Below are 144,179 nucleotides of genomic sequence, written 5' to 3' on the forward strand. Positions count from 1 at the left end.
CACAAGCATTCAACTGCATGTCTGTGATTACAAAGCACGATACCCCCTTGATAAGGATACTCTAAGAAATTGAGGGAGTGGGGTTACATAAACAAGATAGTTACCCCCACTCTGCTGAGCATCTCAATCTAGATCTCAGTGAAAAAAGAGCCAACAGGAGGAGACTTGCTAGAGAAAAGAGGCAAATCAACCCAGAGTCCAAACTTCCAATAATTTTAATTTTCATTCTGACTTTTTCCAGAAGGTGGTATTGAGAACCTCCTTGAAGAATTTTGGGTATTTGCCATCCCCCCAAAATATATACTGTAGAACAGCTCCTTATGTGGAGAAAGGCTGGGCATGATAACCAAGATAATTTATGTGTGTATGATAGTGATGGAAGATCCGCATGGATCATAGTCCTACTATATAGCTCAACTTTTCCAAATATTTGGGATTTAAGGACAGTAGTCCAAAACCAGATATATTGTATCCATTTATCAGACTTACACAGTGTACTTGTGTGAGTGAAGCACGCAAGCACATTTGCGTGCTTGTGTGTGATAAGTGTATGAATATTAGAGAGGAAGAATATATGCACAAGAGTTCATATATAAAACTCTTGATCCATTTTTCATAACTGGCTGACAAATCAGAAACGTGGGAGCCAAAATAGCAGAATAGGAGAATAATAGAATTGGAAGGGACTCTGGAGGTCTTCTAGTCCAACCCTCTGCTCAAGCAGGAAATCCTAGACCATTTCAGACAAATAATTGTCCAATCTCTTGTTTAAAACATCCAACAATGGAGCACCCACAGCTTCTGGAGGAAAGGTGTCCCACTGAAAAACTGTCCTACCTGCCAGGAAATTTCTCCTTATTTCCAGGTTGGTTCTCTCCTTGATTAGTTTTCATCCATTGCTTCTTATTCTACCGTTAGGTGTTTTGGAGAATAGCTTGACCCCCTCTTCTTTCTGGCAACCCCTTAAATATTGGAACACTGCTATCCTGTCACCCCTAATCCTTCTTTTCACTAGACTAGCCATATCCAATTCCAGTCAACTATTTGCGAGTGATAGGATATTAAACCCTGAAAGAAGAGCAATTGCCTCATTTAGTCACCATTTACAATTATGACAGTGGTGAAAAACTAACTTTATATCCAATGCTTTTCAGAAATTCACAGGTCTGTAAAGCAAAGGAAAACTGAAATAAGATCCCAAGTACAGTCAGACCTTTACTTATTAATTGTTTTGCTTAACAATGGATCTTCCAGTCCCAATTCTGGTCGCTAAACAAGGACTATTTGAGAGGATGTTCCCCACCTCCTCTGCACCCTATGATAAACCTGAAAGCATTTGTATTCTTTCAAGCAATTTTCAAAAATGTTTTGGAATCTATTTCCAGTTGTGGATTTGTGGATTCCTTTGTCTGGCTTCCTTTGCTTTTTGTGTTTTTAAGATTCCGATCTTTGCAGCAGATGTGCAGCATTAATGCAAGGTACCAGAAGATGAACAGGTGACTTTTTATGTTGTAGTGGGCATTCTCAGCAAGGCAGTTGGAGAGGGAGATTATATCACAAGTGCACAAAAATATACAGAGGAGGCAAGTGAATGAATGTAAGGAAAACAGAACAAGGCTGAATGACCAAAATAAGGTTCTCTTGTAGAACAGTGGGAAGGCTCATCTCAAGTGCGGTGAGTGTTTGCTTTCATGATAGAATGGGTCATGTACTAATGAAGTGGAAAGGTATAGATATTCACACCTGTACAAATAAAAAGAAATGCCAGTCATTCTGTGAAAGAGGCAGAGCACTAAAGAGAAGAGGCTATCTTTGAACTGGGTGGGAATGGTCACTTATGAAGAAGAATGTTGTGTACTGTTGCTAATGGGCTTGTACTGCAGAGATGATGGAGCAAAGGCAGAGAGAGGCATTGCTGCCCTCCTGTGGAGTAAGCAACTCCTCCAACAGATATTTCTGGCTCACTGCATGACAAAATTAAAGTTAGCTGAGTTTTTGGCATTTAGTTTTGTCAATAGCACACACACACACACACACACACACACAGAGAGAGAGAGAGAGAGAGAGAGAGAGAGAGAGCCATCTTTCTAGTAAACCACTAACTGCTTTTCCTTTCAAAAACCCAGAAGGAAAACACACGAGAACGTGGCTTTGCCCGACACACATTTATAGTGCAAGAATTATTTTCTGTGTAAGGGAACTCTGGACTCCACACTCACTTTTCCCCTCCCTTCTTTGTTGTTCAATCCTCTTCAATCCTCTGATGGATAAATGTCACCGTTCTCCTAAAGCTTCCACCCTTTTACTTTCTCATCTATTTGGCAAATCTAAGAAGTCTGGATCCCAAGAAACTCCTGCTGTAACATGGGAGTAATACTAGGAAAGAGGAAGAGGAAGGATGAAAAGAAATATTAGTAGAAGAACAAGGGGAGGAGGAGGAGGAGAAAAGAGGGAGAATCCTGGATCAAACCCTTTGATCTATCATCATTGGGATCTAAATTCAACACACTTGCTTTCCTGGTCCACCATTCTTACTTGCAATTTACCCTCCTTTCACTTGCAAGACTTCAGTAGCTTTCATCCCAAAGAGAGCATCTTGGAGTTCACCTCACCAAACTGTGTTCATTTGAATGCATGTATGTAGGTTACATAGGTACATATAAATACATAAATGCATGTGTATATATATATATGAATGCAATATGCAAAATGTGTATATGCAGATATATGCATAGAGCATGTGATATATTAACATGTATATATACTATATATATGGAAGGGAGGTGTGTGTGTGTGTGTGTAAGGAAGGAAGGAAGGAAGGAAGGAAGGAAGGAAGGAAGGAAGGAAGGAAGGAAGGAAGGAAGGAAGGAAGGAAAGCATCCATACACCCACACCTCTGTGTGTGTGTGTGTGTGATATATATATATATATATATATATATATATATATATATATATATATATATATATATATATATATATATATATATATATATATATATATATATATATATATATATATATATATATATATATATATATATATATGACACTTATGACAGCTCCATGGCAACATTGTGGAGCTGACACTCAGGTTGCTAAGGCAACCAAATAATTCAGCCAGGCTGTGCTTCACTCTTAATTTCTTTTAGGGCCCAGCTTTCCACACAGTATAATTGGACGAAAAACTCTGCTGTTGTGCCACAATTGCTACCCTCCCCCATCCTGTCCTCCCAATTCTCAGTACAGTGGTGTGAGATAAGAGGATGAGGGGGGGGGGAAGCAAAGGAGTAGACAAACTGTTGTGTACATCAAGAATATGGGTTCATTGTCAACAGGAAAAAATGTTTCTTTTGCGCAACCTGGTAAAGTCAGACACTCACACTTCAGTTTTCCCTGATTTCAAAGGTTACTTAATGTGTTGGATTCAGTTTTGTATTGTGGTTTTGTCTTAATCATCTTGTATGCCAACAATTTTTTTTTTACAGCTGGTCATGTTTACCTAATTAATTGATGAAACCATTACTTGAGGCTAAAAGGGAGGCTCTGAATCACTGGGAACCTTCTTATTTATTCCAAAGAAAAAGACTACCAATACAGTCTGGGGTGTTTACTTTGGAAAATTTATTCCATTTAAAACACGGAAGTTAAATTCAGAGGGGGGGGGGGAGGAATGCCTCAATCTTTTTTGGAGGGTGGCAATTATTTGGCAACCAATAGAACAGTGAGGGCTACACCTTTTTGTTGTCAAGTTCCGAAAGCGCATGCATGAATGCACTTACTCGCACACGCACACACACACAAACACACCCGCACCCCATTTTGGGTCTGGAAGGCCTCCTGCACCAACCTGGAAGCCAAAACGGGGCAAGGGGCGCTGTGTAAGGCCTCAAAATGCAATGCGAGTGCCCCCCCCATGCATGTACCCTGCCCCCGTGCATGCACGGCAGAGGCTCAAAGACGAGCTGGCCAGTGGGAGGCGCGTGCGCTTGTGCATTGGAGCTGGGCTGGGGCGACAGCTGGTATACCCACAGAGAGGGCTCTGTGTGCCACTTGAGTGCCATAGGTTTGCCATCACGGCTACAGAAGGTAGCCAAGCCTCTCACACCCGGGAGACCTCACAGTCCTGCATAGCCAAGATGTTTTCATAGACAGCCGGATGCTCCAGGATCACCCTGTTGTTCTTTGGAGCAGACTGGATCCCATCCAGGAGACACTGGTGTAAGAAGACATACTGGTCCTGTAGAAAAGGAGACAGGAGCAGGGGAGGATTTGACAGCTGAAACAGGCAGGAACAATTGATTTGAGTTGTCCCACAGGAACATCACCAGTAAACAGCAGTGGTGGCCAATTTGTTGTGGCGGGGGGTGGGTGGGTGGGGAAGAGATGATGCAGAAATTGCACTGGGAAATGTGACTCTTTGTATAGCTATGCACGTGGCAAGCTCAGTTCGGAGCCGATTCAAATGTACCCCAGTTCCTGCCAGAGCATAAACCCATCTGCCCAGTTTCGGGGAAAGTGCCCAGCTGATTTCAAAACGCCAGGTCAGATCAGACCTGGAAGCAGTAATTGGTCCTGGAAGATCACCAGAAAAATCCATGGCTGTTTAGGAGATCAGAACAAAAGCGATTGGCAGTGGGAGATCAACAGAGAATTTCAGGGCAGCAGCCTAGCCTTGGAGGGTTAAAAATTTAATACTGCAAGAAGACAACTGTTTCCTCCCTGTTGCCAAGAAAACTAAATAGATGTATTGATGTAGTCACCAGGAGTAGAGCTCAACTCCAAGGCAGGTTTATCTTGTCACAGTAAATCGAAACACCAACTGAGTGGCTTCACAAGGCTAGTCCTGGTTAATAAGCGGATAGAAAATGACCAGGAAGTTCTTGATGAAGATCAAAAGCACCCCAAGGAAGAAGACCTCCATGGTAGTGGATCTGGCTATTTGAGAGACCGCCTTCTGCCAATTACCTCCCTGCGTCCCATCAGATCGCATAGAGTTGGCCTCCTCCGTATTCCATCTGCCAGTCAGTGCCGACTGGCGACTACTCGGAGGAGAGCCTTCTCTGTTGCGGCTCCGACACTATGGAACAATCTCCCCGTGGAGATTCGTACCCTCACCACCGTCCAGGCCTTCCGCACAGCCCTCAAGAACTGGCTAACCCGTCAGGCCTGGGGATAATCTTATTTCGCCCCGCCCGAATGTTGAGTGAATGTTGAGTTTTTATTGTTAATTTACTTTGTGCACATTTCTTTTCTTTTTTGTATTGTCCTACACTCCCCTTCCTTTTTTGATTGTAAGCCGCCCTGAGTCCCCTCAGGGAAAAGGGCGGCCTATAAATAAATAAATCCAATCCAATCCAATCCAAGACCATAGCAAAGGTGCTTTTCCAAAAGACAGCTGGAGTTTCTTGATTATTATTTTTTTTGGCTTGGAAAACATTTCACTTCTCATCCAAGAAGTTTCTTCAGTTCTAACTGACTGGTGGGGAATGGAAGGGTTTATATTCTTTGCAGTCATCTGGTTGTTAGCACTCTGAAGGTCAATTACTAGCTCTCTGAGAATTGTTGAGGCCACTTGGGGGTTTATCTGTGCCCTCAGGGTCTCCTGAATCAGAGTGCAGATGGCTGTGGAACTTTCTTGGGACTGCTGAAAGGACTAGGGTCAGGGGTGGGATTGAAAAATGTCAGCAACTGGTTCTCTGTAGGTGGGTACAGCCATGGTGGGCTTGGCCTACTCATCCTCCTGCACCATGGCGGGGGAGGGGACGTTTTTGGAGGCTGGAAACAGGGTTGTTTTTGGACTTCCGGTAGGCTTTTCCTGAGCCTCCAGGAGAGCGAAAATGGCCTCCCCAAACTCCAGAGACTCTCCAGAGGATGGAAACGGGACCGTTTTTCACCTTCCCAGAGCCTCCGTGCGAGGCCTATACTTACCTGGCATAGTGGTGGGTTTCAAAATTTTTTGGAACCTACTCTGTGGGTGTGGCCTCCTTTGTGGGAGTGGCTTGCCAGCCATGTGACCTGGTGGGAATGGCTTATAGGCCATGTGACCTGGTGGAAGTGGCTTGCCGGCCATGTGTTCTCTCTCTCTCTCTCTCTCTCTCTCTCTCTCTCTCTCTCTCTTTCTTTTTCTTCTTTCCACTCTCTCTCACTCTTTTTCTTTCTTTTTTCTTTCTTTCTTATTTCTTCCTTTCTTTCTCTCTCTCTCTCTCTCTCTCTCTGTGTGTGTCAGTCTGTCTATCTCTCTGTGTGTGTGTCTCTGTGTGTGTGTGGCAGTGGTGGGTTTCAAAATTTTTTGGAATCTCTTCTGTGGGTGTGGCCTGCTTTCCAGTAGATTTGGTAAATTTGACGAACCGGTTCTACCGAACTGGTGCGAACCGGTAGGAACCCACCTCTGCCTGGCATGAAGAACGGGCCGTGTGGAGACTCCTGGGAGGGGAGGGTGGGGCATGCAGTTCCTTGCAACAACCCGTTTGGCAAACCAGATGCAAAATTAACATGCGGTTCTCCGGAACTGATGCAAACTGGCTGAATTCCACCCCTGACTATGATGTAGACAAGTGTCATGTCCTTCATCCTCTGTTGAGGGAGGGCTGTTCAATTTAACATAAGCCTTCAATTTAACATAAGAGCATACACCTCTTTCAAATCAATGTTCCCTTTGGTCTTGTTGCTAGCAAAACTAAATGAATGTATTCAGGACATCATTAGCAGTTGAGCTCTACCTGAAGGATCATCAGCCATTGCTATATTAGTTACATTAGGACTTTAAAAGTAGGATTAATCAATTTAGCAGTCATTCTGAACTTTAGTTATTTGGTTTTTGACTTGACATAATATGTGAACTCAGCTACAGTTGCTGGTAAAGCAAACTTTATGAATCCACATAATATGTGAAATAGCTCATTGAACCAACCCAAGAGAAGGAAACCATAACTCACAAGTGGGCCTACACAGTGTGTGTTTTAGGTCTTAAACTCTTAATAACTGCATTCTTCTTGTCTATAGCAGCGTTCCCCAACCTTTCAGACTGGTGCGGGAGGGGGGAGATTGCATGTTCTGCATGAGCAGTGGGAGAGCGCCAAAGTGCCAGTTTGGATTGGTTCTCCTGAATTGGTAGTAGAAATTGCGGGTGAACCTGCCCACCTACCCTGACTCTATGGCATCCCATTTAGGCACATTTTAAAGCCAAAGCGCATACAAGAAAAGCTGAGCACATGTGCAGATGGGTACGCGCTTACATTTGTGAACTGATAGGGAAGGTAACTGAATACCACCCCTGACAAGCGTGCATGCACCGCTCCATTGGCACAAGTGACAGGCATGCATGCCCACTAGTCATGCAAATGGACCACACCAGAGGTGGGTTGCAGGCGGTACGCCCCGGTACGGGCGTACCGGAGCCAGCCTGGAGCACCGGATACTGTTCTGGTACGGTGCGCCGGAGGGCCCACCCGCCTGCCCAAGCTCCTTACTCGTCTTTTAAGGCTTCCGTGCTTCGTGCACCTGCATGGTATGAACAGCGCCTGTGCGATGCTCTGCGGAGCTGCTGGAACATCACAGAGGCTTGTAGAGGCGCTAAGATGCATGCGCATGCTGCACACATGTGCATGTGTGCTGCACGCATCCATGTGGACGCCGCCGGGCTGGTTCCAACTGTGCTGATTGGAACGGGATCCGGAACCAACCACTGGACCACATACATGTTCACCCACTACTCGTGCAAATGGGGATGCGGTCTACAGAGAATTAGAAATTGTGACTTTTAAGACAGATGTGTTGAGTTCAATGTTGTTTACATATGTGGACTACAGGAGTGTCACCTAGGGATGATTGTAGTCAAACACATCTACCGCAGAGGTGGTATTCAGCAGGTTCTGACCAGTTCTGGAGAATCGGTAGTGGAAATTTTGAGTAGTTTGGCGAACCGGTAAATATCACCTTTGACTGGCCCCGCCCCCATCTATTCTCTGCCTCCTGCGCCCCAGCTGATCGGGAGGAAATGGGGATTTTGCAGTAACCTTCTCCTGGAGTGGGGAGGGAATGAGGATTTTAGTATCCTTCCCCTGCCATGCCCACCAAGCCACCCCCAACCAAATCATGGCCACTAAACCACGGCCACAGAACTGGTAGTAATTTTTTTTGAACCCCACCACTGATCTACGGAGTAAAAGTAGGAAAGGCTGCAATTCTAACAACAAAGAATATGTAAACTAGATGCATATGTGTGCACATGTGTGTGCTAAAAATATAGAAGTGACAAAAAAATACAGCAAACCAAACCCAGGCAACATTGTTTGAAATGAAAGAGAACGTAAAAATGCCATTATGTTGTTGAAATAACTGCAAAGTGCTAATTGAGTCAGTCAATTAACTCAACCATTAACTTTTACCTTTAAAGCCCTACATGGCTTGGGACCTGGATATCTGCGGGACTGCCTCCTGCCACATAACTCCCAACGGCCTATAAGATCTCACAGGCTGGGCCTCCTTCGGGTACCATCGACCGGGCAATGCCGGTTGGCGACTACTCGGGGGAGGTCTTTCTCTTTAGCTGTCCCGGCCCTGTGGAATGATCTACCCGCAGAGATCTGGACCCTTCCCACTCTCTCAGCCTTCTGTAAAGCCACTAAAACCTGGCTGTTCTGGCAGGCCTGTGGCTGTTGACACCAAATGTGGTTCAGCCCCACTTAGAACGGAGTGCATGGTGTGTTTTAAATCTGTTTTTTAAATCTATCTATCTTTTTTTTCCCTTTCTTTTGATTTACGTTGTATTGTTAGCCGCCCAGAGTCCTACGGGATTGGGCGGCATACAAATATTATTAAACTTTCAAACTTTCAAACCAGTGGTACCTTCAGAACTGAATAGTCTCCTAAATGCATGCACTTCAACTCAACCCCCCCCCCAATTCTTAGCAAGTGCAATGCTGGCTCAAATAATTCTGGGAGCCAGATTTTACATTAGGTCATCCAGATTGGAGGAGATTGTAGTGCCTTTTGTATTGGGGAGCAACAGCTGGACAGAGCAATATTCTTAAATCCTTCTTTTTGGATCTCATAAGTACAGGTAGCCCTCCACTTACAACAGTTCATTTAGTGACCATTCAAAGTTACAATGACACTGGAAAAAGTGACTTATGGCCATTTCCCCATACTTACGACCACTGCAGCAACTGACTCATATTTACGATGCTTGCAGTACCCCAGGAACATTTGATCTGCTTTTTTGTAGCCTTCTGACAAACACAGTCAATGGGAAAGCCAAACTGACTTAAGGACCATGTTGCTAACTCAGCAACTGCAGTGACTCACTTAACAATGGTGGCAAGAAAGGTCATAAAATGGGACAAAGCTCACAACTGCTTTCTTGCTTAGCAACAGAAATGTTGGGCTCAATTGTTGTCATAGGTGGAGGACTTCCTGCATCTGCCAACTGTAGAACACGAGAAGGGATATTGGTCAAATCCAGAGGAGTTCTCAAAAGGGGCTCTGGAGCACAAATCCTCCTGTAATCCCTTGACAAATTCTCTAAAGATTTCAGAGGAGACGTTTGCCCATAGATCGGATCTGCTTCTACGTGCCACTGATTCCAGGGGTGGGTTTCTGCCGGGATTACTGCCAGTTTGGTGCACGTGTGATTTTGTGTGCGCGGCTCACTTCACTCACACGCCGGCCTGATGCATGCTCCATGCACATGTGCAGTGGCCTATAAATAGGTTTGTGCATGCGCAGAACACTTTAAAAGGTCAAAAAAAAGAAGAAGTTGCAGCGACTGGGGAAGCAATTTGGGGTGTGGCCAGCCTGCCATCCTTACCGGTTCGGGAGACCCAGTTTCCACTACTGGTTCCACCAAACCAGTGTGAACTGGTAGGAACCCACTTCTGACTGTTTCCCATTCTCTCACCTCATTCTGGATCATGAGTGGACGGTTCCTTCTCAGTTCTTCAACAAATGAAAAGACACCGATCTCTCCTTGGTCCTCGGCTTGGCATAGTAGTGAATCTAGAGAAATAAATGTGCCTGTCCGGCCCACCCCAGCACTGGAAAGGTGGAAAAATGGGGGAGGAAAGGCAATCAGGCATGGACAACCTTAACTCTGCTCTCTATCTGTATGTAGAGACTAAGGGAGATGACTTTGACAGACATATGCAAGAACGTTATATAAGCAGAGAGGGCTAAAATAGTCCCAGGAAGCAAAATAGTATTTGGAACTCACTCAGGCTGGTTTGTTCCTGATTCATTGGAGCATAAGAAGATAAAGTAAAGCACAAACATTTTGCAAGATTCTGTTATTATAGCTATCTTAGTAAAGTATAGCTCTAGTTCTTGGTGGAGTTGATTTTCTAGCCTGTTATAGCTAGTATGGTGGAGACCATGGGAGATATTCTTATTTAGTCTGGGGCCCTATAGATATCTTGAACCTATAGATATCTTGAACTTCAACACCCATCATCTCCAGCCACCCATGACTTCCTTGGGGCTTGATTTATTGGAAGGTGAAGGGAGATGGAAGCTAAGTGGAGAAGCTCCTAATCAATATTACCACTTGGCTTAGAAAGGAGAGTGATTCTGAGCAGACCCTTTGGAGAAGATCTCAGCTATGAGTGTCCCACCTCCCACCTTGGTTCTTTCTTGCCCAGACCTTCTCACTTCCATTTGACGTACCTGCAGTGCACCAGAACTGGCCCATTATCCTTTATTTTGTCTAAGTCCTCCCTGACAAGATCTCGGAAATGAAGAATGGTGTCAGTGGTCTGTGGCACTCCATGATCTGGCCATGATGTGTAGTGATAATGCCTAGCGTGACGAACTTCAGACGTGATTATCTGTTGAGAAACACAACGTTCAGATATTCCCATCACCAAGGGGTATGTGTGTGTGTTTGTACTTGGGAATTCTTGATATTCATCAATGCCTATTTCCCTTTCTTTTCCACTATATCCCTTTTTGACTAGGGATAGGTACCTGAACCTGCAAAAGGAAGGATGTGTTTTTCCTTGGAATGGCTAGGGTGGAAGTCACTCTGAAAAGGATTGATCTATGTAGCACTTGTTATTGTATTTTAACCTCAGGAGGAGAAGGCAATCTCAAGTCTCTGGCACTCACCCGCTTGATACAGAAGTCACGGATGGTCCAATCAGAGAGGATGGTTTCTGTGATAACGGATACAGTAATATCATCATAGGTGCAGGGTGTGTAATCCAAGGGCCAGTAGTGCTCACATTTCACCTGGAAGGAGAATATAGGACATTTAATGGCATTTGTAGCACTGGGACAAGAGGTAAAGTTATTAGATGCCTGTCAAGTTTGGTGTCGACTGTCCCACTCAGTCACCTAGCAAAGAAAGACTCCTGGCCATTTGTTTCCCCCAAGACTATTCTTCAAATGGTTACAGGAATAGCTTAAGCTGAATCTGAGGAAAGCAAATGTCCTCTCCCCCCCCCACCCCTGGCCATCCCCTGGTTATGTGCAAATATCCAACCAGCTGCTTGTATATTGTTTAGGACAGTGGTCCCCAATCTTTTGGGCACCAGGGTCCAGTTCCATGGAGAGAGGGTTTCCATGAACCAGAGGATTGTGTGGTTTCACCTGCGGTCTGCATCCTGCAAATGGGGCTTCGCTTGTTTGCATGGCCCAGTTTCTGGCATGCTGTGTACTAGTGCTGGTCCACAGATCGGGGATCTCTGGTTTAGGAAACAGGTACTCGGTTCCCAGCTCTGCATATCATTACTTGCCCTTGGTTGGCTGTAGCTTCTCATAGGGCTCGGCTGGGCTTTTATTCCCATCTTCTTTCTTACATTCCAATCCTTCCCCCTCCTCCCCCATCTCTCTCCCCCCCCCCCCGCAGGCTGTCAGCTCATGAAGCTTGGATGGGTGAGATGCAGCCACAACATTTGGATTCTGCCACAATTAAAACTCAGCCCTGCCTCTCTCAAAAGGTATCTGAAACAAAGAGCCGTTCTCACCCGTCCGTTCTCAACACAATTTGTGAGCATGACTATGGTGGTGATGCGCTGTTCCCATATCATGCGCCAGAAGTCATGGAGTGTGGTAGGCGTCGGACCCTGGGCTGCAATGAACTCCTTTTCCTTCTTGTATCCCTTGGGAGGAGAGTGGTATTTATACCAATTTATATGTACATACTGTATACACAAAAACATTTGTTCGCTTTTAAAACCATTTTCACATTTCTAAAGCTGTTGCACGTTATGATCAACGTTGCCTTGGTCAAAACAAAGCCCTGAGAATCGGGAGAAGTGAACAAAACAATTGTTTCAGAAATACAGAGCCTTGTGGTCCTGCACTTGGGCTGAAATCACATTACTTCCCATTAAGTCATTAGGAGTACATAGGCTTCCAGACTAATAGATCCCAAAGAGTAGAACTCAATTTAGAGATGACCTAAAAGCAAGCACTTCAATACGTGGTGCTCATTTACGACTACTACTCTGCAACGTGACGGGCAAAGCCAAAGCAGATTCCCAAAATGGCCTTTGTTAAGTGAAGATGAAAGGTTTGGAGGGGGGGGAATAGAATCCAAATTACATTAGGCATCAAGGCCAAACATATATTGCATCGAATGGATATAATACATCCAGTTAGCAGTATCAGTGATGGAAGATGGGGAGAGGCAACTATTTTCCGGGTGGGGGTCATATTTGGGTTTTTGGCTGTGGGGTCGAAATCCAGAAAATAGGTGTATTAAAAATAACTGGATCCAGGACACAATTGAGTTGTCATTAGCACTGTATGATCAAATGAAGTGAAGTTGCCAAAGCGTGCAGCAGCTGCCAAAAAAGCCAACACTGTTCTAGGCTGCATAAATAGAGGGATAGAATCAAAATCATGTGAAGTGTTAATACCACTTTATAATGCCTTGGTAAGACCACACTTGGAATATTGCATCCAGTTTTTGGTCACCACGATGTAAAAATGATGTTGAAACTCTAGAAAGAGTGCAGAGAAGAACAGCAAAGATGTTTAGAGGACTGGAGACTAAAACATATAAAGAATGGCTGCAGGAAGTGGGTCTGTCTAGTTTAATGAAAAGAAGAACTAGGAGTGACATGATAGCAGTTTTCCAATATCTCAGGGGTTGCCACAAAGAAGAGGGAGTCAACTTATTCTCCAAAGCTCTTAAGGGCAGGACAAGATGTAATGGGTGGAAACTAATCAAGGAAAGAATCAACCTAGAACTAAGCAGACATTTCCTGACAGAACATTTAAACAGTGGAAAAACTTGGCTCAGAAGTTTTAAAAAATTGGAGGATGCTTCAACACATCCAAAAGACACCAGGTTGGAAAAAAAAACTATGATAAAGTCTCAGCAAAGGGAAACTGAATGTCACACTCTGCATTCATGATTCCTACTCCCTGGCAGCTACATATCTAGCTCTGTACACAGGAGAAGGAACAAAGACATCCATTGTGCTGCACAATTATAATGTGCTAGCCTTGTTTGTCTTTTGTAAATAGGACTTACTTTCCATTAAGCTAAATTAACTGAGTTTGTTTACAACAGCTACTGTATAGAGACTAAAAACATATGAAGAACGGTTGCAGGAATTGATTAGGTGTAGTTTAATGAAAAGATGGGGCTAGGAGGTGACGTGATAGCATGTTCCAATATCTCAGGGGCTGCCACAAAGAAGAGGGAGTCAAGCTATTCTCCAAAGCACCTTCAAAGCAGGACAAGAAGCAACAGATAGAAACTAATCAAGGAGAGAAGCAATTTCCTGACAGAACAATTAATCAGTGGAACAACTTGCCTCCAGAAGTTGTGGCTGTTTTAGTCTTGGAGGTTTTTAAGAAGAGATTGGCCAAACATTTGTCTCAAATGGTATAGGGTTTCCTGCTGAACAGGGAGTTGGACTAGAATACCTCCAAGGTCCCTTCCAACGCTGCTATTCTGTTCTGAATATGGCTATGGTCCATTATTTAATCCTTTCTCCCTTCTGTCACACTAAAAATGGTAATTCACTAGCTATTATGAAAGGCTTCTGGATACAACATCTAATACCAGGGTTGTACATTATTCATCTTGGCATTTAGGGTTGATTTGGAGTACTTTAAACATGTTCCAGAATGGGTTACTTGGGGACTCCGAATTGGCTTCAATCTACTTCTTCAGCCCTCTTAGCCAACATTATTGCATCCCTAAAAGGCAATAGCGAAGACATACAGGTATGTAGCTGGCATTGATGTAGTCTGAATAGGGATCTTCTTGCTTGAGGGTGAGGTGGACTCGTGCATGGTCATCTGTGGAGAAGAACCAAAAATGTCACTCAGGGAAAGACTGATAGCAAAAGAATAGAACTGAAGATAAGACACACATAGGACCTCAATCTTTCCAGTTGAAACCCAGCATTGTCTCTGTTACTGTTCTGAACCAGACTTCCTAGAAAGCAAGAAGCAAAGTCTTGGTCCTGGCAAAACCTCTTTTATTTATACAACTGTGAATTCCTTTCATTCACAGTCAGCAAGGCTTAGCAAACAGTCTTTCAAAGGAATGTTTATCCACACACACCTTATCTCATTTGGAGCGCTTCCAGATAACTAGTTTGCAAATGCAGAGCAAGGCAAACTTGGCACAAAGTCTCTTATAGTCACAAACAGAACTTTCCACTCTTGAAATGACTGAATGAATGAATGGTTTCCTGCAAAAGCCCCCTCCCTGTTCGCTCCTCTTTTTTTCCTATGGGAGGGGCCAATCAACTCCAAGGTCTGGCTTTACTCCTAAGTCGACCCTGCTTTCTTAGTTATTCTTGTCCTCCTGGCAGCTCTGTGCATGCGCACACTGGGAACAGCCTCACTGCTGTCTCTCTGCCTCTGATTCAGAGCCCTTGTCTGAGCTTTCCTCAATCCCCCAGGACTGGCCCATGTTCCTCCCCAACCTCCTCACTGTCTGACTCTGCTGCCAGCTGTGCTGGCTGCCAGTGGGCCACAACAGTTATATTACATCGGTCCAGAATCCTAGATAAGGATCAGTGATTCTCAAGCACTAATGTAGAGCATTTTACATTTCCTCTGTGGAATGGGGATATTGAATTGCATCAAAAGCAATTAGATTTGAATCAGATTCCTGTTGTTCAAAATTCAAGCAGGCTCTTTTATGTTAAGTAGATTAGGGATGGAATTCTAGATTGAAGATACAGGGCTTTTGAAATGCTCTTCAATTCCTTTAGCAGTGCTGGCTATAAGAGGCAACTGTATTTTCTTCTGGATAATGATACAACATGATATATATTTATCAGCACAAATAAAAAACACAAATATAACAAAGGCAACAGTAAAAATATTGGGTTTCTGTCGTGATGGACTCTTGTGACGAGCCGATTGACAGATGATGGAAGCAGTTAGCTTCCTCCCATAATTGAGGCTTACCAGGGGTTGTGACTCTAAATATATACCTTCTTCCCTGGCTTCAGCTGATAAGGAGGAGACCTGTGGCTTAAAGGCTAAGACGTTCGCCTAAGATGCAATACAGCACAGGTTCGAATCCCAGTAAGGGTATGGCTAGCTGATGAGAGCTAAATAGCTTGAAATAGATCTATACTAGTCTCCCTTTATTTATTTATCAGCACAAATAAAAAACACAAATATAACAAAGGCATATATATATGTTCGATAGAGATTCTACAGGATGGTCAAAAAGAACAGGATGGTGGAAAGGGCTTGGATCACACAGCCATCAGTTTAACCATTTGACTCTTTTGCGAATATGCCTGGAGTGTGATGCCCTCCTCCCTCAGTGTGTGTGTGTGTCTGTGTGTGTGTCTGTGTGTTATATAATGTAGGATGTAGTCTGGAGTCCCAGGAGCTGAGCTCAGAGGACAGAGAGTAAGCAGAGTTTGGAATGTCTAATAGGCAGGAAGTGGGCAAAGATGGAACCTTCCTAGCAATTCAGAGAGTATATCTATAGATATGCAGATTGCAGTTTTAGTCTGGCAAGATTCTGTCTGTAGACAGAACAACAATAAATAGCAACAGCAATAGAATTTAGAATTATGTACCGCTCCATAGTGCTTTGCAGCACACTCTCAGTGATTTACAATGTCAGCATATTGACCCCAACAATCTGGGTCCTCATTTTGCCAACCTTAAAAGGACGGAAGGCTGAATCAACCTCGAGCCAACCAGGATCAAACTCCAGACTGTGGGCAGAGTTAGCCTGCAATACTGCATACCATTGTGGCACCAAGGTTTTATATGCCACCAGAATAACGATACTCCTCAAAAGCAACTCCATGTGTCATCCTTTGTGTCAGCCTCACATTGTGTTTGTGTAGTAGTGCACAAGGAAGCACAGGGCAGATTGCATGAACGCTATTCTGGGTCTTCTAAACATGATGGAGGAGGGCTTACAATGGACCTATTCAGTCATTCGATTTGATGCCATTGGGCATCAAATCACAATTCTCAGTTCAAGAGGCTGCTTGACTGTATCTCCTCCAAAGAAGCAACCCTTGGCCTTCTTTGGCCCAGTTTTAAACTTAGTCCTTGTTTTCCTCCTCCATCCCAGATTGGGTCTCATTCTGGTAATTTTCTTGCAGATGGACATTGAGCATGGCCTTCCAATGGGTTCATTCTGATGGGTGGGAAAGAATAAACTAATAAAAAGGTCCATGAGGTAAGGGAATGGGACTTACATGGCAGAACGTTGCTATAGCGATTCTTAGCTTGATTTTCTTGCTGCTGGGCTACACTCTGGAGCTGATCTGTTCCTATGTCCTGCAGTTGCTATTATGTAGGCAAGGAAAGGAGAAATATTGACTCAGTAAAGCAGAGCACAGAGGACTTCCAAAATAAGGCAAAGCAAAAACAATAGGGAAAATAAGCTGTCGAGCAAGAGTGATATTGTATTGGAAATTGTCTTCCTTTAAATAACAGAATGACAGAGTTGGGAAGGACCTTGGGGGGGGGGTCTTCTAATTCAACCCCCTGCTCAGGCAGGAGGCCCTATATCATTTTTGACAAATGATTGTCCAATCCCTTCTTAAAAGCCTCCAGTGTTGAAGCATTCATAACTTCTGGAGGCAAGTTGTTCCACTGGTTAATTGTTCTTACGGTCTGGAAGTGACTCCTTAATTCTAGTTTTCTTCTTTCTTTGTTCAGTTTCCATCCATGGTTTCTGGTCTTGTCTTCAGGTGCTTTGAAAAATAGGTTGACCCCCTCTTCTTTGCGGCAGTCTCTGACTTATTGGAACACTGCTATCATGTCACCCCTAATTCCTCTTTTCACTAGACTAGACATACCCAGTTCCTGCAAATGTTCTTGATTTGTTTTAGCCTCAAGCTTTCTAAACATTTTTGTTGCTCTTTTCTGCACTCTTTTCAGAGTGCAGACATCTTTTTGATATTGTGGTAACCAAAATTAGATGCAGTACTGTGTGGTCTTACAAGGCATTATAAAGCAGTATCCCCTGATCTTGATTCTATCCCTGCCCTTCACTCCCTATTTTCAACTTTTTTTCCAATGTGTCTGTTCAGAATAAGTCCCACAAAGTGTATTGAGACTAAATACTAGCAGGATGAGGATAGATATCCTCCTGACCAATTGCTTTGCAGTTGTGGTAGGTTAAAAATCCCATCATCCTAAACCATCACGCCTTGAGATTGATAAGCACACATCAATTGTTAAAGTTGCAGAGATTTGTTAAAAATTGGAGAGGTCCAAAGCTATTTTATTTTAAATTTCATTTCATTTCATTTTTCATTTTATTAAGCATTTATAGGCCGCCCTTTTCCCTGAGGGGACTCAGGGCGGCTTACAATAAAAAGGGAGGGGAGTGCAGGACAAAACACAAAAAGAAAATGTGAATAAAAATAATTAGCAATAAAAAACCCAACATTCATTCAACATTCGGGAGGGGCGAGAGTAAAGTCTTATCCCCAGGCCTGACGGGATAGCCAGATCTTGAGGGCTGTGCGGAAGGCCTGGACGGTGGTGAGGGTGCAGATCTCCACGGGGAGATTGTTCCATAGCGTCGGAGCTGCAACTGAGAAGGCTCTCCTCCGCGTAGTTGCCAGTCGGCACTGACTGGCGGATGGAATTCGGAGGAGGCCTACTCTATGCGATCTGATGGGACGGAGGGAGGTAATCGGCAGAAGGCGGTCTCTCAAATAGCCAGATCCACTACCATGGAGCGCTTTATAGATGGTAAGAAGGACCTTGAAGTGCACCCGGAGACCAACAGGTAGCCAGCGCAGCTCACGGAGGATCGGTGTTATGTGGGCGAACCATGGTGCGCCCACAATCACTCGCGCGGCTGCATTTTGGACTAGCTGAAGTCGCCGGATGCTCTTCAAGGGCAGCCCCATGTAGAGCACATTGCAGTATTCCAGCCTAGAGATCACAAGGGCTCGAGTGACTGTTGTGAGGGCCTCCCGGTTCAGGTAGGGCCGCAACTGGCGCACCAGGCGAACCTGGGAAAAATGCCCCCCTGGTCACAGCTGATAAGTGGTGGTCAAAACTCAGCTGTGGGTCCAGGAGGACTCCCAAGTTGTGGACCCTGTCTGAGGGGTATAAATTTTGACCCCCCAGCCTGAGCGATGGAACGTCAGCCAAATTGTTGGGAGGAAAACACAACAGCCACTCGGTCTTGTCCGGGTTGAGTACCAGTTTGTTAGCTCTCATCCAGTCTTTAACAGCCTCAAGACCCCGGTTCATCACGTCCACCGCTTCATTGAGTTGGCACGGGGCGGACAGATACAACTGTGTATCGTCCGCGTATTGATGGTATTTTATCCCGTGCCTCCGAATGATCTCGCCCAGCGGTTTCATGTATATGTTAAACAGCATGGGGGATAAGACCGAACCCTGCGGCACCCCATAAGTTAGGGGCCTCAGGGACGATCTCTGCCCCCCCACCAACACCGACTGCGACCTGTCCGAGAGGTAGGAGGAGAACCACTGTAAAACAGTGCCGCCCACCCCCACCTCCCGCAGTCGTCGCAGAAGGATACCATGGTCGATGGTATCGAAAGCCCCTGAGAGGTCAAGGAGAACCAGGATGGACGTGTGGCCTCCATCTCTGGCTCTCCAGAGATCATCGGTCAATGCGACCAAAGCGGTTTCTGTGCTGTAACCGGGCCTGAAGCCTGACTGGAAGGGGTCAAGATAGTTAGCTTCCTCCAAGGTACGCTGAAGCTGGAAGGCCACCACCTTCTCAACAACCTTCCCCACAAAGGGGAGGTTGGAGACTGGACGGTAGTTATTAAGAACAGCTGGATCCAAGGACGGTTTCTTCAGGAGGGGTCTCACCACCGCCGTCTTAAGCGCGGTGGGGAAGTACCCCTCCCGAAGAGAGGCGGTAACAACCGCCTGGATCCAGCCTCGGGTCACCTCACTGCTGTTGGCAACCAGCCAGGAGGGACATGGGTCCAGTATACAGGTGGAGGCACTCACAGCTCGCATAGCCTTGTCCACATCCCCGGAGGCAACATCCTGAAACTCAACCCAGAGATGGTCTGCCAAGTCATTCCCTTGTGTCTCGGCTGGATCTGCGGGGTTGGAGTCCAGGTCCGACCGAAACCGAGCAACTTTGTCCGCCAAGAACTGAACATACTCCTCAGCCCTACCCTGTAAGGGGTCCCCCGTCTCCCTCCTATTTAGGAGGGAGCGGGTTATCCTAAACAGGGCGGCTGGGCGGGACTCGGTGGACGCTACCAAGGTGGCAATGTGTGTTCTCTTAGCTGTTCTTAATGCCCGGATGTACTCCTTGGTGCATGCTGTCAAAAGTGCTCGGTTTGGTTCGAACCTATTGGATCTCCACTGGTGCTCTAGGCGTCTCCTCCGGCGCTTTATCTCCCGGAGCTCCTCAGTGAACCAAGGAGGCCTCCGGGAGCCGCTGACCCGGAGGGGCCGTAGTGGCGCAATCCGGTCCAGAGACTCTGACGCTGCCGAGTGCCAGGCAGCAGCAAGAGTCTCCGCCGAACTGTGGGCGAGAGTATCAGGAATAACCCCAAAACAGTCATTCCTTTGCATCCTAGATCAAACTAATTAGAGATAGTCCTCGATTTACAGCAGCTCATTTAGTGACTACACAACAGCACTGAAAAATGTGACTTACGACAATTTTCCATACTTACAACCTTTCCAGCATCCCCATGGCCACGTGATCAAAATTCAGACTCTTGGCAACTGGCATGCATTTATGATGGGTGTTGTGTCCCAGGGCCATGTGATCATCTTTTGCGACCTTTTGACAAGCAAAATCAGTGGAGAAGCTAGATTCACTTAGCAACCAGGTTGCTAACTTATTGACTGCAGTGATTCACTTAACAACTGTGGCAGGAGAAGTCATAAAATGGGGCAAAACACACTTAATAAATGTCTCACTTAACAACAGAATTTTTGGACTCAATGGGGGGTCATACGTCTACCTGTTTCTTCTCTGTGCTTGTTGTCCACTGAAGTCAGTGATCCCATACATGAGAATTGGTGGAGAAACACAAAATACTGAAAATTGATTTCCTTGAACCAAATTCTGAACCATGTTTTTATTGTATGCAGTTCAGGTGTGGAGCTGGAACATTGTTTCCCTTCCTCACCCCAACCCATACTCCACTTGAAAAAAAGGACTTGGGGATCTTAAAATAAGGGAAGCCAGATTGATAATTAACATCTGGGATCCATCATTCATACCAAGGAAAGGTTTGCCTGGTGCCAGACAAATGATGCATTTCAGCAGATATGGGGGGAAAGTTATACAAGAATTCAACACACTACGGAGGACCACTGAGCTATGATGCTGTTGCCAAATCTTCCCCATGGCAGCCACAAGATGAGTGGGCTTAAGCTGCCAGAACCGCAGTAAGCATAGCTATTGCTGAGGATTCCGGAAGTCCCTAAATACGAAGGCTAATTGGCCTGATAGATGAGAAAATGTGTTGCTTAGTGTTTGTTTATTTAAAATGTCAATCAATCAGAGTAGAGCCCGAAGGGACCTTCGAGGTCTTCTAGTACAACCCCCTATACCGTGATGGTGAACCTATGTCACGCATGCTATAGGTGGCACGGGGAGCCATATTTTCTGGCACACCGGCTGTCAGCTCTGGTGTGCATGCAAACACAGGCCAGCTGATTTTTGGCCTTCCAGAGGGCTGGGGGAGACCGTTTTCACCCTCCCCAGGCTTCAGAAAAGCCTCCGGAGGTTGGGAAGGGTGAAAAACAGGCCAATGGGCCAAACAGAAGTTTGTTCCCAAACTTCCAGTTGACTCGTTGGGGCCGTTTTGTGCCTTCCCCGGGCTTTAGGAACGACTACAAAGGCTTGGGAGGGCAAAAAATGGCCCCGATGAGCCAACCGGAAGTTCAGGGATGAACTTCCTGGAAGGAAGTTAGAAAGTTTCTCCTTAATTCCAGGTTGCTTCTCTCCTTGATTAGTTTCCATCCATTGTTTCATGTCCTGTCCTCTGATGCTTGGGAGAATAAGTTGACCCCTTCCTCTTTGTGGCAACCTCTCAAACTCAAGGAGCTGCTGATTCAGTTCTACAGAGGAATTATTGAGTCTGTTATTTGCACCTCTATAACTGTCTGATTTGGTTCTGCAACCCAACAAGACAGACACGGACTTCAGAGGATAATCAGAACTGAAGAAAAAGCAATTACTGCCAACCTGCCTCCCACTGAGGACTTATACGCCGCACAAGTAAAAAAGAGGGCTGTGAAAATATCTACAGACCCCTCACATCCTGGACATAAATTGTTTTAACTCCTACCCTCAAAACACCCCTATAGAGCACTGTACACTGAGACAACTAGACACAAGAATAGTTTTTTTCCAAACACCATCACTTTGCTAAACAAATAATTCCCTCACCACTGTCAAACCATTCACTAAGGCTGCATTACTATTACTATTAGTCCTTTCATCATTCCTATCACCCATCTTCTCCTACTTATGACTGCAGGACTGTAACTTTGTTGCTTGTATTCTTACTATTTAAATTGATACTGATTGTTTCCTGATTGCTTATTTGTACCCTATGACTATAATTAAGTACCTTATGATTCTTGACAAATGTATATTGTCTTTTTATGGACACTGAGAACATATGCACCAAAGACAAATTCCTTGTGTCCAATCACACTTGACCAATAAAAAATTCTATTCTATTCTTTTCTATTCTAAAAAAGAAATCCTGCAATGTCCAAAGAAGCCTCTTTAAGTTTCTGAGGTCTTAAAAAAAAAAGCTATTATGCCAGAATTTTTAACAACCGTCAAAAATGGAAAACAACTCTTTTCCAAATATCATTCTTGTAGGGCATTCTTTAACAAGATTTATTGAGATGAATAACATGAGTTTATAAAAAAAAAATCCAACAATTGGAATTGCTGATAATGGGGATATTTGCAATGGGCTGCTTATATCACAAACACTTCAGCCTTTATCAGTTTGGAAACTCTTATACACAGCAAGAACAGAATTGCTAACAAATGGAACAAAACTGGTGACATATTAATATAAAAAGCTCAATATGATATGTTTGAGTTATAGAGCCCTCATTTTTAACAAACATATTTCAAGGTATCATGAGAAAAGGGATCGATTGGATTTTAACAAACTGATGTTTACTTGTTCATTTCCTCAAATCCAATTGAACCAACTGGAAATTCAAGCTTTGCCGAAGTAAAATTGAAAACCCCAATAGTTTCTAAGAACAGTGGAGTGTGGTGGTTGCAAGTTAATTTAAGAAGTATCAACAGCTCAGGTGCTAACACTTGGTTTGCCTACTCTTTCTGAATAACTGATGTTTGCACTGTTGGGAACAATATATTTATAGATATTTCACAAATGCGAAGAGAAACAAGAAATGGCTAGGTGGTGATTTTCAAACTGCTCCTCCCACAAAGGAAAGCAGATTGCAAGTCTCATCAAGGGATGTTTCCCATATACAGGTGGTACTCAATCTACGACCACGATGGAGCCTAACATCTTTGTTGCTAAGTGAGACATTTGTTAAGGGAGTTTTGCTACACTTTTCTTGCCACATTTGTGAATCACTGCAGCTGTTAACTTAGTAACATGGTTGTTAAGTGAAACTGGCTTCCCAGATTGATTGGCTTTGTTCATCAGAAGTCATAAATATGAATCAGTTGCCAAGCGTCTGAATTTTGGCCACGTGTGCATGAGCAGACTGCAATGGTCACCAGTGTAAAAGAACGGTCATAAGATGCTGTTTCTCAGTGCCGTTATAACATTGGACGGTCCCTAAGCGTACTGTTGTAAGTCGACAGGACAATCTGAATGAATCCTATATTAGAAATCATACTGTTCTGGCTCACCTCCTCTTGCCCCTCCCCTCTCCCTTGGCATAGCTCAGAACTTTCCCAAAATGCACCATCATTCTTTTCGGGAACTCTAGGAGTTGCAGACTCTATTCCCCTGGGGAATGTCAGGTTAATAGTACTCCAGGCAGCATTTTCATGCCGTTGTCTTGAGAGAGAACATAGAAATCTAAATCTATTATTCAAAGCCCCAAAGGGGAAGTTTAGATCTTGTGGAGATTCTCAGTCATCCAATTCACAGTTGTCTCAATTGTGCTTTTTTTTTCTTCAAAAGGCAACTGGAGTTGTTCTTTTTCTCCTTTGAGGAGGAAGAAGGTGGCAACCTTTGCAGCAGTTCCAATAAGATTTCACAACCAATTGCACCCTGGGGGTCCTTGGTGGTCTCTGAGCTTGCTTGTTTTCTTGCAGAAGTTTCATTACCCAAACTAGGTAACATCATCAGTGCTAGTCAACTGCACCAGGGATGGTATTCACTTAGCTTCCCTATCAGTTCGCAAATGTGAGCTCACTTCGCCCTCATACGCCCGCCCACCTCTGTGCATGCGCTCTGTGGCACGACAAAACCGTGCTCGACTAGGCCACGCCCAATTAAACCGCGTTGCTGACGTCATCAACAGTGCGGAGAAAGAAGGGCGCTTTGAATAGCGCTTTGAAAGCAAGCTGATTCAACTTAAGGTAAGGGTTAGCTTTAGGGTTAGCTTTAGGGTTAGATTAAGGGTTAGGGTTAGGTTTAAGGTTAGGTTAAGGGTTAGGGTTAGGGTTAGGGTTAGGTTAAGGGTTAGGATTAGGTTTAGGGTTAGGTTAAGGGTTAGGTTTAGGTTTAGGTTTAGGGTTAGGTTAAGGGTGAGGTTTAGGGTTAGGTTTAGGATTAGGTTTAGGTTTAGGGGTTAATTTTAGGTTTAGCGTTTACAGCGTGCTTCTGTCTCCGCGCTGTTGTCGCCCTGTTGATGACATCAGCTACGCGGTTTCATCGAGCGCGGTTTAGTTGGACGCGGTTTTGTGGTGGAACCCATGCGCTCAGCCTTCCACGCATGCACTTTTTGGCTTAAAAAAGGGGCCAAATGGGATGCCATAGAGCCGGGGTGGGTGGGCTGGGCCACTTGCAATTTCCACTACTGGTTCGGATGAACTGGTCCCAACTAGTAGAATACCACTTCTGAACGGCACATTGTTTCAGATGATCCTGAGAGGAAAGATAAACCCCTGGAGTGGCCTCAACAGCTCTCAGAGAAAGTGCTAAGGATCAGTTGACTCCCATCCCTCTCCCCATCCTCTCAGAACCTATCCTCCACTCCCCCCACCGTCTAGTCCAGTGGTTCCCAGGCCCCACAGGGGGACAATTTGATTTTTAATGGGGGCAATTTGAACCTTGCTTGAACCAAGTTAATGGACTTTTAGGCTTCGTCCGCTTGAGTAAGTTTTTGAGTAAAATAAGAATTATATGTCATGGGGGGCATCAGGATTTTAGAGATGCTTAGGTGGGGCATAGCCAAAAAAAAGATTGGGAACCACAGGCCTACTCTCAACAGTCTGTGCCTATCCTTCCATTCCCCCAGCACCAGTACTGATGAAGTTTCTTGGATGAGAAGTAAAATGTTCTCTTTTTCTTCCTCAGAGAGAATAACAGAACAACGGAGTTGGAAGGGACCTTGGAGGTCTTCTAGTCCAACTCAAGCAGGAAACCCTATACCATTTCAGACAAATGGTTGTCCAATCTCTTCTTAAAAACGTCCATTGTTGGAGCACCCACAACTTATGTCATTCTACTGTTTAATTGTTCTGTCAGGAAATTCCTCATTAGTTCTAGGTTGCTTCTCTCCTTGATTAGTTACCACCCATTGTTTCTTGTCCTGCCTTCAAGTGCTTTGGAGAATAGGTTGACCCCCCTGTTCTTTGTGGCAGCCCCTGAGATATTGGAACAGTGCAAAAACAACAAGAATAACAGTCCAGATCCTTTTAAAGAGGGAAAAAAGTACCTTTGAAGCCACTTTAGAGGTTCTTCTATGGGACATCCCGGTGAATATTTGAAGAACATTATCAGAGCTCCTATTTCCATGTATCTGATTCCTAGGCCCCTGAAGTGTGGGACCTGGAACTTGACACCATAGACAAAGTGGAGTCTAACCAATGTAGACCACACTGGAACATACAATCTCCTTGTAGATGCTTTGCACATTCAAGCAGAATAATACGATGACTTGAAATGGAAAAATAGAGGGAGCCTCCCTTGGGCAACATTTTACACTGAAGGGAATAACTGAACTATCATTGTGACATGACATTTTATTTTTCTTCCCTTCTGATAGAATATGCAAAGTCTTAGGGCAAGAACTAAAATACAGTTTGTTTGTTTTTTTAAAAGAGAAAATGGCAGAGGAAAAAGCTCTAATGGTAAATATCACTGATTCAATGTCAGGGCACTTTATTTTTCTGATGTTTCACAATAACACAGGAGTGAGCAACAGGAATTGAATCATTTTTTAAAATATTGCATCCGTTTATAAGCATTAGGAAACATGGACAGCAGAGTGATAGCAGAGTTTGTGGTGAAAGTCGGTTGGATGGTTTCTCCAGAAATGTTTGATCAAAAGGAATGTCTGCTCCATTGAAACTCCTTTAGACATTCACCCATATTCAAAGAGAAAGCTCAGTGGAGCAAAATCTTTGTTTCCCCAGAATGCTTTGTCCTGGAGCAAACCAACAGCCCCATGAGCCTCTGACTGTCAATGCTGGATTTTGGGCACTGTAGGCAGAGTGGTTTCTAAGCCCTGCCTAGAGATACAGGGATTTGGGGGATGGATTCTTCTCTATGCCAGTCATGTGTTTCTCTACTGAACTATGAACTCTGCCTCCAACTTCATACCTGGTATTCAACGGCAAAGCCAAAAGCACTATCTGACAGCATCTTGTAGTAATGATGTGGGAAAGCCGACACAGGTACTGCCCCAAGGACTCTATAACAGATAAACAGTAGAGAAATTGGATCTTTTTATACCAAAGGTGAAGTTACTCCAAGGAGTTTGGTGGGAATTCTTCAAGATAGGCCAGATTAGGAAATCAATGATATGAAGGTCACTATTTTTATTGTAAAGCTATAGTAACAGAATCTTGCAACTCTGAATGGGCTTCTCTGCATCCACTTTATCTTCATCTGGACTAAGGAGGGGCTTGTGTGAGACAAGTTTTTTAATGGTCCAGACTTAAGTCCCTGACTACTGTCTTAGTAGCAATTCTCCTGTCCTTCAAGACCTTTCCTTCATTTCCCTATATCTGGCCTACATTGCATCTCTCTATCTTTCCCTCTCTCCCTCCTTCTCTGTGTGTGTCTCTCTCTCCTTCCCTCCCTCTATCCTTCCATCCCTCTCTGTGTGTGTGTCTCTCTCCTTCCCTCCCTCCCTCCCCCTTTCTCCCTCCTAATTCTAGGGAGTGCTTGCCTTCACCATTGCTTGGCTTCAAACAAGGTCATATGGTGCTACTCTTCTAAAAACCTTTAAAAAATTATTCTTACCGAGGTAAGCTCATGTCTGTATTCTGCTGCTCCAAGACATCTGTCCTTCTGAAAGCAAGGCAGGAAAATTGGAAGTAACACTTGGGCAGCATCTGTTAGTACTCCCACCCTTATCAGTACAAGGAATGTCGGATAGGAGACTGCTGAATTGAAGTCAACAATGCGAGGCCTATTTCCAGGAACTCCAGAAGTCAGTTGTCCATCATCATGATCTGAGCACTACTCAAATTCCAAGATACCCAACTGATATTTATAACAATAGGCAGTTAATTCATGGATAGGTTATATTCAGGCAACCTTTCCCTAATCTAGAGCTCTGGAAATATGTTGGATCAATTCCCATAATATTCAATCGGTCCTTGCTGTAGACCAGGGGTGTCAAACACAAGGCCCATGGGCTAGATCTGGTCCGCAATGTGTTCAGATCCATCCCACGGGGCCGTCCTGGAAAATGTAAGGAGGCCAGCCCGCATCACTTCAGCACGGTCTACCCAATGCAAAGAGGAAACATCAGGCCAGTGTGGCTTCAGCCTGGTCTACCCAGTATGAAGAGGGAACATGTCACCAGTTTGGGGAGTGGCATCAAGCTGGCCAGGCCCACCCAGTCAGCCATGCCCACCCAGTTGCCCCAACCCCGATCAACCAGAGCCCTGATGCGGGCCTTAATAAAATTGAGTTTGGCACCCCAGCTGTAGACAAATGTCTAGTGCAAAGGTTGCTAAGAATGGGGTCCTTGATGCTCTCTGAGCTTGGTTGCTTGCTTACAGATGTTTCATTACCCAGCTAGTTACTATCATCAGTACCAGCAGTGCTAGCTAGCTCAGGAAGTTACCTAGCTGAACACTGAAATCCCTGCAGAGCACCAAAGAGTCTTCAGAGAGCACCCAGGACCCTAGAAGAGTTCAACCTTAAGCTAAAAATATTCCCATCTATTGGTGCTCATAATCTCAAACATGACGGCTTGGCTGAGGGACAAAGGAGAAATGGAACATTACCTTAGCTGGAACTTATGGTATATGTGGGCGACAAGGAGAACAGCAGGGACTTAAAACGGGGAAAGTTAAAAGTGAACATGGGTATTGTAATAGATCCCTGAATTTTGTAATGAGAAGATGTGGCTTAGAGACCTAACAATGAGGAAGGAAAAAAAAGTTGGGCTGTGAATGACTGTCACCGCGGGGGGGGGGGGGAGGGAGGGGGGGTTGTATGTTTAAAATTGTATTTGTATTTGTATGTTTTACTCTTTAAAAAATGTATAACTAATAAAGATTACTTTAAAAAAAAATTTTTTTTCAAAAAAATAATAATCTCAAACATGCTTACCTGAGTCTCCTGAAACCGAAGAACAGGAAGCAAAAGATGACCAAGAAAAACAGCACCGCAAGAAGGGATCCAAGGAGAGCCACTGAACACAGAAAGAAAACATAAGATCTTTGGACAAACAACCGGGCCCCAAAATGTATGAAACAATTGGTACTCTCCAAATGGAATGGGCTTCTTCAGAAACCATTACTTAAATTGCTTGTGATGCCACTGCATGATTAACACATAATTGACACTAGGATGGTCTTAGATCTCACCTGTAGTATCAATGGAGCACTCCACAGGGTCTGAGACTACGTATTGGTTGTACCAAAACGTTTTTATTTTAATTTGGTAGACTTTGGCAGGCTGAAGTCCTTGAATCACCACGGGTTCACTGCAATTTGACTCATTTTTCCAGGCTCGGTCTGACACAAGGACCACAATTTTACTAACAGCGCTGCTTGGACAGGTCCAGGATAAATTCAGACTCCAGCTATGTTGCAAAGGGACGCATTTCAAATCACTTACTTGTTCTGGCTCTGTACAAGCGAGAAGGGAAGAAGGTTAGAGAAACGTCTTCTCACAACTTCACCAGTTCATTCTACCAACTTTATCCAACCCGGAGTGTCTAGAGGGCTGCTCCCATCAGAGAAAATGAAGCAGCCACCTTGAGAAAGTTGCAAAAAAAGGAGCGAAGCTCCCACTAGGTTCCCTTTTGATTAGAGCAATGTTTCCCAACCTTGGTGACACTTTAAGTCCTGTGGACTTCAACTCCCAGCATAGCTGGCTGGGGGATTCTGGGAGTTGAAGTCCACAGAACTTAAAGTGTCACCAAGGTTGAGAAACACTGGATTAGAGCAACATTTGGGCTGTGAAACTCTATTTGATTATTAAGTGGCAGCTAATGTGTGTCTGCTGCCAACTGGTGGGCTTCTGGAGTTTCCAAGCAAGTTCTGACAGCCATCCTGTTGATCAATCATGTCAATCATGTCAATCATGTCTTCTTCAGCTGCTCCTGGGTGCTCATTTGCCTTAAGCACCCCTGCCTTTTTCCCACTACATGCAAAGACCTAACTCTCTGGAGAAGGCTCTAATGTTGGGAAAGGTAAAGATTCCCCTCGAACATATGTGCTAGTTGTTCCCGACTCTAGGGGGCGGTGCTCATCTCTGTTTCAAAGCTGAAGAGCCAGTGCTACCCAAAGACGTCTCTGTGGTCATGTGGCTGGCATGATTAAACCCCCAAGATACATGCAACGCTGTTACCTTCCCACCAAAGATGGTCCCTATTTTTCTACTTGCATTTTTTACATGCTTTCGAACTGCTAGGTTGGCAGAAGCTGGGACAAATAACGGGAGCTCACTCTGTTATGCGGCACTAGGGATTCGAACCGCTGAACTGCTGATCATTCTGATCGACAAGCTCAGTGTCTTAGCCACTGAGCCACTGCATGAAAGGTAGAAAGAAAGAAAGAGAAGGGGAAGACTAGCAACAAGGTAGATGGACTCTGTTGCCGTGGTGAGGGATATACCTTTGGGAGACCTAAAATTTTTATTTTTATTTATTTTATTTATTTGTCTTGTATGCCGCCCACTCCCAAAGGACTCCGGGCGGCTTACAAAAGACAAGGGAAAGAGGGGAACAAAACAAAGACAACATATTAAAAACAAAACCAACATTCACAATTTCTGTGGAGGTAGATGCTTCTCAGCTCCCCCCAGCCTGCTGGAACAGCCAGGACTTGGTGGCTTTGCGGAAGGCCGGGAGGGTAGTAAGGATCCGGATCTCAACAGGGAGCTCGTTCCAGAGGGCCGGAGCTGCAACAGAGAAGGCTCTCCCCCGGGGAGTCGCCAGCCGACATTGGCTGGCAGATGGAATCCGGAGGAGACCTAACCTGTGCGATCTAATTGGTCTGAGAGAGGTAATCGGCAGGAGGCGGTCTCTCAGGTACCCAGGTCCGATAAAAAATTATGTGACGGTCAGAGCACCATGGACAAAAATCTGTCTAGGTGGTCCCTAAGAGGCAAAAACCTGATGATACAAAATCAATCAATCATTCATTCATTGGGTCAGGTAGCCCTCCCATTTCTGCCCTTCTTCTAACCTAATGTTGCTTCCTAGGCTACATACAGTCTTCTATAGGTTGGCAGCCATCAACTATAAAGATTAAAGGATGATTCAGTCCCATGATGGTGAACCTATGCTATGCGGAACCATTTCTTAGATAATCCTGCCGATTACCTCCCATAGACCGATCAGATCTCATAGGTTAGGTCTCCTCCGGATTCCATCTGCCAGCCAATGTCGGCTGGCGACCCCCCTGGGGAGAGCCTTCTCTGTTGCAGCTCCAGCCCTCTGGAATGATCTCCCTGTCGAGATCCGGACCCTTACGACCCTCCCGGCTTTCCGCAAAGCCACCAAGTCCTGGCTGCTCCAGCAGGCCCGGGGGGGGGGGCTGTGAAACATCCAGCCCCGTGGAAATTGTGAATGTTGCGGTTTTGTTTTTAAAGTGTTGTCTTTGTCTAGTCTTCCCCCTTCCCTTGTCTATTGTGAGCTGCCCGGAGTCCTTCGGGAGTGGGCGGCATACAAGACAAATACATACAAATGCAATACAAATACGCAAGGGATTGCCCTGTCAGCTCCAGTGAGCATGTGCGCGCTGGACAGCTGATTTTGGCCTTTATTTTTGGCCATTTTTTGCCATCCGGAGGCTTTCCTGTTTGCACATTGGGCCGTTTTTCTCCCTCTGAAGCAGTATTTCTCAACTTGGGTGATTTTCAGACATGTGGACTTCAATTCCCAGAATTCCCCAGCCAGTATGGCTGGCTAGGGATGTCTGGGAGTTGAAGTCTACCCGCCTCAAAGTAACCAAGGTTGAGAAACACTGCTCTGGAGGCTTCAGGAGGCTTTCCTGAAGCCTCCAGAGGGCGAAAAAAAGCCCAATACAAAAACTGGAAGTTGGGAAATGGGCCATTTCCGGTCTCCGGAGAGCCTGCAGGGTGGGGGGTGGAGGAGGCCGTTTTCACTCTCCCCAGGCTCCTAGAAAGCCTCTGGAGCCTGGGGAGGGTGAAAAACGGGTACACTGTGCCATCACGCACCAAAACCGAGGGGGGGAAAGACACATAGAATTATGGGTGTGGGTACGTGCATGCACAACCTCCCCTCCACTTCTCCCGCTTTTGGCACGCGACGGCAAAAAGGTTAGCCCTGACTATGGTCTTCTCCCATTCAGGCAGGGGTTGCCTAGTGCTCAAATGTTTATTGCATGTAGAACATTCCTGATTCAAATCCCAGGCATCAATTTCTCTCTCAAATCTTGCCCTTTTTTGAATGTTATAGTCGGGCAGGGGGTGGGAGTTGGGGACGAACAGTTCAGGGCTGGCAGGCAAAATCAAGGAAGATCTGAGGAGGTAGGTGCAAAGAAATGCCAGTGATACTGAGGAGGAGAGAATTGTATGCATCATATTCCTTGCCCATCCACGGATGGCACATCCTTTGACTGGGCTAAATTGAAATCCAGCTAGCAATCTGGTTGCTTGTGCTCAGGAAACTGATCAAATTTTGAAGCCAAATATTGTGGGCCAACTCTGGCATCAGATTGTCATGGACAAAAATCTATGTACGACTAGTCCTCAATTTACGAGGACAACTGAGCCTCAAAATATTGTTGCTAGGTGAGACAGGCTGTTAAGTGAATGTTGCCCCATGTTATGACTTTTCTTGCCAGAGTCATTAAGAGAGTTACTACAGTTGTCAAGCTAATAACATGGTTGTTAAGTGAATCTGCCTTCCCCAGGGATTTTGCTTGTCAAAAGGTCACAAAAGGTGATTACGTGACCCTGGGACACTGCAACCATCATAAATATGAGTCAGTTGCCAGGCATCTGAATTTTGATGACGTGACTATAGGGTTGCTTTAACGGTTGTAAGTATGAAAAACGGTCATAAATCACTTTTGTTGTGTAACTTTGAACGGTCACTAAATGAACTGTTGTAAGTTGGGGACAAGCTGTAGTGGGAGTAAAAAAAAATAACTTGATCGCACATAATCAGTACATCTTTCACAGCCTAATTCTTTCTATAAATCTATTACTCTTTGATAGAGTGGTTTTCCCCCTTCCTCTTCTTTTCTCGGTAAAATGAGAATTAAGTACTTGTGGCTGCTTGCTGGTGAAGGCTAATGCTGTCTCTGGACAGGGAAGAATTTCCAGCTGTGCTGAAGATGGTGAAGGTGTAATTGGTGCTGGGAGTGAGACCGTACAGCACAGCGTGGCCCAAAGACTTGGGGAATGTTTCATTTCCTCTGGCTTCTGAAGTGTTCCACTGGAGTCGGATGGCACTGAATGGAGAGTTCGGGTTCACCCAGGCAAACTGAGCCATGGTTTGATTGATCATCTGGATGCGGAAATTGGTTGGTGGCAGTGGGGCTGAAAGAGAGAGGTAGAGTATTAGACAGCAACCCCAGAAAGCAACCAGCCTGGTTGTGTTTGAAAAGCAGTTTTGCCTAGTGGTTAAAGCACCAGGCTAAAAACCAAGAGAATGTGAGTTCTAGTCCTGTCTTAGTCATCAAGGTTAGCTCAGTGATTTTGGGCCAATCACCAGGACACAGTGAGTTCCAGTCCCACTTTAGGCATGAAAGCTGAGTGGGTGACTTTGGACCAATCACCAGGAGACTGTGAGTTCTAGTCCCGCCTTAGGCATGAAATCTGAGTGGGTGACTTTGGGCCAATCACCAGGAGACTGTGAGTTCTAGTCCCGCTTTAGATATGAAAGCTATGTGTGCGACTTTGGGCCAATCACCAAAAGACTGAATTCTAATCCCACTTTAGGCATGAAAGCCGTGTGTGTGACTTTGGGCCAATCACCAAAAGACTGTGAATTCTAATCCCTCCTTAGGCATGAAAGCTATGTGTGTGACTTTGGGCCAATCACCAGGAGACTGTGAGTTCTAGTCCCGCTTTAGATATGAAAGCTGAGTGGGCGACTTGGGCCAATCACCAAAAGACTGTGAATTCTAATCCCGCCTTAGGCATGAAAGCCGTCTGGGTGACTTTGGGCTAGTCACTTTCTCTCAGCCCAGTGCAGCTGACAGGGTTGTTGTGGGGAAAAAGGAGGAGTATAAGTTACGTCCGCCATTTTGAGTTATTTATAATAATAATAAAGGCGGGATTTAAGACATTCCAAAAATGAAAGAATAAAATAGAATAGAAAAATAAAGAGGGAGAGCTCTCTTTTTAAAGGCGTCTTTGGTTTCCTGCATTCTTTAAGCATGAGAAGACATCATTCCCAACTCCTGGTTCCACGGACAAAGGGTGATGGCAGTTGTACCTGATACAACTGGTAGCTACTCGGTAGGAGAAGGCCTGTTGATAGGAAGCTCTTGGAAATCAGAAGCCAAATCAGCATTGAAGGATGGGAAGCCTCCAGGATTCCTTCATTTACTGCACCGACACCTTGCCCGTTTTGTGTAGCGCTTGAGCATCGCAACAACCTTGGGGGCGGAGGGAGGGGGGCAGATAGAGTGAAGGAAAGTATCCAAGATCTCTCAGAAGGATTCACAGCCAAGCAACGATTGAAAATCTAGCTCCCTTCAGGACTGGGATGTCAATCAAAAAAAGGTCCCTGAACCCCTTTACAAAATCGCACTCACGCGTTAGAGTCCACTGCTCTGCGGCTGTGCTCAAAATCCCATTGAAATCTGAGATCACCTTCACCAAGTACAGAACTCCTGGCTTCAAACTGCGAAGAGTGTAATTGGAATCCGGAATGGAGCAGTTGCCCACTTGTGTCCTGTCTTCCCTCCACCAGCTGATTCTGTATAAATAGTCCGTTGCATTCGGGTCTTTGGGTGGCTTCCAGGCCATGGAAAGTTGATGAGGGCTGTAACATTTCACAGTGATATTCTTAGGGCTGTTGGGAGCTGAGAGAAGAACAGTTTTAGTTGGCCTGGTATCCCAACACCAGGAAGCCAAATACCTTCACAACAACCCATAAAAGATTCCGGCTTATCTGAGTCCCTGTTTGAGTTGGCCAAAAGGATTCTGGGAGTTGGAGTCCACACATCTTATAGTTACCACGGTTGAGAAACTCTGCTCTGGCATGTTCTTTGAACACAGGCAGAAAAAAGTTACGGCAATGAACAGGGTTGCTACCGATATCTCTCATGCTATGCCAGGGGTCCCCAACCCCCATTCCGTGGACTGGCACTGCCAGAAACCAGGCCACATAAACAGGGGACGCCCCATACATGGGATGCAGGCAGCATGTGACCAGGGCTCCATTGATCTGCGGAAAAAGCTCTCTCCACAGAACAGGTCCCTGGTGCCCAGAAGGTTGCAGGGAGGGTTGTTGTTGTTGTTGTTTTTTGCTGTGCTACAGCAATGACCAGGGCCTCAACATCTGGGTAGGACTCAGCAAACCCTCCTCTAATATTTTGTTTCTGGCCTAGGGCTTTGAGCATCAATTCAGCAGCCATTTTTAAATCCTCCTGTGTTGTTACATAAAGCACCATTGAGAACTTAATTTGGTAGCCAAATCAACTACAGGAGATCCTTGTTTACACAAACACAAATGGGACTGGCTACTCCATCTTTAAGCAAAGCAGTCACTAAGAGGGAAATAATGTGATTGTAATGAGCTCACTTTGTTCATGGCTGTTAAGCAAATCACTTGTGGTCGTTAAGCCAAAGATCACCTGACTGCGATGGACTTATGATCTCACTTCTGCTGTCATGTGACCATGACTTGTAAGTTTACCACCTGCATCTCACTCACTCTACTTGTTGGAAGTGTGCAAATGGCAACCACAGGATGCTGCGACTGTCATTAAGTTGGAGAACTGGTCATCAAATAACTTTTCCACTGCTGTCACAACTTCAAATGGTCACTAAGCAGGGCAGTCATTAAAAAAAGGACTGCCTCTGATGGCCCACAAAGCACTTTGACTTATTTTATGGATCCTAAGCCATCATTTTCTCCACTTTCCCCCTTCCCCACCCGGCACTAAATCCATTCTACCTGTGATGACATTCATGGTCTTCGCGTTGCCATAAACGTTGCTCTTGATAATGGCCCTGACTTCAATTGTGTACATCGTCCCTCCTTTCAACCCTTCCTTAAGAAACAGGCTTTCATTGATAATGGCACACTCGATCAAGCAGACACAATAAGTGTAGGTGTGGTTTTGAGGGTCTCTGGGTGGCTTCCATCCAATCAGCAGGGAATCCACTGTGCGGTTTTCTATTGTGAGGTTCTGGACTAACGAAGGCCCTGCGATAAACAGAAAACATTTTTCACAGCTTTCTATATTGAGCAGCTTAGCCAACACTTGTTGATTCAGCATCATTGCTGAGAACTGCAACAAAATGGTACAAACATGGAATGTCCTGATGTCCAGGATGTAGAAATTGAAATAGTAAATAAAGAAGCAAAGCAAGCTGTTCTATTTCCCTCTACTCTCGTTTGTTCCACTTTTATCTTTTCCCAGAATAATTAGCTAAGCATTCCTTGGTACAAAGCTTAAGATTTATTAGGTTATTGGCTACTCCTAATTATGTTTGTTGTTTAAAAAACATTTTGAATTGTTTGAATTGGGTTTCTTTAAAACTTCGGGTTTCCCGTAAAACATCCTCTTCATTGCTCTTGAGGATGATGGTGTCATTTTGCCAACTTAAAGATGAACATTCAGAAAACCAAACTGGGTACTTTGTTAGAAAACAGTATTGGTTCTCAGTTTGGAACTTTAATCAGAAATTTAATAGGCTTCATTATGCGAATTATTGCGAATTATTGATTCATCAGTGTGTAGGTACTTGCACACAACTTTGCAAATCACTTGTCCTTATCCTTTCAGCATGTTTGCACGGCTATGTCATTATCCTCACTGATGCTTCTTAAGATGCTTCTATTGGCCAATGGGGAGATGTCAAAAATGGCAATCAACTAACCAACCCAACTTTCCCTGTCTTCATTCTCAGCTCTTTGCTGCTGGCTTTTAAAACAAAGCATAATTGTGGCCATTGCAAGGGGAAAGTAGCAAAAGTGATTGACAGATAAATGGACTTGGCTAATGTCAAGATGTCATGACATACCACGGATAGAGGGAGGAAAGGAAATCCCAAATGCTGAGGTGAGACTAGCAGGGAATTCCTGCCACTGACAAACCATCCACTGCACAACTCCAGGTGTTTCCTCTAGAGCGGGGGTCCGCAACCACTGGGCTACAGTCCATTACTGGACCATACCCTATTTGGAACTGGTCTGCACAAGAGATGGGCCAGTATGTGTGCGCAACTCCACTTGCGCAAATAGAACCCCAAAAGCTTATCTTCTCTCTTGCATGAATGGAGTTGTGTGCACTTGTGTGCTGGTCCACCACTCTCATGGCCAGGTTCACCTCTCACTCTGACCCCAGCCAGGCTGCCAAGCTGATGCTTCAGATGCTCCAAAAGTAGAGTGGTGAGAGCAGAGGCTGAGTGGGACAAGTGTGTCTTGCTGACCTTTGCTGACTGACCAAGGCTGCCTGCACAGGACACTCAGGCAGCCTTGGTGAGTCTGAGGAGCACCACACCCTGCCCCCAAAAGCTTATCTTCTCCGCATCAAAATCTTTTGCAAACAGATGAAAGGCTTTGAGGGAGTGATCTCGCACTGTTTCAAGCCTTCCGTCCCTCCACAAAAGCTTTTGGTGTGGAGAAGCTTGAAGGAGTGTGAAACTGCATCCCAAAGGCTTCTCTTCTCTCTTATGTGAGTGAAAACGCATGTGCCAACCCACTGTTCATGTCAGGCCCAGTTCCCCTCTCCCCCGCCAACTGGGCCACCCAGGTGCAAAGTTTGGGGACCACTACTCTAGAGCATGTAGGACCGTGATGGCAAACCTATGGCATGGGTGCCGCACATGGCATGTGGATTCTTCTCTGTGGGCACATGAGGCATTGCCCCATCTCACCACGCATGCACATGTGCCTCCTGCCAGCCAGATGATGTTTGGGTCTCTGCTGTGCATAAGCAGGGGGTGGATGCATGCGGGAGATGCGGTGCGTCCCCACTCCCTATTTTTGGTCTCAGGAGGCTGCAGGGAGATCTGCTAGGCCCAAAATGGAGCATGGGGGGTTGCATGTGTATGGACGGGGGGGATGAGGGGGAGCACAGGGGAGTTGCGCGAGTATGTGCAAGGAGCAGGGCATGCAGGGGCTGTTGTGTGCGCATTGCATTATGGGTGTTGGCATGCAACAACAAAAAGGTTAGCCGTCACTGATGTAGGAGAAGGACTGGGAGAACCTGAGGGCAGAGTTAAAAGAGAGATCAGCTTAGAATCCCTATGTGGCCACAAGCGAACTTGGTCCAATCTCTCTTGAGTTCAGTTGATTCTTATCTAACTTTAATTAGATATTAATATTAGTTGAGAATATTCCTGTGCAATAGACATAGGTAGCAATAAATCAATTTAATTGGACCTTCATGTCTGATCTTTTGTGCCTGACAGAGGAGGAGCTGAGACTCAGCTTCCCAAGATTCATGCAAGTTCTTCATCAATACAGATAAGCTCAAATCTCAGACTGACCCAGCACTTGAGAATGGAAAGAACCTTAGTTCTACTGTATCAGAAAATAGACATCACCAGGAGCCCTGGTGGAGCAGGTTTAGAATGCAGTATTGCAGGCAAACTCTGCCCACAGCTGGAGTTCGATCCTGACTTTTTTTAATACGTACATTGAAGATGGCATTTAATTTTGTTGTACAAGGTGCAATGACAATAAAGTAAACCAAAGTAAACTGATGGGGCTCAAGGTTGACTTAGTCTTCCATCCTTCTGAGGTTGATAAAAGCCAGAATCAAGATTGTTGGTGGCAATATGCTGACGCTGTAATTCTACCCAGAGTGTGTTGTAAAGCACTATGGGGTGATACATAAGTCTAAGTGCTAAATGCTATCTTGTTGTTTCTACTGCTGCGAGCAAATCATGATTGTGAGACTTACTAGTAGTTACGTTGATGGATGCTTCTTGACTACAACTTCCATTCAGGACTCTATACACTGTCATGTTATATTCCTGCCCAGGGGAGAGCTTTGTCATGACAAGGCATGCATTTGTCCAGCTGCTTTTAGAGGTCGTTGTAGAGTGATCTCTGGAGGTTTCATGACAGCAGTTGATTACATACTGCCAGTTAAGAGTTACAGAACAGTTGAGTTCCTCCGGTGAAATCAGACCCTTCGCAGGATTCAGCTCTGTGCAAAAAGGGAAACAAATGAATCAGAAATAAAGAGATGATGTCTTTCTCGTTCCCTAGGTAAACATCTTCAAATTGACCAGCTCTTCCCTCCTGAGTTGGAGCTCTGGGCTCTTCAAGCTGGTGCTCCAGGGAATCAGTGTTTTTGACATGTTCCTTTGCCCCACTTGACTTCCTAAATTTAAAATAGTCATAATAATACAAGAAAATCCCACAGACTGATCACAACAATATGGCAAAGTAGTAATACTGGTGCATTGGAATATCAGCAAGAAGTACCACTTGCCTGCCAGCAAGAAATGGTGGGACAACAAAATAAACAAAGAGGAAATGAAGGAACTTAAGTGCTCTGGGACTTTAGAATTCAAACAGACAACCATCTGCCACACAACACTCCAGACTTAACAATTGCTGAGAAGAAAGGCAAAACAATCTGGGTAGTGCAATACCTGCAGACAGCAGAATACGAGAGAAAGAACTCAAGAAAATAACAAAATATCAAGATCCACAAATAGACTGATTGTAACAAAAGAACACAAAGTACCTATGGCATGGGTGTCAAACTCAAGGCCCGGGGGCCAGATCTGGCCCACAGGGTGCTTAGATCTGGCCCGCCAGGCCGCTCTGGAAACAGGAAAGGACTGGCCCGTGATGCCTCTGCCAGTAAAAAGGGGAGCTCACAAGGGCCGCCTTTTGGAGCTCCAAGGTTGCAGGATGCCATCATAGCTGAAAACTCTGCCAGCAAAAATAGGCAGAGTGCTCGGGCTACCACAGGCACCCTCAACATGAGTGATGTTGAGCTGGCCATGCCCCCCCCCCGAGGTCAATTACTACCCTGATGCAGCCCTCAATGAAATCGAGTTTGACATCCCTGATCTATAGTAATAAGCACCTTGGGGCCAAGCCCCAAACATCTGGAGCATGGCTTGGATACCACTGGCATTGACGAAATCACCACTAGTCAATTGCAAGAGGCAGCTTTACTTGGAACAGCTTCCATTTTGTGGTGATACCTTTAATATATCAAACCCCAACGTCTGCCTATTTCAGGTCCTTAGGAAGGGCTCGATAGCTGTACAAAATACCAAATCTAGGCTAAACATCTGGCTGATGGTGCAGCCAACCACAATAATAGATTTTCAACACTGCCTTTGTTTTCATTAATTTATCAGGATTGTCCCTGTCCAGGAAAAGATGGGAAGTTGCTTTGCTTGGAAATGTGTCCACCTTACCAACCACAAACACTGTTTTATTGTTATGTTCGTAATGGCAGCATTCATGGCACAAACAATAAATCCCCTGGGGCCTTTGAGTGTCTATGATAGGTTCTCAAGAACCAAAAATTGGTCCCTTTGAACTGGTACACGTCAGTCTGACGCAGTACAGTATAGGTAGTCCTTGACTTACAACAGTGACTGTTTGAAGTTACAATGGCACTGAAAAATGTGATGTATGACCATTTTTCACACTTCCAACCGTTGCACTATTCCCGTGGTCAGATGATCAAAATTGAGACCCTCGACAACTGACTTGTTGCAGTGTCCTGGGATCAAGTGATCAACTTTTGCGACCTTCTGACAAGCAAAGTCAATGGGGAAGCCAGATCCACTTAACAACTGTTACTAACGTAGCAACTGCAGTGATTCACTTAACAACTGTGGCAAGAAAGGTCGTAAAATGGGAGGATACTCACTTAACAAATGTCTCACCTAGCAACCTAAATTTTGGACTCAATTGTGGTCATATGTTGAGGATTACCTGTAGTTGACCAAACAGAGAAAGCTAGGGAGGGGGGAAATGGAGTGTCAAGAGGACCAGGAAGAAAAGCTTTGCCAGGTGGCTAGTGATGCTGACCTCTGACCCAAGACTCGACTTTGCTACTAATCAGACGTATGTTGACCTGGGGATTTGAGGAAACTCTTAAGAAAGGGCTTCTCTCTCTCTCATTTGCGATCCTATCTACTTCCATACCAAATTGTCCAAAATGTTAACTCCCAACATTGTCATAGTAACAGAACTGGGGTGGGGGGGGGAGTGAATTCCATGCCTACTGTCAGGTGAAGTCAGATCTCAGATTACTGCAGCCAGTTTGGGAGGGGTGCACCTCATTGGGGAATGTGATTTATGACACAGACTGAGGGGAGGGAAGGAACGGGGTAAAGTTCAGCTATAAATCAAACAAAGCTTAGACTTGAGTGCGAAAAGATCTTGCCTATAATGCTCCAAATAAATCACTAGTTTTGTACTGAAACTTGACTCGATACTCAAGAATCAATTAGGGCATCTTTAGGAAACCTTACACAAAGCTTATTCTCAGAAGCCGACATAGTATTGCAGGTCCTTGTATCTTGGAAATAGAGGAACATGTTCAAGATGGGCTCCATTGCTTATGTAGCACGTAGTTCTCTACGTGTGGCAGCCAGATTTTCTCTGGCAGAGAACACAGATAGGAGGGTATGGATTTTTAACCTTACTTGCGCTTGTAGAGGTGGAGCAGTTAGGCAGGAAACCACAAACGTTCGCCTCGAACTCATCCCTTTGACATCCCGAAGGTAGATTTGTAGCATTGAGACAATCTGCATCCCATTCTCTCATCTCCAATCCTCCCTGAATTAACGGGCAGTAGAGGACCACAAATCTGCTTTCAACCTGACCAGGATCTTCGCAGCAATCTATGAGAGCAGAAATGAAAGAGTTAGTCTCACTTAGCTGTAAAAGAAGGAGGCCAAACCATCTTTCTCGTTCATGCTGAAAACAGCCCAGCAATCAAATTTTTGGTCTAACTTCATATAGGACAAGACCAAACAGTCTTTGGCCATTGCTCTGAGTACTGTGGCAATCAAGGTAAAATGAATATAGATAGTCTTTGACTTACAACCATTTGCTTAATGATCATTTAAAGTTACAATGCCACTGAAAAAAGTGACTTATGACCTTATGAGCAGTATCCTCTTAGCCACATAATCAAAATTCGGGTGCTTGGTAACTGGCATGTATTTATACAATGGTTACAATATCCTGAGGTCACATTTATGATGTTCCCTGCCTGCTTCCAACCAGTGAAGTCAAGGGGAAGTGGGGGAGAGAACTGGATTCACTTAATAACCCATCATGCCATTTACTTAACAACCATGCCCAAAAGGCCATTAATTTAGGCATGATTCACAACAACTGCCTTGTTTAGAAGTGGAAATTTTCATCCCAGTTGGGGTTATGAGTTGAGGGCTACCTGTAGATACAAGAAAATGTCCTCATGGATCAATTGGAGGTCTATGATACAGTCCAGAGACAAAATAATAGATCAGGGACTAGATTAGGCAGACAACAAGCGGATCTGTGTTTGACTGTTCTGGCAAATTGTTAGGCTAAAGTCACAACTTGAATACCAAATAAATGATACTATCTAAGCCTGTGTTGATTCCTCCAATGCATTGTTGCAGTTAGATTTGAAAAATTATAGTGCCTTCTTTGTTTATCCTGTTGGATAGACCCATCTTAAGTTTTAAGTGTCTTCCAGGAATTGCTGGAAAAGTCCAGATCGATTAGTTGTGATTTTCTTGCATGTTATTCTTTGCCTTCTCTGTAATAATGGAGAACATATGATCTTGTGGGTGCTACTGAACTGCAGTTCCCAGCAAATCTACCAACATGGACAACCATGATGAAGGCTGAGAATTGTAGTTTAATAACATCTAAAAAGTCTATCAGCAACATAACATGTGGAGAAGGACAATGAAGAAACAACCCAGAGAGGTCCGTCCCCCCCTAGAGTGCAACTACAACTCAGAGCAGGTGCTACTCAATCAACCAAATCAATAATCAGATCCGGTCAAATATCCTGTGTCTTTCAAATGTCCTTTTGAGGACCATGTTTGATCTGGAAGGAAAATGTACACATTCATCTATTGTCAGCTGCCACTTTACATTTGCTTGTGCTTTGCTACCATGCGGTGACAGTCTGCCATGAACTCTGTGGAGGGTGGATGGAAGACGGAATGCTTGGGGGAAAATGAAAGTAACTTCTGTATCTCCCTGAGACACTGCCTCAAGGTCACCCGGCTAGGAGAAGAAGGCAGCTGCATACTAACCTATGCTTGAATTGACCATTCTGAAAACATCTTGCTTGAACCTGATTGGTCATGACTCACCCATTCCAACCCACAGGATTAGCAATGGGAGGCAGTTAAGGGAGATAAAAATTGAACTTAGGGATTTTGGCATGTGAGTCTCAGTTCTGGTTATGCATTCTGTAACCTTTCTCATCAAATGAAACAAAGGATTGTTTCTAAATAGCAGTTTAAGTTGGGGCAGTTCTGACATCTATATTTTTTTTAGTGGGAGACACTACAGCTTCAGGATATGTGGGTCAACAGTTATCGAAGGAACAATGGTTCAGAGGCAAAGCTTACACCTTGCATATATGGAAAGCCCAATATTCAATTCCTGGGATCTCCAGGGGTTCTGAAATCCTGAAGACCAGCTCAAATGTAGAGGATCCTTCCCTAACCAGTACTCTTCAGAATACCAGATTTTCTAACAAGTAACAGAAATGGATTCCAGGATCTGCAAGATTAAATATCTGGGGGGCACTAAATTGTGGTAGACAGTGCTGAACTACATAGATCCATGGTCTAACTTGATATAGGACAAGATAAACCTTTCCTATAGAAAGTGGAAGCATTGCTACAGGTCCAATCTCCAACATTTCCCCATAATTGTTAATAACATGAATAGAATAGAATAGAATAGAATAGAATAGAATAGAATAACAGAGTTGAAAGGGAACTTGGAGGACTTCTAGTCTTAACCCCCTGCTTAGGCAGGAAACCCTACACCACTTCAGAAAAATCTCTGTCCAAGCTCTTCTTAAAAACCTCCAGGGTTGGAACAGCCACAACTTCTGGAGGCAAGCTGTTCCACTAATTAATTGTTCTAACTGTCAGGATATTTCTCCTTGTTCAAAATTGCTTCTCTCCTTGATTAGTTTCCACCCATTGCTTCTTGTCCTGTCTTCAAGTGCTTTGGAGAATAGCTTGACCCCCCTCTTCTTTGTGGCATCAAATATTGGATCACTGCTATCATGTCATTCCTTGTTCTTCTTTTCATTAGACTAGACATACCCAATTCCTGCAACCATTCTTCGTATGTGTTAGCCTCCAGTCCCCTAATCATCTTTGTTGCTCTTCTCTGCACTCTTTCTAGAGTTTCCACATCTTTTTTTACATTTCCTGTGTTAAATTGCACATCCTGTTCAACCTTTATTTGGAAAGATTCCTAAACTTCTAAGGGCCTTCATTCACTTACCAGTACTTTTCAAGGATGGCTGATGCGCTGGGATTTGTTTATTTTGTCCTTCTGAGAGAGGAGGGGAAAAAACACAGAGAGAAAGAGTTGAACTGCTCTGTATGCAGAATCTCTTTGAAGCTTTGCAGTGTACATCAAACAAAAGGATTAAACAAAAGACTTCTTAGTTCACACCAACACAAAGGGTTTTGATTGACCTTGCGGGATCAAACTGAAAAGACCAAAAACCTGGATGAAAGAGGCAACCTATGTCTCTTCTCTGTTCCCAGAAAGAAGTATTCATTAAACTGCTGCCCTTAATCTTTCAGCGTTTTGTTAAATTTCACCGTTAAAACCCCTCCAGATCAAAGCCTTCAGAAGTCCATCTCATCAATCCTTGTTTTGCAAAAATCTATTTTTCATCCCGATTGAATTTTGGGTTCTGTTCAGTGGTATGATTTTATTCATGTATTATTGTGACGTCTGCGTTGCTTCAGAGTAAATGAGTCTAAGAGGCTTAGAATCAAAATATAATCTCAAGACTAGGAGCATCACGTTAAAGGAAGTGGCCGTTGGGAACTTTGAACAGCACCATCCTACCCCAAAATAATTGTGGGGTGTTTCTGGTAGCACTGACAGCCAATGGGTCCTTCCCTCTTTTTTTCATTATTTTTCCCCCCACAGGGATTGAAGGAGGGAAAAATAGATATCTCATACTTGATTGTCAAAAATCCAAGTGACCTCTGTAGGCCTTGTAATTGTTTTCTGGGTATTTTCAGGTCAGATATGATATCAGATCAGGTTAGATTTTTATCATGCTTCAATTACTTTATAAGGAACTGGCTGATAACCCTGCGTTGCTTGAGTATTTATTTATCTCAATCTTGTATTAGACAGGAAAAGGAATGAATTATAAGTGGCAATGTCACTTATGCGGAATGGGTTGTCCTTCCCCCTTCCATTAACGTCGCCGCAATTCCTGAAGAGGTGGTGGCAAGAGCAACTTCTTTCTGAGCCCTGATTTTGGCGACAATTAAATTAGTTTAAAATGTTTTCCCTCTGCCCCCAGAAGCGTCAAGAAAAATGATACCACCATGCTGAAAATGTCTGGACCAAACATAATTTCTAATGTTGGATTTTGAGTTGAGTTGACTTTATTTGATTTCTATGCCACCCAATCCCGAAGGACTCCGGGCGGCTTACAGAATAAAAAGAAATTAAAAAGAAAAAGACTGAAAAACAATAGGACACACGAAGTTAAAAAGAAAGACAACAAAAACCCAATCAGAAGGCCTGCCGGAAAAGCCAGGTTTTAATGGCTTTGCGAAAGGCCATGAGAGTGGGGAGGGCCCAGATCTCTGGGGGCAGCTCATTCCATATGGCCGGAGCGGCAACAGAGAAGGCCCTACTCCTCAGCGTTGCCAGCTGGCATTGTCCTGCTGAAGGCACCCGGAGAAGGTCCATCCTGTGCAATCTTATTGGTCTAAGGGAGGTATGTGGCAGGAGACGGTCTCGTAGGTACCCAGGTCCTAGGCCATGTAGGGCTTTAAAGGCAATAACCAGCACCTTGAATCGTGTTCGGAGACCAATGTGGAGCCAGTGCAGCTCGCGGAGGATAGGTGTGATGTGGGTGTACTTTGGCACACCCAGTATCGCTCGCGCGGCTGCATTCTGGACCAGCTGCAGTCTCCGAACACTTTTCAGGGGCAGCCCCAAGTAGAGCGCGTTACAGTAATCCAGTTTTGAGATGACGAGGGCATGAGTGACTGTCTGAAGTGCCTCCCGGTCCAAATAGGGCCGCAATTGGTGCACCAGGCGAACTTGGGCAAAGGCCCCCCTGGTCACAGCCGACAGGTGATGTTCCAAGGTCAGCTGCGGGTCCAGGAGGACCCCCAAATTGCAAACCCTCTCTGAGGGGGATAGGTTTTCTCCCCCCAGGATTAAGGATGGACTAGATGGACTGTCCTTAGGGGGCAACATCCACAGCCATTCGGTCTTGTCAGGATTGAGCGCGAGTTTGTTCACTCCCATCCAGACCCTTACAGCTTCCAGGCACTGGCGCATCACTTCCACCGCTTCACTGAGTTGACACAGGGCGGACAGATACAGCTGAGTATCGTCTGCATACTGGTGGTATTTAATCCCGTGCCGGTGGATGATCTCACCCAGCGGCTTCATGTAGATGTTAAATAGGAGGGGGGACAGAACCGACCCCTGTGGCACCCCATAATTGAGGGGCCTAGGTAAGAGGAGAACCACCGGAGAACGGTGCCTCCCACTCCTACCTCTTCCAGCCGTCGCAGAAGGATACCATGGTTGATGGTATCGAAGGCCACTGAGAGGTCAAGGAGCACAAGGACAGAGGAATGACCTCTGTCCCTGGCCCGCCAGAGATCATCGGTCAGAGTGACCAAAGCGGTTTTGGTGGAGCAACTAGGTCTGAAACCAGACTGAAAAGGGTCTAGATAATCTGCTTCATCCAAGGTCCGTCGGAGTTGGAGGGCCATTTCCCCCCTTACAAGAGGGAGTCTCCTTGTGGAGTACTGTGAGCTTGCTTATTTTCCAGCAGACGTTTCGTACCAGTTCTAGTCCTAGCACTGGTCATGTTGCCTGGTTTGGGTAAGGAAACATCTGCAAGAAAACAAGCAAGCTCAGAGAGCACCAAGGACCCCCTCATTTCAACCCTGAGCTACAAATATTCTCCTTTATTGATATGTATATTTATTTTGTAATATAGGATTGTAAGCCAGCCAGAGTTACCATTGAGATGGACGGCCAATCAACAGACAGACAAGACAGACAGACATTAAGAATCTCAGGGAAGAGAAAGGGGTTCGCAGTGGCTTCAATGCTTCTTCCTCTTACACTCATTCCTTCCCTTATTCAGGGTTAAAGTGCATTTGTGGACACGCAAGTAGCAAGTGAAGCTTTTTTTTTTTTTTTTTAAAGCGGCAACGACGTAATGGACAAGCTCTTTTATGAGATGGCAAATGGGACTGGGAAAGAAGGTTGGTCTGAGCAATTCCCGATCAGGGCAATTTATAGCCCTAGTAAAATAAAGAACAGCTCATGCTTTTCCTGCCTCACATCTCTACCTGAAACAGTTCTTGAACACGTGGCAAAGTTCCAAGCACACGCAGGCACTGGCTGATATATTTTGAAAGTGTCAGGGGGGAAAAAGGGTGTATCTGCGTAGCGTCTGGGGGTGCAAGTAGGATCCGAAGCCTCTTCAAAATAGACTCCTTAAAACCCTCCCCTAAAACGGGGGGGGGGTTTGGATTATATTGAGGAAAGCTGCACCTGTTGAATTAGTTTGACAGCTCCTTTGAAAAGGCAAAGAAGCCTTCGCCTTACGGTGGGTTTGTGTTTGAGGGTGAAGCTAAGAAACAAAACAAGCAAGGAGAAGGAAGCCTTTAAGATGGGTGGATTTCAATTCCTAGGATTGTAGATAATATTTGTAGCCCAGGGTTGAACCATGGGTTCCCTGGTCCTCTCTGAGATTGTTTTCTTGCAGATGGTTGTTTTCTTGCAGATCTTTCATTACCCAAGTAGGTAACATCATCAGTGCAAACCTCACTCCTTTCTATCACTGATGATGTTATCTAGCAGGGTAATGAAATGTCTGCAAGAAAACAACAACAAAAAAAACTCATAGAGCACCAGGACCCCAAATTACTAGAATCCTCTCAGCCAGTATGCATTTGGATACTGCTGGCGAAGGGATCCTGGGAGTTGGAATCCACACATCCTAAAGTTGCCAAGGTAGAGAAATACTGCCCTAGACCTTGAGAAGCAGCATTTTAATTCAGTAACAACTTACCATGTTGGCCAAGCTGGAGGAACAGCAGCAGACCCTGCAAAGGAAAGGTAGAAGGTTAAAGGTGGGCATTATAGGCTTTGTGGCCACTTGGTAGTGGGTCAGGTCCAAGGGCATTGTTACGGTATATTTTCCCATGAAGATCTGTCTTCTCTTCAAATGGGAACCGGCTGATTGTGGGCGCAGCCTTTCATGCAAATTGAATTTGCTTTCTTTAATGCCCTGAATGGGAGCTCGGCACTGGCTTTCCATTATGCTTTATCTTCAGTGTTCATTTCCAGCGTTGCTAATAATACAGCTGGGTTATTGTTCCTGCCTTGCCCAGAAGGAAAGGGTATAATTTTAATGCTCTGAAGTATATTATTATCATCAGCCCAAATCAATTCACTGCCGGATGAAGAACCTCTTCTTTGAACGGCAAGGACTGCAATCTTGCCAGGCTGCCCTGTTTGGGTTGGTTGGGGGCATGGATGTTTTCTGAATTTCCGGGCTAGAGCGGAGGGAGAATGACTAAGTCCAAGTCTCCCCATTGACGCCCCAGTGGGTCCCAGTACATGCAGACCTCGACTTAACGACCACCGTAGAACCCAAAATTTCTGTTGCTAAATGAGATATTTTGTTAAGTGAGTTTTGCCCACTTTTACAACCTTGCTTGCCACAGCTGTTAAATGAATTACTGCAGCTTATCAGTTAGTATCCCAGCTGTTAAGTGAGTCTGGTTTCCCCATTGACTTTGCTGGTCAGAAGGTCATAAAAAAGCTTTGGACACAGGAAAGGTCATAAATGTGAACCAGTTGCCAAGCATGTCATTTTTGATCACATGATTGTGATCAAAAATGGTTGTGTGAATAACAGTCATGTCACTTTTTTTCAGTCCCATTATGACTTTGATGCCAGAGTTCCTGAGTCAACATGACTGGAGGAGGAATTCTGGGAGTTGAAGTCCACAAGTCTTAAAACTGTCATGTTTGAACACCCCTGGTTTTTTTTTTTTCTAAAGGGTTAGGGATGCAAGGGTCTTGAAACGTGACAGCTTTAAGACTTGCGTGCTTCAAATGACAGAGTTTCTGAGCCAACATTTTGGTTGCTAAGCAAGAGCGTTGTTAAGTGAGTTTTACCACATTTTACAAGTTGGCCATGCCCACCCAGTCACATGTCTGTCAAGCCACTCCCCAAAGCTGGCCACACCTACAGAAGAGTTCTAAAAATTTTTGAAACCCACCACTGATATGTGGGAAAGATTAATTGAAAAGACACTGCTGAGGGAACGGTCAGATAAGAGACAACATAGCCCAAAACTGAATAATGGCTGAGGCAAGAAATTTAGAAGTGATGCTCCCTTAGTTTTGTGGACTAAGGAGATGGAAAGAAGGTTGTACTTCCAAACTTGCAAGACTGATCTGGGGCTTGCAGGATAAATCAATATATAAACTAGTACAAATCTCCCCCCTTTTCCTTTACTGCCTGAGAAATTAGGGAGGGTCTCTTCTGAGCCTTTTGCCCTGATCATTGTTCAGCTGTGGGCTAAGTTGTCCCTATCTGACCATTCTCTTAGCAGGATCTATTTGGTCATTCTCTTAAGGCCTTAATGGAGGACCTATGGCACGGGTGCCACAGGTGGCATGCGGAGCCCTTTTTGAGGGCATGCGATCCGTCGGCCCACCTCAGCTCCACCGCGAATGCACAGGTGCCTCCTGCCAGCCAGCTGATTTTCCGGTCTCTGCTGCAAATGCGGGGGGGCAGGGCACATACGGGGGACGTGTGCACATGCGTGCGGGAAGGGTGGGGTGGGTTGCATACATCTCCCACATGCACCCCGCCCTCCTAGCAGAGAGGCCTAATAGGCCAAAAATGGGATGCGGGGGAGGGGGTGTCATGTGTGCATGCGCTGGGGAGGGGACACACACCGGGGGTGGTTGGGTTGTCACACACACATTGCATTATGAGTTGGGTGTGGACACATGTGTGTGTGCTGTCGCATGTGTGCGCATTCGGCACATGGTGACAAAAAGGTTAGCCATCGCTATCCTAAGGTCTTTCTCACATACCTTACAACCAGTCTCATAGTCAAAGCAACAGAGAGATTGAATGATGAGACAGGATGCAGTTAAAACTGGATACAAAATTAGATGCATTCTAAAAGAGTTTTAGTTTTGATTAAGCATCTTTTCTCAGGATTCCCCCTCCCTATTTCCTAGAGGTGGCCTTCTTCTCCTCCACTTTTGGGCAGTTTTACCTAGAGTTTCCCCTTCCCTTTCCTGTTTGCTATACAACTCTTTAATATGATGCTAATAAAAATAAAAATTAGCATAGTAATATATAAAACAAACATTTTTAGCCTGGAACAACTGATGGCCCTGAGACTGTTGCAGAGAAGTGTGCTTCGGGTGTAGCTTTAAAACATACTGCTAAAACATTTTCCTTTTCTTCTTTTAAAGTTTTATTAGTCAGGCTTAAAAGAGGGAATAACAGAGTAACAGAGTGGGAAGGGACTTTGGAGGTCTTCTAATCCAACTTCTTGCTCAAGCAGGAATATAATATTTCAGATAAATGGTTCTGTATGTATTTTTTTTTTAATGTATTTTATTTGGATTTATAGGCCGCCCTTTTCCCTGAGGGGACTCAGGGCAGCTTACAATCATTAGGGAGGGGGTGCAATTCAAGACAAACAATATGTGAACAAAATAAATAAAGTAATAAAAACACAACTTGCATTCAACATTCAACACTCAGGTGGGGCAAATTAGAGACTTATCCCCAGGCCTGTTGGGATAGCCAGGTCTTAAGGGCTGCGCGGAAGGCCTGGACGGTGGTGAGGGTGCGTATCTCGACGGGGAGATCGTTCCACAGGGTCGGAGCTGCAACAGAAAAGGCTCTCCTCCGTGTAGTCGCCAGTTGACATTGACTGGCGGATGGGATTCGGAGGAGGCCCAGTCTGTGCGATCTTATCGGTCGGAGGGAGGTAATCGGCAGAAGACGGTCTCTCAAGTACTCAGATCCACTACCATGAAGGGCTTTAAAGATGGTCAACAGGACCCTGAAGCGCACCCGGAGATCAACAGGTAGCCAGTGCAGCTCGCGGAGGATGGGTGTTATGTGGGCGAACCGCGGTGCGCCCACTATCACTCGCGCGGCCGCATTCTGAACTAACTGCAGCCGCCGGATGCACTTCAAGGGCAGCCCCATGTAGAGCACATTGCAGTATTCCAGCCTAGAGATCACAAGGGCTCGAGTGACTGTTGTGAGAGCCTCCCGATTCAGGTAGGGTCGTAACTGGCGGACCAGGCGAACCTGGGCAAATGCCCCCCTGGTCACAGCTGACAGATGATGGTCGAGAGTCAGCTGTGGATCCAGGAGGACTCCTAAGTTACGAACCCTATCTGAGGGGTATAGAATTTGACCCCCCAGCCTGATAGATGGAACATTAGCCAAATTGTTGGGAGGGAAACACAACAGCCACTCGGTCTTGTCCGGGTTGAGTACCAGTTTGTTAGCGCTCATCCAGTTCTTAACGGCCTCAAGACCCTGGCTCATCACGTCCACCGCTTCATTGAGTTGGCACGGGGCGGACAGATACAATTGCGTATCGTCCGCGTATTGATGGTATTTTATCCCGTGCCTCCGAATGATCTCGCCCAGTCTCTCCAATCTTTTATTAAAAACCTCCAGTGTTGGAGCACCCCCATCTTCAACAACAGCAAATTGTTCCGCTGATTGTTCTAACTGTCAGGAAACTTCTCTAGTTCTAGGTTGCGTCTCTCCTTGTTTAGTTTCCACCCATTGCTTCTTGTTCTGCCCTCAGGTGCTTTGGAGAATAGCTTGACCCTGACTTCTTTGTGGCAACAAAACATTGGAACACTGCTACTTCTAGTCCTTCTTTTCATTAAACTAGACATACCCAATTTCTGCAATTGTTCATTTGTTTGTTGCTAATTTCCTAGAGTCTCAGTATCCAGACCAAAACTGAGAAAAACCCACTGGAATTTATCTGCATTCTGGGAGAGAGGAGAGAACCTGAAACCATATCTGGGTGTGCAGTGATATAAAAACAAAATTCTGATGTCAGATCAGTGGCCAAACAACAGTTGCTTTCAGTAGAAAAAGGATAAGAATTCCCTGTCAAGTTTATACTGTAGGAAAAGAGCAGGCAGAGCGATAGGGTGGAGTTAATCAGTTTAGAGTCATTGCTTTTCCACCAGTGCTCAAAGTTCAACCCCTCCTGAATTTTATTGACCTTTATCTGGTAATTTAGTGTTACACTTAGATGACTCCATTCTTGTGCATAGACTTGGATAAACCTTCTACAAGTAGTCCTCGACTTACAACAGTACTGTTCTGACCTAGGCTTCTTGAGAAAGCATAAATCACAATCTTAGTCCTGTCCCCCTCTCTGCCTCCAACGTAAAGCCCTCGCCCAAGCTTTCCCCAGACTCCAAGACTGGCCCATGTTCCTCCCCAACCTCCTCACTGCCCAGTTCTGCTGCCAGCAGATCACAATGTCCATTTAGTGACTGTTCAACATTACAATGGCGTTGAAAAAAGTAACTTATGGCCATTGTTCACACTTAGAACCATTACAGCATCCCCCATAGTCAGTGATCAAAACTCAGATGCTTGGCAACTGATTTAGACTTATGATGGTTGCAGTGCTGTCATAAGTCTAAATCAGTCATGTGATCCCCTTTTTGCGACCTTCTGACAAGCAAAGTCCATGAGGAAGCCGGATTCACTTAAAGACTAGTTACTAATTTAACCGCAGTGATTCATTTAAGAACTTTGACAAGAACGGTCGTAAAATGGGGCAGGACACTGCAACCATCATGAATAAATGGCTGTTGCTAAGCATCCGAATCTTGATCACGTGACGATGAGGACACTGCAACGGTCTGAAGTTTGCAAAATTGTCATAAGTTGCTGTTTTCAATGCCATTGTAACTTAGGTCACTAAAATATTGGTTGTAAGTCGAGGGCCTATCTGCGATACATCTGTGAAAATCATAACACTGTCATCTATAGCAGTGGTCCCCAACCTTTTTATCGCCGCGGACCAGTCAGCCTTTGATAATTTTACCGTGGCCCGCTGAGCGCGTCGATGACCAGCGCTAGCAGCGTAGCCTTGCGCAGGCGCAGTTCAGTATGGCTAGCGTAGATAGCGTAGCACAAACTGCGCCTACGCAAGGCTACGCTACTAGCGCTGTCTACGCTAGCCCTACGTAGCTGCGCAGGCGCTCTTAGGTTTTTTTCAGGAATCGGCCAGCGCTGAAGCGCTGAAAAGGAATGAGAAGGGCGGCGCTGGACACAGGGGGGCGGTGGGCCGCTGGTGACGTCAGAGTGCCACCAGCGGTCCAGTAACACCCCTTGTGCCAATTAGCCCTAATTTGCATACAGAAAGAAACTATGGCCCCCGGCCGCTGCAGCGATCATGGCCCCCGGCCGCTGCAGCGATCATGGCCCCCGGCCGCTGCAGCGATCATGGCCCCCGGCCGCTGCAGCGATCATGGCCCCCGGCCGCTGCGCGGCCCGGTGCCAGGTACTCCACGGCCCGGCACCGGTCCGCGGACCGGGGGTTGGGGATCACTGATCTATAGGAACTCCCTCTCTCTAATACTGTAAAATAGTATAAACAAAATAAATAAATAAAAATAATTTCCAACCCCATAAGCTCCAATGATTTTGCTACATTGCTGACAGGCTTGTAGTCTTCTGGGATAGAAAATAGTAATATTAATTTTTAAAATGCAGCCTCTCCCTCCCTCTCTCTCCCCCCCCACTTTCCCTCCCCCCTTCTCTAGACCTCAGACTCAACAGGAAAAAGAATCAGCTCTTTTTCAGCATGCATGGTTGCTATTTTAATGCCTATGAATGATGGAATAAAGGGTTCCACCACAAAACCATGTTCGACTAAAGGGCGCTCGACGAAACCGCGTAACTGACGTCATCACAGCGCGACAACAGCGTGGAGAAAAAAGCACGCTGTAAACGCTAAACCTAAAATTAACCCCTAAACCTAAACCTAACCCCCCTAAACCTAATCCTAAACCTAACCCTAAACCTAACCCTTAACCTAACCCTAAACCTAACCCTTAACCTAACGCTAAACCTAATCCTAACCCTTAACTTAACCCTAACCCTAACCCTTAAACTAACCCTAACCCTAACCCTAACCCTTAACCTAACCCTAAACCTAACCCTAAACCTAACCCTAAACCTAACCCTTACCTTAACTTGAATCGGCTTGCTTTCAAAGCGCTATTTAAAGCGCCCTTCTTTCTCCGCGCTCGCTGTTGTCGCCCTGTTGATGACATCAGAGACGCGGTTTAATTGGGTGCGCTTTAGTCAAGCGCGGTTTTGTCGTGCCACGGGAATAAAGGACCCTCAAGTAGGCTGAAGGACTTTAGTAGGGGGTAAGTCCTCTTTATACTGAATTACCTTTTTGTTTTTAAAAAAGAGCCCATGTCTTTATCAGTATGATCGAGCAAAGCTAGTGTAGGGCTGATCAAGGCCATAACTTACAATACGTTATAGAATTTCTTTTCTTGGTTGCTGTGTAAAATTTACACACAAACGTCCATTCCACAGCCACAGACTCACACCTGCTTCTCCAGGTGTATTTGACCAACTGGCGGTTTGCTGAATGGGGGCTGTTTTCATAAAATAATAAACACCCAAACCGACCTGAGTGAAGGTTTATAATACAAACAGCTATGTATAGTAAATTCTAGCAAGAATTTTGCATTTCCTGCAACTGCTTCTTTCTATTCAGCGTCATTAGGAAGTTCCTAAATAAATACAAGGAATGAAAACCCAGAACAGGATTAAAACTTTCCTCAGAAATGTCTACCATGGATTAATTAAAATAACTCTTTTGTTTTCTGGTTGTTGAAGGTTGTTCTTGAAGTTAGAAAATATTCAGACAATACAGACTGTCCTCAACTTACAGCAGTTCAGTTAGTGACCATTTGAAGTTACAACTGAAAAAAGATGACCATTTTTCACACTTCTGTGCATCCTCATGGTCACATGATTTACATCCAGATATTTGACAATTGATTCGTATTTACCACAGTCGCAGTGTCCCAGGGTCATGTGATCATCTTTTGCCACCTTCTGACCAGCGAAGTCAATGGGGAAGCCAGATTCACTTAACAACCATAGTACTAACTTATCAATGCAGTGATTCACTTAACAACTGTGGCAAGAAAGGTCATAAAATGGGACAAAATTTACTTAACAGCTGTCTCACTTAGTAACAGAAATTCTGGGCTCAATTTTGGTGGAGGACTACCTGAATCACCATTATTTTCAATTCTTTCCTGAACTATTGCATTTAAACATGTTTATTCAGATTTTTTTTTTAAATGAAGACTGCTTTTACTGTATTTTTCGGCGTATAAGATGCACCGGAGTATAAGATGCACCAAGATTTTGAAGAGGCAAATTAAAAAAAAAAAGTTTTTGCACTCTGCAGACCTCTAAAAAACGGTCTGTTTTTTGTAAAAAAAGGGAATGCATAGCCTTTAGGAGGTTTTTAGAGTGCTCCTGGAACTGGAGGGGCTGCCCCCCCCAAACGAGCAAAAACAGCCCATTTTTTTGCGAAAACGGGCCCGTTTTTTGTGGAAAAAAGGGCATGTATAGTCTTTAGGAGGCGTATAGAGTGCTGGGGAGGCAAAAAAAAACGGCCTGTTTTTCACTCATTTATGCCCCTCCCAACCCCCAGGAGTACTCTATGCAGTGATTCACTTTAACAACTGTGGCAAAAAATGTTGTAAAATGGGGCAAAACTCACTTAACAAATCTATCACTTTGCAACAGATATTTTGGTGTTCAGTTGTGTTGTAATTCAAGGATTACCTGTATTCACTCATGATAAACCTATTTAACCGGTTTAACTGATGTGTTAAATTCATTTAACAACTATCTTATTTAGCAGCAGAAATTTTGGGCTCAGTCGTGGTTATAAGTTGAGGACTCCCTATAGTTGGAGGTTCACAAATTCCTCAGCCTCACTCTTGTAGTTTGTAGTTTATTAACATTTATAGGCCGCCCTTTTCCCTGAGGGGACTCAGGGCGGCTTACATAAAATCAGGAGGGGAATACAGACAGTAACGTAGACACACATAGAGTAAAAATAATGAGCAACATTCATTCATCATTCGGGAGGGGCGATTATCTTTGTCCCCAGGCCTGACGGGCTAGCCAGGTCTTAAGGCTACTCTTACTGGCATCTGTCTTTTGCGGAGAGGAAAGGGTCTCATTTTCAAACACATTGTTTCTTATTCTGTAATGGAATGTGTGGGTGACCTTGGGGGATGGGGGGGGGGGAAGAAATGCTGCCTAGAAAATAACTAGATGAGACAGGTAGAGTTCTCTAGTTGATTAATAGACAGAGAAAGAAATTTAGGAAAGACTGCCCTAATTGTTCAGGTGGTTAAAAACAGTAGCAGGTTTATATCTCCGGATTGGCAAGATTCTGTTAATGTAGTCTTACAGTAAAGTACAATTATTTGTCGTGTTTTCTGCCTGTTGCACCCAGGAACTCTGATCATCTGAATTTAGCCCAGGAATAGGCCATCTCTACATTGCCTTGGTATTTCAGACCATTCATGAAACTATAGGAGCTTCATTTGCAAACATCTGGGAGTTTGACAACTGCTGGAAGCCTCGGGTCATCAGTAGTGAGAGATGCTGGCAGTCATAGTACAGCAATTTTCAGGATCCTGTAGGTTTATTTATTTATCACTAGCCGATAACCCGGCGTTGCCCTGGTATTGATTTATAGGGGGGAAATGTCTGGACCAAAGGTAATTTCTAATGTTGGATTTTCCCCCTTACCAGAGGGAGCCCCCTGGTGGAGTACTGTGAAGCCATTATCATGGCAACCCCACTGCACTGAACAGTAGAAGTCATTTTACAACAGTACAGTAGAAGCTATTTTAAGGCACAACAGGCTGTATCTTAACAGAACAACCCCCCCTCCCCGAGGGGTGTTAGGCCTGTCTTACCCCCACAGTATTTGTTTCCAGAGAGTAAGTCATCTGTGTACCAAGTTTGATTGAAACTTTATATATATAAAGTTCTGCGCGAGCAAAACAAACAAACAAACAACAGGCAGGAGGCTGAAGACACCAGCCTGAGGATATGGATATGGATATGGATATGGATGTGTGTGTGTGTGTGTGTGTGTGTGTGTGTGTGTGTGTGTGTGTGTGTGCAGGTTTATATGCAGGTTGCTTCTCCCTCTCCTGACGCTCTACTCATTGCCTTATTTTTGTTTTTATTTATCTAATCTTTTGGAGGTGAAATTATGTTTCCATCATGCAACTGTTACTGCAGAGCTTTAGTGGGAAATTCTCACTGCTTTGTTAGAAGCCAGATGAGTTGTTTCCAGGAGAGGAAAACAGGAGGGTGGGGAACTAAAGATTTGCATTCCCTCTAAGCCCCCACTGAATTATTTGTTTGATCATCAAGGACATAGGCATTGTTTCTGGGAGTATTAATCCCGGGTGCATTGTGTGTAAATCCGTTCAAAACAAATTAGGGGGTTAGGAGGACAGGAGGTCACACACTCTGGAAATGCCTTTAGCCTACAGAGTGTTTGCAGTTGCAACACCTTGAAAAGGGTGTTAAAGGAAGCATAATTTAGCTTAATTTAACCAAAGGTTTCATTTGAAACTTAAATTACTTCTTTCTAAAAATGATTTTTTGGGGGCAGCACACACAGAGAGAAAAATCTAATTTACAGACATAATAGTACAGGTAGTCCTTGACTTGTGATTTATGACCACAAATGTGTTCAAAATTTAAGTGAGACAGTTTAAGTGAGTTTTGTCCCATTATAAAATTTTCACTACCGGTTCTCTGGAACCTGTCAGAATTGGCTGAATACCACCTCTGGTGGAGATGATGGAAGAACTATGGCTTACGGTTTTGCTAGCTAAAGACCAGAATAAATAAGACTGAATGAAAACAATCTCTTGCATGGTATGGGAAAATTAGCCAGTTCTTACAAGCAGAAATGAAGACTGTGTAGCATTATATAGGAATCCAGTTGCAGAGTTAAGATATTCCTTCTCCATAGCCTAAGATCGCTGGTTACTCCTTGATTCGAGGCCTTATTATTTCCTCTGAACCCTAACCCAAATTATGAAATGATGCTACTCACAATTAACATTACGCTAGACAAGGTCTTTAAATTAACCATCCCGGGAAACCATCAGCCATTTCTCAATATGAACAAGAATGAAACATTTTCTTCGTAGAAGCAACTGAAATATAAATCCTTTCACCCAGAAATAAATCCCAACCACAGTAAGGTGCAGGGATGTGTGGGCAGACATGAGAGCCACGCAACATTACAAATGTAGTCATTCTTCAAGAAATTGGGCATTTCAATGAGTTGAATGATTCTCTGGAAAATATCAGGATTTGGCCCCCCACCTCGACATCAGATAACCACGTAATACCACTTGCCATATGAGAAAGTCTTTTGATTCAGCTTTTCCTGAAAATGTAGCTAACTTGACATTCTTAAACAGTTAATTGCCCTTCAAAATTCTCACTTTGCTGAATGTTGCAATGCGGTTTTCTAGCTATTGGAGCAAGAATTAATACAAGCATATACAAGTAAGTCCTCAATTTAAGATCACAATCGAGCGCAAAATTTTTGATGTTAAGTGAAACATCTGTTAAGTAAATTTTACAACCTTTCTGGCCACAATTGTTAAATTAGTAACACGGTTGTTAAGTGAATCTGGTTCTCCCATTGACTTTGCTTAGCAGAAGGTAGGCAAGGGGGATGACATGACCCTGGGACACCAACGGTCATAAATGTGAGTCAGTTCCAAAGTTTCTGAATTTTGATCATGTGATCGAGGGGAATGCTACAACAGTTGTAAGTGTGAAAAACTGTCATAGGTCACTTTTTTCAGTGCTGTTGTAACTTAGAATGTTCATTAAGAGAACTGCTGTACGTCGAGAACTACGTTGGAGAAATGGACATTCACAAATGTGCATACGTGTAAAAATCCCATTAAATCTTGTTTCAATTGATTGCAAAATAATCATCATCATCATCATCATCATCATCATCATCATCATCATCACATTTTCACACAGAATCACCTGTTAGGAAAGCATGAAAGCAGAGGTGTAAAGCTCTGGAGGGGGAAAAAAAGTCAAACCAATGCAGAAGTGGAAAGAAGTAGATTTTAAAATTACAGAAATAACTCTCTAAATGAAAGATTAGTTGGAAGCTCAACCTTCTTCTTTCATTTCAAATGTTTTATTTTCATTTTTCATTTTCATTTCATACAGTCACATATATACTGTGCATGATTGGGGCCATATAACATTGGGCAACAAGCACAGCCATCCTTGTATTCCCCAAAATACAAAACCAATATACCACTTCAACCCTCCATACACCCTTTCTTTCTCCCCCCTCCAACTTTCCTTTCTCCTCTCCAACATTCCCCTCTCCTACTTCCCCTCCCCCTCTAACACTCCTTTCTCCCCCTCCCTTCCATCTCACCCTCCTTCCAGTCCTCTCTCGCACCCTCTCTCTACCCCTCCCTCTTCTTTCCCTCTGCTCCTCGCTTCGGTGTATTTCTACTATCTATCGGTATATTCAGCTTCTTATTTTTATACTAAAATTAAAAAGAGCAACAGTATACAAGTGCAATCATGTCATTTTAAAATCTGGCACATACTATATTTCCCCCCTCCCCCACTCCACCCTATGACCCCACCTCCCTTCCCCCCTCCCGACTTCCCAGAGCCCGTACACGCTATAGCTTTGCTCAACCTTCTTCTTAAAGGCTGGCTGGGTATCACTTTAAGGAAGAGAGCACAGGTTCTTCTGCTCTAATTTTACCTGTTCCCTGCAATGCCAGCAATGGAAGAGGGTGAGTAGACCAGCCAGGAGATGCCCAAAGAGAATGTGGATGTGGGAGAATGCCCAGCGATTCCCAACTCATGGTGCTGGCCTTAAATGTAGAGATCCAGTTGGTTTAGGTATGGAGTAAGATTACTTTTGATATAATGATACAGTGCATAACAAAGAGCAGGTGGTTCTGAGTTTGCTTGTTTTTAATTCACTTACCAGCACTAGGGAGTGACAGCTTCCTCCTAGACAAAGAGGACTAGATGCCATCAGATAAGTAATTCCCAGGGTAGGAAGCCCCCAGAACCCACATCCCGACAACCTGCAACTTCTAGTTGATCTTGATAAATTGCCAAGCTCTTTTCAGGTCCTGTGTCCTTCCTTTTCTCCCACCCAGGAGGAAGTTGTCTGCCTGGAAAACAAACACACATGTACAGTTACCTTTTTGACAAATGAAGTCCCACCCCTTTGATTGGAAGGAAACACCAATGGAAGCATTTTTGCCCAATGCAAACCGGAGCTGTGGGCAGCTCCTACAGCCTAGGTGGGACCTCAGGGAGAAATGAAATCCATTCTCCTGACATGCCATGAACAAGATGGTGGTGATGAGGATGAGAAAGGGCATTAACCTTGCTACTGCCATCTCCTCACCTGCTATCAGAGGTGGTATTCAGCAGGTTTGGACCAGTTCTGGAGAAGCGGTAGCGGAAATTTTGAGTAGTTTGGAGAACTGGTAAATACCACCTCTGACTGGCCCTGCCTCCATCTATTCTCTGCCTCCCGAGTCCCAGCTGATCAGGAGGAAATTGGGATTTTACAGTATCCTTCCCCTGCCACGCCCACCAAGCCACGCCCACAGAATGGTAGTAAAACATTTTGAATCCCACCACCATCTGCCATCTCAATGTATGTTCGGGAAAGGCAAATGCTGGATGAATGCATGGGACTCCGTGTGGGTGAGTTCATGCATGTGTGACCTGAATCCACCATCTTTCCCCAATTTATGATCTACTACCCCTCTCATGCCTTCTGTCAAAGGTTTCACGAAAACCACTACCTCCCCATTCCAAATGATGTTGTCTTCTCCTAATCCCCACAACTCCTAATCCCTTTTGTTTGGGATTAGAATAGTCCTTTTTTTTCTCAGGCCAGTCAACTAAAATGAAGAGAACTGGAATCGCAGCTTTCAGAGAACCTCTAGAGATTCTCCTTGCTTTGAGGGTTGTTTTCTAAACATTTATGAGGCTGTACATTTTTAAAAAGCTTTGTGAGAAAAGAACAGGCCTAATAAGTTAACAAGAGACGTGGTGGCTCAGAGGCTAAGACACTGAGCTTATTGATCAGAAAGGTCAGCAGTTCGGCAGTTCAAATCCCTAGCGCCACATAACAGAGTGAGGTCCCATTACTTGTCCCAGGTTCTGCCAACCTAGCAGTTCGAAAGCATGTAAAAATGCAAGTAGAAAAATAGGAACCACCTTTGGTGAGAAGGTAACAGCGTTCCTTCAGCATTTAGTCATGTCGGCCACATGACCACGGAGACATCTTCGGACAGCACTGGCTCTTCAGCTTTGAAACAGAGATGAGCATTGCCCCTAGAGTCGGGAACAACAAGCACATATATCGGAGGGGAACTTTTACCTTTACCTTTAACAAGTTAACTCAAGATTGGCGAAGATCAACCTTAATGTACCTCCACCCAAACTCCGACATTTCTTGGCACCTTGAATTAAAGAAAGTCTTTGAGAAAATCTGAAAATGTATTCCAAGGTTCTTCAAGGTTCTTCCAGCAAGTTTTCCGTATTCTGGGAGTTCTCTATTAGCATAGCTAACAGATGGGAATTCTGGATGATGTTGCTTCAACACATCCAGAGGACACTAGGTTGGAGAAAGCTATGATAAAGGCTCAGCAAAGGGTAACTAAACTGTCACACTCTGCATTCATGATTCCTACTCCCTGGCAGCTACATATCTACCTCTGTATACAGGAGAAGGGACAAAGACATCCATTGTGCTGCACAATTATAATGTGCTAGCCTTGTTTGTCCTTTGTAAATAGGGCTTACTTTCCATTAAGCTATATTAACTGAGTTTATTTACAACAGCTAGTGTATAAAGGTTAAAAACATATGAAGAATGGTTGCAGGAATTGGTTATGTGTAGTTTAATGAAAAGATGGACTAGGAGGTGACATGATTGCATATTCCAACATCTCAGGGGCTGCCACAAAGAAGAGGGAGTCAGCCTATTCTTCAAATCACCTTTAAAGCAGGACAAGAAGCAACAGATAGAAACTAATCAAGGAGAGAAACAATCTAGAACAAGATAAATTTCCTGACAAATAGAACAATTAATGAAGTTGTGGCTGTCCCAACCCTGGAGATTTTAAAGAACAAATTGGACAGATATTTTTCTGAAATGGTAATAGGGTTTCCTGCTTGAGCAGGGGGTTTGACTAGAAGACCTCCAAGGTCCCTTCCAACTCTGGTTTTCTGTTATATATATATTTCTTGCAGTCTTTAGTCTCCTTTATTTTAGAAAAAAACTTTTTCCAGTTATCTCCTGACATCTCATTCTTTCTGATTGTTCCTTGTCATATAAAGTCCTTCCATTCACTAATACAGAGTTGCAATTTTTGTATCGGCATTTTTTTTCTTTCTTTGTCCCAAACCTGTTTAGCATTGTTTGAAACATACTTGAAACCCACAATTTAGTATGAACCATTACTGTGTAAAAATATCCAATGACTCCATTGTCCAATCTTTCTGCATGCACACACACACACACACACACACACACACGCAATACCAATTTGCTGTCCCTAAACCTGCTACACTTTCTGAGTAGACAGAAAAAAGGAGAATAAACCAATTGAGAGGGAAAAAAAGATAGAGCTATTGGGAAAGAAGAGACAAAAACAACAAAGACTTTCTCCGCTAATTTCACATTTTAAAAGCTTGAGTAAACCACAATGAAAACTTCAGAGAACCGAGGATTCAAATAATGATCTGTGTGAGTGTGTTGGCTCCAAAATTCATTGAATTACATTCACATTGAAATGCAAATGAAATTAATTTTCCCCATGTATAGCAGGAAGAGAAAGGATGAGTCAAAGAGGAAGCAAAAAAAAAATATGGAAGAGAAATTAAGTAAAATATCCACAGAAAAGTTCCAGTTTGTTTTTAGTCTTTATTATGATGGGGTGGGGTTCTTTTTTCTTTTTACAGTCTTTTCTTTAAAAGGGGGGCTGTCACAGAAAAGAGGGGATCAACCAATGGTGGGTTTCAAACTTTTTTAGAACCTCTTCTGTAGGTATGGCCTGCTTTGTGGGAGTGGCTTGCCAGCCATGTGACTGGGTGGGAGTGGCTTGCCAGCCATGTGACTGGGTGGGTGTGGCCAACTTGTAAAATGTGGTGAAACTCACTTAACAACGCTCTTGCTTAGCCATTTGTCTGGAATAGAATAGGGTCCGCTGCTTGAGCAGGGGTTTGAACTAGAAGACATTGAGGATCCCTTCCAACTCTGTTATTCTATGTTCTATAAAAGTAAAGATTCAAATTAAGATCAACTCTTGGTGAAAGGACACTTTTCTTGACAAAAAAAGTGCTGTTTTTCACCTCTAGAGGCTTGGTCCTTCTATATTTATTTATTTTATTTATTTAGTTTGGCGAACATTTACAAGATATCAGGTAATTAGTATGAACATGGACATGAGCAAGGAAAATAATAATAATAATAATAATAATAATAATAATAATAATAATAATAATAATAATAATAATAATACAAATAAATGGGGACAGTAGGACAGGGATGGTAGGCATGGTGGTGCGATTATGCACTCCTCCTTTACGGACCTCGTAGGAAAATGATGAGGTCCCAGGTGTTTGCAAGACAACCTACTTCAGAAAGAGATTGTCCTTCTGGTGCATGAAACCCAGGAGGGTCGATTAAATATCACCCACACCACATGGGCTATGATATCAAAGGAGGGGAGCTGGAGATGCAGTTTCTTCAAATCAGTCTCCTGTTCCCGTCACGGTGGCACCTCTTGTCCCAGAAAACATACAAAAACTTTTTCAATTCATGTAGTATGCTCTGACATCAGTTCTGGGTCTTTGTTTTTTTCAAACAAATGTTTTATGGATTTCACACATTGCTAAATTGATTCCACCACAAATCCGCGAAGTCCTTATCCGCAGAGACATAAGCGCGAAGACTAATTCGTGCCGTTCGAAACGCTAAGGAAAAACGCGACCCTACCGTGATGACATAATCGCGGAGGGCAAATCTGTGCATTCCCAAGCACTCAGTACCCTAAATCTAACCCTAAACCTAAACCTAACCCTAAACCTAACCCTAAACCTAACCCTAAACCTAACGCTAAATCTAATGCTAAACCTAACTCTAAACCTAACCCTAAACCTAACCCTAAACCTAACCCTAAAACAAACCCTAAAACAAACCCCTAAACCTAATCGTAACCCTTACCTTAATTGAAATCGGCTTTCTGCCACAGCGCCGTTTTAAAGCACCCTTCTGTTGCCGCGCTATTGCTGCGGCGGTGATGACGCGCGGTGATGACGTTGCGGCTTTAGCGACGCGATTTTATCACCGCTATTTTGACGAGCGCGGTTTTGTCGTGCCACGTGCTAAATTGCCCTGAATCTGTTGGAGTAGGCAATCTACAAGAATGACCAAAGAATGGAGAGATAGACTTGTCTTTCTTATCATCTTGCAGGATTTAGCCACTTTCCAGTTGAGGGTACAACCCTGGATTTCCTAGTGGTGTACTATCAAGTACTAATAGAGTACATGCTGCTTTAGCTTACCAAGCTTGGCTAGATGAAGTTACCTGAGCTGAAAAGTGGCTTCTAACACTGTACCTTCTAACACTGTACTTGGTTTCTTTTTCTATTGCTTTCCTAACCCCATTCTGCCTTCTGCCTTTGCAGGCCCTTCCCATCAATCTAAATAGCTCACTGGTGGAATCTGCCTTGTAAAAGTGAAGGGGCCAATACGGATAGCTCGATTTGACACATGAGGAGGAAGAGAGGGTCCGTATGGCAAGAGACCATTTGGAATGGAGAAACTCACCTGGTGGTCACACAGGGGAAGCTTGCGGGTACCATTCTTGGCTCCGCAAGCAAAATACAAAGGTTTTCAAGAAATAACTTAATGGGAAAGAAATGATCATTTGAGAGGTATTTGAATGGATAATAATAGGAAGGTCCAAGCCTGAGGAAGACAGCCCTGAGAGTTAGTTCTGACCAGGAGAAGGAAGTGCATAATGAGACCTATCTGTTCTGATCCAGGCTTCCCAAGAGCATGAAGCAAACTCCTTGTCCCAACAAAAACTCCTTTTATTAATTGACTGTGAATTCTGCTCATTCACATCCAGCAAAGTCTTTCAAGGGACCTTATCTGGCTTGGAGAGCTGACAGGTTGATATCTGCAAAACTTGGCAAGGGGTCTCAGAGAGACACGAACCAATTAAGTGAAGTAATTGTCTAATGCAAACTCCACTCCCCTTTCGCTCCTCTTTTATTTCCTCTGGGAGGGGCCATTCATTGTACACCTGTGGCATTATTCCCGAGTTGACCCCTTCGTCTGGCAACTGTGCATGTGTACACTGAGAACAGGCTCCAGCTGTTTGTCTGCCTCACTGATGTCTGCCTCTGAAGGCAGCTGATAAATGGCTTACAGCTCTGGCCCCCTCCCTGCCTCCGACACAGAGCCCTCATCAGAGCTTTCTCCAGACTCCAGGACTGGCCCATGTTCCTCCCCAACCTCCTCACTGTCCGAATCTGCTGCCAGCTCCACTGGCCACTGGTGGGCCATAACACTATCTTTTATTCACACAATGCACCCAGCTGCCTGGGCTCCTTTAACTGGGAAACAAAACAGGGTTGTTGTTTTTTAATAGCAAACATGTCCTTTAAATAAAATAAATACTTCATAGTTCTTTTTGTCATTAGCCCTTTTATTATTAGATTATTGACATCATCATTCCCAGGAAGAAAATTGTGAAATAACAATGAAGATGGGAAATGTGGAGGACACAGCAGCTGTTCTTAGAACCATCTGGACTCAGAACCTGGACTTCTTGAAAGGAATCTGACCTGAACTTCTTCTAATGTGGTGTCCTCCATGAATATAGGCCTACAATTCTTGAGAATCCACAAAGTCTCTACTGGCTGGGGACTATGGATATAGCTGCTGCTGATTACTCATAGCTGTTGGCCCATCCTACCCGGGAATCCTGGAGAGTTGTCGTTTCAACCCATCCAGAAGTTAATTGAACTTGAGAAGTGTGAATCTGAGAATTCCAGAATCCCTGGGGAAGTTTTGATGCTGAAGCACCACCTAGAAGTCCAACTCAAGACTCAGTTCTCTTTTGCGGAAATTTTTTGGGGAGACTCTACTGAGAGGGCAATCAAGGCTTGGGCGAGGTAGTAAGTGCTCATGTACAGGACACGGGCAAGAGGATGGGAGGTGCAGAATTCGTTGTGGGCAACTAACAGATCAGACACGATGAAGATCAAGCTGCCCGCCGAAGCCATCCATTTGGAGCAAGACAGTGCACGCCAGGTCATGGCCCCGAGGAAGCCACAATAAAACAGCACAGCCCACGTGTAGAAACCTGACAAACAGGGCAGCAGGATCACCACGTAACCGACAGCCACGAGCCCCTGGATGACCAGGAAGGTGAGAGGTCGAAGGGGAACCAGACCAAAGGCTGCGATGTAGCAGAGATGGCAGATGACGAAAGCACCCATTCCTGTAAAGGGGACAAAAGGCACACCAATTACAACAGCCACATAGGCCACCTCGCTCTGTCAAGATCAGCCACCGCCAGTTCAGTCACTCTGGCAGCCTCCTCTGGTTTATGACTTCAGATGCACTGGATTATTCTATAATTGCAGCTTGCTAAGCCAAGAAAAGGCACTCTGAATATGACCTACAAAATTGCCTCGTTCAGTCCTGGCCTATTGTCTACCTTCTGTCCCCAATTTGGTGCCTAAGTGCTCTTTTCAACTGGGAAAGAAAAGATACATGCACAGCAGGGCTAAAAGGTAGCTACGTTTATTCCTGATAAATATTTAATGTCTTACTCCCTAATGCAGGCTCCGAAAAAGATGAGCATGACATAGGCGGCCCTGTTTCTTGATGGCTGTATTATTACATGTGTTTTGAGGGGGTCTCACTTTCTCCTTCCCCTTTGAATGAAAGCTGCCTGACAAAATGGAGTATTGTGGCAAAATCCTCATCTTTCATTTGCATTCATTTTTTGACCAACAGAAGCTGTTTTTGGCCTCTTCAAACCCTCAGTTTACCCCATTAATATTTTAGGGGTGGGACTGGCCAGGGGGCACATTTCCAAAAATTAGATTGCAACCCGCTTGCCATATTTATCTCTAAGACTGTTTCAAAAGTATTCTTGGAAATAAAGATGATATTTTAGGTTTAGGAATGCTTTTGACGGTACAGGTAGCTCTCAACTTATGACCATTCATTTTACAACTGTTCATGGCACTAAAGTGACTTGGACTTGCAAGCAGTACTCACACTTACAACCATCATGGCATCCCTGCAGTTGTGCGATTACAATTCTGGTGATTTAACAGAACAGAACAGAGTTGGAAGGGACCTTGGAGGTCATTTAACCCAACCTGTTGCTTAGGAAACCCCGATTTGCAACCAGCATGGATTTATGACAGTTGCAGCATCCCAGGGCCATCTGGTTGCCATTTGTGACCCTCCCAAGGGGCTCCTATCAAGCGAATTCAGTGGGGGAATCCAGATATGCTTAAGGACTACATCATTTGCTTAACAACTGTGGCACAAAAGTTGTAAAATCAGGTGCAATTGAATGGACTGCATTGCATAGGGATGGAAGTTCATAGCTGTAGTCATAAGCTGAGGACTACCTCTACTCTTTATAACATCAGGTGGGGCAGAGAGTTTAGTGGTAACCAAGGTAGGTATCTGTGGCACCGGATTAAAACTCCCTTGGACAGTATTAAAAGTGTCAATCAGGCTATAATATTGAATTAGAGAAATGGGAAAAATTTGGGGGAATAAATTTAAAAACGACACTATCAGCTGCATACAAGGAAAACCAGTACAAAATGTTTTATAGATGGCACCTGGCACCAACAAGGTTAACTAAAATCTTAACAAATACCTCCCCAAAATGTTGGAAATGCGAATCAATACATGGAACTTATTACCATTTATGGTGGACCTGTGAGGAGGCTAAATTTTTTTGGAAAAGGATCAAAAATTGGCTGGAGGCAATAACAGGGGTTAAAATAGAATAGAAACCTGAATTTTTTTTTTTAATTAGGAATAATGTCTGCAAAATACAAAAAAGAAATCCAGTATTTAATACTACATATAATTACGGCAGCACGGATTGCCTTTGCCCAGAAATGGAAAAACAAACTAATTCCAAGCGAAGGTGAAATAATAAGAAAGGTTATGGACTATGCTGAAATGGACAAACTAACTAAAGAAATCCAGGGAAAAGAAGAATCAGAATTCTACCAGATATGGGATAAATGGTATAGGTGGATGGAGGAAAGAAACAAAAATCAATGGAGGAATATAACAAAACTCAAAAAATAATAGTTATGAGTAAAATAAGAGGGTTAAGAATGGTGAAATCCAAATGAAATACAATAGAAGGGGAAATAATATAAGGTGAGCGGTATCGATTGATAATTGCTATTATAAAGAACAGGAAGTTCCTGTTCGTATTGTATTGTATAAATGTGGTGTACATCTAAATTTTGTGTATGTGTATTTTACATGTTTGTTAACAAAAATCTTAAAAATAAAATAAGTGTCAATCAGAAAGTACCCTTGATGTCCTTCTCGATCTGTTAATATAGAGCAAACAACTCCAAAGAGCTACTATTGAGAATTTATACAGAACTTTCCCTTCCATTAATGAGATATTCATCTCTAACGTAGAGTAGGCCTGGCTTTACCATAATTTCAATAGATGAAATTCATGTACAATATTTATTTCTATGTGTGTTCATAATTTGCTTAAAAAAAAAAAAACCTTGGATAGGTGAGGTGATTTCTTGTTTCATCTTAATTGGGATTTTTCAAGGTATAGATAAAGGTTCCCCTCGCACATACAGTATGTGCTAGTTGTTCCCAACTTTAGGGGACGGTGCTCATCTTCGTTTCCAAGGCAAAGAGCCAGCACCATCCGAAGATGTCTCCGTTGTCATGTGGCTGGCATGACTAAATGCCGAAGGCGCACAGAATGCTGTTACCTTCCCACCAAAGATGCTTCCTATTTTTCTACTTGCATTTTTATGTGCTTTTGAACTGCTAGGTTGGCAGAAGCTGGGACAAATAACGGGAGCTCACTCTGTTATGCAGTGCCATGGATTCGAACCGCCGAACTGCCGACCTTCTGATCAACAAGCTCAGCGACTTAGCCACTAAGCCACCGCATCCTTATCTCAAGGTATAAGGCAGGCTAAATACCCTTGCTTTTTTCTGGAAGAATGAGATCACCCTTTCCCAATCTGGTACTTTCCAGCTCTGCCAGATCCCAGGATCCATAATGTTCAGCCACTTCAAAGATAATCAAGCCTCAAATTGAGAGAGCTGGATTGGATGTGCTACTGTATTAAGTTGTCTTCCTGTTTAGGTGATTGTAAAGAATAACCAGGTGATATATAATTATTCAGACCTGTCCTGGGCATTGTCACCCTCCATATTTCCTCCAAGATGTTTTATTTATTTATTTTGGAAATTTTTTATAGCAACCTACTTGCTCATGGGGACTCTATGTTGCAATATATATATCTTTAGATTTTTATCCCTTCTCATGGTACTTGTGATATGCATTTAGCTGGCTCCCTCGTGTGACGGGAATTGGTATTAAACATAACAAAATGCAAATTACAGGTAGTCCTTTACTTATGACAGGAACTGAGCCCAAAATTTCCATTACTAAGTAAGACAGCTGTTAAATTAATTTTACCCCATTTTACGACCTTGCTTGCCAGAGTTGTTAAGTGAATCACTGCAGGTATTAAGTTAGTAACCGGGTTATTAAGCGAATGTGGCTTCCCCATTGATTTTGCTTGCCAGAAAGTCGCAAAAGGTGATCACATGACCCCAGGACACTGTAACCATCATAAATATAACCAGTTGTGAAGTGTGTGCAGCCATCTTTAGCTTTCTTGTTTAAAGTGGTATTTCTCATCTTCTTCCAACACAACTATTGCTCTGGAAATTTTCTAGACACACTTCCCTAAGGATGTTGTTGATAGTGGGTTCAAGAGTTGGAACCCAGTGGGGCTTGAAGCCCCCATGACATGACATGCAATCTTGGGACTCCAGGATTGCTGCCGATATCTCTGTTGCTGGACGATCCTTTTGGATCTAAACCGTTCTGAAGGAACGGTGAAAGAGAAGAGCATGTCCCTGGTCGATCCAGGAGGAAGCTCTTTTTGCCGGCTATAAGAGAAGCAGTCAAAATGGCTGCAGAAGGTTGGGAGAGTCCCCTGAAACGGAAGCAAAACAGGAGAGACAGTGTGTTGAAATGGTGAGAAAAATCCTTATTATTAGAGAAAACTGAAAAGAGTTAAAATAAAATTGAAGACAGAAGGAAGTAAGCGGCGAATTAACACTGGTTTAAAACTATAGTGTTATCCTTTTCACTTTAATTTTTTTTGGTCTGTTTTCTAGGAATGGATTTTTTACAAATGCCTCTTACTTTTAAACTGGACTGGTCTTTTTTTCCTTCTTCCTCTATATTTCTTCCATTTTTTGTATTTGTGGATTAAAAGTTCCTTTACCCACAAGGCTCGATCAGATCGTAATCTTTAAACATTTTTTTCTTTTGTTCCGGAGTTCGGAGTTTAGAAAGAGAGGCAAAAACAGAGGGAAAGAATGTAACACTGCCATCTAGAGGCTAGGTAACATCTGATAATACAAAGCTATTGGCTTTGTTTCCTGAAAGGTCAGTGGCTATACAGGTGCTCCTTTGAAGGAAAGAGAAAGCTTTGACCTGAAAAACTTTACTGAATTTGTTTGAAACCTAGCAAAAGCCTTGGATGTTTTAGTGGCAGTGTCTATAACCTGGAAAAAAAGGCCCAATATGAAAAAGAAAAGGGACTAACATTGCAAAGAATTATGCTAGAAATTCAAAAAGTCTTAATAACCACAGAGATAATTGAAAAGAGACTTGAAATTATAGATGAAAATACAGAAAGTACAGAGGGAAGAGTTGAGAATACTTATAAAACAAGGATGAAATTTGAGGACAGAGTTCAAAAAACCACAGAGACATATGAAAGTGATAAGAAAATTATTGACACTGACAGCAAATCGAGAGTGGAGGGAAATGATAAGTGTGAAATATAGAAAGGAGAGATAGATGAACTGGAACTATCTCAGATGTCAAAATATAGATGAAGAAAGGGGATAAAATTTGGCAGAAACAATGAGAGTAATTTCGGCAGAAGCACCAGCAATAACAAAAGTCAAGCTGATGAAAGGAACAGATAGAGGGTTTCGAATCTTTATAAGATATGCAATGAATAACAAGTTGTCAAGAGAAGTCCACATAAGACTTATCAAGAAAACACTTAGAATACAGATTCTACAAATGGCAAGAGATATTGGACTGTACTATTTCTGGAAGGATACAGGATGATGAAATGAAATGTCACAATAAAATTTAGTTAAATGTATTTAAATTTTGAGTACTATGTCTAAGACAAAGTAATAATAGCTATAGCCAAATAAATTATTAATAATGATAATAAAGCATTTACATATACTAGATTGATAATATGAAATTTTATACAACCTGCAAGTAAGGATGATGGAGATGATGTTGAAAAACCTTTTTATAAAAGATAAATAATTCTATATAGAACAGAATATAAAGATATAATATCATTGGATGATTTCAGGATGATGTAATGAAATGCCATAATATAAATTTACTTCAAATTTAACATGTTTCATGTAAAAAGGATGTAATAATAGTTATGCTTAATGGATGTTTAACAATTATAACAATTTGTATACATGTATATTGAATTGATGATACTAATAATTGGAAAAACATGGAATTGAAAATTATTAGAGAATGTTATCAATCCTAAAATAATAGAATGATTTAGAATAGGATATAAAAAAAATCTTTATTATTGGATATATTGATGATATAATGAATATAAATGGATACATATTAAGAATACCTTGTTTAAAATGGAGAAACAATAGTAAGCAAACAAATGAAGTATAATAATAATGTACACAAAGATATTTGATTGACAATATGTGAATTTTGATAAAGCTCAAGTGGAGCTTGACTATGGAAAGGACGCAGAAAGACCTTGTAACCAATCGACACACTGTATGCTGTTGAAGAGGTTTTTATGTTATATGTCTTGTGTGTTTGTGTTTGTTTGAAAATAAAAAAAATATTTTAAAAAAAGAGTTGGAACCTGACCAGCTCCTTTTGAACCCTTCAGTCTCCTGCAGATGTGCTCCTCCCTTGCACACTCCCCTCCATGACCATGTTGGCTTAGCTTGCAGGAGGGCCCAGGCATCTTGGCTTCCCCAGAGACATCTTCCTTCATAATGCCTGTCTGCCATTTCCCAAAGCATCTGTCAGGTGGGCATCTTACATATCCTTGTTTAGCATAGTCAACATGCTGAATCTGTGTTTAGAAATCAGGGTTTATGCTTTTGAGAGAACATTGGCCCTGGGCTGCATGGAAAGTCACTTCAAACTGGAAAAGAAATGTGCATTCTGCCCAGTGGTTTGATTCAAACTTTTTACTACCGGTTTTGTGGGCATGGCTTTGTGAGCATGGCTTTGTGGGCATGGCAAGGGAAGGATACTGCAAAATCCCCATTCACTCCCCACTCCTGGGGGAAGGTTACTGCAAAATCCCCATTCCCTCCTCACCCCACTAATCTGCTTTCCAGCTCTGTTCTCCTGTGCAGGGCAACAAAATAAGATCAGCTGGGAGCCGGCAGGGCAGGGCCAGCCTATTTGCCAGTTCTCTGAACTACTCAACATTTCCACTACCGGTTCTCCAGAACTGTCAGAATTGGCTGAATACCACTTCTGATTCTGCCATTTCTATCCCCAGTGAGTGCATTAGATTCCCCCCCCCCCTCTTCAGACAGGACTTTTACTGAGCCACATTATATCTTTTGTTCTTTTCATCACTTTCTGGGATGTGGGGGGGGGAAAGATTGCTTTTGTGTCTAAGCACAGCTACGTGCAGCTCTGCCAAAGTACAGCTGTGTATTCATTTGCAACAGTTAATTCTGATTCTCACTGTTCATTGATTGCTTCCTCCTCCAGATCTATGACCTGCTAATCAGGTTGCTTTAGGACCTGTGTTTAATGCACTTTGAGAAAAGCACTACACCCATGTTCAGAAATGGCCCAATGGACAGGTAATGGGGTGGAACAACTCCCCACCTGCAATTGTTAGTTGGGGAATTTAAGATGGCTAAGCATTCAGATAGATTCATCTGGCTCTACTTCACCAGATTAAGGAAAGTGACAAGTGACAGTGTTTCCTTTGAGCAGGGAAGTGAAACCAGAGGAAACCCACAATTCCTTTGCTTAACTTGTCCTGCATTAAAACAGTACCTTTTGCTGTCCTAATTATCAAGATAAAAATGGGAATGAAGGCAACATTATTTATTATTAGATTTTTATCCTGCCCTTTTAATATATATAAGTGAAGGCATGCCTAATATTCCTTCTTCCTCCATACCTTTGAGAGGGGTTGGGTTGAGTAAGTGAGTGGCTGGCCCAAAGTCCCCCAACCAGCTGCCTTTCATGCCTAAGGCAGGACTAGAATTCCCAGACTCCTGGTTTCTTGGCCAAGACCTTAACCGCTAGACTAAATTGGCTCTCTTGATGTCAGTATATCTTTTCTACCAGATCATGGATTGGAGAAAAGCACTTGACTGTGTGTCTATGGCTGTTCTCTCAGTAGATCCAGGCCTTGAGGCTGGACATTTATGCTCTGGGTTGTCTTTGACAACTTTGACTACAATGCTAACGAACATAAATTATAAAGTACACACGTAGAGACATATAAAATAAACACCAGCATCAATCAGCATACAGGAATGATGGTTCTCTAGATGTTATTGAATTGCACTTCCCAGTGACCAGTATAGACTACGGCAGGGATGTCCAAACTTGGGGACTTTAAGACTTGTGGACTTCAACTCCCAGAATTCCCAGACAGCATGGGGAATTCTGGGAGTTAAAGTCCACAAGTCTTAAAGTTCCCAAGTTTGGACACCCCTGGACTATGGGGAACGGTTCTGGAACCTATACGTCAGCAATAGTACATCTATAGGACCATGGGTTGTCCATCTCTGAGGGAGATTGTTCAAACAACAGGTAGGATGAAAAATAGCAGACAATCATCACAAGTGAGTAATAATAGGTAATAATAGGAGTAATAGGTGAACAAAATACCATATCCAGTCTAAACAACTGACTCATAAGCTTTAATGCAATACTATAAGTGTGCTTACTTTTCAATTACCAACTTTTGGAAAATAAGGAATTGTATCCATGCAAAGTAATGGCCGTTCTGATTTGGTGATTAAAGCTACCGAAATGATTAAAAACCAGCCCCAAATTTTAGCCTAGATACTTCCCAACAGTGTCATCAACCTTCAAACACCATACCTGCAAGGAAGAACTCTGGCCATACCAAGCAGGCATCTCCCACACATGCGAACAAGAGACCAATGAAAATCCACCGGGAATACAGTTTGAGGTTGCCTCCATTTTTGGACTGAGTGGCCACGAAGAACGCCAGGGAGAACGTGGGGAGGCACTTTATGACAGTGCTCTTCAAGCTGGGCTCAGGGAGCAAAAGAACGAAATAGATGATGCAGGAGACCACAAATGGCAGGAGCCTAAGCAGCATGGTTCTCTTCTAAGATAGGACAAGTGGGAAGAGGGAGAAAGAAGAAAAAAGAAATGAAAAAAAAACACACACACACACACAACACATACTGTTTTGTTGCATTCTCAATTTGCTTTGCTGGAATGAGAAATGTCTGCAGTGCATTGTTTAAAAAAGCATCAAGATGGCAGCTTCAACAGTGCGACCAGAACTTCACCTGTTTGTAAATGCACATTGTGACACATATCCAAATGGGTGACACTTTGATCTTACTGTCCATCTTGACTTTTATCTACCATTCCCTGTAGACAAGAAAGAGATCAAAACTAAGCAATGATATCCCAAGACTGGAATTTTGTGAGTGGTGGGTCCCATCCTAAATGGAATATTGTGGACATCATTATATTTCATAATGCTTTATAAAGATTGTTCTTAACAATTAATCCGAGGTGGCGCAGTGGTTAAATGCAGCACTGCAGGCTACTTCAGCTGACTGCAGTTCTGCAGTTCGGCTGTTCCAATCTCACCGGCTCAGGGTTGACTCAGCCTTCCATCCTTCCGAGGTGGGTAAAATGAGAACCCGGATTGTTGTTGGGGGGGGCAATATGCTGACTCTGTAAACCGCTTAGAGAGGGCTGAAAACCCTACAAAGCGGTATATAAGTCTAACTGCTATTGCTATTACTATAATTTGATTCATTATTCCCTCTCTTCTCTTTTTCTCTTCCACTACGTTTTTCCACAGCTGGAATCTCAGCTGGCGGTGAGGAATTTCAACATACCTTGCCCTAAATTATGCCACACCCATTATTCTGGGTGTTCACAAATTTTAAAGAAAAATCATGGGAATGGACCAGTTGTACTGGTTCATCTACTTACTAGCATTTAGAAGCATCTACTCAAAGATGCTAATAAGCAAGCAGAAAGGGAAACTCAATTAATTGTATGATGAATATGATGCCATTACATATAATGTTATTTATCTTAATCAGACTACAGTTGAGGTAATAATAGGATTTGTACCCATTATTAGAGGTGTGGATGATGAAGACTTGGAGTCACTGGGTATAAGTTGGGTGGCTATATAAAGTTGTTTAATGAATGAATGAATGAATGAAGGAAGGAATGAATGAAGGAAGGAAGGAAGGAATGTCAGTTTCTTTTATGGAAAGTGGCTCTGAGATTCATACAGACTTCAACCTTTCTGCTTGGGTGGAACTGATGACCAGATTATATACTAAAGAATGTCTTTTTATACTTAGATCATTCAGAGGCAATACTATTATGCCAGCACAGAATATGGATACCCCACAGTCAGTGTTCAGGGAAGAATGCTAATTATTCATCTCCTATATAATTTATTAATTCTTTACATTGGGTAGAGCTGTTTCTGAAGTGGCATTATGAGAATAGCACTCTGGGACGAAACAGTGGCCTCTGTTTATCAGCATTGGAGTCTATAGATGTGAGAGAGCTAGTTTTAGCATATTTTGAAGAACAGAATTTCATTTTTTTAAAAAATTCCTATAGCCACTCATCTCAACAAATTACCCAGGGCGGAATGCATCATAAAGAATACAATAAAAATACAAATAAAACAATACAAAATAAATCAATATGGTCACTGAATAAAACTATTACTATGGATGTTAATACAGCCAAATAAGCAAGGTCCTTAAGACACTCAGGACTCTGAGTTTAGGTCTGTAACTAGATCTTCACAGCCTTACAAAAAGCCATCAGGGTCATCCTATAATTTATTGAAAAGACAGGGAAAAGAGGGGGACGTCTTCAGAAATCTGGGAAATCTAAAACTTAAAATGACTTAAACTTCAATAAATTGCAGTTGCAAAACAATGTAATGTTTCAAAATTGAATTCTCTACTATAAGCTTGCATTGTTCTGCATCCATTTTCTGAAAACTGCCTTTAGCAACATGTTCCTCCCAGACAAATAGGAAATGCACAGCAAGCATCCGCATTCATTCTCTGGATGTGGATCTCATATGGGTGCAAAGAAGTTTGGGTAGATCTTTCTTATCCAAACCAAGAGACACCCCAACGTCCTGATTCTCCTTGAAGGAAAGTCCCAAAAGTGTTTTTTTTCAAGGGGCAACTGGACTTTCTCGTCTTTTCTTTGAAGGCATTTCACTTCTCCTCCAAGAAGCTTCTTTAGCTCTGACTGGATGGTAGGGAATAGAAGGGTTTATATGGATGAGAAGTGAAATGTCTTCAAAGGAAAAAAATGGGAAAGTCCAGTTGCCTCTGGGCCTTTGGGACAATCACGACTGGGACGATTGAGAATCTCCATAGACCTTAATGGAAAGATATGCAGAAGAAAAGCTACCTGAGACGAGAAAGGATTCCCAGCCTTCTCACAATCCCATGCAGATAACTACCTGGAATCATGTACCCCAGTTCCCCCTTCCTCCAGAGATACAGAAAGAGCTTCTTACATTGCCAGCAACTCTTCTCTTGTATTGTGCATCTAACTCCAGGATATCCATGGCTTCCACGATATTAAGAAATGCCGCTGGGTTTCAGAGGCCTATTACAGTTGTACCTTGCACTGGTGGTGGACTTTCATCTTCCACACTGCAAGGCCCCAAACAGATAGCAAGACGCTCAATTCTCCTCGCCCTTTCTGTGCTTGTTACGACATTGGCAAGGTCAATCTTTCTTTGGCACAGTGTAAACTTGATGGGGCTTTTTTGAGAGGCTAAGGGGATAAAAGGAGTTTGCTTGAATATAACTGGGGTGTCCATAGCAATTTCTCTAGCTACAGCAGAAGGGGGTGGGTCTCGGCAAACAATATTCTGATGGTGTTTGAGTTCTTGATAACTCATCACTCTGCATGTATCTGAAAAGCTGAGCTTGCTTGTTTTCTTGCAGATGTTTCCTTGCCAAACTAGGTAACATAAACAGGACAGAGAGACAGAGAGACAATGTCAGAAGAATAGTTTGGGGTTCCAACTCGAGCCAGGGTTGCAGAAGAATAAATAAAAATGAGATACAGACAAGTTGTGAGGAAAGAAGTCATTTTTATTCCTAAAAGCAAATAGCAAAAGCAAAAAGTTTGCCCTTAGGAGCAGTTGCAGAAAAATGAGATGCAGCAACAAAGTTTTATAGGGCTTGTCCAGGGTGTGGAAGTGTCTACGTCAGGGGTGACAAACTCAATTTCATTGAGGGCCTCATCAGGGTTGTGTTTGACCTTAGGGAAGTGTGGTAGGCCTGGCCAAGGTAGGCAAGGTCAGCTCAATGTCACTCATGTTGGGAGTGCCTATGGTGGCCCAAGCACTCTGCCAGCAAAAACATGATTCCAAGCCCCGTTTTCTGCTGCGATGGCCTCCTGCAATCCTCTGCCAGAGAAAACATAGCTTGGGAGGACTGCATGCGACCACGGGCCACATCTAAGTACTGTACCCCATGGGCCGGATCCAGCCCCCAGGCCTTGGGTTTAACACCCCTACATGCTGACTTACTTGAGGGGTGTACTTTGAGTAAAATATTTCCCCATTTGGTATTTAATTTAATTTCAGCTTAACTGTCAATAATTGAGACTCTGGATTATCAGCCTATTGTGGATTCTGTTAATGTTTTAAAGGAAGATGGAAACAGTATAAACAATAAATATATATTTTGATATAAATCTTCTCATGATAGATAGGTAGGTAGGTAGGTAGGTAGGTAGGTAGGTAGCAGTGACGTGCGGTGAGGTTTATGGCTGGTGAGGCAAAAAGAAAGAAAGCGGCTTGACAGCAGACAAAAAGAGATTTAAAGGAGGAGAAGCTACCGGGAAGGGGAGGGCCGGTGCAGGGAGAAGGAAGGTGCCCGGCCAGGCTGTATTCTTAGGGAACTGACAGAGGGAATGAGAATAAAGAAAACTTAAGAGGAAAAAAGGTTCATGGAGAGGTTTCAAGCGGCTTGAAGAAAGAGGAGGGCGCCCAACCGTACAGGTGAAGGAGCCAAGAGAGTCTGCCTGAAGAATGCAGGAGGCAGGGAGGGAGGGACTCTGATGAGACCATGACCCGAAGCCCTGGGACGGGAAGCAAAGCGGGGCGTGAGGAGGAAAGTGGGGGGAGAGAAACAATGGCATCATCCTCCCACCACTGCTTCCACCACCGGAGCCCGAATGCAGATCTCTCGCTCGCTGCGGGGGAAGGACCAGTAGACGATGCGGCGCTGCACAGGCTCCAGGATGCGCTCGAAATATTTTTCCACCCGGTGGAAGGGCCACTTCTCTGCCACATGCCGCGCCGCGATGTCCAGCAGGTACTCCGGGCTCTGCGTCTTGCCCAAGGGCAGCACTCCAAATGCAGCATAAGCCACGGCCAGAGCAGAGGGGAAAGCGGCAGCGGCAGAGGAAGCGGCAGCGGCAGCCGACAAAGGTCCCGTGATGCAAAGTGCCCTGCCGCCACCGAGGTCAACATCCACGATGCCACCGTTGCTGCCGCCCGCCCATTGCTCCGGCCTGCAGCCAGCACCATACCCGAGTCTGCAGTAAAGGTGCTTGGCAGGGGTCAGGAGCTGTCCGCGCTCTGCCATGATCATGCTGCTTCTAAGCGTCCTGCCTTTAAAGTCAATCCCCCCTCCCCAGCCAGCCAGCCCACCTAGCCCATTCCTCCCCCAGCACGGTGAGCTCCAGCGGGTTGGACGCGGGTTAAGGGGCCTGGCAAAAGAAAGAAAGCGCCAGCCCACCAGCAGAGGTGGGTAAAAGTCCCGCTTCTACTGGCGGGCTGCCCCTCTCTACTCAAGCAAGCTGCCCTCCTTGCCTCTCCCCCTTTCCTCTCTTCTCAAACAAACTCTCTCTCAAATTGAGAGAGTTTGTTTGAGTGAAGTAAAGAAACACACACACACACACACACACACACACAAATTACTTACAATAAAAATTACTTACAAATTACAACAATTTTGAATTCCTCCCCCTCCCTCTGACCCACATATCTTTTCCAACTGTGTCACAGAGGATTTCAACTCTGCTCTTGTCTGCCACGATGAAAATGTAAAAAATGTAAAAAGAAAAAGGCAAGAGCTGCTGCTGCCAGAGTCCCCAATGGATGACTCTGCTTAACTGTTTTAAAAGAAGCCTCTAAAAAAAGTGCCCTCTGCAGGAGGAGGCGAGAGAACCACGTGCCTCCTTTGCATAAGGAATTTTTTGCCTTTTAACCCTTGCTTAACTCTGCTCAAGTGATCATAAAGATAGACTAAAGGAGGCACGTGGTTCTCTGGCCTCCTCCTGCAGTTAAGCATTAAGCAGAGTCATCCACTGTGGCTCTGGCAGCAACTACCTCAGCCTTTTTCCTTTTAATTTTTTTTTTCTTTTCATGATGACAGTGGTGAGGCCCTGCCTCCCCTGACTGCACGTCCCTGGTGGGTAGACAGGTAGATAGATATAAAAGGAAAGAAAGAAAGAAAGAAAGAAAGAAAGAAAGGTTTACTTGTTAATTATTTACTTACAAATGGGGGAAAGTTTAGAGACCTTCCAAAGGATGGTCAGCACTGAAGGAACTCAAATGGGTCTTCCATGTCTCTCCTGATTTGTCTTCCATCCAGTTTCTGCTCAAACTCTCAGTTCTTTCTTTCTTTTAACTTTTCAAAGTGTTTGAATGAATTCCAGAGTTCAGTTGCTTTTGAACTCAGCATTTTATTTTCCCAGATGGAGGAAACAAAAGGCCACAGCTTTTAAACAATGAAACCAGCATTAAATCTGGAGAGCCGTGGCCTCCAGTCTTCTGAATTTTTACCCAGTGGTCCAGTCTTAATGGCTTCTCTGTATGTGCAGAGCTCTGTATGTGCAGAGCTCAACTATTAATCTCCAGGAGGAGACACACCTCAGGGCAGTTCGGCTTTTCAATCTCATACTCCCTGAGAATATTCCCTGAATTCTCAGCTCACGTGCTCCCTAAACCAATTCTCCAGGCCATTCTGGAAGATGAGCTCCTAACATTTCTGAAGAGCAGTAGGTGAAGAAACCTCATCTCAATGCAACAGTTGATGATGACTTGAGTGGAGAGGAGCTGCTAAATTATAAACCAAGGATTATTGATGATAACTGAATGAGATAGAGCCGAGGAGCTGAAATAACAAACAAATGAGTAATATTGGGTGGCAAATGCCTTATCCCTTTGATCTAGTTGATTGCTTATTGCTTATGAAATATTGTAATTAGTTTTTCTTCAGACCTTCATATTTGTGCTCTTGAATTTCACTTGATTGGTTAGTTTGTTGACTGTAATGAATGTTTACTATTGCTATAAAAAATAACCTTGTATCTTATCACTGTTTATCTCGAAAAATACCTTTTAAGTCAAACCGCATGCAATGTTGTAAGTAAGCTTATTTCTACTTCTCATTTAAAGTGCTGAGTGGAGTGGAAACATCTTATAGCAACTTTTGGGGGGAACCAATATTTATTATAGTTTATGACCAATCATACCCCAAAGAGTTTGTTATCTATCTATCTATCTATCTGTTTCTCTTATCTATCTATCTGTAGATATAGGCGTAGACAGACATAGATATGTAGAGATTGGGATATATAAATACACCCACACATACACTGTCAGGCCTGCAGTTATATTCCTTTTGGGATTTTTGGCCTGCCACACTCTCTATTATTTTCCCATGCTGTTTCATTAGTATAGTAATTGGGAGGGGAATAGAAAGGACTAGAATTGTGGAATGTGTTGTTGTCATTCCTTTCTAGAAGCCAAGGTCATATTTTGTCTCCGGACCTCTGCACCTGACCGGAACCAGCTGGGGGGGGAGATGCCAGCGTGGTCAAAGAAGATTGGACCATGTGATGGATTTATGGGTGTTTGAATAAGATCATGAACTTTCAGCTAGGTGGAATCCTAGGAAATTTTCAGATTTGGGATTCCACAGTTCGTTGCCAACATGTCTGTCTTATTAAATTGAAACTTTAAGGATAGCTCTGCCTTGGACTCTGATTTAATTCTGCATGATATTTGGAATGCTGACATTCACATACATACAAATAGAGATGGGATTTTATAATGCAAATAGCACATGTTTAAATATAAGAAAACAGAAAGGAAAAGTGAAGGAGGGAACTAACTAATAATGCAAATAATAATTCAAAAATTGTGATTTCCCTTTTCTTTCCATTGCTGGTTACTTAAATCTCAATTATTCAAATTAATAATTTATCCTTAATGAGCTTCTTTTTGTATGCTGAAAACTGCAAAACACAGTGCAGCAATGATATTTGAGATGTTGGAGTTCCAATCTGTGCATAGCAGAATGACATTACAGACAGTGGAAGGACACTTGGAATCCCACAATGGGCAAATAGTCGTAAGCGTGAAAAACGGTCATAAGTAACTTTTTTAAAGTGCTGTTGTAACTTTGAATGGTTACTAAACAAACTATAGTAAGTGGAGGATCACCTGTATTTTTATTTCCTTTTTACTTTTGTATTTTATATTTGGATAAACCAATAAAATACTTTAAAAAAGACTTAGCAGACTGCCTTTTATCACAATCATTGTGACAAAAGGGACCTTAGAGAAGCACATGATCAATTGTGTCTCCTGCTTCTTATGCCAAGAACATCAGTGTTAGGTACAGTAGTTGCTTTTCTGTAAGCTTTGGGCATCAATTCCCAATAGTCCCAGACTGCATGGACAATAGAAAGGAATTCTGGGACCCTTAGACCAAAATGCCAGCCAATCTTTCTTTGATACCAGCTCCGGGCTGCCAAAATCTAGTGTCCATAGGTGACTGTTTAAATTGTTGATATTTTCAGTATCTCTTTATCATCCTTTGGATTTCTGCAAGGCAAGAAATTATCACCACCGAGCTTCTTTTGATACTGCTCTGTAACTCCCAAAATAGGATACCTATCTCAAAAGATCTCACCCAAGCTTGGATTCACCATGAATATCTTTCTGATGCTTCAAATTCAAAGACCAGTTTAATTCCACACATGTGGGATTTCACACTGAGAGCCAGGTTGGTCTAGTGGTTAAGGCACCAGAATCAAAACCAGGAGAATACAATACAACACAATAGCAGAGTTGGAAGGGACCTTGGAGGTCTTCTAATCCAACCCCCCGCCTAGGCAGGAAATCCTATACCGTTTCAGACAAATGGCTATCTAACATCGTCTTAAAAACTTCCAGTGTTGGAGCATTCATAACTTCTGGAGGCAAGCTGTTCCACTGATTAATTGTTCTAACTGTCAGGAAATTTCTCCTCAGTTCTAAGTTGCTTCTCTCCTTGATTAGTTTCCATCCATAGCTTCTTGTGCTACTCTCAGGTGCCTTGGAGAATAGTTTGACTCCCTCTTCTTTGTGGCAACCCCTGAGATATTGGAACACTGCTATCATGTCTCCCCTAGTCCTCCTTTCTATTAAACTAGACATACCCAGTTCCTGCAAGAGAATGTGAATTCTAGTCCTGCATTAGGCATGAAAACCAGCTGGGTGACTATGGGCTACTTACTTTCTGTCAGCCCACAATGCCAGAGTTGAGCAATAGGGAGGTTGGCCAATTCCTGTTGCAACCAATTTTATTAATCACATTTATGTGGCTGCTCCTCTCAATGTAATGTGCAAAAATTAAATCTTGTTAGAAGACTCAGCCTTTGCTAACTATGATTTCCACAAGAACATTGCTCAAAGCAACAAAAAAATTAAATTAAAAGTCTGCTCTTATAGAAGAGAATATTTGTAGCTCAGGGTTGAATTGTGGGGTCTTTGATGCTCTCAGAACTTGCTGGTTTTCTGGCAGATGTTTTATTAGCCTCTTAGGCAACATTGTCAGAGCTAGAAGGGAGTGGGTTTTGTACTCAGTTTATGTACTATTGTGATTGTCCTGTCGGTGGCAGGGTTGGAAAGGGGTCTTGATTAGACTTTAATTAATCAAGGAACTACCAACACAGATAACCAAGGTAACAATAAACAACAGCGTAATCAAGGAAACACTAAGACCCCTCCCATCAACACCAACAGGGCAAACCATTAGTATATAAAATGGGAGCAAATCCCACTCCCTTCTAGCATTGACAACGTTACTCAGATTGGTAATGAAACATCTGCAAGAAACACAACCAAGCTCAGAGAGCATCCAGAGCGCACCCACAATCTACTCTTAGCTAGAACAGAACATGGAACTTATATTTTGCCAGAGTTGGTCATTCAGGACCCTGTGAATCTCTGCACTTTGCCTGGCACCAACACTTTGTTAAATCACTGCATCCTTGCAAATGTCAAGAAGCACCAAACCTTTGCTTGAATGCTGGGCCCTACTCAAAAATGAAAGGGAGCTTTTAAAGTCCCACTATACTGAAGGTAAGAGAAAGAAATCAAGTGTGGTTCTGGCATTAAAAAACAGAGGAAAGATGTTAGAAGGGGCTCTCTAACATCTTTCTCTCTCTCCTTTCAAGTAAATGCATCTTGAGACGTACCTTGAGCCTTCTCCTGTTTGGAGTAGTGAGGGCACTTCTCCCGTGGAAGTGCTCTCTTGGAAACATTATATTCAGAAGAGGGGTGCACTATCTTCTTCTGTGGAAATGGTTCTTCTGTCCTTTTTCAACATACTGCAGTGAGAAATTGCCTGAATGGACACACTGTTCAAAACAGGATGCTAGTAGATCCCATTAGACACAGGCAGCCGAGCATTTGGTTACAGGAAGCTTAGTTATTCAGATTGCAAGAGGTGTAGGCCTGTTTCTTGCTGGAGCGGTTGATGAAATATTTCTGGTCAGGTTCCCATATAATTCAACCACCTCTGAAGATGATGTTCTACTTAGCAGGGTGGGAAAATAATGTTTTGTTTCACCACATATAAATATGTGTCTTGGGCTATACCTATAATTTTCAGATCTGGGGAGGGCGCTAGCCCGTTTTGTGGTGCAACGTTGGTCAAATAAGCCCTAAAAGAGAACAGCCAAGACGACAACAACCACGATGACTTTCTAAACCATAATCCAGTGTTTCTCAACCTTGACAACTTGAAGATGTCTGGACTTCAACTCCCAGAATTCCCCAGCCAGCATTCGCTGGCTGGGGAATTCTGGGACTTGAAGTCCAGACATCTTCAAGTTGCCAAGGTTGAGAAACACTGCCATAATCTATGGGTTAGCCAACAAATCGTTGGCTGCCATCGTTTATTAAAGAAGCAGTTTACACCAAACTGGTAGGAAAGGATTGGTTTTGTCCTGCCAAAGAGAAACAACACTCATTGCTCAACCAATATTGAGAAGGCGGCTAATGACCTCAATCAATAGATTAGCTGATCTCTGCTAAGGCAAACTTAGAAGAGCTACTGAAAAACCAACTTTGTGTTTTATTTGCATTTAAAGGCTACGTCACAATTTTCCTTCAACTTTTCAAACGTTCAAAGTGCAAGTTCTTTTCATCAACTCCAGCCTTTTCCAAACTAGACCTTCCCAGTCTTCGTTGACCAACCCACACAATTCCCCCCCAAAACTAGATTTGTAAGGGGGATATTAAATGTTTATTAAAAGCAACTCTCCAAGCTCCATCTTGGCCTACCATCCATCTCTAAAAATAAATTAACTAACCCAAACATTGTAATGAAAAAATCTTACCATTATCCAAGTGAGTCCTCATAGATAATGAATCAACAATTATAATCCTCACTGGCCACCTAGACTTTGGTTGGTGTCTCAAAAACAAACAGGAACATGTCAAATGCCTGCTTCTGGCATGAGCATAATCATATTATGTCGGATATTGTTGAGAAACTTCTGTAAAAACTTAGGTAATTCAAAGCAGACTGGCATTGACATACTGTTACAAAAACATTCAACAAAAATCCAGGCACGATGTATTCAGATGAATATTAATGCAAGACACACATCAACTTAAACTTTTTTTTTAAAGTGCTTTAAGCACCTTGAGAATGAAATGTGTTTGAATCAACTGGTAATTTGCTTCGTAATTAAAGAAAATGTGCATTTTCTCCCTTAGTATAAATGCATTTACAAATACTCGTGCTGCAAAGGACCTCAGATCTTGGGGCTGCAAAGTTCATAGAGCGAGTCATGGAATATAAATGAAACACATTGTCAGCCCTGGAGGCCATCTTTTCTTTTGGATCTTCAGGGCCATCACACTTAGTGCTGTGGGGAACTTAATGAGGCTCCCCTCATTTACGACCTCATACAAGAGGGTAGAGCGGACCTGGCGTGCATTACGGAGACCTGGTTGGGCCATGAGGGGGGTGTTCCCCTTAGTGAATTATGCCCACCAGGCTTCCGGGTGTTTCACCAGCCGAGAGCCCAGGACAGGGGCAGGGGGGAGTGGTGGTGGTTATTAGGAAAAGTCTCGGACCTCAGGAGGTCACTGTGCCTCAGATAGGCGCGTGTGAGTCCCTTTTTGTGAAATGGGGCCTTGGAGTTCAGATGGGCCTTTTTGTTACGTACATCTGAGTCAGCTCGGGGTTCATGATGGCTATGGACCTAACTCAGTTAATTCAAGTCCCCACCCATAATGGGGGACACACGCTCGACCTGATTTTTGTCTCTGGGCAGTGGATGAATGATCTAGATTTAGAGGATATTTCTATCCAACCCTTGTCATGGTCGGATCATTTCCTCATCAGGCTTGACTTCCATACTGCTACCCCTCACCACAGGGAGGTGGGACCGACTAGATGGTTCCGCACCAGGCGCCTGATGGACCCTGAAAGGTTCCTGATGGAGCTTGGGACTTTTCCTGAATCCCTTCCTCACAACTCAACTGAAGCCCTAGTGGAAGCCTGGGATAGGGTGGCCACCGGGGCCTTGGATCATGTTGTGCCTTTGCGGCCTCTGACCCAGTGTCGATCCTGAGTAGCTCCCTGGTTTACCGAGGAGCTCCGGGAGATGAAACGCCAGAAAAGATGCCTAGAGAGTGGTTGGAGGGCCAGCCAATCCAAATCTGATCAAACACTAGTAAGAATTCATATTAAATCCTACTTAATGGCGATAAAAGCGGCAAAACGGCAACATTTTTCCACTCTTATTGCATCCGCAGATAACTGCCCAGCTGCCCTGTTTAGGGTGACCTGCTCCTTACTTAACCAAGGAACTGGGAAAGACCCCTTGCAGGATAGGGCTGAAGAATTGGTTCAGTATCTGCAAGATAAAATCACTCAGATCCGGACAGGCTTGGACTCTGACTGGGTAGATTCGAGGGAGCCGACAGGGATGAATCTTGTGGAGACCATCTGGGATGAGTTTGACCCTGTGACCCCCAAGGGCATGGACAGGATTACGGGGAGACTCAGTGCTGCCACTTGTGTGCTGGACCCGTGTCCCTCTTGGTTAGTCTCAGCTTCCTGGGAGGTGACTCGAGGCTGGCTCCAGGCAATTACCAACGCTTCGTGGAGAGGGGTTCTTTCCCACCACCTTGAAGGAGGCAGTGGTGAGGCCCCTCCTTAAGAAGCCCTCCCTGGACTCAGCTTCTTTAGCCAACTATCGTCCGGTCTCCAACCTTTGCTTTGTAGCGAAGGTTGCTGAGAGTGCGGTAGCACGTCAGTTTCCCCAGTACCTGGATGAAGCTGTCTATCTGGATCCATTTCAGTCGGATTTCAGGCCCGGCTACAGCAGAGACGGCATTGGTCGCGTTGATCGATGATCTCTGGCGGGCCCAGGATAGTGGCTGCTCCTCTATCCTGGTCCTATTAGACCTCTCGGTGGCTGTCGATACCATCGACCATGGTATCCTACTGTGACGACTTGGGGGGGGGTGAGAATGGGGGGCACCGTTTTACGGTGGTTCTCCTCCTACCTGTCAGATCATTCGCAGTTTGTGTTGATTGGAGGGCAGGGATTGACCCCGAGGCGCATCACTTGTGGGGTGCCCCAGGGGTCGGTTCTCTCACCCCTCCTGTTCAACATATATATAAAACCACTGGGTGAGATCATCCATGGTTTGGGGTACGGTATCATCAATATGCTGATGATACCCAACTTTTCATCTCTATCCCAAACCACCCAAACGATGCTCTCGACGTGATGTCCCAATGCCTGGAGGCTGTGCAGATCTGGATAGGGAGGAACAGGCTCAAGCTCAATCCCTCCAAGATTGAGTGGCTGTGGTTTCCGTCATCCCAATTTGTGCATCTTGTTCCATCTTTGATGATAGGGGGAGAAATTTTAGCCCCCTCAGAGAGGCCCCACAACCTGGGAGTCCCCCTGGATATGCGGCTTAGTTTAGAAGAACACCTAATGGCCGTGACCAGGAGGGCCTTTTACCAGGTTCGCCTGGTATGTCAGTTGCGCCCCTTCCTGGATCGGGATGCTCTGTGCAGTCACTCATGCCCTCGTCCTTCCTTGCCTGGACTACTGTAAAGCTCTCTACATGGGGCTGCCCTTGAAGAGCACCCGGAGGCTTCAACTGGTCCAGAATGCCGCTGCACGGGTTATCATGGGGGCACCTAGGAACTCCCATTCTGCACCCCTTTTAGGCAGCCTGCACTGGTTGCTGGTTGTATGCCGCCCTGAGTCCTTGGGAGAAAGGCAGCATATAAATCCAATAAACCAAACCAAACCAAACCAAGTGGGGGAGGGGAGATTGCAGGAAGTTGTTAGAGATATTTAGCCATAACATTCTTTTCTCTGAGAGTCAATGACGTTCAGCCTGCACCTGGAGTGACGTGACTGGGAGGCATCTCCAGTTGGGATGGTGGATTGATTGGACCATGTGATGGACATGTGGGTGCAGGGGAAGGGACTTTGACTTTCCTGTGGGTGGGGAAAACCCAGAAGCTTTCAATTTCAGGTATTCCCAGATGTGCCAATATAACATCTCTAATAAAATGGAACTTTGAGGAACTGCTTGCCTCAGAGTCTTCTTTGGATGTTAGTGTTATTTGGAACCCTGACACATATTTTCTTAAAAATACAAGCTTAATAATTTCATCCATAGTTTTCTTCCTAGTTAATCTATTCGTTCACCTTCCAGGCTGTTATTCTTGCCTGGATTAAATTTCAGTTTATTGATAGTGAATCACTGTACTAATTTCAAATATCAATATGTCCATTATTCAATTTGCATCATCAAAACACAGATGACACCGTATCTTAAATTCCATGATCCTTTCATTTGAAATTTAATGTTGAGATTAAATGATATGAAAACTTCACGGGGTATCTATAGAGTTCAACTGCAATGGGGAAAATCATAGCTTTCTGAAAATAGCTCTCCAGATATGTAGAACAATTGAAACATTGTAAACTTGATCACAAAATTAGAGAAATGAGACTATGGAGAACACCAGTCTTTTCCCGTCATGCATTTTTGAGATGTGGGAGGACTATGGCAAACAAGGATTCTCACAATAAGGATTGTTGTAACTAAAAGATAATTAAATATAAGTTAACATATTTAAAATATTGGTATGATGAAGATAAGTATATATAGAACCTTTTAGAAGAATATAAGTGAGGTACATGTTGCCTGTCATTTTATGTAGTAGCTCAATTGAATAGCAATAACTACTGAACAGCAAGGACTCTAATTACTTGATAGGCACCAAGGGATGAATGAGAAATGAATATTGGTTATAAATAAGGATAAAAATCAAATGAGAAAATATAAAAAAATGGAGGGGGAAATGTGAAATATAATCTTAATGAGGAAATAACTGAGACTATATGAAGAGAATTAAAAATCTGGGGCCGTGTAATGATGTATAACTATGTAATATTATTATGAAGAAACCTGAATTTAGCCCAAACTTTTGCCAAAAAAGTATAATTTGGGGCGGGGGGGAGGGGATAACAATGAAATTGCTATATATGTATACCTTTAAAAGTAGGGTGTATGTTTAAATCATTAATATGAAAGATGTTTATTGAAATGTAATTATTAATACAATCAATATTAAATGAAGTTTGCCCAGACCCTGAAATACACCATGTAAGCGAAGCAGAGAGAGTGGAAGAAGAGAAAGGGAGAGGAGGAAGAGAGGGGTTAGGAGGGAGCAGGAGGGAGGAAAAGAGTAGGAGAGAGAGGCGGAGGGGAAAGAGGAGAGGGGAGAAGGAGAGAGGAAGAAGTAGAGAAAAGAGGGACGGTAGAGGAAAGACAGGAGGTAAGGAGGAAGAGAGAGGGAGGGGAAGCAGGATGGCGGTGGATAAGGTATAATATGGTGTATGGAAAGCAGAAGAGCAAATGATAGTTGCTGTGGGTTGATGGTAAGAGGAATTGACATAATATGGAATAATACAAAATAATGCTGGTTAAAATGTAATGGTATACCCATGGTTACTTGTATGAAAACAAAAAAAAAGTTTCCCCAAAAAAACTATCCTCCCAATAGGATTTCCCAAAACCATGTTATCCAGAAATTTTAGACATCTGGAGAGCCAATACTTGGGAAAGGAACAGTTAACAATATTAGAAAACCAGCTTTTGTATAATTCTAGCAACGATAATCTCAATATTGCATTGAACTGCATCCAGCTGCAAAAATCAGGCCAATGGAAGTGGAAGGCTACGCTCTTTGGAGATTAAGGGGTTAAGATAAATTCTTGACTTATTCTTAGCAATTGTTCAAAGTTACGACCAATCCCAAAACGGGGACTTATAGCCCAGATTCTAAATTCCAATGGTCACCCTCCCCCCTCCTGCAGCCATGTGACTCTATAGCGGCTTCTACAACCATTGATTTGCCAGTGTTCACTTAACAACTAGGGCAACCACTTTACTATCACTGTGTTTGCTTAATGACTGCTGCATAAAAGGTTGTAAAACTGAGTCAGTCATATGACCGATCCATTTTATGACTATTGTAATTTATAGTCAATTTACAACTCAAGGACTACAGGTAATCCTCAACTTACAACCACCAGTGAGCCCAAAATTTATGTTGCTAAGTGAGAAATTTGATAGGTGAATTTTGCCCCCTTTGATGACTCTTGAATCCATGGCTAAAACATAAACAAAGTTGTAATGAGGGTACACTCTAGACCCAGTTCATTCATTTAAGGTTCAACTTCAATATTTAACCGGGCTGTTTTGCTCCAATTATTAAGCAAATTATTATTTCTCTCTGTTTCAGGATGAATTGGGGGGGGGGGAGTAAATCACTGCAGTTGCTAAATTGGTAACATAGTTGTTAAGTGAATTTGGCTTCCCCATTGACTTTGCTTGTCAGGAGGTAGCAAAGATGGTCACATGACCCCGGGACACTGCAACCGTCATAAATGTGAGTCAGTTGTCAAGCATTTGAATGTAAATCGTATGACCATGGGGGTGCTGCAACATTCAGAAGTGTGAAAAACGGTCATGTCACTTTTTTTCAGTGTCATAACTTTGAATAGTCACTAAATGAACTGTGGTAAGTCAAGAACTACCTGTACTTGTACAAGAATAGCTGGGGGAAAACGTGCCAACTAAACTGAAAACTGCAGACAACTGGTGTCTATAGGCACCCAGCTACTAACCATTCCAAATACCTTGAAAGTTACTTTTCAGTATTCATTCGTTATTTACAAGTTTCATTTACAACTTTTGATTTTCTGGATTTCTACTGATTAGTCTTTGTATGCAACCAAATAAATTTTATTGTGATTTGTGTCATTTGCACAAAGATATCATTATGCCAATGATAAAGGCATGATGATTATTCTTTGTTATTTCACTTTAAAAACTAAGGACAGTAGTCCGGTCCTTAGTTCATTTCCAAATATGATAAGATGGAAAGATAAAGACCAATCCAATAAATTAAGGGCGACAACGGTTAAATTGCACAATCCTCTATCACAGGCATTTACTTCAAAAGTCACTGTTTGTTTCTGATAAGGATACTGGCAAATAAGCCTTGTTGCATCAGTTTCTATTGCAAGTGCAGGAGAAACGTTTACCTCATAAATGTTCTCGGTAATAAAAATGATGGCAGCCAGCCAACAAATCATAAGAACTGGAAAAACATGATGGCTCCATTATCATACAGAACAAGAAAAAGACATAAAGCTTCCTATACATTTAAGATATGCACACAACCTAGAAAGACATTTTTAAGAGGGAAATGCTGAATATAGTTAGTTCATAACTCAGTAGATATTGATAGTATGTCTAAGCCCAGCCTTCAGCCCAGTCAAGCAATTTTAAATTCTTTCAAGTTCCAACTTGGTTCACAGTAAAAATGACTTTCACTGAGCTGAAGTTTATAACTAAGATGGCTTTCCAACACATCTTGCAGTTTATCTTTGACTCTGGACTTGAGAAAGGGGAAGTCAAATTACTTAAATGGCATTTTTGTATGTTTAAAAATGGAATTTAGTACATCTTGATTGACTGAAAAAAGGTTGTAGGATTGAAACTCAGGCGAAGTGCTTCAAGCATATTAAGCCATCACTGCGTCAAAATATCAGGGAAGAATGTCTCCAAAATAAAATTAAAAACCTTTCAACTGATACAAGAAAAATAATTGCTCTAATTCTGCTGCTATTGTTGTTTTTAAAACTAGTCTTTGTATTCTGCTGCATAATTTAATGCTATTTGGATTTTAAACAGGGTTAAAAAAAATGTGCCTTTTAAATTTTTACATTATTTTCAGAGTTGCATTATTTTTGTTGCTGCTGCTGCTCCTGCTGTTATGCCCAAGCCCTTAGCAGAAGTGTGGCATAAATCTAAAACATCAAGAATATTCTGAGTGGAAAGGCAGAAATTTACAAATTATTTTACATTAAAATATTTCAAATTTAAACTTAGATAGAAAATATCTGCCTGGTAGAAGTTGCAGTTTTCAATTACACAGAAATTAAACATTGATGTCACTTACCTTGCTATGTAATATAATACATCATTAATAACGTGATCCATAAATTTCCTAGCTCTGCCCATAGTGTAAGACCTTAATTTCACCATAATAGCACTTTCACTGCTTTCTGAAAACTATCCATATGGACAAAATAAGTAAGATTCAATTTCATTTGTAAATGAAGGCTTTCCCATAGGTTGGCAGTAGCAGACTTTTGAATCCGTAGCTAAAACATAAACAAAGTTGTAATGAGGGTAACTCTAGACCCATTTAAGGTTCAACTTCAATATTTAACCGGGCTGTTTTGCTCCAATTATTAAGCAAATTATTATTTCTCTCCATTTCAGGATGAATTGGGGGGGAAAAGTATATTGATTATGCAACAAAATGGGAAGAAACCATTTGATTTATTACAGTATTGCACATTATTTACTTGGAGATCATGGAGGCTGGGGGTTAGGTAGCTCATCCGCCGTCCTAGCATCTGAAGTCAGTTTTAATGGTTGCTTACTGGTATATAGTATTTTCCCCCTCCCTCAGTTGTCTCAATGTTGAGCTTCAGGAGACTTATCTTTGGGGAAAGCTATTTACACAAAATACATCCTGTTCTTTTCCAGACAATCTGACAGAATTGACACAACCTTAGCTAACCTACAATATCTCCACTTTACCCTCAATAATAGTTGATGGAGATGGACCTGAAATGGGTAAAATGGAAGAATAGCTAATCTTGACATAACTGCCCCAAATCTGAGTATTTTCTATCTCTAAATATCACTTTAGTAGGATTCTTCTAAATTTAGGTCTGGCTTCAATTCTGTTTCTAGCAACCAGTTTTTTATAATAGACATTTTTTAAAAAGCAGATTTTATATGTTTGTGCACTACATGACTCCATGCCATACCATACAGTTGGAGAGAACAATCTTCTCATTAAAGGAAAGTGTTTTCTTTCAGAGGTCAGGTCTTTTGGAAAAAGCTGCATACTGTAGGTAAAGATTTAATACAGTGGTACCTTGATACTCAACTTCTTTGAAACTCATCAAATTTGGTACTCAATGCATTTTCATGCGAACAGTTTATCCGGTACTCGTTTAGTACTCCATGACAAGCCAGAACTTGGGAGTCAGTTGCCATATAACTCATTATATTATTCCTTATCATAAAAAAGTGTTTTATAGCCATCATTTTTGGTACTCATTGAGCCTCCCAAAATCAATTAACAATGAGTACCAAGAAACCACTGTAGTCTCCAGCATCTCAAGACTCTTGTCCAAACTCTGTAAAGTTAGTGCTGAGCAGCTTTCTGGACTTGCCACCAACCAGATATTAGGGCTACAATTCTTAAAATCCCAACACTTCCAGGAAGCATTATGCTGGGGAAGGTTGACCAAGGTCAAATAGAATGGAACAAAAGGGACCATTTGCCAGTCTTCATAGTCACTTCTATCCTTCAGAGACTACAACTTAAAAAAAGCGAAGCTTTCACAGTACAACATGTGACACCACCACTGAATGCAAAGTGGTATAGCCATCATGTTGTAGTACACATAAAACACAAGAAAAATAAGAGAGGAAAAACTCAGGTGAGACAGTGGACTCAGAAGCCAAAAACGTGCTATGTAGGAAGAACAAAACTAAGAAACAATTATGGCCATAGAATCTCTTTATTCAAACAGAACACATACATACATACATACACACACACTCACGCACACAGGGAAAAAGAAAACAAAACAAAATGGCATGACGCAGACAACGCGAAAGGCCACTTCTCTCCTTTGTGATTTTAAGAGCTTCATGAAATATTGCCACTTATATTGAGGGATGAGAGAAGAGGGAGACAGGAGGGGTACAAATCTACTATCTGCAAGTACAGAGAGGGCGGAAGAGTGTGTGTGGGTTTACTTCTTACATAAGAATATTTCCCATCATAACTTCTCATTCTACGCCAGATATTCAAACACTGGCCTCTGCAAAAGCCAGGTTCAATCTTTGTTCCCACTTCCTTTCTCCCCTATCAAGAGAGCAGGCTGACATAAGATCCTCCTCCGTTTCTTGGTTGAGTTTTGTCATGCTCTTGGCCAACTTGGTAGACAGGGGGCAAAGATGGCATAGTGATTTTGATTGTTTGATTGCTTTCAAAAGAGTTACAGAAAGTCCAGGAGATCAGAGATGGAGGGGGGGAAAAACCAACATAATTCTGGGATTTGGGAGGAGATAATTCTGTTTTCTAGGAGTCACACAAAAGAATTATAATTTAATGGGGTAAGGACTGAAAATGGAGACTTTTGATCATCATCATCAAAAAAAAAAAGTGGCATAATGAGGACACTTTGGAGCAAATCTTGCAGAAAGGAAGTCTGTAATTCAGGTTTACAAGGGCAGTTTGAGTCTTGCGTATTACAAAGTGTAGAATTCTCAGTAGGAACACAAGAAATGGCAGCAGAGTTTTTCAAGAGTCAAAGAACTGCACCCACAATTCAGAACTTTCTTTTGTTTCTTAGTGGGGGAGAAAGAAGAGGAAATTTAAATTGCATTTTAGGAATGTGCTGTAGATATATAAGAAAACTCCTGTAAAATGGATTCTAGGCTGTGATGGGGAGATATGGTAGGCAATTGCTTAAGTAGGCCAATATTCAAAGATTAAGGCTTATCTCTTACAGCACGGCTGGTGATTTACCAACACACTGAAATGGAGGGGGGGGGGGATGACTGTCAATAAGTACTAACAAAACAGCGGTACAGAATTCCCTGCTATGCCTCTTAAAAATGAATGGCTTCTCCAAGGACACAATAAGTCACTTGGGGCTGACCCCTAAGATTCTCTCACTTCTTAACCGAAAGGAAGTGATGACAGAATCTAGCGGTTTCTCCTTCTACCAATGCAGCTGGTACTGTGGAAATAACTCCTTTTTCACTGGTGAAAAAATGGTGTTTAAACACTATAGGAAAAAATAGCTGGAAAGGGCAGTATCCAATGTGAAGAGAAAGAGAAGAGGACTGACAACCAAGTGAGTGGTGACTATGCCTGGGAGGGGATGAAATAGGAAGAATCAAGATGAAAACTTTTAGGGGTTCCAATTCAGGATTCAAAATGGTCATAAAGAGGTTTGAAGTCCTACTGAGCAAATTGGTGGAAGATTCAAAGTTAACAATGGGCAGTTCTGGGGAGGTGTTGCTAATATTGTTTGGCCAACAGATCAGAAAAGTTTTCTCTGCTTTCTCATGTGGGCTACCCAGTAAGTTCCCTTGAGGGGATGGAGGGATGGGGGAGGCAGAGGATTTAGCACTAAAATGCAAAACAGAGTTCCACCCTAATAGGAAAAAGAGACTGTGTGTCTCACAAATTCCATCTCACATGCTGCTGTCCTAACCTTTAAGCAAAGCCCATTATGCCTGTTTGAAGCAAGCCCATTTTGATTATCCTGTGTGATGCTTCCAGTAGTCACGCTTACCTCCCCTTGGATCAAATGTGTAGATGGGAAAAAATGTGCTCGCAAGCGGGACATTCAAGGGTCATGAGAAAGGGAGTTCCTTGATGGGTTTTCTCCCCACCCACCTAGCACTACCCCCCCATCAGAAGACTTCTGATATGATTCAAGCATCAATTTTAATTGCATCAAAGACAGGTTTACTCAGTGCAGCAGTGTGTATGAATGCATATTGAGGAGAGGGAATGCAGGGGGAGAGGCCTTGGGCCAAAGGTTGCTGCCCCTTGCCAGAGTAAGGGGGGGGGGGTAAACACCATTGCTGGGATTCGCCAAACGATGTGCCAGAAGGGGGGCGATGTTGCAGCCCTCGTACACACATCCATTTCTCTCACAGGTGCTTGTTGGAACCAGACTCTTCAGTGATTGCTTGGGGGGGGGGGAAGGGGAGATAGGGAGAGAGGGCTGGGCCCTTTCGTTGCCCCTTGCTGCTTTCTCTTCTGCCCCCCGCCTGCCCATAGGGGTGAAGGCACCGGAAGGACTGAGGACAGTCCCTGGCAAAATAGACTTGATCGAGCAAGCAGCCGTGGTTCTTTCCCAGTGACGAGACCCACTGAGTGCCTTTATCTGGGGAGGAATAAAAAGAGAGAAAAGTTAGCTTTTTTGCCTCTGGTTTCATAGAAAGTCATGCAAACAAAATGGGAGAGTGTGACATAATCCGGACATTTTGCATCTGAATGTCAATCTGCATTCTCCAAAATAAGCTTCTAGTTCTAGCAAGTTCAGCATCTTTTTGTAAAGCGAGCAGCAGCTATGGGCAGACCAGATGAGTGAACTAAGAGGACTGCCAAATCAACACAAAAGAAAAGATGGCCAAGACTGGAGAACAGGGTCAAATGGCACAGAGAGCATTTTGCTTCAATTATTAGAAATTAAGATAAAGATTTATGTAGTGCAATGGAAATCCCACCTTGATTAATGGAGTCTTTATGGAGTTTTCCTGTTTGACCTCAAAGATTCCACTAAGTGTGCACAACCTAATGTAATTCACAATTGTTCTTTATGACCTTTAATGGCTTTGGGGTTTTTTTTTTCCTTTTTTAAAATCAAGTTAACAAACTGCTAAGAAAGATAGGTAGTCCTCAACTGGACCATTCATTTAGTAACTGTTTGAAGTTATGATAGTGCCAAAAAAATGACTTGTTTAGTGGTGGGATCCCAAATCTTTTGCTACCAATTCTATAAGAGTGCGTGTGTGTGCTCACGGTTTGCGCGCATAGCACTCAAAGACTACCCTTGGTGTCAGCTGAGCTGACTTTTAGCTCAGCTGAGGTGCGGCAATCTGCTCTGCCACCCAAATCAGCTGAGCTAAAAACAAGGAAATTTATATAACAGGGAACAACAGGGGTGGGAGGTCAGGACTAGCCAGAGGTGGTATTTGCCGGTTCTCCGAACTACTCAAAATTTCCACTAGTGGTTCACCTGAACAGGTCCAAATCGGCTGACTACCACCTCTGTCCTTGTTGCTTATGATTGTCACACCATTATAGGGTCATGTGATTGCCATTTGTGACCTTTCCAGTTAGATTCTGACAAGCAAAGTCAATGGCGGGAAGCCAGATTCACTTAACAACCAGGGCAAAAAAGATTATAAAATTGGATACTGTCATAATAGCAGCTGTTTTATAACTAAGCAATAGTGCTTCGTGACAGAGATTCTCATCCCAATTGTGGTTGTTGAGTTGAGGGCTATGCAACTATGCACAGTTCTGGAGGCAGCTCATAAAAGAACTATAATGACCAGGAAGGGAAGGGAATATTTCTCTAATAGATAAAAAGTCTTAATTGTATAATTATTATTTTAAGAAAAGTATAAACAAATGATGAGAACCATAACATTTTGGTCTTCAGGAGATCCAAAGCCTCAGAAGTATCATCCAATGAAATAATTTGTAGTAGGATTTTAAAAGATGGAAAGAAAAACACTTGATTGTTTCCACAGGTAGTTTTTAAAAGGAAAATGGAAATTACTAGTTTTACCGCTAGTAACTGATAGAAAAGAAATGCCATTAAAAATTACCTATCTCAACTATATAGATATGTGATTGTTTATCCTCCTCAGACTATTTTTTATGAATGAATTATTTTCTGACCAAATAAAGGTAGTCCTTGACTTACAACAGTTCACCTAGTGACTGTTTGAAATTACAACGCCACTGAAAAAAGTGACTTCCGATCACATTTCACACTTATGACCATTGTAGCATCTCCATGGTCATATGATTTACATTAAGATATTCGAAAATTGACTCACATTTATGATGGTTGCAGTGTTCCTGGATTATGTGATCGTCTTTTGCCATCTTTTAACAAAGTCAATGGGGAAGCGAGATTCACTTAACAACAGGATTACTAATTTAATTGCACTGATCCACTTAACAAATGTGGCAAGAAAAGCTGTAAAATGGGGCAAAACATTTAAAGAATTTCTCCCTTAGCAACATAAAGTTTGGGCTCAATTGTGGTCATAAGTTGAGGACTACCTGTAGGAGTGACACAACCTCCAGAAGAAGAAAAAAAATTGGGAATGTCGCTCTGAGATAATACTAGGTATAATCCTTTCAAGCTAATAGTAAGTACTCTTGTTATATATTGGTCATTTCCCCCCAAAATGTCAATATTTGCATGCTTATGTTGATACTGAATAATACTTTCGTATGTCTACCTTTGTACATATTTTGACATATTTGTCAAAACAAAAATCATAGATTGTACTTGGGTCCAACTTTATATATAAAAAAGGTTCTACTGCTGAGAAAATCCTATTTTCATAATTCTGCAGAACTATCAGATATGAGACTCTGGCTCCAATTATGGAAGTGATTCTGCAACTCATTGTAACATCATTAAATCAGACACTGCTCTCTCTAATCCTCCTAGTTTTGCATTTCCCAATTTAATTACAGTGCCAATTACAGTGCCTCCGTAAATGATTGAGAATGCAATACTAAGAGCTTTGTATTTTTCAGTTTCTTTACTAGTTTAGTGATATGAGGGATGTTATGCAATGAATATTTCATGCAGAAATCTCTGTTGAGATCTTACAGAATTTGTTGGTTACAGGACATATGAAAGGATTGGCTTTCTCACCACTTGCTGTTTGCTGCAAAACCAGAAGTAAAAGAAGCAGAATTTCTGATTCACAATAATTATTGTGGTTTTTTTAAAGCTTCAAAAGCAGTAGGGAAAAAATTAAAAATTGTAGGATAAGGGGAAAGAGACAGGAAAGAGTTTGCATCTGCATTATAGTATTCTGTGATTAAAGACTTCCAGAAAACCTTGCCTGATAGCCTGTTTCCAACTACATCTAACTTTCACTCTCGCTGCCTTGTAATGAATAATTTGAGATTATCTTCTTGCAACTATTAAATTCCTTCTTCTGTGATTTAATCCTAACCTCCTACAATATTTTACCTGGCTGCCGATTGCTGCTGTTGCTCTATCTGTGGGTTGCTGTGCTCAGGTTGTGGAGTTTCTGTTGTCCCTGGAAGTGGCTGGGTGGAATCAGAGGTAGATGGGGGAGGTTCTTTTGTGCTGTTGAAGAAGGTGGAGGAAAGGCAGGGGGAAAAAGACTACTTTAGCACCTTGATGTGGATTACTTTTATATTCATAGTCCCAAACAGTGATTATAGGAAAACAATACAATCATAGGTTTGAGGAAGGCACCCCATAGAGAAGTGGCAGTTTTTCTTCTTTCAGTTTTAATGCCTGCAATTTCACATTTTTAAGTTTTTTTAAAATCAGTCTCTCTCAAGTTGCCTATTCCCCAGCTCTTCATTTTGCCATGGTCGTCAGTTTGAGAAGTTTATTTTTGAGAAGTTTATTTATATGCTGCCCCAGTTCTGTGTTCCAAAGCTGCTTTTAGTCTAGTGTTTTCCTCCCCTCCCCCCAAACATCTCAGCCTAACCAAATTTCTTGTTTCTTGGATTTCCTATTGATTCCAAGTGTTTCACAATCTTACCTGGCTACTGTTGTCACGATAGAAGAGTTTGGTGGGTTTATCTCTTCTGGAGGGCCAGTGTCTGGGGTGGGAGGATCCTGTGGAACACTAGAGACTGCTATAAAAAGGCAAAAAAAAAAAAAATAAGACCAACCAATCAGATCTAGATAAGGGATGGGAAATACATGCTGTTATAGAGGAAAATGACAGTTCTGGAAGGAAAACCAAGCCTTACCCCAGCTACCATCTATCCCAAACCTGCATTTCCACAGTGTTAATATTTCTGAGGCTTTAGGAGTACAGTAACTGTTTGCCCTGCCCCCACCTGCTTCCTCCCCTATTCATATGGATTAGCCCTGGGGAGCCAGTGACTCTTCAAAAATTTGTGGATTCCAATTGCTGTTAGCTATAAAGGTAGCGAATACTGAATGGTAATCCAGCAACATGGGGGGGGGGAACTAAGGATGATCTAAATTTACAGTAATCACAGGTGGATGAGCTGTAGGTTGAAGTTTCAAGGAAGCTTTTGGGAACACAAGGCTAAGAGACTTCTCTTGGCCATGCTTGTCAAGGCCATGGGAGTTGTCCATTCAAAGAGGCAGGAGAAGAGGTAAGCAGGAGCAGTGAGAAAGACGGGTAATACAGGCATTGTGCAAAGGATCAGAATGATGGACCTGGATAAGGTAGGTGAACTCCCTACCAAGATACAAAACCAATTGTATTCCACAGGATAGGCATGTCATTCATACAGCTTAATTAGCTTAACCAACTGTTGCAGCTCTGGATTTCTCAAGAGCGAAATATTACACACAAACACAAACACAATTTTTTGGAATCTAAAGGTCATAAATTGCTTACATTTTATACCTATATATATATAAAATACATAATGAAATGGTCCTAGGAGTTCCTACAAAATGGATCCACTTGATGTGGCATGTTGCTGCTCCCTTACTTGTGAAGACCATTTTCAGAGGGAACAGATACCTGGCAGGGTTGAATATAAATACGGGGGTCTATATATGTGCAGGAAAAGAAATGGTGGAGCAGAAAGACTGGGGAAGGCCGAGATGGTCTTCAGGAAGGCAAGGCTATTGTCTTGCCCTCCTGTGGTAGTTGCCAGAATGGAAGGATGAACAAGGGAAAGGAGGAGGAGGAAGAAATAGCCGCTGTGTTTTTGGGTCCAAGCCTGGGGGGGGGGTCCTTCTGATAGGCTGTTACATAGCAACTGTTCTGGATGCCACACCCCATCTGTATCATTGCCAGGAAGCAAGGAATCCACTTAGCATTGGGGAGTATCTGCCCAGAGTTATGCCACCATTATGGCTGACACTCTTTATCAACAGAATGAGAAATTATAGGAGTCATTTTATATTAAGACATCACCTCTGGGCCACAATAACTAGGGCTTAGGTAAATATGGTTCATTTTCATTATATTTGTATTATACTAACTTTTTGCATCAACTTGCAGAAATTACATGTGCAATTTTTATTAGAATGCATAAAGAGCTGTAGTGAATATATAATCCAGGTTTCAGTTTACACAGTGCTCAATGGAAGCCCACAAATCAGCCACAGACCATATCAGAAAACCAACTCTACAGGAAGGCTAAAGCTACTTTTTTTGAGATCAGTTATAACTGATCTATACATCCCCTTCTTTGTTGTATGTCAGCGAAATAGGGAGGCATCTCCCAGATTGTTATCTTGCTGTTCTAGACTTAAAAATTGTTTCAGCCTAGATAATAGATCCTGAATATTTCTGACAAAGTAGTTTTCCTTACTCTCTACATTTTTATTCTTCATCACAACTAATATGCAAGGGCATATAGTATTTGATGCTGGAGGTAATATTGTGATTAGCAACTGTTGGGAACTTTATACCCAGTAGCAGTCTAAATTGCCAACTAAGTCTACATTTAGGGTAGCAAATTTCGTAGTGTCATTATCCTGTATGTGAAGAAAACAATATTTGTTAACATCTGTTCAGATTTTCCCAACCTTCATCTTAGTTAGATTATTCCATAGTTTTAGTATTATGGAAAATGGCATCAATTTTCTCAAAACTTCTTAAGCACACCGTCCTTGGACTCAAAACTTCTTAAGCACACCCTCCTTGGACTCAATACAACTTATGCACACCCTCCCCGGAGGCAATTTTTCATAAACTAAAGTCTCTAAATGAAAATCTTCCTGAGTATTTCTCTACTTTTGTGTTGTTGTTGTTTTGCCTTTTCCAGCTCTGCTGACAGAAGGATTTAAAAAAGAAAACCCTGCAGTGTTGATTTGTACAAAAGCAATATGATAGGTTGAGTGAATGTGACTGTTGGCTTTGCTCAGATTCTTATTCTCCTGAGATTGTTAGCTTTGACCACATCAACTCCTGCCTTTATATTTATCCCTTTCAAAATATGAACTGAAAATTCATACACACTCATTTTTGTCCCAGCATGTATGTACTTTTCAGTAGTTTTGTATAAATAAATCACATTGACTTTGGACACAATAAAGCAGTTTCTGAAGAATCAGTGATGCTCACCTTCTACTTGGGATCCATTATTTTGTGCCACTTCCTGAGAGAGGCTGGCTGGCTCTGTGGGCACTTTAGAAGAACTAGCAAAACAAAATAATAATTGACAAAATTACCATCAGTCAATTGCAAAATGTTTTACTTGGAAGAGCTTATATCCTAAGATGATGCCTTTAATATTATTAACCAAAACATCTGTCTTATCCCTTCTCCTTGGGAAGGACTTGATAGGTGGATACAAATGCCAGATCTAAGTATCTAGCTGACTCTGTGACCAAACAACAATGTCCTGAAAACCGAGCTGGAGAAGCTTCTTGTATGAGAAGCAAAACGTCTTCAAAGGAAAACGAGAAAGTTCCAGTTGCCTCTTGAAGAAGCCCCATAGACAACCAAATAAGTAAAAAGTCCAAAAATCCCTTCCTTGGCCGCTTTCAATTGACTGTGTAGACTGCAGCATGGGCTCCCAAATTTGTTATTTCTCCTCCAAACTCCTCTTCTCATCACTTCCAATTCTGTTTGCCCTGGACCCTAACCCTACCCCTACCTGTAGCAGAAATGAGCAAAATCTGATGAATGACAACATTCAGCTTCCAGTGCACTTCTTGATTCTATCACCAAAACATGATGGCAAAATGATGTTACCCAGCATCTAGTATGTGGTGGTTAAGAAATGGGATAATTTAAGCCTCTGTAAGATTTATCCATGTTACCCCTGAACATCCATTATGCTTCCAACATAGGTACACAGAATTGCCTGAAAGCACCAATCCCTGAAAGACATGGCCCCAGAAATCTAATTGAAGTTCCCTTCAGTCCCCAAATGGGTAAGCATTTAATCATCCCAAAGCCTCACCTCTCTTGCTGTTCAGAGGGTTCTGGAAAGGACGCCCAATTCTCGTCTTTGCCAGAGCAGGAGCCACCTGAGTTAGGTTGGTCCCACACTGCTGCTCCTGTATCAGCCGCCACCAGTTGTGAGGGTTTCGTAGACTTTGAGGACAGATCAGATTTGTCTGCCCAGCTAGGATCTAGGAAAGACCACGTTTGCATAAAAGATACTTATCTGGTGCTAGAACGACTACAGAGATAACTAGCTCTATTTCGTGTTCCTGTAACTGTTATAATAGTCTCCTCCAATCTATTGCTCACCAAATGTTCTGGGTTAACATAGCTCAATATTCAAAGTTACTAGGATTATTGGATGGAAATTTTGGGACTTGAACTCTCAACACATCAGGGGAGCAGCTGGTTGAGGAAAGCTGGGTACAATCCTACCATAACTGCTGATTTCTCTTTGGCATAATGAAAATGAAGGTTTCCCCAATTGAGTTACATGTAAGTAAAAGTATATGGATACAGGTTACGATGAAAGGCCAAATCAAACCAAGTTTGTTCTAAAATCCAGGTTTTGTCTTGAACCTGTAACCATGAATTTATGTGCTTTTATAGTTTCTTGACTCTCAAGATGCCAAAAACAGAAGGCATATTTCAAAAGAAGAGTTTCAAGTAACACCATTATTTGCAAGTAACCTAACAAACTAGGCCATTTGGCAAGATCTTGGTATAAATCAAATCTTGGTGCAATGTGGGAAAAGAGCATTTTTTAAAATTCAGCATTTCCTTACATTATTATACATTCTTCGATTATACTAATAATGTCCAGAGATTGAGAAGAAGATGATCCAGATCACCTTTTCTCAACAAAAGAACCAATTATTTTTACGCCAAAAGAGTTTTACTTTCAAGAAAATGATTTCCTAGCCATGAAATAAATAAAGATGAAAAAATGTGGTACTCTTGTTGCTAAATGTCAATTCCCAGCAATCCTGGGAAACATGACCAAAGAGGAGGAAGCTGGGAGCTTAAGCTGAACAATATCTTTGGGGCTATTTGACAATAGATACTATGAAGAAAACATCACTTAGGTAGTTTTTCAAGGAATGTTATGATTTTTCTTTTATTTCGCCATAATGTCATTTCTTCTCTAATACCACTGGCATTAGATCCAGTTGTCCCTCCTTTTTTCATTTGTATAATGTACTCATGAGTATTGCATAAGAAGCAGGTAGCTATAACTGGGTAAACTTGGAACTTTTGCTCCCAAGAATTTTAAACCAGAATTAAGTTACATTCCTGATGAAGGAGAAGACTAAAATAGAGAGGGCTACAGTTCTAAGGATTCAACTAGAAGACTGCAAATCAGCAGATCTGCGTGGAAGAACATGTGAGAATGAAGCTCTCTGCCACTGCCAAGTATATGTCTTACGGCTTAAATAACAGCATCTTCAGCCAAAGAAAGTCAGAGCTATTGACAGAAGAATCACTGAAATTGTAAGAGCAAGTAGCTAGTTTGGCTAGGACAATACTCCTTGAAAATAATGTAAAATTGTAACTCTCAGCAAAAGTGAATTATTCAAAAAAACCAACAACAACCCAAACCTGGATATTTTCTACAAAATTATCTGGCAAAAATATTTCAAAACCTAGATTTATTTATTAAATTTTTATGCCACTCATCTTTTCTATAAGTCTTATCCAAGTTGAAACACTCTTTATTAATGACAAGCATGTTACTTTATTCAATGTAGAATAATGCTTATTTCAGAATCCATATTTAAAGGTGATAAATACTATTTCATTCTTGTTCCTACATATTACACCATGGACTACTCCTGTTTAGATTTTTCCCTCTATTCCATTAGGTCTCATTACCAAAATAAGCACACAGTTTCGAATCAGAAAAACGATTGTTGGTGGCAGCAACATCAGGAACAATCTTACCTTACTTCCTAGAGGAATTTATTTCCCATTATTAAGGATGCTCAAACAAGCAGATAGTGGCTTGCCTCTGTTTCACCCCTTATTAACCAACCCCAACAACCCAATCTCTGAATTCTGACCTCCTAATGTCCTTTCCGCTTCCGTTTGTTCACCACAGCCATTACTGACAGGGACGGCCTCTCCATCTCCCCCACCAGGATCCTCTTCCTCACCCCCTTCACCTTCTGAGTCTTCACTATCTTCACTATCTGTGCTACCAAGTCTTCTGTAAAAGGGTGAGAAAATCAGATAAAATAAGTTATTCCACACTTGCGATAAACTGAGGGCATATACCAATCCAGTATCTAATTTTTAAAAAATATAAACGGTTTAATGGTTAGAAGGCCTAGACATTGGTATCTGAACATAGATCTTTTTAACATTTATATTTTATTGTGTTCTACTAATCTAGGTGAAATATTAATATATATTGCCAGTCCATGTATAAGATGCCATATGCTGAATAAATAAATTCCATACTTGCCTATAACCAGCCCTACTCCAGTGGACTCCCTTTTCTGCAGCTTCACATCACAATATAATGTCTTTAGTTGGGTGTTGGATTAATATATATGAGCCAGTTTGCTAAGGCTTGCTCAATAAATTGTGGCTTAATACCATGTATAAATATAGCCGTAGAAGCAAACTACTGTCCATTTAACGGAGTATAAGGCACCAATTTCCTCCTCCAAAGACGACTAAAAGAGGCTTTAAGCAATTAGAAATGTTGATAATGGTAGGATCATTAAATTATCAATCCCAATTTCAATCTCAATCTGTATTTTAAGTCTATTTTACTCCAGAAGATCATCTTAAAATACAGAAGGATCTTGACAGACTTGAACATTGGGTGTTATCTAACAAAATGAAATTGAATGGTGAAAAAAGTAAGGTTCTCCATTTAGGCAAGAAAAACAAAATGCACAGGTACAGTATATGTGGTACCTCGCTCAATAGTAGTATCTCTGAGAGGGATCTTGGAGTCCTAGTGGACAACCACTTAAATATGAGCCAGCGGTGTGCAGCAGCTGCCAAAAAAGCCAACACAGTTCTAGGCTGCATAAACAGAGGGATAGAATCAAGATCACAGGAAGTGTTAATACCACTTTATAATGCCTTGTGTAAGGCCACACTTGGAATACTGCATTCAGTTTTGGTCACCATGATGTAAAAAAGATGGTGAGACTCTAGAAAGAGTGCAGAGAAGAGGAACAAAAATGATTCGGGGACTGGAAGCTAAAACATACAAAGAACTGTTGCAGGAACTGGGTATGTCTAGTCTAATGAAAAGAAGGACTAGGGGAGATATGATAGTAGTGTTCTAATATCTCAGGGGCTGCCACAAAGAAGAGTGAGTCAAGCTATTCTCCAAAGTACCTGAGGGTAGGACAAGATGTAATGGGTGGAAATAATCAGAGAGAGAAGCAACCTAGAACTAAGGAGAAATTTATTGGCAGAACAATTAATCAGAGGAACAACTTGCCTCCAGAAGTTGTAAATGCTCCAACACTGGAAGTTTTTAAGAAGAGATTAGATAACCATTTGTCTGAAGTGGTGTAGGGTTTCCTGCCTGAGCAGGGGATAAGACTAGAAGACCTCCAAGTCCCTTTCTATTCTGTTCTACTCTACCCTAATGACCCTTGGAGCCCAAATTGATTCTGAAAATGCATTCCCTAGATATAAATATAAAATATATTTATTTGTTAAACAAATCTGTATGGCTGCTCAAACTCACAAATAGGTGACTCCGGCAGTGTACAACATTAAAAATAAACCCTCCCACCCCCACGGTAACAGCAGGTAGCATGTACCTGTTATAGCTAATAGAGAAGAAAGAATAATCTATCACAAAGATTTAAATGCTTCAGATTATTACAGAAGGTCTACAGGATTAACCAACAAAATTCAAGAAAACAGCCATAATAGGAAATTCTGGAGCCAAGCATCACACAATTGTGGCTGACAGCAAAGAGCGGCCCCAAAAGATTATTTCATGTGACAATAGTGGCAACAGAGGAAGTATTATCAGATGTAGGAAAAAGCTCAAAGGAGAGTTTAAAAATTAAATCATCTCCTTTTAGTGACACAAATTCCATTTTAAAATAGGAAGCAACAAGCACTATATTTATCAGATTAGACATACTTGAGAAGGGGAAAAAAGGCTTCCAAAACGGAATGTCTACTTTTGCTTTTTGTTTTTGAATGGGGAGAATTTTCAAGGGAGGAAAGATATGCAGTTGAGAGTAATAAGAGCTAAAAGTCTGGACCTTGAACAGAGAAGCTGATACTGAACACTGAATCATCTTCAGCTTCAATTTCATGGCTACTAAGAATAGTCTTATGTATTATTAAGCACTTTAAGCTATGCTAAAACACTATTCATGTCATCCGGTCTAGCTTTATTTGCTCATTCCCATTTTGTAGAAGAGGGCAGCTGACAAGGCCCCAGCATGCAAGAATGTGTGACAGGACCCGAGAAGTACTCTTCAGGCCTCGTCTAAATATGACCTGCAGTTTACTGGTAAACATGACAAAGGAGGTTTTCCTTCTGCTTGATTAATAAGGGAGACAGAGAGACAGAATGGAAAGAACATCCCTGTAAAATGGAAACCTCTTGTGGAAAACCTTCAAGGATCCTGGGAAGGAGGCTGCCTGCATGTGCCTCTCACACCCCCAGCAATTCCCAGCAAGTCTAAAATGTATTATCTTAACACACAATATTTTTATCTAGTTCGCATCCCTGTTTGATTTTGTTTTGCATGATTCTTCACCCACTCTAACCAAAGACTGAGAATGAAAGGACTGACCTAAAGAGGCAAAATATATTTATAAAATGAGATTGTGCATGCAAAGGCAATGGAACAACAGGGAAAAAACCATCAAGGCATATGTATTTCATGCAAGATAAAACAGGAGAAACATGAGCTAGCTTAAGATAGAAATAAGGAAGATGATTTAACCACAATAAACCAAGCAAAGTTGTGTGTCTTTGAAAATAAAAACATGAATTATTTACCAGAATACATGTATTCAAGAAAGGAAAAAAAGAAAGGGGGGAACTCTTGGTCCAAAGTGTGTTGATGGAAGCTAATACAATAGATTCTCCCCTACCTGACTGTCATAGATGGTGAGGTACCCGAAGTGATAGTCCTCTCCTTCTCCTGCCAGATGTCCTCCCCATCAGAGCCATCAGCCTCTTCATCATCGTCAAATTGCTGAATTCGCTCTTTGTAGCAGATGTCAAAAAGGTTGGCATTGGGCTACAGAGGATTGGAGAGCAGAGACAGATCAGAGCAGTGGCCAAATTTAGAAAGGATAATAGATAGTTGTCTTTGTTGCTGTCCTCACGTTAATGGCCATCTATTAAATGACTATTTGAAGTTACGATGGTGCTGCACAAATGGCAGTTGACCCGTCTTCAAAGTTACAGTCGTTGAAACCCTCCCCACCTCCAAATCACTGAATCATTGCTGCCTTTTTCTGTGACCTTGGCTGATGTTTGCCATCCTCTTCCTCCCGCTGCTGGTAAGGCCCTGAACAATGCAGATAGCCATCACCATCATCTGTGCAACCGCTGCCTGTGCTGCCACCCTGCCTCTTAGTCCTGATATCTTTTCCCCAGCTGGGCCCAGTGAGCAACCTTCTTCAGCAGATGAGGCTCCACTGCGTCAGGACCAGACGTGTCCTGAGAGATCATGCCTTCACACAGTGAATGGATCCTGGACCAGCAGTGGGAGGAGCAAGACAGCACAGGTCAGCTGGGGATGGCAGGCGGTAGAACACCTGGAGGAGTGCAAGGCGGCCAAAAGGACAGAGATAAGGGGGAGACAGGTAGGGGATGGGAGTTCAACACGAGCGCAGCTGAGTAGTGTAGTCTCACCTGCCAAAGGGAGCTACCCAGAACCATTTAGGGAGGAACCAATGGGACAGACTCAGAAAATTTGCGCATGGCAGGAGAACTGTGAGGTCATAGTTGTCCCAAAGGTATTTATTTCAAGAGGCAGCTGGACTTTCTTGTTTTTTCTTTGAAGACATTTCATCCAAGAAGCTTCTTCAACTCTGACTGGATGGTGAGGATTGGGAGGATTTATATTCCTTGCAGTCACCTAGTCATTTGCATTCTTTTAAATAGGTTTATCTGGGTCCTTATAGTCACCTGAGTAGTGGAAATGGGTGTGGACAAGAAAGTCCAGCTACCTCCTAAAAAAGCACCTTTGGGACAACCATGACCTCGATGACTGAGAATCTCCATAAACCATGAAGTCTTTGCTTAATGACTGCAATTGGGATTGTTGTTGCTGAGCAGCGAAGTCACATTGATATGATATTTCATCTACCAACGGCTTCGTTTAGCAATGGAAATCCCAATCCAAATTAGGCTTGTTAGGGGAGGACAATGTGCATGTTTTTATCCTGCCTTTTTTAATTTAAAGACAAAGTGGCAAACATGATTGATATCTATTCCTCCTGTTTTTCCCCTCAACAAACAACCCTGTGAGGTAGGTCAAGGAATGACACTTACACTGTCATCATCTGCATTCAGTGAGAAGGTGATGTTGGCCGTTTTGTCAAAGGGAGCACTGAAACAATAACAAAAAAGTGAAAACCATGGTGAAGATCAGAAATCAGGATTACACTGTAAAATGGGAGCAGCACAAGTCTCAGTTTGGGGGGGAAAGAATGGAAGAAGGGTTCGTGTGCTGTGCTCAAATAGGAATTTGTCCCCCTTCTTTTTTCTAAAATCTTTACTAAAATTCCCATTTCCAAAGTACTTTAGGGAGAGTTGAAACCATTCTACATAAATCAGTAGTAACTATCTCTGTAATGCAAAGGAAACAAAGTATCCTGTCCAAGGTCACTAAAACAATACAGCTAATAGAAAAGGGATAGTTTTCAATTTAGATTGTGATTTCATCTTAGCTACATTTCTGCTATGTGGATTCTTTCTGCTACTCCTAATATCAGCATTCAATGGACAGAGTCTCCCACCCCAGGCAGGATTCTCATATATTTCGCTGTCATTTCAGAAAACTCTTTCTTGTTAATGTATTGTCTGTCTTCCTGCAACAAATTTAAACTGACAGCCCCTTTTCCATATGGGCCACAGATTTACAGGAGTGTTTTTAGTTTTTCATTTTCTATATGGAGTTTTCAGTGCTACACAATGCATTTCAAACGCTGTTTACCAATTGCCTTGCACTAGGCTCAATTTTTATTCTTTATTTTCGATGTATATACATTAAAAAGAGTTTATTATGTTAGCTTTATTTTAGAATTGTGCATTGACTTGTGAAGGCTATTGCTTATATTAAGAAACATTTTAATAAAGTAATGATGAAGTCTCCTTTGAGTTGAGGAATGGATATGATTGACCACTACGTTCTTCTGGAAGCTCTTTTTTTTTTTTACTTCACTAGTCTAAGTTCTGGAATTTCCTTGTGGTCTCTCATTTATCCAGGTCTGACCCTGTTTAGCTTATTGAGAGAAGCCAAGGTTAGCATAGTGCGACCACCTGTCATTGAAAGGGAAGCTGTTCAACAGATGCCACAGAACAGAGTCATACACAAGCCCTAAGAAAGTGGCTACTGAGCGCAAACCATGTTCTGTCTTGTCTGAAAAGCATTTGAACCAGCTTTCCAAGTCACATACCAACCACTGCTACATTTTGATCAGCTTAATTTAATTTAATTTCTCAAGAAGCAGATGGAAATGCCCCAAGATATCGCAAAGCCTGTGTAAAATACTTCTGAGCTTTCATATACCGATTCCCCAGATGAAATCTTTGTATTTGTTTGAGTTGATGCGTATATGGAGATGGTATGTGTGTGTGTGTGTGTATGTGGTGTGTACATACACAGTATATCAAAAGTAAATACACCCCCTCACATTTTGTAAATATTGAAGTATATTTTTTCAGGTGACAACACTGAAGAAATGACACTTGGCTACAATGTAAAGTAGTGAGTATACAGCTTGCATAACAGTGCAAACGTGCTGACCCCTCAAAATATTGAGCCCTGTATGGTTGGAGCACTGACAGACTGACCCTCCTCCCCCTTCAACCTCTGCAGCAATGCTAGCAACACTCATACATCTATTTCCCAAAGCCAACCTCTGGATATGACGCTGAGCATGGGCACTCAACTTCTTGGGTCGACCATGGCAAGGCCTCTTCTGAGAGGAACCTGCCCTGTTAAACTGCTATAGGGTCTTGGCCACCGTGCTGCAGCTCAGTTTCAGGGTCTTGGCAATCTTCTTACAGCCTAGGCCAGTGATAGCTTTCTAGGAACCTGAGGAGGGCAAACCCCCACCTCCCCCAGGGAGGAAAGCGGCCCAACACACAAACTGGAAGTACGTTCCCAAACAAAACCATTTGTTAGGGCAACACCTCGTGTGCCCTAACAAATGGCTCTGTGTGTCATCCGTGGCACGCGTGCCATAGTTCGCCATCACGTGCCTAGGCCATGTTTATGAAGAGCAACAATTTGTTTTTTTCAGGTCCTCAGAGAGTTCATTGCCATGAGGTGCCATGTTGAACTTCCAGTGACCAGTATGAGAGTGAGAGTGATAACACAAAATTTAACACACCTGCTCTTTCTTCACACCTGAGAACTTGTAACGCTAACGAGTCACATGACACCAGGGAAGGGAAACGGCTACTTGGGCCCATTTGGACAATATCACTTAGGGGTATACTCACTTTTGTTGCCAACAGTTTAAACATTAATGGCTGTTATTTTGAGGGGATGACACATTTACACTGTCATATAAGCTGAATAATTACTACTTTATATTGTAGCTAAGTGTCATTTCTTCAGTGTTGTCACATGAAAAGATAAATATTTACAAAATGTGAGGGGGTGTATTCACTTCTGTGATATACCGTACACACACACACAAACACACACACACACACACACTTTCCTATACACGTATGTGTGTGTTTGGTTGGCCTTATCTTTGTATTTAAAAAAGAGCAGCGCATTAGGCATTTACCTTTTCAAGCGTTGAAAGTGAGCGCTGCAGGCCACATAGGCAGAAAAAGAGAATGAAAAAGGAGAGAAAGAGAGGCAGACACATGAGGTCAGGAGGCTTGGAGAAAGGGAAACAAACTGCCTGGAGATCGATTGAGGTGCCTGCCAATAACGTCTCCAACTCCCCTCCCCTTTCAATAATTAGGTCACCCAGGTCAAACATCCTGCTGGAACTGCCTTAACAAAACAGACTGGCAAAATGACAGCCTTGGCTAAGAACATCAAATATTTAGTTGCTAATAAGACTTGAGAAATCAAGACAGCCTCCTCTTTTCCAGGCAAAGCTCTGTCATTTAGCAAGCTGAGCAAAGCAAGCTAGGATCCAAAGCCTCTGGGATGAAGGCTTCAATTCAATAAAATCAAATTTCCAAAAATCAAATCATCCTGGCTTCCAAAACTTTAAAGGAAACCTCTCTGCCTGCTTGTGGACTTTCTCAAAGCAATTATCTGCCCATAGGATGCTGGACTAGGAAAGTCTTTGGTCTATTCAAATAAAGCTCCTGTTATGTTCTTATAAGACATAAATAAAACATATTCCCCCTTTCAGAATGGTCAAGAAACACGAAGATTTCATGAAATGGAATCCTGCCTGTGCAAAGGCAAAAATAGAAGCATCACTACTCTTATAATCTAAATCCTCTCACATTCTCAAAAGAAGCCAAGCAAATACTAGCTTATGGGTCGCAATGAGGTGGAATGGACAACGAGGTAGCTTTCCCCAGATAAGATTTTCCCAGACATTTTTTTAATCTAACTGCTATTATTATTATTAGGGTGCTAGGCTTCTGGTTGAAACGACAGCAGTTCCAGGTTTGGGGACCCAAGGACCATGTGACAGGATGAGCTTCTGTCCTCGCCTCAGCTCTTGCCAACCTAGCAGTTTAAAAGCATGCAAATATGAGTAGATAAATAGGTACTACTTCAGAGCAAAAAAATAATAATTCTGTGACATCATGCTGGCCACATGACTGAGGAAATGTCGTTGGTCAGCACTGGCTCAATGTCTTTGAAATGGAAAGAAGCATCACCCCCTGTAGTCGACATCTAGCAGAGTAAACATTAGTACACTAAAATCTGCAGGAATTCCTTTATTTTTTTTAAAAAAAACACATACCTGTGTAGTCTTCAATGGGTGAAGTCTACAATAAAATGAAATTATAGGCCCTATGGTTCCCAGCATGCCAGTTGGGACACAGGTTCCAAGAAAGGCATCTTCTTTGGCATACAATAAGCTCTTTGCTCTGTCAGGCTTTTAAATGGAATGTTAAAGAATTCATTTAATTTTTAAAAAATGTTACAAAGCAAAGTGCCGGTTGTGAGCATTCACTATTTCCATGAATGTGTCTGGATCACAAATTGATTCCATGACTTAAATCCGTATTCTGTAAATAATTATGCTCTCCTGTGACTATTTTGGGACTGGGATAACTCCTCTCCAGCAACATATTCTTAAAATGGCCTTCGCAAGTCCAAAAAGGCTGGGGATCCAGTTATAGCTCAAAATGTCAGGATGGTCCAGACAAGGATTGCTGATCTAACATGTCCAATGGGTTATTTACTGGGACTAATGACCAAATAAGCAAGATGCAAGACTATGCATCTTTGTAATTCTATGACAAATGGCCAGGCACAAGCACATGCAAATCAAATGCTCCTGAAATGTTATTTGGTAAATAATCTAATTCTCATAAATGATCATACAACTGAATTATAGGAAACTATAATCAGCAGAGATTAAGACCAGGCAGATGTCCCTTTGCAGACACAGACCAAAGGAACATAATTTAATATGTGGGGCTTTAGAAACCCTTAGTCTTGCTTCTGCATCCTACTTAAAAGCATGCTTCCTTTCCAGAGTAGACAAAAATCAGCAGTGCCATGCTATTGTCCTCACAGGAGGCAATTCTCAGCCACCAAAGAGCATGTTAAAAGAAGCCTAGAAACAGGGCATGGAGAAAGGCAAGGGAGAATGTGAGCACATCACTAACTTGACATTCTCTTCCTGCTCGCCAAATTCTTCGTCATGAAAACCAAAGTGGTCAATGAATGAAGTCATCTGTTGCATTTGGTAACCTACGAAAGCCTATAAAAAAGTAATAGGAAATAATCATGAATGATAAATAACTCAAAAGGGAACAGTGATGTGAGAATTTTATTTATTTATTAAATGTATATAGCCTGTTGCAAGTCAAAACAGATTATTAGGTCTTGATGCATCTAAGAACATATGGAAATTCTTTTGTCTGAATAGATTTATGTACTTTCCAACAGATCCTAACAGATAACATCTGGCTTGGACTCATTACAAGTAGCAACAATTGAACCTGAGCACAAGATGTAAAGGTTAAAAAGAAACATAAAAATAAAACATAATGACTGGGCTATTGCTGGCTTTTCTTCTTTTGTATAGTTTTATATTGAGGGGGGGGGTTTGCTATTTTATTTGGGAGTTGGTTTTATAATATTTTATTGTATGGCTTGTTGCTATGATTTTCTACGTGCCCAGAATCTGATTGTATACAATTACTACGTTAAAGAACAGAATACAAAGATTTTGTATCCAAAGAGGGGTGGTGATTATGCTGAGAAATATGGGAAGCAGGATAAATATATTTTTCCAGAAACTTTCTGCTGGAACACATGTTGCTGTCTCCAAGGTGGGCGCTGCTGCTTACGTAAGCATTCTACTTTCATAACACAGATGGAACATTCCTCTGAAAGAGGAGAGGCCGTTTGTCAGAGGAACGAAGGATTCTGCAGTGATGCCAGCCAGAAAGGAATATACCAAAATATAGAATCTAGACCCCTTATGGAGTATTGATCTCTCAGGTTAAAGATATGATGTTATTGATGTGTTGATTATTTACTTAATTACAGCATATGTCTGCAGAAGAAAAGAAAGAGGAACTGGGGAATAACTACAAGGACTGTAGGAGCAAGCAATACGTTTTTAGGCACCTAGCCACAGAGCTAAAAATATTGCCCTTGGTTCTTAAATAAACAAGCACATGGCAGACAGGTGATTAGTGGGTATGGAGTACAAATGCCTCCTGATAGGAATGGACAAGGCCACTTGCCTGCTGTAGAACAGCCTCCTGAGGGAAGCTGAACTCCTTGAGATCGTTCTCATCATCATCACTTGATGAGTGGAGATTGTGCATGTTAACCTGAAGAAAAAAAGAGTAATTAGCTACAGGGTTCTTTCTGAAAGGCTAGTGAATATAAAGCAAAGATTATTTGCCCATTTTTCAAGATATGCCTTAACAGAAGCTCTAATTCTCTGCATATTGAATTCTCAGCAAAGACCCAGATCCTCAGATTAGCTGAACAAGCCCCGCCCCTTCTAAACAATGCTCCCCACCCCTGGTCAGCTGTGTCTTTGACTCTGGGTTCTAGCTTCTCAGTCACTAAGGGCTATTTTGAACGGGACAGTATGACAAAGATGTCAGGAACCCAGGGCTGAAGCTGTGATAGCTGCAGCTGACTTAAATTACTGATCCTCTGGCTATATAGGAAATACAATGCATTCTTAGAAATAAGAACATGGAGTTCACTTGTAAATTCCTAAAGATCACTAGCCATACTGAGCCATTTGGAGAAATCCACAGCTAAAACTTGTGACAGAATTAAAAGTTTATACCTAAAGCTTGCGGAATGCAAAATTACTAGGAAATGCTTTTCTCCATGAAGAGAAGATAGATGTCTATCTCTGGTGGAATGGTTTTCATAACTCTGCCAGAGATTTTATATAGAACCAAGTCTAGAACACAATAATAGGCATAAAAAAGGAAAAACTGACTAGATCCACAGTGTTCTTCTTATTGGTTTCTGATAAAGGTCCGGAGACAAATTTTTCCCATTGTTCTTGGTCTTCTTCAGGCATCTCTGAAAATCAGAAAATGTAAGTAGCCTAAAGCTGGGGAAGGGAAGGGAAGGAGAAGGTAAATAAATAGATTGAAGAATGATCTAGTCCAGAGCTCCCTAAACTTTGTGGACTGAGGGGTGGGACGGAAGAGGGGATAGTTCTAAATGTATGGCCAGCAAGCGACACATATGCATTTCCATTTGTGTGAGTGAAGGGCATGCATGATTGCTGCTCACACAAATGAAGTGCACACCCACACATGCACGCTGCTTGCACAATTGAGGATGCGCACATATGCTCACCTGCCATTTCTGCAGCCTGTTTCCCAAAAGGCTCATGGCTCAGTAGTGGGCTATGGCCTGGGGGTTGGGGGCTCCTGAGCTAGTCCATAGGATGCAAAAGCACTGAGGTGTCAGAATAAATATCAGCCGTATTTTATAGTAACTAGAAGCCAGACAGCCTCAAAGAAATTAGTATTCTTTTTCAATGAGGCAACCTTTTCCTTGTTTAAGGAATGCAGCCAAATAGATCCTTTCATAAAATCATGACATACTTTAACCTTGATTTATTGACAAAACCTTTGTACCTTAGTTCATGTAGAACATTAAGCCAAAATCAAAAAGTCATCAGTGTGAAGCCTATCACCTGTGGTTAACAGGTATTTTGGTTACACAGTTTAAGATGGGAGGTTTTTTGGCTAACAAAAAGTATACATCTATATTTAGGTACTAACTCTAGCTTCAGCCAGTAAATAATTGTGCAGCAATTTGCAAGTTCATAGCAAGTGGAAGTATGAAAAATAACTATTAATCAAGCTCACTATCAGGGGATTCTGGAGTTGGTAGTCCTTCCTGCATTTCTTCCCTCTAAATGTTTTGGTCAATTTGGTCAATTGCTCTAAGCAATTTTTCCAACTTTAAAACTGCATATATATGTATGTATGTATGTATGTATGTATGTATGTATGTATGCATGCATGTATATATATGTATATATATGTGTATATATATGTATATGTATATATATGTATATGTATATGTGTGTGTGTATGTATGTATTTGTGTATGTATGTATGTATGTATGTATGTATGTATGTATGTATGTATGTATGTATTTAAAGTCACAACCCCTGGTATGCCCAAATATGGGAGGAAGATCACACTTCCATTCTCTGTCCTTCGGATGGTCACAAGAGACCATCCAGACAGAAACCCAATGTTTTTTACTGTTGCCTTTTTGTTACAAATATAACATGTATGTATGTATGTATGTATGTATGTATGTATGTATGTGTATGTGTGTATGTGTGTATGTGTGTATGTGTGTATGTGTGTATGTGTGTATATATGTATGTATATATATATGAACAAAGAGAACATTTGCAGAATTATATGCATGCAGTAATTTAATCTAGCCTTTGAAGATGTAAAACTACAGAACACAAAACATTAACTATATTTTGCCCTATTACTGTCTCCACCTCAGCTGAAAACTTCCTCTCTTAGTAGCAGATGTTACTTCCATGCCAGACACACCTCAAAACTTTAACGGGAACCCATATTTTTCCCCTTCTAAAAGGCAGGAACTGAACTCCTATAAAGTTTCCAAAAGCAGCTAATAAAGGTACTTTAGCTAAACCTGAACAAGAAACATAATCTTCACCCCCTGAAGATGCCCCTCACATTACCTTTTATGAGCTGCTTGATGAGATTTGAGTGAGGCCACTTCTCAGAACCTTGAGATAAAGCATTGGCAATCCGGGTGAGGTGCCCCATGTAGCCCTTGCGTCTTCCCCCATCCAATCTGTAGGAGAAGACAGAGGGCATGGAGGCTGGTGGTTGCTGTGGGTATGACTTGCATAGGTTGAAAAAAGAAATAAGCAAATAACAAGAGGAAGAGAGACTTTGGTGCTTCTATGGAGCTCATGAGTTGAAGCTATTCCGATTGGTCTGCATGCAGGGAAGAGAATAGAATTTCCAGATAATACTTCAATGCCCAGCAACTCCAGCCAACAGGGCCAATTTGAAAGATGCTGGAAAATACAGTTCGGCTCTATCTGGAGAGTAACAAATGAAACTGTTTTGTGAAGAAAGAAAAGAAGCCAGTAAATACCTCCATGAAAACCATGAGTAGAAGAGACTAGGCAACAGGGGCCTGAAGCATGAGGGAAGGAGCAAAGAAGGATCAAGATATGGAAGAAGTCCTTGGGATTCTTTCCAAAGGAAGAGGAGGGAGAGAGGAGAAATATCTAATCAGGGCGCTTAAACTTTCACCATAACTACTTACTGAGACTGCTCATTCTCCTCCCAGGCCGATAAAATTCTTTGGATTAAGCGACATTTCTGCAGCAACTACGAGGAGAAAATACGAGATAATTGATAAAATACCTGCTAATTACAGACATCAATGCTCACCCCTCAATAAAAGACTAGAGGGGTTTTATATGGCTATTTAAAAAAGTTTCTAGTGCTCATCACTTTAATGCAAAAGTCTAAGCTGAGAGTGGTGGTGATGGTTTCTGCCCAAAGACAAAAAGGAAGACTCCTGAGAACAGTTGTTAATCACTTCCTTAGATACTTCTTCCAGCTTAATAGGCCAGGCATTCACTTCTCCAATACAAGAGAGTATTTGTAGCTCAGATTTGAACTGCAGTGTCCTTGGTGCTGTCTGAACTTGGTTGTTTTCTTGCAGATGTTTCATTATCATCAGGGCTAGAATGTCAGTTGGTCTTACCTGAACTGTATGTCTCGAAGCCAGCGTGGGAGGAGTCACATGTGGGTATTAACACGGCCCATTTGCCCAGAGACTGAGGTAAATTTGAGGCCACTGCCATCAGGCAATTAGATATATCCCCTGTTACCACGGCAGAGGAGGAAGCCAAGGCTGCTACAGGAGGGACCTGTAAGGCTTGGCCCAAGAGAAGAATTCAGGTTATAAAATCTGCGATCATTGCTCCCTGGAGTGGGGAAGGAACCAGGCTTGGACCACTGGGACTTGAGAACCTCTAGGAAGAGGTCTGGGGTGGGGATCTCCTCCTTCTCAACCTGGGGCCTGTGAAAGGGACCCTTCTTATTTCCCCCAGGAGTGGGATTAGTAGGGTTCTGGTTTGGGGTAGGGTCCAAGTCTGCTGTGGCTTTGGTCTTGCGTAGCAAGGAACTAAATAAGACAGGAGGAAATAGGCCCATGATGGTTGGGGTCTCTGGGGCTGTGGCCTCCTCGTCCTCTGAGAACCCAAGATCCTTCTGCTCCTCCCCCTCTGATTTTGAGCCCTCGCTAGCAGTGGAAGGTGAGGAAGCTCTGAAATCCCTGTAGGCTGAGGGCTTGGGCTCGACTGCTTGCTCTCGTGGAGCCTCACGAGTAGACCTATGCCTGGCTCCCTGAAATTGGTGCTGCATGTCTAATGCAATGCCATCCGTGATAGCCCTGGCTAACACATTTTGGAAGCTTTCAGAGAGTTATGGATAGGCAGGAGAAAGGCTTGGGGGTTCCCTGTTACCTCTGGAGCCAGGAGATTGAGGGGCCAAGTGCTGCCTGGGGAAACTCACTGCCCTGCGGCCAAAGGGATCACCCCTCGCCCTAGGAGAATGGGATTGTGACGAGGAGATAAGGAGCCTCCCTGGGATCTCTCTCTGGGCCTGGAGATCCAGGCTCCTCAGCCAAGGGAGAAGGCCTGGGAGGGGAATGTGATCTGGTTGGGGAAGGGCTGATGACATCCTTGGTCCTCCTGCCAGCCGCTCTAGTTAAGTGGGCCTCCTGCCTGAGCCCCTCCTTCCTGGAAGAGTTGGAGGATCACTTCCTGGGAAGGGATCTCCCCCTCGACACAGAGTACACCTCCCGAGAGGTTCCCTTGCCTGGGTCTGAGCCCCCTGGGGAGCTTGGAGCAGCCGCTCCTCTGCTCCTGGTGGCCTCTGCCATCTCAGTACTCATAGTTCGTAGCCTCTCTCTCTCTACCTCCTCTCCGATAGCCTCCGGTCTCTCTTCTATCGCGTGGATTTGGCACTCTTCGCAGCCACCCGCCGATCTGCGGGTCGAAAAGGAGACCGGTGCACTGCTAGCGAAAGGGCCCTCCCCAAATTACTGGCGGAGCACAGGCCCAACAAACCCTCCTGGGCAAATGTGGTGTTGAAGTGCTGTGGCGCCTGTGATCAGCACGCCTCTCGCTTCGCGCATGTGCTCTCAATTTAAAATGGCGATCGACCACACGGCCCAAAAGCCCAAGGCGACTCCGATCGAGCCGCTCTTCCCGCGCCGCGATGCCTCAAGGGATAATCTACACTGTCCTCGCTGCTTCTGTGAGGTTGGTGGCGGTGCGCGAGCTCTGAGCCCCCTCCCTACCGAGTGCCGGTGGCTTGGGGCCTGCAAAACTGCAGCAAGCATAGCTCGTGTGCAGGCAGGAAGAGAGCGCAGGAGAGAGAGGTAGGAGGATAGGACGAAAGGTAGTGAAAGACTTTAGAACTTTAAAGAGATTTAAGAAAATTTAAAGAAATCCGGAGAGTCAAGAAATAGCTCCTTTTAGGCCGAAGACTGAGGTTAATCTGGGTAGTCAGAAGGAGGAACAGAGGGAATGTCCTCAGATTTACCTCAGTCTCCAGGCAATTGGGCCCTAACAATACCCATCTGTGACTCCTCCCATGCCCCAACTCGGGGACTCCTAGTGTCTGTAAGGTGACAATTGTGTGATTCAAGACTCTCTCTGTGGCTTATAAAAAGACCCCTTCTTGGTCCCCACACTGGAGGTGGAGGCAGTAGCAATTTGGGAAGGAGCTGGGGTGCTATCCAGATCTGCAGTGGCCTTACTCTTACAAAGTAGGCAATCCAACAAGGCAGGAGGGAACAAGCCAGCGATGGCAGAGGTCTCTGGAACCTGGAAATCTTCATCCTCAGAGAAACCAACATCCTTCTGCCCCTCTTCCTCCAAGCCAGACCCCCACTAGCCGTCGAAGGGGAATCCTATCTGTACTCCCTAGCTGCAGATATTGGGATTGGTCTGGACGACCCCGTGGGATACCATGAGAAGATTTTTCATCTAGAGGCCTGAAATTGATGCTGCATGCCCGATTTGATACCCTGAGCAATGGCACAGGCAATCACATTCTGAAAACCTTCAGAAAGCTCTAGATAAGATGGAATGAGGCTAGGAGACTCTACTGATTGAGGAGCCAAGCATGGCCTGGAGGAAACAGCTGCCATGTGGCCAAAGGGGTCTTCCCACGTGTTCTGAAGACTAGGCAGGAGACAGAGGAGGGGATAGGGGGCTAGCTTCCCTCGCAGAACCATGGGGGTGGGGGAACCTGGAGAGTCCAGTTGGATCTCTGGTAAGGATAAAGGCCTGAGAGGAGACCGTGACCTGGATGGGTAATTCTCCTGCCAGCCGCTCTGGTAATGCGGGGCTCTTTGCTAGGCACTCTCTTCCTAGCCTATTTAGAGGTGGCCTTCTTCGAGGTAGACCTCCCCCTCATTACAGGGGTAGCTCCATGGGAGGTCCCCTTGCCCATAGCCTCCACCATCACTTCTATTTACAATCTCTGCCTTCCCACCTCCTCTCACTCTGTCGACCGGCCTGGGCTTCTGTGCGCAGTTCGGAGCTCCTTCGGACTGGCGCTATCCATAGCCGCGCCTCCAATCCGCGGCCTGAAGAAGCTGGCCCACCACCAAACCGAAGAGGCCCTCCCTGGATCATCGGGAGAGCACAGGCCTGAAGAAATCCTCAACTAACCCTGGTGGTGGTTCTGGGCACTTGCGGTGGCTGAAATCAAGCACACTGATCTCCACGCCCCTCCACGTGCATCTCAAGATGGCCACCGGCCAAAATGGCAACCGCTGACCATGAGGTCCAATGCCGAGCTGGCTCCAACCAAGCCGCTCTTTCAGGAGCCTATGGAGCGTTCCGCGACCCCCTCTGATGGATCCAGGGATTGCACGGTACAGCGCTCCGGCATGTGGCCTGGAGCTTTCCCTTAAACCGCCCAGCGGCTTGGGGGCTCCCCTGTAGTGCAGCAAGCCCGGCTTGTGCAAAGGAAAAGAACGTAAACAGCAGAGAGACGCAAAGGAGAGAGGTGGGAGCAATCACAAGTGGAAAAAAACTAAAAGACCAAATTTAAAACAACAAAAACCTCTGAAGCCAAATGGAGTCAGAAAAGTACTCCTTCTGGGCCGAAGACTGAGGTTAATCTGGGGAGTCAGGAGGAGGAAGTAGAGGAGGTGGCCTCAAATTTACCTCGGTCTCCGGGCAAATGGGCCGTGTTAATACCCACATGTGACTCCTCCCATGCCTCGTTTCGGAGACGGGAGTGAGGTTTGCATCATTGATATTACCTAGTTGGACAATGAAATTGCAAGAAAACAACCAAGCTCAGACAGCACCAAGGACAACTCAACCCCCTCCTCTTCTTGTTATTATTTCAAGTTGTCTCACCGCCTTTATACTTACCATATATGGTTCCTTTCAGAACCCATGAAATAATCCTAACCTTCAAATTATCTCTTTTCAATTTCCAAACATCAGGATTCAGGACCAAAGCAGAGTATCTGTATCAATGATGCAGAAGGACCTTGAAACCACAGATAACCCATATAACTTACATGTTGGATGACTGGACTCTCTGGGAAGGGGTCCGAGTGGTTCTCTATTGTTTCATCTCCAACAAGAGGGCTGAAAATGTTGCTAAGGCAGGCCTCTATCTGGGCATGCAAGAAGTTGTTGTAGGTATACTTGAAATAGAGATCCTGACGGAGAGAGGCAAAAGGATAGAATAGCAGGTCTTTATTTATGCTTTTCAACCAATGCCCCTAATTATCGTAGTATCAGTTATTCCTTCAGACATGGCTCACTGGCAATAGGTGTTATGTGTTCAGTGGTTTGTATTTTTATTGAACCATGATGCAGTTTTAGATCATCTTGTAAAATGGGTACTCAATATGGACAAGAAGCCTAGCAGTTTCAAAAAAAACAAACAGATGCTCCTAGTTTTAATGGATGCAGCTCCTGAAATGTAATTGATTAGGTAGCTATATCAGAAACTTAATAGACAAATCTATGCATAATTAGATTCTGTCTAATCAAATATACATTTTGGAAATTTATATTAATATGTTGTTCTTAGATGGCTATTTTGGTTTGGCTTTTAAAGGTTTTTTTTTAGCCAATAGTTGTCTTTTCATATACAACTCAAGGTGAGAGATATACCAATATTCCTGTGTTGGGCTGAGTGAGTGTGCCTGGGCCCAAAGTCAACCAGGTAGTTTTGTTTGTTTGTCTGTCTGTCTGTGTCTCTGTCTGTCTCCCTGTCTCTGACTCAATATATTTAACAACTAGCTGTACTCGGCCACATGTTGCTGTGGCCCAGTCTGGGCATAGTGGGCGGCAGGTGGGTGCTGCCATTGGTCAGCATTAGGGGCTGCTAGGCCGGGCGAGGCTGGTTGTGGGATACAGCGCCAGGGCTGTCGGCCTCGTGGAAGTTGTTGAGCACCTCCTCGGAGGAGCTGCGCTCAGGCTCTCCCAAGTCAGTGGCCTAGGAGAGTGCAGGATCTCGGAGGAGAAGTCCTCGGTGTGCCGCCTCACGGGGCACCCAGGGACCAACCCAGCCCCGCTGCACCTCAGGCTGACAATACCGCCGCGCCGTCGGAGCCGCTTTGGCGAGGCCGTAGCTGGCTCACTGTGAGGGGGGGTGGGGGTGGAGAGCGTGCACGGCCGGCCTGAGGAGACGCTCCGCCTCTGCTGGAGCTCCGCTGGGCTGCCCAGGGGTAGGCCGGCTTAAGGGCAGGGGGAGGCAGCCGAGGGATGGCGCAGGTGGCGCCCTGCCACAGACAGCAAAGGCCCAGCAGATTCCTGCAATGAAGTCAAGGCTTTAGTTCCCTTTGCACAGGATTGTTGAAGTACTATCTATTTCTATTTCCTCCTTATCAGAAGAGCTAACACATTCTATGTCCCATCTATGAAATACTGCCATTCTATAGCATCAGAGAAGTGTGCCTTCTTGCTGTGTCTGCTCTGTGGAATGGCAGGTGCCCCATCTCGCCCCCAAGTCCTGAATGACTTGGATCTTGAATACTTTAAGGCAATCTTTGAAGACCTGGTTGTTCCCTTTGGCATCAATGAGCCAACGATATTTACTAATTGTGATTATGAAATGAATTTTGACTGAGTTATCATAGGTGTTTATACACTATATATCTTCTGTCATTTCTTTTTTCTTTTCTGAACATTTTTATTAGAATTTTTAAAATTATTTTTAATGTTATGACTTTCCAGATTTGTTTGGTAATCATATAAATTGAATTACATTAATAACTTTGATATGTCAGTATATATGAGAAGATATTACAGGTAGCCCTCACTTACTGACTGCAATTAGGTTTGACAATTCCATTGCTAAGCAGTGTGTTCATTAAGTGCAATGTCACATGACTGCACTGTTTTATGTCAATTCCAGCTATGGTCATTAAGAGAATCACTGTGGGTCATTAAGTGGAACATCATTTGACCTCAAACTCGCTACTTCCTGCTGGCTTCCCCATTGACTGCTTGTTGGAAGCCGGATGAGAGAGTCACAAATAGTGACCACATGACTTTGGGATGCTGTAATCATCCAAAACATGTGCCAGTTACCAAGCCCCTTAAATCATGATCACGTGACTGTGAGCATGCAGTCTGCAATGGTTGCAATTTTCAGGACCAGCTGTCTCATTTTTCATTGCTGTATTTGAAGAGTCACTGAATGAGTGGTCAGTACTGGGATTGATTCTGAGCTGGCTCACTTTTCTGTACACGTCCCACAAATGTCTCTCACAAGCCAAGCATGGGCCTTGAGCTACAGAATGTTACACAGCCTTGCCTTTTGCTTCCTTTCACAAAGAAAGAGTGCAGCAAACTACTTATAGATTCTACTGAACTGTAGCTTTTAAAAGGCAGCCAAATACCGATCGGACAGAAATCCCAGCAAACAAGAGGCAGTATTGATAACTCACCAACATAGTGTCAAGGGCTCCAAGTTCAATGATCTCGTCCTGCAGTGCTGTGTTGTTTGTACCCAATGAGCTGGCCAGCAGCTTCACTACATGCAGACGAGTGTTTCCTAGAGGAGGGTCCAAGACCCCCCAGGTAGTCTGCATGGCTTCTTTCTGTTAGAGGAAAAGTATGTTTTTTTAAATAAAAAAAGAACATCTTGCATGTAATCTCCTGCCCCCACTCCCAACCTCTAATATTCCATAACTTGAGCGGGCCAGGCCAAAACCTTTCTCTTGAAGAAATAGGCAGAGGCAGTTAAAAGATAAAATAGAAGGCCTTGCACAATTTAAAATCTTGCTCTACCAACTTTTAAAGAATTCCAGCTCCATTACTACGGTACCTTCCAACATTTCTTCCTATTTCCAAACTAATAATTTTTCCCTAAGAACATACATAGATATTTTTTTTAAAAAAAGATACAAAACTCATTTTCAGCATTTTTCATTGCTTAGCCATATGTTCTTTCATATGATAAGTTCAGCAAGTGCTAAACTTACTCATTATTAATTCCCAAGCAGCTATTCTCAAATGCCTTGATGAAGCTAAACTCCCCAACCCTTGGACTTTGTAGTCCTTTTCTATGGCAATGCGTTGTAGGTTCCATGAGGGAGACAGGGGAATCCTTCTGCAACCAACATTCTGGAACACTTAAAATGCCATTGGCACTGCTACTTCCTTCCCTGCTGTTTCATTTGTACTCTAACCTTGCCTATACACATCTGTTGGCATGACTCCTACTAACCTTTGGTGGATCGAGGAGCAGCCGGTGAAGCTCCCTGAGACGCTGTTTGATGGCATGCAGAGTGCCCAAACTGGCCTGGCTGGAAGCCACTTCACAGTTGGGAGCAGTCATCTCCATCTGCCCTTCCATATTGCAATAAAAGCCCCCTATGCCACCCAACTCGCTCCTGTAAGGAAGATCAAAGGATGCACACATTACAGTGATACACCCGCACTGTCCACCTTTCGTGCTAAGGAAATGTAAACTCTTTGATGCAAATCAAATGTACCAAGGGAACTATTTTGCATTCCTGTTCAAGAATCACTTTGAAGGAAAGACACTGGAACAGCCAAATCCCTAACTTATGTGGTGGGAGTTACAGATGTTATGAACAAGAAACTGTGGAGCAGAGAAACAAAAAGATCAGCAGCAGTTTCTAAAGTCATGGTTGTTTGCAGAGCCTTATTCCAGTTACTATAGCTTTCACTGTCTGAGGATTTCTGCTGATAGTAATCACCAGATATTAATAATTTTAAAAATGAAAAACATGACCATCAGGATATCACATTGCTACCAACTATATAAATTTGTTGAGGAATATTTCATATAATTCTACTAAGCATTTTGGCTCTGTATTTCTCCTCTAAATGTAGAAATATTTGCTCTCACAGCCCTCATTTACTGCATACCTGGGTCTTCGTGGTTCCAGCAGGGTCAGCAAGACCTGGATCCCATTGACTATGACAGATTCGTTCTGTTCTCCATCCAGCATATTGCTCAGCAGCTGCTCAATTGTCTCCTGTCTGGATACAGGGGAATGGAAATTGTTTTTACTAAACTGCCCCATGATATTAGACCTGGCTATTCTATTTTTCATCTTTGCATATGCCACAGTGATTTAGACATACCACATAAAAAGAGGGAAAATAAAAAAGCAACAAAATGTGATTATTATTTTTTACTTAGGAATTGAAGAAAATAGAGGAAGCTCAAGAGAGAATATTTTATTACTAGCCATGTGGTAATCCTTGGTCTTGACTCTGAACTATGTAGCAACATCAACTTTCACATGTAAGGTGAGGACCTTGAAACCCTTCTGAGCTCCAAGATTCTGAAATAATATTCTGTGCAGATGCTTTATACTTGAGCATAACTGAGCAAAAGTAATATCTAATGGGAAAAGGGCCCAATGATCATGTCATCTCTCCTCCCCTCTGCTCTCCCTCCCAGGTATGCTCAAAAGGCTAACAAACCAGAAGCTTCCATTCCTGCCCTATAATTAAAGCTTTGTTCTGTCTTGCCACTAATCTGAAATTTTAAAATGTAAGGGAATGAATCTAATTAACTGAACAAAATCTGTGAAAATTAGTTACTTTAAATCTAGCTAGTTTCTTGGCCTGGCCCATTTCTATAGCCTAGTCTTAATCCCTCTTTGGATTGTGGCCAGTAAAAAGCCATATATGACCTTCAACTTGAAAAAAGCTGTGCAGTCCAGCTCCGTAATGTTGCGAACGTAACTTTTTCACTAAGAAATATGAAGCAAAGAATTGGGGCGGGGGGGGGGGGGGTCATTCAACTATACCAGCTCTCCATTACTGCAGAATGACTGTGAAGGTTTTTTGGGCTGGCCTGAAGTTTCTTCAAGTAACTTATCAGTGTGTTATGTGACAAAATTGCTATGTCATAATTATGAAAACACCTTCTTGATGAAGATTGAACTAACACTATTCTCTTCTTTTTGCCACTGAAACAATTACAAAATCCATTTCCCTAGCATTAACTATTTTTAAACCTACAGCATTTACTAAACTTGTTACATCTGATTATTTCAGGTAATTTTGACTATTTCTGCCTTTTGTTAACATTCGATATTGTTCTATAGAGCTTGCCTCATTATCTCAGCAGATAAGGAGTGTTTTCAAATTATCTTAAAGAAACCAAGAATCTTAAGGAATGATCTCGAATAATATTAACAGCCAAATATGAAATCCAACTGCAGGGGTCCGTCAGGTCTAAGCAGGGGTCCCCAGGTCCTGGTCCAGGGACCGGCACTGGTCTGTGGCATGCCAGAAACAAACGAAGCCACATCTGCAGGCAGAGTAAGAAACCATCCTCCCTACGGTCCCGTGGAAAAACCTCTCTCCACAGAACCGGGTCCTTGGTGCCCAAAAGGTTGGGGGCCGCTGGTCTAAGAGCAAGATGTGTTATATTTCAATACCAATAAAGGCATTTTTCAACAGGCACAGCATGCAGAGTCAAAAAACAAAGCTGGGAGCATTTTATTAAGAAAAAATCTGGCTGAGTAAGACAACACCACTCAGTTTTCATTTGACAAATACAATGGTATTGTATTCTTTGAGTTAGCCTGAATATATAACATGTGGGTTTTTTTTAAAGCCTTGTGTATAATTCTCAGAGGTCTTCTGCAGTTGCCAATAAGCTAAAAGTGTTAATGTGACAGATGGGAGAAGATATTAAATGCAGGGGAAGTAATCATATTAACTATATTTAATGGAACATATTAAATCAAATTTAGTTAGGCAAACTCTGTTCACTTTTGCGACTGCAGTCCTGGCAATCCAATGAAAAATAAAACTGATTGCCCTGATATAGCTTTGGACTCAAAAAAGGATGTACACCACTGAATACAGGTTTCCTCTTCCACTCATAACCTGTGCCCTGTTGGGTAATCGTTTCATAGATATTTTCTTACCTAAACAGAGAAATAGAATGACCAAGAATGGGCAAAACAGAAACGAGAGCAGAAGCAACTTCTGAATTCCTGCTGGCTCTTCCATTAACTTTCCTTGTGGGAATCTGGCAGGGAGCGCAGGGTATCTTCCCTTCCCCTCCCACCACGCAGGTAAATGACTGCTGCTGGGTGGGGGAAGGAACAAGGGATTGGGAGATTGGCTGGGAAACTGACACAAAATGTTAAAAATGAAGATCATATGACCTCAGCAGCAGCACAGCAGTCCTGAAACAGCCACAACTTTCCCAAATTACATTCCCTTGAGTGTCAGGATTTAGGATTTTGGAAATACTCTTTACGTTATAAAAGCTGTTGTCCTATGATGCACCATTTCACTCAATTAAAGGTCACAAGAAGTATAGATAGCAGTCATATTAAAAATGAGGTGAATCTTGATAAACAGGCATTCCTTCTTTCAAATTCATTGCAGCGTTAGTGAGTGACACTTATTTCTAACCTAAGGGCAATGGTGCCTCTTTTGTTCCCTGCTGCCGGTGCTTAGCACTCACTTCTCAAGCGTGGCCAGTAACTGGTCCGGCTCAGGACTATCCTGGATTTGGATCATCTGTTCACGGCTCAGCCGGATAATGTCACACAAAGACTGTGAAGCATTGGAATGTTGCTGGGAAGAGGGGACAAGAAAAAAAGAAGCCTCATAAAGATCTGGAACAGCTCCTCAATATACCAGAACTAGAGTGAAGCAATTGCTTGTTTCAGTTTTCCTCTACTGTTATCGGCCAGTAGAAAACAATTCAATGGTGGGATGAACACTCCACACAATTTATATACAAACAAGTATTTCTATAGTTGTAATTGCTACTTACATTGTCATCTTTTGAAGGGTGAATCATCCCAATGAGCCTCTGCACAATTTTCTCCTCATTAAGCCACTTGGGATGATGAAAACAAAAGAATGGTAAGAGTAAAGAAAGATGTCCTCAGTTCTAGTCCACTTATACATTGAAACTTATTCAGGGACAAATGTAATTCCAATGATGCTTCACCCTTTCCCCAAAATTCTACCATTGAGCTATGTTTACTGGTGTAACAATAAAAAAAGCTTCATAATAAAATTTGAGCAGGGAAAAGGGTAAAAAGAAATGGAATATAGTTGTAAAAAATAATTATCAAGATTTCAAAAGATTCAAGTGGTGGTTATTCTAGATAAATAGGTTAAAAAGTATTCACTGACTTTAAAGCCTTTATCCCTAATCTTTGATGGGCAGGAAATGGTTCTTACTTGGCAAAGATGCAACAGAACACTGTGATACCTATAATAATCCATTTAAGCCTTTTAAATGGCTATTGCTCATAAGAAAGAAAAATAGGGCATGACAGAGTTATAATATGGTTTGGATTGACTAACACACCAGATCTTTTATTTAATTATTTACCTCCACAGAAAAAGGAAACAATACGAGGAAAAAGGAAACAATATGAGCCGAGGTGGCGCAGTGGTTAGGGTGCAGTACTGCAGACCACTTCAGCTGACTGTTATCTGCAGTTCAGCGGCTCTAATCTCACCGGCTCAAGGTTGACTCAGCCTTCCATCCTTCCGAGGTTGGTGAAATGAGGACCCAGACAGTGGGGGCGATATGCTGACTCTGTAAACCGCTTAGAGAGGGCTGAAAGCCCTATGAAGCGGTATATAAGTCTAACTGCTATTGCTATTGTTAATACCATTTCATAACTGGTTATCACATTCTAGACAAACTGACCAAAATAACAAAGGTGATATAGAAAACTATATTGCTTGCTCTTCAAGAATGCCTACAGCTGGATCCTTACATTGAATACATCTTGTCTGAGCTGTGATTGCTCCACACAGGTTAGGAGTCGCAGCAGGAGGTCCATGATGGCTGAGGTACCAATGTGATGTAGCAGCAGGTTGACAAAGTCATCCTTCTTACGCAAGAAGGCAACTATCTGGAAAAAAACAAACAAATTAGGGTTGAGGGAAAAGGGGAAAAGCAACGCTGGAAACAAATGGCTGTACAAATGTCTATCCTCAATATGGGAGTGGAATAGTCAATTCCCCCATCAGGGAAAGAAAATATGTATTACATATAGCCGAGTCTTTAGTTGATTTGTTAACAATCCTGCACAGGAACAGGCCATGCCGCATATCAGCCTAATCATGAAGTTCACATTTTTATAATCCTTGGGCAGTATAATGGTAACTGTGATTAGGTATCCCCAGGTTCAAATTCCTACTCAATCATGAAGTTCAAATGAGTCACTGCTGTGACTCATTAGCATACAGAAATGTTATAAAGATAAATGGGATCTACTTCCTTAAGGGATGGGCAGGATAACACAAATACCATAGGAGATTACAGAGAATCTCCATTTTGAAATATTACCTTGTTTCACAAATTAGCCAATCATATGCTTTAAGAAACTTGGTGATTTGATAATAATCCAATAATTATTCTCAATAAAAAATATTTGTTACTAAAATATATTATATTATTTTTACATGATAATTAATGTTTTAGGATGTTAGCTTTTCATATAGGAGCTATATTTACACGTACGAAGATCCACTAAATAATTGGTTCAATAAATTCATGACACGCTATATTCTAAGTCTTCTACAAGTTATTTTCAAAGCTCTCTGTGACATTGTGAGCCAGGGTGGCACAGTGGTTAGAGTGCAGTACTGCAGACTACTCCTGCTGACTGACTGCAATATGGCAGTTCAAATCTCACCAGGATCAAGGTTGACCGAGCTTTCCATCCTTCTGAGGTGGGAAAATGAGGATCCAAATTGTTGGGGGCAATATGCTGACTCTGTAAACCACTTAGAGAAGGCTATAAAGAATTGTAAAGCAGTATATAAGTCTGCTATTGCTATACCAGCTTGGCTAGGTAGCTGCCTCTAATTGACCTTCAATGAACTTGAAAAGTTAATCCATTATAACCTGGCTAGTATTTTAAAGGAGAACACAGGAAGAACTCAAACAGCCCAAGAAGTTAAAAGTGTATCCTGAAAGAAGACAATAACAAACTGCTTCCATACTGTGTCAAGAAAGCTAGGTGAACACATCCATGAAGGCACCATGAGATACTACTTCAATGGAGTCTTTGCCTTTTGTGTGTATGAATGAACAAACTAGAAACAAACTTCATATGATTAGTGATGAAGGGAGCTAGCAATCACGATTAAGTTGCATTTCTTTATTTAGTGGTCCAGAAGGCCTTTAAGACATTACCTGATCAGTCTTACGGTTGATAAGAATACCCATAACCTTGCTGAAGAAGCTGGCCAACAGAGGGTTGAGGATTCCACCAGTCTGAAGGAAGCCATAGAGACGTCGCAGAAGAGATTCATCCTCACCCAGTGCATCATTTATCTGTGTGACGTCGGATGTCAAGATCTCACAAGAAACACTTGGATATCTAAAAAAGGGGAGGTTTTTAAAAGCAGATGTAGACCAAACCCTGCTGCACAAAAATGGTATCTCTCCTAAGTTTGACTACTGATTGAAGTTGACGAAGATGACAAATGAACTGCACAGTAAAATATTAACATAATCTATTCAGAAACTGATATTCTGTGTTTCTAATTTACATTCTTCTCTGAGATAGACTCCATACTATATTGGTATTTCCTTAATCTTTTCAGTTTATTGCAAATCTATTAAAGGGTAGCAGTAGGATATTTCCAGAGCACCATATATTCATCAATTACCCAATACAAGTATCACCACTTTTCTTTGAATTCCAGTGATAGTTAATATAAAATTATAGTAAGAAATTACTTTGAAGCTTTGAATAACAACCATGTGTGATAATAAATTAATAAAAATTATACAATTATCATCTGTAATAATTATCATGTGCCAGTAATAAAAAAAATGATGGGAACGTATGGTTGAAAAGGTAGTCGTAAAGGAGTAGGTTAATATACTGTATTGTGGGATTTAAAAATGCAAATTGACACAATGGTTGGGTGGGGGGAAAGGATAGATAATTGATGTGACAATACCAGGAGATAAAGAAAACAAAAAATTGAGAAGTTCACAAAGTATCAAAATCTGAAAATCAAACCTGAAAGATTATGGCACCATCCAATCAATAAACATTACTTGTTTATTTATTTATAAATTTTAATTGCTGCTCATCTCACCATGAAGACACTTGTTGCTGGAACACTGACTGCCATACCAAAAAATCTTGGATGGCACTTAGAAGATCTGCACATTGACAAAATTTCCATCTGTTAATTGTAAAAGCTGTGCTGTTTGGATTTGCACTTATACTAAAACTGATAGATTATAACATCCTAGGTTCTTCAGAAGAACTTGATGCATATGAATGACAACAGCAGCTAAAGAACTGCTGCATATATAAGAAAAACAATAAAAAAACCTAAATTGTCCTGGGATTTTAGAATTCAAACTGATAGTCATCTGCCACATAACATCCCATACTTAACAACTATCAATGAGAAAGACAAAAAAGTCTGGATAAGGGACACGGTAGTACCTGAAGACAGCAAAATAAAACTTGCAAATAGAAATAGAATGACTGTGGCAAAAGAAAGCAAAAGTAGTACCAATAAATAATAGGCACTTTGGGTGTACCATTGTAACATTATTGGCATTGACAAAATCACCATCAGTCAATTACAAAAGGCAGTTTTACTCAGAACAGCTTATGAACAATATATTTAACCCCATCAAAAATCCACATCTGCCTATCCCAGGTCCTTTGGATGAACTTGATAAGTAGATAAAAATGCCAAATTCAGCCTGACCATCTGGCTGAGTGTGTGACCAACAACAATAAAAAAATCCAATAAATATACAAGTAGTCCTCAGCTGATAGCTACAATGGAGCCCAAAACTTATGTTACTAAGTGAGAAATTTGTTAAGTGAGTTTTGCCCCATTTTGTGACCTTTCTTGCCACAGTTGTTAAGTGAATCACGGCAGTTGTTAAGTTAGTAATACAGCTGTTAAGTAAATATTGTTTCAACATTCACTTTGCTTGTTAGGTCACAAAAGTGGATTGCATGACTTTAGGACACCGCATCCGTTACAAATGTGAGTCAGTTGCCAAGCATCCGAATTTTGATCACGTGACCATCAGGATGCTGCAAAATGGTCATAAGTGTTAGAAACAGTCATAAGTCACATTTTCAGTGCCATTGTAACTTTAAGTGGTCACTAAATGAACTGTTGTAAGTCGAGCACAACCTGTAGAATTGAGACATGGCAAGGAAAATTATTACATGGCCAGTACAAAAAAAAAAAAAAAAAGTAGGCAAAGCAAATAAGAACCGGACTTGACAATGCCTAAAAGCAGCAAAGAGGAGACAAAGGGCCTAATTCTGGCTGCGCAAGACGAAGCCTTAAGAAATGCACAGGTTGTCCTCGACCTACAAGAGTTCTTTTAATGACTGTGTGAAGTTACAATGGTATTTTAAAAAAAGTAACATGATCGTTTTTCATGCTTATGAACTGTTGCAGCATTCACATGGACGCATGATCACAATTCAGATACTTGGCTACCAACTCATGTTCATGACGGTTGCAATGTCCCCAGGATCATGTGATAACCTTTTGTGACCTTCTGACAAGCAAAGTCAATGGGGAAGCCAGATTTACTTAACAACCGTGTTACTAATTTAACAACTGCAGCGATTCACTTAACAACTGTTGCAAGAAAAGTTGTAAATTGGAACAAAACTCACTCTTACTTAGCAACAGAAATTTTGGGCTCAATTGTGGTTATAAACTGAAAACTACCAAAGTCAGAATTGAGAAGACCGCAACAGGAAGCAAATGCCACCTTTACAAAGAAGCTGAAGAAACAGTGGACCAACCACCTGATTAGCTGCTGCAAGATCATTCAGTCTGACCAAAAACAACAGTAGGACAAGGAGCAACAATGGTGCACTGGAATATTTGAAAGAAATACCATTTGTCTGCAAGCAAGAATTGGTGGGAAACACAAAATAGACAAAGTAATAGAAAATAAAGAAACTAAACTGTTCTGTTTAGATAGAACAGAACAGATAAGTGCCTGCCACATAACATCCCAGACTTAATAATTGTTGATAAATAACACACAAAAATCTGGATAGTGAACAAAGCAGTATCTAGAGAAAGCGAAAGGGAAGAGAAAGAACTAAAGAAAATAACAAAATACAAAATAGAAGTAGAAAGACTGTGGCAAAAGAAAGCAAAAATAGCATCAACAGTAATAGGTTGTAATAATTGCCTTGGGTGCAATTCCAGAATAACTGGAGCAGCACTTGCACACCATCAGCATTGACAAATCATCATCGGCCAATTGCAAAAGGCAGCTTTACTTGGAACTGCCTACATCCTGTGACGATATCGTTAGAATTAAAACCACAACGCCTGTCTATTTAAGGTCCTTGGAAAGGACTCAATAGGTGAATAAAAATACCAAATTTAGTCTAAACATCTGTGCAATCATTCATAATAATAATGGATGCCATACCAAGAAATCTTGAATGATATTTTAAAACTCTGAGTGTTGACAAAAATTCCATGTGTCAATTACAAAAGGCTGCACATATGCCAATACATTACAACATCCTAGGATCTTGGGGGAAAAAACTTAATGCATGTGAAAGCCAACACCAATTAAAGAACTGGCAACTGTGGCTTTATATTTTGGTCTATGCAATAATTAATAGGTGGATAAAATTACCAAATCCAATCTAAATATCCAGGCTGACTGTGGAACCAATCATAATATATTAAACTTGTATGCCACCTGATTTTGAAAGACTCTGTCATGAAAAGTCAGAGTATATAATAAACATAAGATTTGTATATAATTTTGCTGTAAAATTAAGGATCTGTGTCTATTTTCTGCTGGTGTGCTTTTTTAGTGCTTACTCATTCAAGGCATGGTTAGAATAACCATGGGTGGAAAGGTTGATGGAGATCTTACACACCCCAGGCAACCATCCATCATTTCTAGAATTATCTTGTTATTCTGTATACTGAACTTTTACTAGGATTACTGAGTTTGTGATTCAGTAAGCACTCTTTCTATGGCATCTGGGATCTTTCCCCCCCCATTTAATTTAACTTCAAATTATGTTTTCCAGATTGCTGTTACATTACCCTCATTCTGTATATTCAAAAGCGCCATTGGTTTTGTTTTATGTTATTGCACCTAGCATTCCCTCATTTTACACACAGAACATGGTTAAATAGAAGGTTTGACCACTGACCTTTATTTTCCACACTGGTTTTGTTCACAAATTACAGCTGAATGAATCATCTGCCCCTGCAGCCAACTGACCTATCTCCATATGCTAGTAGCACATGATTGCAGGTAATTCAATTAGTTCAATAGAAATTTATTCTGTTTTTCCAGCCACCACTTCACTGCCCACTTCATGGCATGTTACAGGTGAGCCAGGGAGGAGTCTAGTATAGTATCATTGAGATCAAAACTGCTATGGACAGGAAGATAAAATATATATCCATCCCTACCCATTTATGCTCCTTTTATATCTTCCTGCATGATGATGTGGAGATGAAAACCAGAACAGCTGGTGCTTAGAACAGCCCCATTTTTACAGACAGCTCTTAGAATAATACTCCAGTTAAACATGCTACCTCCCTCCCCCTTTGTGCCCATTAGCTAAGTATTTGTGGGGAAAGGATGCAAAAATATGATTATCCACAACAGAATTGGAAAAGATGAATCTGACACATAAATCTCCCTGGTTCTGGACATTTTGAAGATTACATCTCCTTGAGATTTGAAGGTCTACTTACTTGTAGCGCACTCTTTCATCCACATCTCCAGGGGGCTCCTCAGTCACACAGGTGACTAGAGCTTCCATATGTTCTGGCTGTACCAGGAAGTCTACAAGTTTTCGGTTGACCACCTTGCATTCCTGCAATACATCTTCCTCGTCCAAAAGTTCAAAAAGGGTCACATTCCCACGCTCCAAAAGTGTGTCAATATGAGAAGTTGTGTGGAGATCAAACTTCCAGAACATGGCTTCCTAAAGAAAGTAGGAAAAGAACAAAAGCTCAGTCACTAAAAGGAGAAGAGTAGATAGATGTATATATACGTTATAATTATTCAATTATAATTACGTGCATTTCTATCCATGTACATATTCATCCATGCTAAACAAGTCTTTCCACATAAAATTGTACAACAGCTATTTCGGCAAAGAGTATTTGTACAAAGAGTATTTGTACAAAGGGCCAAGCACAAAGTTTCTTCTGTTTAAAAACTATATTATGGACCCAGACTTAAGAGAAAGAACAAAAGGTCACAGCTGAAAATACTAAGTAATATTGTGGGATTATGAGCTTGCTATTGGGGGTGGGGGTGGGTTTAAGATTAATTAGGAAAAATTAAGACATGAAACAAATGGTTAGCATATCCAGAACTATACAGTGATGGTGTAAAGGTACATAGTAAGAATTTTAGGAATTATGAGTTTCACAAACTTAGTAGACCCTAACAAAGTAGCATCAAACCCATGTTTGATTAAATACTAATATAATCCACACATGAAACAAAAAGACCAATCTTAAATGGCAAAAGGAATCTCACCAGTTACACAAGAAGGCAGTCAACCCTATCAAGTAATGAAAACATTCCAACAGACTAAAACTAAGCTACTGTAGGTGGAGGATCAACAGGATGTATGTAAGTAAAGACGAGCTTTTGGAGAGTTGTAATCTAAATATTTTAACAAGGATGTTAGTAAAATTAGGTAAAACTGGCCTAGAAAACTGTTATCAGAAATTTGCATATAAGTTTCCAATCAATATGAAATTACTTTATTGAGATTGATCATTCTAGGGGAGGCTACTTGTACACATTAATTGGTTATTTGCAGCAATTATTCCATAACTGAGTTGTCCAACTTAGTTCAATGCTGCAAAATGTATCCCAATATAACCTTCTTAACCTCAACAAAATAACTGTCCTAAGGAGATTATAGGGAATGCATTGATTCCAGGAGCAAAAATTCCAATGTGTTCTAAACCATCAGGTCCTTATCAGAATTTAATACACAAAATACACTGGAATTTATACAACCATGTACCTCTTGCAATTGATGTAGTTTGATTCTTATTTAGGGTACTGTTTATTTGGTATCTTTCCACAAGAGAATCTAGACCAGTGGGTCTCAACTTTCCTAATGTCACGACTATTTACTACAGTTCCTCATGTTGTGGTGACCCCCAACCATAAAATTATTTTATGTTTTCCGTATTTTTTTGAAAATGTGTTTTCCAATGGTCTTAGGCGACCCCTGTGAAAGGGTCATTCGACCCCCAAAGGGGTCCCGACCCACAGATTGAGAACCACTGATCTAGAGGTTCTAGTATTGAAGGTAGGTGGAACTGCATGGTTCATATGTGAAGATATATAGACTGGTGTAGCAATTTCACATGGGCCTTGAAATAAGCAAAGTTGTTTATATTTAAAGCCACAAGCAAGGGCATATAAATCATGCAGCAGTGATGAGAGCTACTATTCCCAAATCACACTAGGAAACCAGTTCATTCTTGAAGTTGCCAGGAGCTGGTCAATCTACTCAGACCCTAGCTAGTGTTGTTGAAAGAATTATTTGCCTCAGGACTGAGAGGTTTTTGACATGTCACTCTATCTGAAGAATTACTGCAATCCATCATGACAGAGAAGTTAGAGAGCAGCAGATTGGGCAACTTTCCTCCCTTCTTCTCAAACCATCTTTATGACAAAACCAAGTCCTCAGTCACATTACAAATTGCAAGCTTAATCAAGAAGTGGAGAATAAATGTGGCAGAACAACAGTACAACTGAATTTGCCTATAAGGCATAGTTCTCTCTCTTCTCCATCCCTGCTCCCCTGCATTGGATAAACGTTGGTGAGCTAGATAGATCACATTTATGCTTGCAAGGTTCCCTAGCTACAACTGTAATTCAAAATGGCAAAGGTTCTCTGTACTGCTGAGGTGGGGAAGAGAGGGAAAGAAACCTAGAGAAAAACAAACAGTAACTTGGTGACGCCCGCTTCCCTTTTCAACTCTGTTGCCACCACAACTGCAAAGGCCAGAAGTTTTCATCGAGTATCCAGGCAACCTCTATACAAGACTTGTGCAATACAGCAGAGCAGTTTTCAGAAACTACCAACACAGAAGGGCAGGAAATGAGAAAGAAGGGAGGAAAAAGTAAAGACAGGATTGGTGAGATGGTATGCTTTATTTTACAGGGCCTAAGCTTAGGAATTTCCACAGCCACAGAAGGTTTTTCTCTTTGCTTTTTTTTTAAAAATGCTTTAACTTAAAATAAACATACAAGCTAAGCAAATGGCTGACATACAAATAAAAAAAATTATCCAGGCATTAATGAAAGTTTTACAGATTACAGCAGAAATAGTTTTGCAAGGCAATGTAGCTATCTTACATACAGGTAGTCCTTAACTTGTAAGTATACATTTAACAATGGTTCAAAGTTACCATTGGAAAAATCTGTCCTTGATCGCTTTTATTACGGTTGCGGCAACTTATAGTCATGGAATTACAGTTTGCGTCCTTTCCAGTTACCTCCGACAAGCAAATTCAATTGGGAAGCTGGATTCGCTTAACAACTGTGTGATTTGTTTAACAACTTCATAATTCGTTTAACAAACACAGTGATTTGCTGAGTGACCGCAGTGAAAATGCTTTTAAAATTGGATATGGTCACATGATAATTTGCTTAATGACCACATTGCTTAGTGATCAAAATTCTGCTCCCAATTAGGACACTTAAAGCATGGCATCTTGATTTTCTTAAGCATATAGTTATTTACACTGCTATCTTCATGTAGATTCAGCGGTTTAGTCAAATAAAAAGCATGAAGTATAAACACACTTTTATAAGGCCTTTAAGACCTGGTTTTGTCAATGGGCCTAGGGAACCCAGAGTGGGATGGAGTTCATCAAGTGGCTTGTTCAACTGCTTGTTGTTGTTGTTGTTAGTGTGTCAGTGTGTAATTGCTTTTACTCTGTTTATATTGAGTATTTATTTTTTTGTAAGCTGCCTAGAGTTATTGAAAGTGAGTGGGTGGCCATATAAATTCTCTAAATAAATAAATAAATTTTCATCCCAAAACAAAACAAGTCCTGGTTGTCGGAATTCCATCTAAGCTCTTTATCAAAACTTCTACCGAAAAGCTGGATTGGTTTGCAAGAGATGCGCCATCTGGATCATGAGGGGCAAGGCATTCCATTATAGCAGGAGTGTGTGTGGGGGGGGGGGGGAGAGATACTGAAGCTGCTTGATGCCAGATTGAATTCCAGGCACCAGGCTCATGCTCCTAAAAACCAGGTTTTCTCCAATTTGTTACATTTCTTAGCTTGATAGTAGAGAAAACATATACATCTACCAAGAACCCTACGGAGCTAAACAAATGGTTTTTAAAAACAGAAACGCAAGGAGAAGTTCTGAAATTAATAGCCCAAACTCTTGTATTAGAGAGAACATTCCAGTCCTGAAAATGTAGTAATTCTGAAAGGTCAAATTTGATGATACTTGCTCAGAGGAGCTGGAAAGAAGCTCCATTAATTTAAGGCCAAAGCTGCTTACGTGAAAGCCTCACATGTAACTTAACAAATAAGAGATTTGCTCTCTTTAATTCCCGCTTCATCACAGGCTTACTTGAAAATGAAAGCAAATGTTTAAAAATAAATCTTTGTGCAAAAATTGATTTAATGGTTTTCAGAAATCCCTGATGATTTGCAAAATGGTTTTGAAAAATCCCCAGTGATTTGCAAATAAAATCTCTTCTGACACTAGGGAGGAGATTAGAAGCAACTGCAGAGTTGAAGAGCAAAAGATTAAAGTAGATGTTATGCATTTAAATCCTTAAAGATATTTAGAACAGGAAAAGCACCACAATAGTGCAGAACCCTTTGTTATAAGGTTAACAACCCACTTTTATTCAACCCACTTGGATTGCTAGAAAGCTGTGGAGTTTAACATTATTAGCTCTGATATAAATGGACTATTAAATTGGTATGCTTTCAAAGTTATCCCCAACACTGCTAATACTATCACATAATTTCCTACAATGTTAATATCCTTTGAAGAAGTTGGCATAATATATTATCTAATTTTTCTATGTGCTAATGAAAGTGAAACAAAATAATGAAAGTAAACATAAGCAAACTGTGTTTATAGTTCCAGCTTTCCAATAAGGTCCACCAATGTGTAATCCAATTAACACTTTCATTGTTTAACAAGGCATGAAGGTCATTATGATTAATTAAAGCTCCAGCAATCAGAAGTATAGGCTGTTGGTTGTTGGGACTCTCTCACCTTAATCTTGGCTGTTTCAAATGCACTAGCAATGGCATGAAAACCATCAGATGGAAGCTGGTATTTGGTTCTTCCTGCTCCACAACAACAGCAAGGAGGACCCCAAGCAAAGATTAGGAACGTAAGGACAGTGGAGCAGAAAACCTTCTACTACTGAAACTACCTCACTATGTACTTCCAGAAATACTGTATTTTACTGGATTGCCATCTCTTGACATAACAGTTTATTCTTATTGATCAAGCTGAATCCTAAGACTAAAATGCTAAAGCAGAGATCCCCAAATTTGGCAACTTTAAGACTTGCAGACTTCAATAGGCATAGCTGGCTGGAGAATTCTGGGAGTTGAAGTCCACAAGTCTTAAAGTTGCAAAGTTTGAAGACCTCTGTGCTAAAACAAAGGAACAGCAGTCATTAGATCTTCAATAGAAAGAGAAACACTTGGAAATTTTAAATTGTCTGAACAATCATATTCTTAAATTATGTAACGTTTTTATATAGCCATTAGATACAGAACGGAAGAGAATAACAGTTTGGAGTTTGGAGGTCTTCTAGTTCAACCCCCTGCTTAGGCAGCAAACCCTCTATCATTTCAGACAAATCGTTGTCCAATCTCTTCACAACTTGTGGAGGCAAGTTGTTCCACTGATTAATTGTTCTGTCAGAAAATTTCTCTTTAATTCTAAGGTTGCTTCTCTCCTTCATTAGTTTCCATCCATTGCTTCTTCTCCTGCCTTCAGATGCTTTGGAGAATAGTTGACTCCCTCTTTGTGGCAATTCCTGAGATATTGAAATACTAATATCATATCACCCCTAGTCCTTCTTTTCATTAAACTAAGACATACCCATCCAGATTCGGTCTCAGATTTTTCTCCACAGCTTCACAATTGCTGTCTTGCCAGGATTCAGCTAAAGCTTGTTGGGTCCCATCCAGACACCTATAGCTACCAGGCACTGAGAAAAGACAGCCAGCATTGCTTGGATCACTGGATGGAGATGTAAAACTGTGAATCATCAGCATGTTGATGTCATCTCATCCCATGGTGTCAGATGATCTTGCCCGGTGGTTTCAAGTAGATATTTAAAAGGAGCAGAGAGAGTAAGCGCTGTGGCACCCCACAAAGGAGTGGCCTCTCATTGCCTGCTAACGCCAATTGGGGCTGGCCTTGGAGAAGAGTTGATCCAGCACCATACTGTGCCATCCAGCCCTAATCGCATAGATGTCCCTAAAGCAGTTCTCAACCTGTGGGTTGGGACCCCTTTGGGAGTTGAACGACCCTTTCACAGGGGTCGCCTAAGACCATCGGAAAACACATATTTTCAATGGTCTTAGGAACCGAGACACCAATTTTATGGTTGGGGGTCACCACAACATAAGAAACTATATTAAAAGGTCACAGCATTGGGAAGGTTGAGAACCACTGCCCTAAGGATATCATGGTCAGTAGTATCAAAAGGCACTGAGAAGTCAAGGAAAGCAAGAATGGATGCACTAGCCACATTTTGTTCTTCCAGAGATCATCCATAAATGCAACCAATGCTCCTTCTGTTCCACCAAAGTAGTTTCCACTAGCAAAGTCATTATAATACAGTAAAAACAAAATCTTTAGCAACAATAATGTGCCACTAACATACACCATTAACATTCATATAGTATAATCAACACATTTTCCTTCAATTATGTAAATGCATAGTCATAAGGAATTTGATGAATTCAAATGATGGCATTCTAACTCTATTTTCTCACTGAAAACAGCAATATTTTAATGATGGTCTCAAAGGGTTCAGTGTGAATCAAGCTAGATGCAATTCTATAGCAGATGATATGCATGGCTTATTATTCGTTTACACATTGCCAAATTAATTTTCCAACTTCATATTTAGTTTCTAAGCAAAATAAACCCATCTAAAAGAGTTGCTTGACAGTGAGAAGAATGCCAAATAAATTTAATAAATAAATGATTTTTTTTGCATTATATGATTTTAAATCTCATTGATGAGATTGGAGAATATGTCACAGTAGATAAGTGGCTCTTAGTTAACTTGGGGAGGATGAATCTGAATAGTACTTAAATGGAAGTCCATCAGGAAATGGAATGAAATGTCAAAACATATGCTAAAGAAAACAATGACAAATCATTTTGTAAAAAACCTATTGTTTTCAGGTCTTCAGCTCATCTAGAAGGGATTTTTAAAAACTTTTTGATGAATAAGGTTCAAAATAAATATATCTCACAAAGACAACCTCTATCCATGGAGAGTCTACATAGAAATAAAAAAAAACTCTGCATATAGTTTACAATTAAAAGAAAATATGACAAATCTACTCTGAATTATTCTAAACCAACTTGGGGCGTTTCAGGAATCTACAAGGGCACTAATTTAAGGAAGAATTGTTTAAATAAAGTATGAACTCATGTTTACAAATGCTAGAAATGGTCCAAGTTAGAAAATATGGAAAGTCAACATTTAAGACAAATTCGAATAACTATTCCTGTCCATCTTATTATCTTGATGTTCTGACTGATAACAATTGAAAAGTTAGTATCTTAATCATTTGAAAATATGTTCAGCTTTCCTTATCAATGCCAATGAAAAAAAACAGTAGTTATCTAAAATATTTTATACCCCAGCAGTTCTTTGGTAGCTTACAAGTTACAATTCATGTTTAACCACAACCACAAGATCATCAAATGTCAAATGCCCTTTCAAAGCAAAAAGTCAAGAGTGCCAGTATAAATTTAAAACTCATTAAAACCATAGAAACTAGCTAGTCTGGCATTATGCAAATAGGAAAGAATGTTTTATCATTACTCCTCTGATACAACCACTAATCTCATTTCATAAAGAGAGGCAAAACAATTCTATAAAAATCTTAAGAACTAGGCAGGCTCAAATTATTATTTTGCGAGATTTTAAGATAACAGCTAGAATTTACCTGAAGCAACAACATAGTACAGAAGTACTGACATCATTAAAACTTTCATTGCATCAGTCAGGCACAGGAATGCAGTTAATTGAGAGGTCAGACTATTGTTTCTCAACTTTGGCATCTTCCTAATATGTAGACTTCAAACCCTATAACTCTCCAGTCAATATAGCTATTGCTGAGGATTCTGGGAATTGAAGCCAGTATATCTAATAACTATCAAGTTTGAGAAACACACTAAGGAATTTTCAATATATTTGAAAGATATTGACAGAGTTGGGGTGAAGAGAGCGAGAACAATAAATAATTTTAAACTGTTAAGGTAACTCTGTTCAGTACAGATAATACAAATAATTAATCGTGTATCTTAATATAAAAGTCTATACTTTTATATTTTTCTCAGTTCAACTCTTTTTATTGTAAGGACTTCTTATGGTTATAACTTTAACTTCTTTTCAAAGAAGTTAAAAAAATTAAGTAAAAAATATTTTTAAAAAACCAGATAAAAATAATAAAAGCTGCAGTTTAAGAATTATGGAGAGCTTCTGTCATTCTCCTGCATATGATTACAGGGGGGAAAAAGGCAAGAGACGACTCCAGTTTAAAATTTTAGTAACATATCTGTTTCTGGAGAACAGCACAAATCCTTAATCTTTACTTCCTTGGGTTCAATCCTTGCATTCAGCTATAAGTGGTTTGTCTGCTACAATGTGTTGAACTCTCAAGATTTTGAGAGAAGATCTATATGCTACTGATACAAATTTATTCGATATTAAACTAATCAGTTTTGTGATAT

The 144,179-nt window shown here is 42.3% G+C and overlaps 3 protein-coding genes across 9 annotated transcripts in view; all 3 read right to left on the bottom strand.

Moving 5' to 3' along the window:
* Window positions 1-3,681: 3,681 nt before the first annotated feature.
* On the bottom strand, window positions 3,682-59,709 carry PTPRH (protein tyrosine phosphatase receptor type H). Its single transcript, XM_087713856.1, has 19 exons — window positions 59,525-59,709; window positions 47,428-47,461; window positions 43,629-43,679; window positions 40,799-40,996; window positions 38,074-38,322; window positions 35,115-35,366; window positions 33,748-34,017; window positions 32,252-32,524; window positions 28,375-28,638; window positions 28,118-28,199; window positions 26,795-26,842; window positions 26,150-26,240; window positions 16,646-16,736; window positions 14,179-14,255; window positions 11,963-12,097; window positions 11,103-11,225; window positions 10,662-10,822; window positions 9,901-10,036; window positions 3,682-4,239 (listed from the first exon to the last, which is right to left on the bottom strand). The coding sequence occupies exons 1-19, from the start codon at window positions 59,573-59,575 to the stop codon at window positions 4,102-4,104; spliced, it is 2,724 nt and encodes a 907-aa protein (XP_087569982.1). The 5' UTR covers window positions 59,576-59,709; the 3' UTR covers window positions 3,682-4,101.
* Window positions 59,710-65,264: 5,555 nt separating this feature from the next.
* Window positions 65,265-84,920, bottom strand: TMEM86B (transmembrane protein 86B). 2 transcript variants are annotated; one of them, XM_087713857.1, is made up of 4 exons: window positions 84,825-84,920; window positions 83,679-83,810; window positions 74,025-74,277; window positions 65,265-66,083 (listed from the first exon to the last, which is right to left on the bottom strand). In XM_087713857.1, exons 2-4 carry the CDS (start codon window positions 83,742-83,744, stop codon window positions 65,689-65,691), a joined length of 714 nt encoding a protein of 237 aa, XP_087569983.1. In that variant the 5' UTR covers window positions 83,745-83,810; window positions 84,825-84,920; the 3' UTR covers window positions 65,265-65,688. The 2 variants fall into 2 exon arrangements, with proteins under 2 accessions (XP_087569983.1, XP_087569984.1); XM_087713858.1 differs by lacking the exons at window positions 83,679-83,810; window positions 84,825-84,920 and adding an exon at window positions 76,702-77,823.
* Window positions 84,921-93,634: 8,714 nt separating this feature from the next.
* PPP6R1 (protein phosphatase 6 regulatory subunit 1) overlaps window positions 93,635-144,179 on the bottom strand; it is a 58,874-nt gene continuing 8,329 nt past the window's right edge. For 4 of the 6 annotated variants that reach the window (XM_087713861.1, XM_087713860.1, XM_087713863.1 and 1 more), the window contains exons 2-23: window positions 135,920-136,152; window positions 131,361-131,547; window positions 129,934-130,071; window positions 128,970-129,035; window positions 128,655-128,767; window positions 126,083-126,196; window positions 125,415-125,580; window positions 124,633-124,785; window positions 122,248-122,391; window positions 117,952-118,016; window positions 117,353-117,468; window positions 115,600-115,685; window positions 114,878-114,967; window positions 113,789-113,883; window positions 109,289-109,346; window positions 107,878-108,026; window positions 104,847-104,992; window positions 102,803-102,974; window positions 101,959-102,032; window positions 99,439-99,535; window positions 98,892-99,011; window positions 93,635-96,044 (exon numbers count right to left, since the gene is read on the bottom strand). In XM_087713861.1, coding sequence (XP_087569987.1) covers window positions 96,041-96,044; window positions 98,892-99,011; window positions 99,439-99,535; window positions 101,959-102,032; window positions 102,803-102,974; window positions 104,847-104,992; window positions 107,878-108,026; window positions 109,289-109,346; window positions 113,789-113,883; window positions 114,878-114,967; window positions 115,600-115,685; window positions 117,353-117,468; window positions 117,952-118,016; window positions 122,248-122,391; window positions 124,633-124,785; window positions 125,415-125,580; window positions 126,083-126,196; window positions 128,655-128,767; window positions 128,970-129,035; window positions 129,934-130,071; window positions 131,361-131,547; window positions 135,920-136,146 — 2,580 coding nt within the window. In that variant the 5' untranslated portion in view covers window positions 136,147-136,152 and the 3' untranslated portion in view covers window positions 93,635-96,040. Of the gene's footprint in view, window positions 96,045-98,887; window positions 99,012-99,438; window positions 99,536-101,958; window positions 102,033-102,802; window positions 102,975-104,846; window positions 104,993-107,877; window positions 108,027-109,288; window positions 109,347-113,788; window positions 113,884-114,877; window positions 114,968-115,599; window positions 115,686-117,352; window positions 117,469-117,951; window positions 118,017-122,247; window positions 122,392-124,632; window positions 124,786-125,414; window positions 125,581-126,082; window positions 126,197-128,654; window positions 128,768-128,969; window positions 129,036-129,933; window positions 130,072-131,360; window positions 131,548-135,919; window positions 136,153-141,299; window positions 141,319-144,179 lie in introns of those variants that run through there. The other 2 variants (XM_087713865.1, XM_087713859.1) reach the window with 2 other exon arrangements.

Source organism: Thamnophis sirtalis, unplaced genomic scaffold (assembly GCF_051295495.1).
Source record: "Thamnophis sirtalis isolate CommonGarterSnake01/CBP01778 unplaced genomic scaffold, rThaSir2_p1.2 scaffold_4, whole genome shotgun sequence".
NCBI lineage: Eukaryota > Metazoa > Chordata > Lepidosauria > Squamata > Natricidae > Thamnophis > Thamnophis sirtalis.

Excerpts from the sequence above, each read along its gene's own strand:
- TMEM86B (XM_087713857.1), bottom strand. The coding sequence starts at position 83,744 with ATGTTTCCAAGAGAGCACTTCCACGGGAGAAGTGCCCTCACTACTCCA. Across the intron at positions 74,278-83,678 it reads CAAACAGGAGAAGGCTCAAG|AAGAGAACCATGCTGCTTAG; the intron begins GTACGTCTCAAG and ends GTCCTATCTTAG. Across the intron at positions 66,084-74,024 it reads GCCAGAGTTCTTCCTTGCAG|GAATGGGTGCTTTCGTCATC; the intron begins GTATGGTGTTTG and ends TCCCCTTTACAG.
- PTPRH (XM_087713856.1), bottom strand. The coding sequence starts at position 59,575 with ATGGCATCTAGTCCTCTTTGTCTAGGAGGAAGCTGTCACTCCCTAGTG. Across the intron at positions 28,200-28,374 it reads GTGCTCCATTGATACTACAG|TGGCTCTCCTTGGATCCCTT; the intron begins GTGAGATCTAAG and ends TTCTGTGTTCAG. Across the intron at positions 12,098-14,178 it reads TCAATGCCAGCTACATACCT|GGATACAAGAAGGAAAAGGA; the intron begins GTATGTCTTCGC and ends TCTCCTCCCAAG.